The following is a 122,532-nucleotide window of genomic DNA, read 5'->3' as shown; positions in this document are numbered from 1 at the left end:
AGAACACAGTCTGATAACCCAATCTGGGAAATGTACTATAACCAAGTTAATATTGCACCATTTTATTCACTCGAGTCAATGACTACTATATAGTAGGCCTATATCATCTCACAGTGATGGAAGAATCTCCACTGCCACTAATCCTATTTCATAACAATGCCACACCTAGCAGAGGTAAGACAATCAAGCATGTTAAGGACAACTCTACCCAAAAACAATATTTTGGTATTTGTTTAATTAGTCCATTATTGAAATAGTCCCAAAATGTTTTGCATGTCAGCAATCAAGTTTTCAAGATATGTAACTTTCAAAATACAGAAATCTTGCCTGTATTATGCATTTTGCGTCATATGATGCTGTGTCTTGGTAAGCAACTCCAGTGTTTATTTGGCCTTGTGTTTTAGGTTATTGTCCTACTGAAAGGTGAATTTGTCTCAGTGTCTGTTGGAAAGCAGACTGAACCATCTTTTCCTCTAGGATTCTGCCTGTGCTTAGCTTTATTCCGTTTCTTTTTGTCCTTGCAGATGAAAAGCATACCCATAACATGATGCAGCCACCACCATGCTTGAAAATATGAAGAGTGGTACTCAGTGACGCTATGTTGAATTTGCCCCAAACATAACTTTATGTCCTGAATACAAAGCGTTAAGTTATTTGGCCTCTTTTTTTTTTGTAGTTATACTTTAGTGCCTTATTGAAAACAGGATGCATGTTTTGGAATATTTTCATTTTGTACAGGCTTCCTTTTCACTCTGTCATTTAGGTTAGTGTTGTGGAGTAACTACAATTTTGTTGATCCATCCTCAGTTTTCTCCTATCACAGCCATTAAACTCTAACAGTTTTAAAGTCACCATTGGCCTCATGGTGAAATCCCTGAGCGGTTTCCTCCCTCTCTGGCAACTGAGTTAGGAAGGACACCTGTATCTTTGTAGTGACTGGGTGTATTGATACCCCATCCAAAGTGTAATTAATAACTTCACCATGCTAAAAGGGATATTCAATGTCTGCTTTTATTTTTTTACCCATCTACCAATATGTGCCCTTTGCGAAGCATTGGAAAACATCCCTGGTCTTTGTGGTTGAATCTGTTTTTGAAATTCACTGCTTAATATAATATAATATGCCATTTAGCAGACGCTTTTATCCAAAGCGACTTACAGTCATGCGTGCATACATTTTTGTGTATGGGTGGTCCCGGGGCTCGAAGCCACTACCTTGGCGTTTCAAGCGCCGTGCTCTACCAGTTGAGCAGTTGAGCTACAGAGGACCACATCAGGATTCCTGGTTGACTGAGGTACCTTATAGATAATTGTATGTGTGGGGTACAAAAGTCATGTTAAACACTTATTGCACACAGAGTGAGTCCATGCAATTTATTATGTGACTTGTTAAGCCAATTTTTACTCCTGAACTTATTTAGGCTTGCCATAACGAAGGGGTTGAATACTTATTGACTTAAGACATTTCAGCTTTTCATTTGTAAAATGTTCTAAAAATATAATTCCACTTTGACATTATGGGGTATTATGTGTGTAGGCCAGTGACACAAAATCTCAATTTTAAATTCAGGCTGTAAAAAGTAAACGGGTGTGAATACTTTCTGAACATATAGGTAGGGATAGAGTGACTAGGCAACAGGCTAGATGATAAACAGTAGCAGCGGTGTATGTGAAGAGTCAAGAGTTAGTTATCCAAATAGCTACCCAGACTATTTAACTATTTAGCAGTCTTATGGTTTGGGGGTAGAAGCTGTTCAGGGTCCTGTTAGTTCCAGACTTGGTGCACCGGTACCGCTTGCCGTGCAGTAGCAGAGTGAACAGTCTATGACTTGGGTGGCTGAAGTCTTGACAATCCTAAACAACGTCCTCCGAGCATGTGCAGGCCAGCTGGCTGGAGTGTTTAGACATATTCAATCTCTCCCTATCCCAGTCTGTTGTCCCCACTTGCTTAAAGGTGTCCACCCTTGTTCCTGTACCCAAGAAAGGGAGGGTAACTAACCTAAATGACTATCACCCTGTACCACCCACTTCTGTCATCATGAAGTGCTTTGAGAGGCTAGTTAAGGATCCTATCACCTCCACCTTACCTGACACCCTAGACCAACGACAATTTGCATCCTGCCCCAACAGATCCACGGATGAAACAATCGCCATTGCACTGCATACTGCCCTATCCCACCTGGACAAGAGAAATACCTATTTAAGAATGCTGTTCATTGACCACAGCTCAGCCTTCAACACCATAGTGCCATCCAAGCTCATCACTAAGCTCAGGGCTTTAGGTCTGAACCCCTCCCTGTGCAACTGGGTCTTAGAATTGCTGACGGGCAGACCGCAGGTGGTGAAGGTAGGCAATAACACCAAAGCCGTGCTGATCCTCAACATGGGGACCCCATGCACGTCTTCAACTCAATCATGTTTGCTGATAACAGTGGTAGGCTTGATTACCAACAGAGACAGGCAACAGGGAGTTTAGAGCCCTGGCTGAGTGGTCCCAGGAGCTGATCGTGGACTACAGGAGACCGCAGAGCGAGCACACCCCCATCCACGTCGACGGGGCCGTAGTGGAGAGGGTCAAAAGCTTCACGTTCCTGGGCGGGCACATCACTGAGGACCTGAAATGGTCCCTTCACACCGACAGCGTGGTGAAGATGCAACAGTGCCTCTTCAACCTCAGGAGGCTGAAGAAATTCGTCTTGGCCCCTAAGATCCTCACGAACTTCTACAGATGCACCATTGAGAGCATTCTGTCGGACTGTATCACCGCCTGGTACATCACTGCCCGATACTGCAGGTCTCTCCAGAGGGTGGTGCAGTCAGAGGGTGGGGCAGGGGCGGTGTGTTCATTAGGGCGATATGGGCGATGCACTGCCAAACGGGAAAAGGAAGGGATTTTTTTTCTAATCAATTATATCACGGCAACAGTAGTTATCAGTGTTCTAATCTAGACGTCTGATCTGCCACTAAATGTCCAATCAGGCTAAAGTCGTGCTTCAAATGGCCCCGCCCCTTTTGGGGCGATTTCAGTCAGGTTGAAAATCGCCCCAGAAGTCTCTCATAGCCTCTCATGTAAAATCATTTTTTTTCAAATATCAGAGCTTTCAATACAATCTCTATGGGTTTCTGAGGGCTTGCACTTACGCGCTTTCGTCATACGTAACATAACCATGAACGTAACTAAGAAAAGAGCGGGTAGCAGCGTCAATCAATTCACGTACTACTATCAAGATGGCTAGCGTTCAGTGCAACTCGATTGTCTCTTTGAAAGAAGTTCACATCAAAGACCATTCAAAACGAGCTACTGGAGTGTATGCTAGCGGTCATGAGGGAACATATTGTGGAGGAGGTGAAGTCGGCGAACTTCGTAGCTATCCAAGCTGACGAGACCACGGACGTTTCTACACAGACACAGCTGGTGCTTGTGCTGAGGTACATAGATAGCAACCACAAAGTGCAGGAGCGCTTTTTTGAGTTCCTTCCCATCTCGGAATCAACCTCCGTCTCAATCGCCAGTGTGCTTTTGGAGAGACTGAACGGTCTTTTTGCCAACGACGAGAAAGTCAAATTGTGGTGCACTGGCACTGTACCAGGTTCTCATGAGCTACAACCTCCAGGAGACGTTCTCTGAGACTGTGACTCTGTTGAACATCCTCATAACTACTCCCATGACAACAGCTGAAGCTGAGAGATGTTTCTCAACTTTGACACGAGTTAAGACATTCCTGCGAAATTCAATGGGCCAGGAACGTCTGAATGCACTGGCCATGCTTTCCATGGAGAGGGAACTGGTCCTCAGCATGCCTGATTTCAATGAGAAAGTCATTGACCGCTTTGTTGCATTGAAAGAGAGAAGAGAACAGTTTCAGTACAAGTAATGTAGCCTCTCTCTCTCTTTGTCCCTCCCTGTCTGTCTCTTTAACACACACACGCCCAAATCAGTTCACAGTTGATGTTGTTTAAAATAGTTATTTTTCATTTTTTTTTAAAGTAAAAAAAAATAAAAAATCTGTTCATGTTCATTTTTACAAATCTATACAATTGGCCAGAATATGGTTGTTCATATTTACAAATCTATACAATTGGCCAGAATATGGTTGTTCATTTTTACAAAGCCATACAGATAGCTGTGTTTACCTTTTCTAGAAATTATTTTCAAATTCTGTTTTCAGGCAAAATGTCTATCACTGTTCATTTTCACAAATCTATACAAGAGGGCAGAATATGGAAGTCTATACAAATTTCTTATTACCAATAACTTGCATCAATGTTTTCAGTAGCCTCTATCAAAAGCTCCTGCTTGCTTGTTGTGAATTATGCTCAGGTGCACATATTTCCAATTCAACCATGAGGCAAAAAATGTGGTAAAAGCTCTTGTTGATCCTGCAATCTGAACAAATACCAAGATGCTGTATTTTCAGCTGATATTTCATTTGTTTATGGAAATGCATATTGTTTATGCAGTGTTGAGGAATGTGAAAGAACACCCTTGATTATTTTTACTGTGATAACTTATTTTGCTTTTGTAAGCCAACACTTTTGAGATCAGTCAATAAATGCTTCTGGCATTGACTTATATGCTGCCCCTGTCTTCATGTTGTTGCTGGACATATATTTTTTAAAATGTGTGTAGGTCACCTAAATCATCAGAAAAATTCCCCCCCCTGAGAATTTTTTCAGGAGCCGCCACTGGGGTGGGGCGACCGGTTCGTACATAAAACATTCTCAATTCAAGCTGCAAAGGCTTCGATTTCCTCCTTAACTTGATTTTATGGCGGGGAAAATATGCGTACTTTATTAAACACCATTTTCCACCACCATGCTACTGGTCACTTTAATAATGTTTACACTGTATTCTAGTCATGGCTCATCCTATAGCTACTGCTGTAAACACATGTTCTATTAATATACGGTCTATACACACCATTCACATATATATTTATTTATATTCTGACATTGTTCGTTCTGATTACGTTTGTATTGTTACATTGCTGGAGCTAGAAACAAGCATTTCGCTGCACCTGTGGTCCTCTGTAGCTCAGCTGGTAGAGCACGGCGCTTGTAACGCCAAGGTAGTGGGTTCGATCCCCGGGACCACCCATACACACACAAAAAAATGTATGCACGCATGACTTTAAGTCGCTTTGGATAAAAGCGTCTGCTAAATGGCATATTATATATTATATTATTATTATATTATTATCTGCAAAACTGTGTACCCGACCAATAAACTTTGATTTGCCATGGTTGCTTTATACTAACATCTTGACATGTGCATTTATATACAGATAAGTAGCTAGCCAACTGAATATCAAATGTACTACAAAATAGTTGGCTGAAATAGGCCTATCCCAGACCACAGATAGAACAATGGGTTAGTTATAAAACATCTTTGCCCAGACGTTGCAATCCAGCTAAATGGCTATCAGATATGTTCAGATAGATTTCGCGCCATTGCTAATGTGACAAAGTTGCCATGAAAATCGTCAGAACGTCGCATTGTAATCATATTTTGTTGCAATAAATGAAAACGGGTTCAGTTACAAAAGAAAAGGACAATTTCACAAACTCCTCGATTTGCAGTGATGGAGTTCAAACACACCCGCCAGCTTGGCCCCCTAGTGATCAGGGACTGGGCGGGGTTACGGGTAGACGTGCTAATAGGATAACGCCGGATGTTGACGGTGGAACCAGAAATAAACAATCCACCACATCGTTCCATCCTCTGTCACTCTCCAGAGCCTGCCGTACTCAGTATGTTGGTGAGGTGATAGCTAGCTAAAGAAAAAATGCCGGAGTCCCGCTATCACTGGTCAGGGGAAGAGGTGAATGCCATCGTCTCAATATGGTCAGACGAGGCAATACAGCGTGCATTACGTTCGTCTGACTCTGAGTACCGAGGTGCCGCCAAGGTGTACCATGAGATCTTTGTGCGCCTTCGCAAATTAGGTTATAAGGGAACCGTCCAGCAATGTCGTGACAAACTAAAGAAACTCAAGGGTCAGTACAAAGAAATTAAGGCAAACAGTTCCGACCGCTGGAGTTATTTTCCACCGTCATGGTTCGATGCCATGGACGCTGTGCTGGGACAGCGACACAGAAAGCCAGTACTGAGAAGTGGAAAAGCCACCGGATCACAAAAAAACGGTAATTTTTCTTCTTCATTTGCTTTAGGGTCCGATAACAGCGGTCGTGTACAGATGCTAGCTGCTGCGTTCACGTACTAGTCGGAACTAGGAAACTCGGAAATGTCCGACTTGGAAACTAGTTGGCGAAACATGAGCTCTGATATTCCCACTTGAAAGTACCAGAATCAACCCATAGGAAGCGTACGCAAATAACTTACGTTCATTTTAACTTGGTGGTTCCTCAGTAGTCTTGTCAGAGTGATTGGAGGAACGACTTTGTCTACTTCGGAAGAACGACTTGGAGCGTTCACGAGCTCAGAAGGAACGCAAGAACCATTCTCACCATAGAGCCCCACAGTGACGGTGTCATAATACCCATAAAACCTAGCGATCAAACAGGAAAATGGTTCCAATCATTTTCCCACCATTCATTTTTCCCATAGGGGATTTTAGAAACACTTCAAATAAGGGCTTTGTTTCGTTTAGGCATACCCTGGTGTGACGTTTTGATAACCTTGTAAGTCTCTTTCGAGCAAGTATTAGTCTCTATTTACTCTGATTCGAAAATGCAAATTAGCATCAAAGTAGACATCATGCAAAACAAAAAATCCCTGCACGTCATCTCTAGTAGATACATTTAGCAGACGGCAACTCTGGCGTTGCTCTACCAACTGAGCTACACAGGGCCTTTGCTAACAGCTATTGTCAATTTAAAACTTGCACAAGACTGTTCACAGAATTGTCCATTTAAAGAAATGTAGCCAATTTATTCATTATTACATTTAGCCAACATTAGATAGTTAATCCAGAGATTCTTACCTTTGCCCCGATTCGGCAGTCTCGTCCAGATCATCAAGGCATTTGTAGTTCTTATGATAGCCACATTAGCAGCTAATTAGCGTTTCATTTTTTGGGGGTAAATAAAGGCGAATATATTGATAAAAGTCACCTTGTCCTAGAGAGATTTACACAGTTATCAAAACGTCATGCCAGGGTAAGCCTACACGAAACGCATACCTTATTTTAATTGTTTCTAAAATCCCCTATAGGAAAAATGATTGGAACAATTTGACAGCTAGGTTTTATGGGTATTATGACTCATACTGTGGTACTCTATTGACAGCTGAAATTGCGGCAATGTTTGTTGCCAGTGGTGCGTGACGTCAGAGTTCAACATGTGGGAAAGATCGGGGTCATACCCAAGTTTCCTAGTTGTAATTCAGAGTTGGAAGGCCGTTCATGTGCGTTTTTCCCAGTAGGAAGGTCGTATTTCCGAGTTTCCGACATGACTTGAACGTCAAGTTGGAAACTCAGACATTTCCGGAACTAGGAAAATCAGACATTTCAGACTTGGAAACTCGTTGAGCTCCAAGTTTCCCACTTGGGAAGTATCAGAATCTCTGAGGTTCTGAGTTTCCGACATAACGTGAACGTGGCATTAGCCAAAAGCAGCAGATTTTCGACCAACCTTTACTTGCCGATACTTTCTTCATTCTCAAATCGGAAGTTACCGTTGTCTTCTAAAAATAACAAAAAAAATAACATGCCATTTAGCAGACGCTTTTATCCAAAGCGACTTACAGTCATGTGTGCACACATTTTTACGTATGGGTGGTCCCGGGGATCGAACCCACTACCCTGGCGTTTCAAGCGCCATGCTCTACCAATTGAGCTACAGAAGACCACAACTCCCATGGCCAGTTGCAGGGGGAACGTTTGAATTTAGAAAATGCTCCGTTATTAAATTAATTACATTTTTACTCCATGAATTAATCTAACAATGTATTCGCCGCCATCTTGTATATTTGTGATATTCTCTCATTGATCCAGCCCAAAGTGGGTGTCCAACCCAAAGTGCTGCACATCATGAGCGAGACTCAGAAATCAAGCATCACCTTGAATGACACTCACCTGGGGTGTATTCATTAGTCGGATTCTGTTGCAAAAAAAACACATTTTGCAACGGAAACCGTTTACTCTAGGAAGCAAATAGAATATAACAAGGAGGGACCTACCTGAATTTTTTCAATAGAAACTCTCGTTTTCGTTCCAAAAAGTTTTCCATTTGGCGTGAATGATTTCCGTTGCAAAACGTTTGCTCTGTTGCTTCCTAGAGTAAAAGGTTTCCGTTGCAAAATGTTTGTTTTTTGCAACAGAATCTGACAAATGAATACACCCCTGGCTCGATCAATGAGAGAGGATCAGACAGATTAGATGGCAATGTATACATTGTAGGATTGATTCATGGAGCAAAAACTTATTTAATTTAATAACAGAGCATTTTCTAAATTCAAGGATTCCCCCTGCACTAGCCATCGTAGTTAAGACACCGGTGACTTCGAGAATGACGAAAGCATCGGCAAGTAAAGGTTGGTTGAAAATCTGCTTCTTAAGGCTAAATAGCAGCCTGTACACAACCTCGGACACAAGCTTTAGCCCTGCTGCCGAGGTGGCTAGTTATGGCTAGTTACCCCTGGTTATACTTGAGAACACTAGCCTTGAAAAGTGCAGAGACGACAACAAAGTTTGAATATTCAAACAGTTGCTTGTGGAGATGAATAGATGGGCTCAATTGTTATTACATTTCTAGATAAATCCTCACTCCAAAATCACCAGTCTGGCCTCAAACAGCCGCAAGTTTAGGCTATTGTTACTATGTTAATGCTTCCCCAAAGCTCCTTTGGAAAAGTTTCCATGGCTGAGGTGTCCACAGTCAAAATAAATTGGCCAGGCTCCTGTATTGGCCCAGTGGCCCTTTTTTCCATACACGTTTCAGCTGGTATTTACATAACAATGGCGAACTGTGAGTTTTAACACCTCACAAAGCAACTGTCTTGATGATGCAGACCGAGATTGTTGATTCTGCAAGCCCCAAGTCTTTAGTGTCACTCTCCTGATGGAAACACAATTACACTAGAGCTCACATTAACATAAAAAACTGGCAACACACTGGTGTGGGGTAAGTCTTAGGTGGAAGGGCAGCAAGAGTTTATCCAGTCATTATGTTAATGAAAGCTCCAGTGTTATTTTTTGGAATGTGTTCAAATCACATTTTATTTGTCACATGCTTCGTAAACAACCAGTGTAGACTAACAGTGAAATGCTTACATGTCGTGGAAATTCTTACACAGGGACACACAAAGTCAATCTTAAATGAATCCTTGTTTATTGTCAGCGGGCTGGAGAGGTTCCAACAAACTTAATGCACCATAGTGAACTTCTGTCAGAAGCTCTAACGGGGCAGTCCCGTTAGTTCTCTTATATACTGCAGACAAGTCATATTTGTATGATTTAGCTTATTCATAATTAATTAATCATTAACGTTTGCTTCATGCATGTGACAGACCAATACCTCACAAGGCTTCTTCTCTCTAAGTTGAGACCTTGAAACTGAGATATCCCTTTCTCTAAACAAGGTTCTGGGCGTACTGCCAAATTGCAGACACTGATAGTGAGGATTCGTTCAATCAGTCACTTGCATGAACACAGAAATTGGTTTATAGAAAAGCACAAACATAGATCATAGAAATTGGTAAATAGAAAAGCACAAACATAAAAATGTCCATCACATTACTGAAATATGACATTCCCATCGATGCAGAGAATTACATTTTTTGAAAAATAATAACACAAGGAATAAATACACAATGCGTAACGATAACTTGGCTATATACACAGGGTACCAGTACTGAGTCAATGAGCGTCGCTGCACAGCTATTTTCAGGTCTCTCCAGAGATGTTCGATCAGGTTCAAGTCCGGACTCTGGCTGGGCCACTCAAGGACATTCAGAGACTTGTCCCGAAGTCACTCCTGCGTTGTCTTGGCTGTGTGCTTAGGGTTGTTGTCCTGTTGGAAGGTGAACCTTCGCCCCAGTCTGAGGTCCTGAGTGCTCTGGAGCAGGTTTTCATCAAGGATCGCTCTGTTAATCTTTTCCTCAATCCTGACTAGTCTCCCAGTCCCTGCTGCTGAAAAACATCCCCACAGCATGATGCTGCCACCACCATGCTTCACCGTAGGGATGGTGCCAGGTTTCCTCCAGACGTGACGCTTGGCATTCAGGTCAAAGAGTTCAATCTTGGTTTCATCAGACCAGATAATCTTGTTTCTCATGGTCTGAGAGTCCTTTAAGTGCCTTTTGGCGAACTCCAAGCGGGCTGTCGTGCCTTTTACTGAGGAGTGGCTTCCGTCTGGCCACTCTACCATAAAGGCCTGATTGGAGTGCTGCAGAGATGGTTGTCCTTCTGGAAGGTTCTCCCACCTCCACAGAGAAAGTCTGGAGCTCTGTCAGAGTGACCATCGGGTTTTGGGTCACCTCCCTGACCAAGGCCCTTCTCCCCCGATTGCGCAGTTTGGCCGGCTGGCGAGCTCTAGGAAGAGTCTTGGTGGTTCCAAACTTCTTCCATTTAAGAATGATGGAGGCCACTGTGTTCTTTGGGACCTTCAATGCTGCAGAAATTTTTTGGTACCCTTCCCCAGATCTGTGCCTCAACATAATCCTGTCTCAGAGCTCTACGGACAATTCCTTCGACCTCATGGCTTGGTTTTTGCTCTGACGTACTGTCAACTGTTGGACCTTATATAGACAGGTGTGTGCCTTTCCAAATCATGTCCAATCAATTGAATTTACCACAGGTGGACTCCAAGTTGTAGAAACATCTCAAGGATGTTCAATAGAAACAGGATGCACCTGAGCTCAATTTCGAATCTCATAGCAAAGTGTCTAAATATTTATGTAAATAAGGCATTTCTGTTTTTTATTTGTAATAAATGTGCAAAAATGTCTAAACTCTATTCGCTTTGTCATTATGGGGTATTGTGTGTAGATGGGTGAATTCAAGCTGTAACACAACAAAATGTGGGAGAAGGGGTCTGAATACTTTCCGAATGCGCTGTATACAGTGCCTTCAGAAAGTATTCATACCCCATGACTAATTCCACATTTTTTTGTGTTACAGCTTGAATTCACCCATCTACACACAATACCCCATAATGACAAAGTGAAAACATTGTTTTAGAAATGTTTGTAAATGTATTAAATTAAAAACAGATCTCATTTACACTGAACACAAATATAAATGCAACATGCAACAATTTCAAAGATTTTACTGAGTTACAGTTCATATAAGGAAATCAGTCAATTGAAAAGTTAATTAGGCCCTAATCTATGGATTTCACATGACTGGGAATAGAGCTATGCATCTGTTGTAGGGGCGTGGATCAGAACCAGTCAGTATCTGGTGTGACCACCATTTGCCTCATGCCGCGCAACACATCTCCTTTGCATAGAGTTGATCAGGCTGTTGATTGTGGCCTGTGGAACTCCTTCAATTTGCACGTTGCTCCAAAAAAATCCCCACCCAGGCGCATACAGGCACATTAAATGACAAAGGGAACTGTTAACCATGAATACACATAAATAGGCCAAATTGTAAATGTTAAACATGAAGTACAGAAGATTGCCTACATGACATAGAGAACTTTAATACGACAAGGTTGTTGGCAATGCACCTTAACAGCACACTGGTCAGAAATAGCCAGTGGTTGGTTGTTTGTGTGTGCGTTTATCTGATCTGATGCTTTCACAGACAAATCACCATCCAGTTGGACACCTGATGAACCTCCACAAACTTCAGGGTCTGGGGTGAGAACTTCAGCTTCTAGGCTGTTGGAGTTGACTGATTCCTCTGAAGATTATGGTACGTCATCTAGTACAAGTTTGTGGAATGGATTAGAACTGACTTTGTAAGCTCTAACCATCTGAGGGACTGGCCTGTAATGGCCAGAAGTTGAGGAACACTTATCTAGTACACATTTTTCATAAACCGTACTGTAAACTTGCTAGCTAATATTGTTTACAAGTTTCTGACTGCTTTCAACTGATGCTGTTCTTTCACAGAGGAATCTGGATACCACTGGTCGTCTAAGGAGGTTCAGGCATTGTTAACACTCTGGGCAGATAAGAGAGTTCAGAAGCACCTCCTCTCCTATAAAAACGAGCACGTCTATGCCAAATTTAGTTCAGAGCTTGCCGTCCTGGGTTTTAAAAGGACGACAAAGCAGTGCAGACAAAAGATACAAGTACTGAAAAAGGAATACAAAAAAATCAAGGATAACAATAACATGAGTGGTTCCATCTATCGTGAAGAGAGTTGGTTTGCCATCATTGATAGTGTCCTCTGTCACCAACCAAGTACTTTGGAGTCTGGGGTGTTAAATTCAGATGCCAAGCTTTTGGAGTCGCCTGATTCCCAACAAGAAATGGGAGATTTTAGTAAGTTAAGTTGTACAGCATCTAGTTCTCATGTTTAACACTAACTTTGTTACCACAAGCTTGGTAATTAACTATGTTTGTCTTTGTGTGAGTACTGTCAACTGTGCTGTTGTATTCACAGACACATCTCCATCCAGTTGGACACCTGATGAGGACCATGGTCAACAATCAGAAGCCTCAGGGTTTGGGGAGATAATTGCAACTACTCTACTGTTTGAATCGACTCCTGATTCCGCTGTAGACGAGGAACATACTGGTAAGTTATCTAGTAGAGTGTTTTTCAACTTTTTTTGTACCAGGGGCTAGCCAGGGGTGGGAGGGCCAAGAGACCAGAGGTGGCAGTGCTCGGTTGGGGTGTAGGGTTTGAGCATAGCCTGAAGGTAGGGAGGGGCGGTTCCCCTTGCTGCCCAATAGGCAAGCACCAGGGTCTTGAAATCGCTGCAAGCTTGGACTGTGAGCCAGCTAGCGGACTTGCATGGATGTCTACTAACCATCTGAGGGACTGACCAGTAATAGCCAGAAGTTGAGAAACACTTATCTAGTACACATTTTGATGAACCGTACTGTAAGCTTGCTAGCTAATATTGTTTACCAGTTTCTGACTGCTTTCAACTGATGTGGTTCTTTCACAGAGGAATCTGGATACCACTGGTCGCCTAAGGAGGTTCAGGCATTGTTAACACTCTGGGCAAATGATAGTGTTCAGAAGCAGCTTCTCTCCTATAAAAACGAGCACGTCTATGCCAAATTTAGTTCAGAGCTCGCCGCCCTCGGATTTAACAGGACATCTAAACAGTGCAGAGACAAACTAAAAAAGCTGAAACAGGAATATAGAAGAGTCAAGGATGACAATAACAAGAGTGGTTCCAATCATCGTGGAGAAAGATGGTTTGCCATCATCGATAGTGTCCTCTGTCACCAACCAAGTACTTTGGAGTCTGGGGTGATAAATTCAGATGCAAAGCTTTTGGAATCGACTCAACCCGATTCCCCGCAAGAAGTGGAGGATTCTGGTAGATTGTCTCGTGCAGCTTCTCAATCACATTTTTAACACAGTAACAAACTCAGCTCCATCATACATTGAATCAGATGGCTCATTCATCACAAAACCCACTGATATTGACAATTACTTTAATGATTTTTTTAATTTGCAAGATTAGCAAACTTAGGCATGACAGCAACATGCTGACACTACACATCCAAGTATAACTGATCAAATTATGAAAGACAAGCATTGTAATTTTGAATTCCGTATAGTGAGTGTGGAAGAGGTGAAAGAATAGTTGTCTATCAACAATAACAAGCCACCAGGGTCTGACAACTTGGATGGAAAGTTACTGATAATAGTGGACGATATTGCCACTCCTATTTGCCATGTCTTCTTCAATTTAAGCCTACTAGAAAGTGTGTGCCCTCAGGCATGGAGGGAAGCAAAAGTAATTCCGCTACCTAAGAATAGTAAAGCTCCCTTTACTGGCTCAGATAGTCGACCAATCAGCCTGTTACCGACCCTTAGTAAACTTTTGGAAAATGACCAGATACAATGCTATTTTACAGTAAACTAATTGACAACAGACTTTCAGCACACTTATAGAGAAGGACATTCAACAAGCACAACACTTATACAAATGATGATTGGCTGAGAGAAATTGATAATAAAAAGATTGTGGGGGCTGTTTTGTTAGACTTCAGTGCGGCTTCTGACATTATCGATCATAGTCTACTGCTGGAAAAACGCATGTGTTATGGCTTTACACCCCCTGCTATATTGTGGATAAAGAGTTACCTGTCTAACAGAACATAGAGGGTGGTCTTTAATGGAAGCCTCTCCAACAAAATCCAGGTAGAATCAGGAATTCCCCAGGGCAGCTGTCTAGGCCCCTTACTTTTTTCAATCTTTACTAATGACATGCCACTGGCTTTGAGTAAAGCCAGTGTTTCTATGTATGCGGATGACTCAACACTATACATGTCAGCTACTACAGCGACTGAAATGACTGCAACCCTTAACAAAGAGCTGCAGTTAGTTTCAGAATGGGTGGCAAGGAATAAGTTAGTCCTAAATATTTGAAACTAAAAGCATTGTATTTGGGACAAATCATTCACTAAACCCAAAATCTCAACTAAATCATGTAATGAATAATGTGGAAATTGAGCAAGTTGAGGTGACTAAACTGCTTGGAGTAACGCTGGATTGTAAACTGTCATGGTCAAAACATGTTGATACAACAGCAGCTAAGATTGGGAGAAGTCTGTCCATAATAAAGCGCTGCTCTGCCTTCTTAACAACGCAGGTCCTACAGGCCCTAGTTTTGTCGCACCTGGACTACTGTTCAGTCGTGTGGTCAGGTGCCACAAAAAGGGACTTGGGAACATTACAATTGGTTCGGAACAGGGCAGCACGGCTGGCCCTTAAATGTTTTATTTTATTTATTTAACCTTTATGTAACTAGGCAAGTCAGTTAAGAACAAATTCTTATTTACAATGACGGCCTACCAAAAGGCCTCCTGCGGGGACGGGGGCTGGGATTAAAAAAATAAATAAATATAAATATAGGACCAAACACACATCGCAACAAGAGAGACAACACTACATAAAGAGAGACCTAAGACAACAACATAGCATGGCAGCAACACACGACAACACAGCAAGGTAGCAACACAACATGGTAGCAACACAACAACATGGTAGCAACATTAATGATATGCATGTCAATCTCTCATGGCTCAAAGTGGAGGAGAGATTGACTTCATCACTACTTGTCTTTGTAATTAGTGTTGACAAGCTGAATGCACCGAGCTGTCTGTTTTTAAATTACACCCATGCATACCCCACAAGACATGCCACCAGACGTCTCTTCACAATCCCCAAGTCCAGAACAGACTATGGAAGGCGCATAGTACTACGTAGAGCCATGACTACATGGAACTCTATTCCACATCAGGTAACTGATGCAAGCAGTAGAATCAGATTTTTTTTTTTAAACAGATAAAAATACACCTTATGGAATAGGGGGACTGTGAAGAGACACACACCAGTACAGATACACGCATACGCACACAGGCGCTAGCACACCCACTCTACACACGTACATTGTAATATTGTTGTATGGAGGTATCATACATTTTGTGTTGTGGTGGTGTGACAGTGTTATATGATGTACTGTTTCATCTGTTGTTTTATGTGTAATGTAAGTGCCTTAAGGTGTTTGGACCCCAGCAAGAGTAATGGGGATCCCTAATAAAAAATATATAATACAAAAATACAAATACTGCAAACTTGGTAATTAGCTATGTTTGTCTGTTTGTGTTAGTACTGCCAACTGAGCCGTTGCTTCCACAGACAAATCTTCATCCATTTGGACACCTGACGAGGTCCATGGTCTCCTTGGTCACCAACCAGGAACTTTAGGGGCTGAGGTGATACATTCAGCTACTATGCTGCTGGAGTCGACTCAACCTGATTCCCCTGTAGTAGAGGAACATTCTGGTAAGTTATCTAGTTAGTACAGTCTTTCTCAACCCTTTTTGTACCAGATTAGCCACATTTGTTACTCTTCCTTGGGGGACTGCTTGGATTGAAACTATTTTACCACTACTAGCCTACCGACTCAATGTCTGCTAACCGTCTGAGGGACTGGCCAGTAATGACCAGAAGTTGAGAAACAATTATCTAGTACACATTCTTCATAAACCGCACTGTAAGCTTGCAAGGTAATATTGTTTACCAGTTTCTGGCTGATTTCAACTGATGTCGTTCTTTCATAGAGGAATCTGGATACCACTGGTCGTCTAAGGAGGTTCAGGCATTGTTAACACACTGGGCAGACGGTAGTGTTCAGAAGCAGCTTCTCTCCTATAAAAATGAGCACGTCTATGCCAAATTGAGTTCAGCGCTCGCTGCCATCGGATGTAACAGGACATCGAAGCAATGCAGAGACAAACTAAAAAAGCTGAAACAGGAATACAAAAAAATCAAGGATAACAAGAGTGGTTCCAACCACCGTGGAGAAAGATGGTTTGCCATCATTGATAGTGTCCTCTGTCACCAACCAAGTACTTTGGAGTCTGGGGTGATATATTCAGATGCAAAGCTTTTGGAGTCGACTCAACCTGATTCCCCTCAAGAAATTGAGGATTCTGGTAGGTCGTCTCGTACAGTAACTTGGCCTGTTACCACAAGCTCGGTAGTTAATATTGATTATGTGAGAACTGTCAACTGAGCTGTTGCTTCCACAGACCAATCTGCATCCAGTTGGACACCTGATGAGGTCCATGGTCTCCTTGGTCACCAACCAGGAACTTCAGGGGCTGAGGTGATACATTCAGCTACTATGCTGCTGGAGTCGACTCAACCGGATTCCCCTGTAAAAGAGGAACCTTATGGTAAATTATCTAGGACAGTCTTTCTCAACCTTTTTTGTAACAGGGATTAGAAAGATTTGTTTCTCTTCCTTGGGAAACTGCTTGGGTTGAAACTAGCTTACTACTACTAGCTAACTAAGTCAATGTCTGCTAACCATCTGAGGGACCGGCCAGTATTAGCCAGAAGTTGAAAAACACTTATCTAGTACACGTTTTTCATAAACCGTACTGTAAACTTGCTAGCTAATATTGTTTACTCGCTTTCAACTGATGTGATTCTTTCACAGAAAAATCGGGATACAGCTGGACGTCTCAGGAGGTCCATGCATTGTTAACACTCTGGGCTGATGAGAGTGTTCAAGAGCAGCTTCTCGCCTATAAAAACGAGCATGTCTATGCCACATTTAGTTCAGAGCTCGCCGTCCTCGGATTTAAGAAGACTTCAAGGCAGTGCAGAGACAAACTAAAGAAGCTGAGACAGGAATATAGAATAATCAAGTTTGACCATAACAAGAGTGGTTCCAACCATCATAGGGAAAGATGGTTTGCCATCATGGATAGAGTCCTCTGTCACCAACCAAGTACTTTGGTGTCTGGGGTGATAAATTCAGAGGCAAAGCTTTTGGAGTCGCCTGATTCCCAACAAGAAATTGAAGATTCTGGTAAGTTGTCTAGTACAGAATCTAATACACAATTTTAACACAGTTACTTTGCCCGTTACCGCAAGTTTGGTAGTAAATATTGATAGTGGGAGTACTGTCAACTGAGCTGTTGCTTCCACAGAACAATCTTCATCCAGTTGGACACCTGATGAGGTCCATAGTCTCTTTGGTCACCAACCAGGAACTTCAGGGGCTGAGGTGATACATTCAGCTACTATGCTGCTGGAGTCGACTCAATCCGATTCCCCGCAAGAAGTGGAAGATTATGGTAAGTTGTCTAGTACAGCATCATCTGAGGGACCAGTCAGCAACAGCCAGAAGATGAGAAATACTGATCTAGTAGCTATACGTTTTTCATAAACCGTACCGGAAGCTTGCTAGCTAATATTGTTTTCCAGTTTCTGACTGCTTTCAACTGATGCGGTTCTTTCACAGAGGAATCTGGATACCGCTGGACTTTGCAGGAGGTTCACACATTGTTAACACTCTGGGCAGATGAGAGAGTTCAGAAGCAGCTTCTCTCTTATAAAAATGAGCACGTCTACGCCAAATTTAGTTCAGAGTTCGCTGCCCTCGGATTTAACAGGACGTCGAAGCAATGCAGAGAAAAGTTAAAAAAGCTGAAACAGGAATACAGAAAACTCAAGGATGACGACAACATGAGTGGTTCCATCTATCTTGAAGAAAGCTGTTTTGCCATCATCGATAGTGTCCTCACTCACCAAACAAAAACACAGGCTTATTCTTTGCCAGGTGCAGAAGACTCTGGTAAGTTAACTTTTACTGTGTACATTCTTGTAGTTTGTGTGAGGGCTTTCTCAATGGTGACTGGCTGGCTAAATAGCTAGTTGCTGATGCTGGATAGTTTCCGAATCTCTTGCTAGATAAAAAAATATATGTTATAACACACCTACAGTATTTCCAATATGCCATTGGCTTTTACTCTATAATATTTTCTTGTTTGTGTTTCCCAATGTAGGTCCCAGTTTAACTCTGTCCTCGCTGCGTCTCCTTGCTCCACCATTACGCTTGATGTCAGCATTCATGTGGCAAGTGGCTCAGCAGCATATTGTAAAGCATTATGGGAAGCTGGAGGAGTTTGTGACTTTGGTGACAGAGATGGTTCCAGAGCTGCTGAGTTCCAGGCAGAGGACCCAACTCCTCCTGGGTCTGAGAGCAAGGGTGAGAGAGGTGGAAATGCAGAGGATTCTGATAAAGTATGGGCAGCTACTAGCTGCAAATAGTACGTTTTCCCCTGGGGCTGCCTCTCACTTCTACCTCTTTTTCAGCTGGTTCTGGAGTTATGTCGCAATGAGAGCACAGCTGACCTCGTGACCATTCAGCCTCACCTGGACAAAATCCATTATTTGACAGAATACGCTGTACACAAAGAGGTACGTTAACTTATTTTGGCAACATTTTAAAGTGAAGCAAATATGTTTTTAAGATGTTTTCAGCCCATATGTTGAGGTTGAGTTCATGTCCGATGTCATTTGTTTTGTTTGTTTATGCTTACTGACAGAGTAATGATGATGAGTTGGAGGCTACAGAGTCTAACTTTGTGGAGTTGGTCCAAACCCTGCTGGAAGACCCTTCTGAGAGGGAGCACTTCTTTCAGGTAAGAGATCTTTGTCTCACAACTGGTAATACTCACAACCTTCAGGTGCGTATTTAATGCATCTGTAAGTGTCTTTTTTTGGCACAGCAGTCACGTCCAAGCCAAGTGTTGCTATTATTGACATTGTTAATTGCCCGCATTACCAGGAGATGATTGCAGACTATTCCACACAACAAATGACCCCCGAAAGCCATTGCCACCGGACTTATTGTGTGTTAAATTATCAATTTTTCAGGAGGTGTTGCCAGTACACTACGGCCCTCGGTATGACACAGCACTGCAGGTACTGGTATGGGAGTTCCTCTCCAGACTGGAGGAGCTGCTACCTGTACCAGACTTCACACAGGTGCAGATTAAAACATTGCAGTTCTGCCCATTTAAGTTTAAGTATTAACCGCTGATCACTGTTTTAAAAAATGTGGGCCTGAGAACTATGGAATGTGAGCTAAAGGAAAACACCTACCCAATGCACTAGGCTCTGGCATGCAGAGAAGGGAGCAAAGGATGCATACCAATGATACACAGCGTTGAATTCAATGTCATCTAAAGTGCTGAAAAATATTGAAATACAATCGATTACAAATTACATAACCCTCCCCCAGACTGAAATAGAAAATGTGCTATTTTCCCTGCTCCTCAGACAGCAGCATGGCTCGGTGCTGCCGCCTCTGTCTTGGAGGAATGTGGAAACACCATCTTTGATGCTGAAGAGCTGAAGACCCTTCTGCAGCACCATCAGCATCAAGGAAACCTGAAAAAGAGTAAGTCTCCAACCAGAATGATGTATTTGTTACTGAGTATGTTAAATTGTTTGTCTGGTAAGTAGTGGAAGACGATGTATGGCAAGAGTGTAACTTATTTGATCAATATGTTCTCTTTCCTAGGTTATTTCTCTTACTACACTGCAGATACCATCCTGTCCACACTGTCCCTCCCTCCAACAATAAGAGTTGTCATTAGCTCTGAGCAGGTAGTCTCTGACAAAACAAGGTCATGCTCAGATGGAGATGAATGCTTCAAGAATGGGACAGAGCGAGTAGGAGATGGAGAAGAGAGAGAAGGACCATCTAATGGGGGCAGAGAGGAGGAGGAAGAAGATAGGCAGACTGAAGAGAACTGGGAAAATAAAGACTACAATGAAAGAAATGAAGAAAAAATGTATTTAGAGCAACAAGAACAGATTAATGTTTTACCTGCAGAGACCTCTGATCCGTGTATCCCAGTACCCAGCAACGGTAACGACATTCAAGTTATTACTAAAATATTTGACTTTGTTTTACAGCCCTATTATCACTGTTATTTATCTGGTATTTAAAATGAAATTACTTTGTAACAATTGGTACCTCATGGTAATTAGCAACTTGGAAATGATTAACAGAATCTGTAAATTATTGATAACAATTGGTATGTCCTTGTGTTCTTTGCCTAATGACTAACATCATAATGCTTATCTTATTTTATGTACTTTGTAAGTAAATACCTGGTAATCAGCAAGCTGTTCAATGTAGTGTTACTAAAATTGCTTTGTCAAATGGTAATTCATTCATCCGGGCAGAACATCACTTCTTAAGCAATCTGTCCTCCTGATCTTGTCATTGCAGGATTGAATAGTGACATGTCATCCCAGGTCCTCGCCTGCTCCCTCTGCCCATTCTCTCACAGTGATATGGCAAAACTCCACCAGCACATCAGGATTAGGCATCGAGGAGAGGACCGGAAGCTTCTACGCTCTAAAGAATCTGGGACTGATAATTCCCATCCTACACGCAGCACAAAACTACTTCACCAGCACATCAGGACTAAGCACCAAGGAGATGAACGGAAGCGTCAACACTCTGAAGAATCTGGGACTGAAAACCTTCCCTCAAGCACAAACAAGATCCCCTATAGACCCAATAACATGACTCTAAGCTGCCCTCATTGTGGGAATGTTTACCAAAACCTCAACTCCCTGAAAAAACATATAAGAATTCACACATTTCCATTCTGTTGTAACCAGTGTGAGAGAAGATTTTCTACCAGATTAGGTCTGAAAAGACATCAGCGAGCTCACACAGGGGAAAGACCATTCAAATGCTCTCACTGTGACCGGAGATTCATGTGTGCATATTCACTCAAAATGCATGTACGCACACACACTGGGGAGCGTCCCTACTCTTGCACCATTTGTGGGAAGACATCTGTCCAACATCTAGCAAGACACATGCGGATGCATGCAGGGGAGAAAAACTATTTATGTAGCATCTGTGGTAAGGCATTCCTTAGCTCAGGAGAACTGAGGCTGCACACACGATCACACACAGGAGAATGCCCCTACACCTGTGAACATTGCGGAAGGGGTTTCAAAGCAGCATGCCATCTTCAGATTCATATACGAAGATTTCACACAGGGGAGCGTCCATACCCCTGCACCCTGTGCACAAAACGTTTTGTCATTCTCAGGGAACTTAAAAGACACATGTTAATTCACACAGGTGAGAAAGCTCACCAGTGCTCCAAGTGTGGAAAGAGTTTTTCTTTAAAGGAAACTCTGAAAACACATCTTAAAAGTCATGGATTTTAAGAGTTCTAGACAGATCATATTAGTTATGCATAAAGTATTGTAGACCGTATTACTTCTTTCCCCCCAGGTCCGGCGTTATGGGCGGGCCTTAGGGGGCCTGGCCCGCCCTACCGTACCTCCTTTCCCGTCCAAATACAATATTGAAATATTTATCATTTATTTGACCAAGATGCGCGCCGACAGAAAGACTCATCAATCTAAGTTAAAGCACCCGAGCGAGCGAAACAGTGCCCCTCTGTCTCAGTATGTGTAGACCATGTATCTGATGCTGTCTGGACCAAAAGAGTATGGCATGTCATACTATTTCTGGCAAGACAGCATCAGATACATGGGCTATATATAGAGGGGTGCTGTTTTGCTCACTCGTATGCTATCTCTGTGACATAGTTTCAGCAGAGAGGAAAAGGCGAAGCGAGAGGGCTCACTCTCGCCAAAATGTGTCCAGAATAAGAGACAATTTATGCTTCATCCGAAAATGTGGTCGGCGGCGCTGTATGGATGGTGTGACGCGGAGGGCTTCGTATAGCTCCGCAGTGACATGATTGGTTGACAGGTGAGGGCGGGAGGTCCTATATAAACAAACTCACTTCCTTGACAACAGCTCTGCTCTGCTACGGGATATCTGCATTGCTGCATGGCCAATGCAGATGTCGGATTGACCATGCTGCTCCTTTTAGCCCAATGCGTTTCTATGGGCGTAATAAGCAGACCTAAGCTTGTCACCTGCCTTTGCGACAAAGACTCCCATTGTTTGGGGCGGAGACATGACAAACTCGTCATTATATACAGATCTTTGGTTTCAGCCAATTGCGAATTGGAAAGGTAAATTGGCGGGTGCATTGTTAAAGGTCAATCCGACGTCTACATTGGCCTTGCAGCATTTATGGTGATAGGGCCTCTGCAGAAGTCAGGGCATTCATACTTTAGGTGCTTAGCGGAGCAGTGCAGGGCTGTTGTGAAGGAAGTGAGTTTGTGTTTATACAGGATCTCCCGCCCCCACCTACCGCCAACCAATCATGTCAATGTGGAGCTATAAGGAGCCCTCCACATTGTTACTACATTTGGGAGGCGCACAGCTCCAGTTGGGCTATGCATGCCTCCAGAGGCGCTGCAATTGCGTCACACCCTCCATACGGAGCCTCCAACCACATTTTCGGATCAAGCATAAATTGGCTTTTAGGATGCTGGATTCCCCTAAAGTAAATTTGTTTTGCCAAAATTATGTAATTACTCCTGTCAAAATAAAATCATTCAAAATACTTCACCAAGGAGCATGACTTAGCCACAGAGGATCATTCGCTTTATTAAAATTATAGCTGTGGATTGTTTCAAATCACAAGTGTGTAGGCCTATGCCTATTTGGGAAGACCTCCATTTGGGTAGTGTGCTTGACAATAGGTCTAGCTGATTTGGGTTGTGGCTGTCAGTGATAAGACACATTATATTTACACATATTTTAGATGCTTGAGTATAATGTAAAATGTTGCAACAAGAAGGGGGGGGGGGGGGTGTATGGCGAAGACATGGCACCTCTCTCCAGAATGCATGTACTAAGCACTCCAGAATGCGCTCTTGCTGTCTCCCAGCAATTCTTCCGCATTCATTGTATTCAGTGTTTCGTGTGAATTGTTTGCCCTTTGATTGTACTTTTCTTTTTAATCAATTCCCCATTACATATGTCATTAGTAGGCCTAGGAAATGTACAGTTAATCCCCCATAATTTGGTTACATTAATTTATGTTATATGTACTAATTAGTCATTTACAGTTCTTCTCGGACTGGAAACGTTTTTAGCAGAGATCACAACCTGCTACACTTGTGAGAACAAGTTTTGGTTTATGTCATAACCATTACGAGTTTTGTAAATGTTTTCATTTGTTTGGAGTGCTCCATGTGAGCAATGAGAATGTGTCTGGTTTTGAGGGAGCACGCCTGAGCAAGCACAGAAGTAGGCCTACCTGGCCTGCTGCGTGCAAAAGTAGGAAAGTGCCCATTTGGCAATGTCTGATTTCTGATTTGTCATAACTCACCACCTCCATCACTAATATGCTGATCTTCTCAGCCATCTTTTAATTTTTTCACCTTCCATGGTAAGTCAAGTGTTTTTTTAATTTTTTTTTTTTAATTACATCCATTGCGAATGATAGTTCCTCAGTATTTAAAAAAAATATTTCCAACACTCCCGGCCTCAATCACCAAGCCTCAGTGTGAAAAAAGCTAAATATCATGATGATTCCATATATCAAGTGAAACGACATAAAAAATAAAATTAAACATGTCCGTCTCGAGCTCACTGGTGCGGGAAACTTGAATGCCCGGAATAGGCTAGTTGTGTTGCAAATTCGCTAGTGACAGCTCAAGTCAAGACAGATAGAAAGGGAGGAAGACAGGCGGAGTAGAGAGATTAATTTTCATCAGTATCTTTTCTCCTGTTTTTATTTGTCGGCTTTAGGCCTATGTGTTTTTACTTAGTTGATGAAGTTAAGCTTACTGCTGCATTGGCCTATAGGCTATCTCTGAGTGTATTAATGTGTCCATTTGGCAGAGGCTGGTGCTCTTGCCTTAGAATTCAACCAACTTTTACATTTGTATCCTTTTAATTCAGATTTGTATGATTCACCACACGTTTTTGAGAAAATAAAACGTTATTATTGAAATGAAACTGTTCCACAAAAATGCTTGTATAAAAATAATCATAACTGGCATGCAGATCGGTAGAAATGGGAGGATAAATTGTCATTTTCTCCAAACTGCCTATGGTCTTTACTATAACACCCATTTAAAACATGGGCCCCGTGAAAAAACTTGCCCACCTAAGGAAATCAAAGGCCCATCCAACTGATTCGTTCTGGCGCCGGCCCTGTTTCCCCTCTTTCTTTTTGACGGTAGGCTTAATTTGAGAGAGAAAAAGTGTTTTAATTTTTACTACATATTGAAACCAAGTATTAATAAAAGCATTGTGATTAACTGTTCCCTTTGCATTTTGTTTTGTTGTTAACGCTTTAAAACCCTGCGTTGCCTCAACCAATGGTTGCGCTCTACGTCATCAACTGTGTCATCGACTGACAGATTACTATATGATGTGGTTAGCTGATACTTAAAATACCTATCCAGGCGTTGTAAGATCTGGCATGCGTCAGCAACGCCTGGGTAGAGGAAAGCATATATATAAATCATTGTCTGTACTCCATCTAGTAGTCACACAACCATCTCTGAAGTTGTGCCAAGTGAGGCAGACATGCAAGGGAGGGGCAACTGTGAATGCGTTGTAACCAAGTGGGAAGGAAGCAAAGTCTCCTCCCTCGCAAACGGAAACTCTCTGCAAAACCCCTTACTATACTGTTCACTGTTTTAACTGGGTTTAACAGTTGCAGCCAACAGTATTTTTCAGTGAAAACACGTTTATGGTGTCTGTCTTCCGGTTTATACACAGGTGATCAGAGGTAGAAAACTAATTAGCACAGGTAGTCCACTATCTTCCATCTGTTTTCAGTAAACAAGCACTGTAACATCGAAATAGGGTTGTGTGGGAACCCTAACCATATAAAGGTGTATCATTTTAATCTTTGTAAAAAAAGTATTATTACTTCTCGCCGATAAGAAAGATAAGGTCCTTATACTTCCAAAGCCGTATAGCTGTTAATGTTCAGACCAAGCGTCGCGGCTCTTAACAAAACAACCCCCTACAGAAGACGCCTTCTGTCTGCATTGCGCTAACAGACCGACTTCAGTCCATGGACAAGAATAATTCCCAGGAGGAGGAAGGCGGGGAGATTGAGGGTCTGGAACAAATTGTAGCGTGTTCTCAGATTCAGGATGCACAGAAAATTCAAGAGACAATACACTGGTCCAATGTGGAAATAGCAGACCTCCAGATCCGTGCGAAGGAGGAGATTTGTGCACAGATGTCTGGTACCAGACGGCACAGCAAGGTGTATAGTAAGATCGCAGTCATACTCCACAGCAGGGGCATAAAGCGGAGAAAAGACAAGGTCCACAGTGTTGGTGAACCCACAATTAGGAGAGGGAGTACAAAACCAACGACGCTAGACAGAGAGGAATTTGCTTAAGCAAAAGGCAGTTTATTAAAACAGAGATAGCTGGTACTGCTCAAGCTACATGCATGGACCCAACCAATTGCCTCTTAAGGAGACAGTTGAGAAAGGATGAATAAACAGAGTTTACAGCATTACTTATACAATGTAACATAAAGGAAGGGGTCCTTCTTCTAGTCCCTTGATTGGTTCCCGAGGCGTAGGAGGCGGGTCTGCTCTGTCCAGAGCAGATGCCCCATTGGTGCACGGCAGAGTCCTCTGCCCTTGGCACCCGACCAGTAGAAGGAAGTGGAGTTTGAGTGTGCGTCCACAGTGAAATGTCTGTGTGTGTCAAAGAACTCGTGAGGCATGAGAATGAGTGTGCGTGCAAATGAAATATTTGTGTGTGTCCAGGGAACTGGTGAGGACCATCTGGTGATTGTGGCCTTGGGCGTGGGTGTTGTCCTGTTATTACACTCCTGACTAGGCCATATCGGTGACAAGATATGGCTGCTCTTCTACTGTCCTTTGTTCGACAACCAACACAACAGCCCACTGTTAATACCAGACACATGACAAAATCCCCCTCTTCACGTTATAACATTTTATATTTACTACGACAACAGCTAACTGAATCATTTGAAGAGTCAATATAAGAAAATAAAGGACAACAATAGCCAAAGTTATGGCGACTGTGACGACTGGCCATATTTGTCACTGTGTGACGCTATCTGGGGAAGCAGTCTGTCCTCTAATAAAATTGCCACCAGCAGCAGCCAAGCGTCTAGTGAGTCCGAGGAGATGGTCCGTGATGATGGTGACGAGTCCTGCTCTGGAATATTAGACAATCCGCCTTATTCCGAACATTCTAAACCACACAAGGAGGAAGTGTCTACTTTTTTGCACATCAGAGGCTCATGGTGAGTTTTCATAAACAGTAGCCAACTGAACTTGAACTAGTTCGGCATCCCAGGTTAAAGCTACTGTATTGAGATGTAAATGGGACACATTATCCAACCTGTGAACATACCAAGATTTGGACCTGGGTTAGAGACTGCTCTTTTTTTCTGGTTTGTAGTGATCTTGGATAACCAGGGATGGTCTCCCTGCAGTCTTCAGCACGGCATGTTGTTCAAATATCAATATATTATTTTTTCGTATGGGTAGCACTGATATGAGAGAAAGGGACACCAGCAAAAAGCAGCTGGTTAAGGTTATTTATTTTTCTCTATGGACCCTGGTCAAACCTAGTGCACACATCACTGACAAACTGAAATGGTCCACCCACACAGACAGTGTTGTGAAGAAGGCACAACAGCGCCTATTCAACCTCAGGAGGCTGAATAAATTTGGCTTGGCACCTAAAACCCTCACAAACTTGTACAGATGCACAAATAAGAGCATCCTGTCGGGCTGTATCACCTCCTGGTACGGCAACTGCACCGCCCGCTACCGCAGGGCTCTCCAGAGGGTGGTGCGGTCTGCCCAATGCATCACCGGGGGCAAACTACCAGCCCACCAGGACACCTACAGCACCCGATGTCACAGGAAGGCCAAAAAGATAATCAAGGACAACAACCACCCGAGCCACTGCCTGTTCACCCTGCTATCATCCAGTAGGCGAGGTCAGTACAGGTGCATCAAAGCTGGGACCGAGAGACTGAAAAACTCAAGGCCATCAGACTGTTTTATAGCCATCACTAGCCGATCATTCAAGTGATTTCCCACCAGGAACTTCAGGGTCTGAGGTGATAAATTAAGCTACTATGCTGTTGGAGTTGACATAACCTGATCCCCCTGTAGAAGAGGAACATTATGGTAAGTTAGCTAGCTAACATTGTTTTCCCGTTTGTGTCAGTGATCTTAAATGAATCCCAAACCTACTAGCACTGACTTTGCTGATAACTACTTTATTGAGGGGAAATGTACTTGCTACGACTGTGATGATATGTGGTTGTCTCACCTAGCTATCTTATAATGAATGCACTAATTGTAAGTCGCTGTGGATAATAGCGTCGGCTAAATCAGTAAAATCTAAATGTATGCTCTCACAATGGTTGCTGGCTACATAGTTAGTTGCTGAAGCCCAAGCCAGAGATAAAAAATAAAATAATTAACCTATGTTTTGGTTCACTATGGGTCGGTACCCCTCCAAGCATATTCTTGGATTAAAATGCCCTTTCAATAAAGAATCTCAGTTATTTGGTCTGTATTTGACATAAGGGATTGCAGGCCTCTCCTATCATTGCTACGCAGACGACATACAATTCATCTTCTCCTTTCCCCCTTCTGATAACCAGGTGGCGAATCGCATCTCTGCATGTCTGGCAGACATATCAGTGTGGATGACGGATCACCACCTCAAGCTGAACCTCGGCAAGACGGAGCTGCTCTTCCTCCCGGGGAAGGACTGCCCGTTCCATGATCTCGCCATCACGGTTGACAACTCTGTTGTGTCCTCCTCCCAGAGTGCAAAGAGCCTTGGCGTGACCCTGGACAACACCCTGTCGTTCTCCGCTAACATCAAGGCGGTGACCCGATCCTGTAGGTTCATGCTCTACAACATTCGCAGAGTACGACCCTGCCTTACACAGGAAGCGGCACAGGTCCTAATCCAGGCACTTGTCACCTCCCGTCTGGATTACTGCAACTCGCTGTTGGCTGGGCTCCCTGCCTGTGCCATTAAACCCCTACAACTCATCCAGAACGCCGCAGCCCATCTGGTGTTCAACCTTCCCAAGTTCTCTCACGTCACCCCGCTCCTCCGCACACTCCACTGGCTTCCAGTTGAAGCTCGCATCTGCTACAAGACCATGGTGCTTGCCTACGGAGCTGTGAGGGGAACGGCACCTCCGTACCTTCAGGCTCTGATCAGTCCCTACACCCAAACGAGGGCATTGCGTTCATCCACCTCTGGCCTGCTGGCCCCCCTACCTCTGCGGAAGCACAGTTCCCGCTCAGCCCAGTCAAAACTGTTCGCTGATCTGGCACCCCAATGGTGGAACAAGCTTCCTCACGACGCCAGGACAGCGGAGTCACTCACCACCTTCTGGAGACACTTGAAACCCCACCTCTTTAAGGAATACCTGGGATAGGATAAAGTAATCCTTCTACCCCCCCTTACCCCACCCCAAAGAAAAAAATAAAAGAAAAAAATAATATTGTAAAGTGGTTGTCCCACTGGCTATCATAAGGTGAATGCACCAATTTGTAAGTCGCTCTGGATAAGAGCGTCTGCTAAATGACGAAAATGTAAAATGTAAAAATGGGTATAGTGAGGAAATACACAATTATTTCTCAAATGGTCATTCAAGTATCTGTGTAGAACAACACCTCTTATACAACATGCCCTCCTAATTTTGTCATTGCAGGATTGAATGGTGAGCTGCCACCTGGGACTGATGACCCCATCCCCTCACACAGCACAATAATCCGCCAGCACATCAGGACTACGCACCAAGGGGAGGAATGGAAGTGTCTGCGCTCTGAAAAATCTGGGACTGATCACCCCCTTCCCACACGCAGCCCAAAAAGGATCCCCTGGGCATCCAAAATCAAGGCCTACAAGTGCACTCATTGTGGGAAGGTTTTCACATTTCCATTCCATTGTAACCAGTGTGACAAAAGATATGCTTCTAAAAGTACTTAGAAAATACACCAGCAAAAGCACACAGGAGAAAGACCATACAAATACTCTCACTGTGACAGGAGATTCAATAATTCTCAGATACTCACATGTCATATACGCACACACACTGGGGAGCGTCCCTACAGTTGTACTATTTGTGGGAAGAAGTTTGGCCAACCTAGCAAGATCCACGCTAATGCATGCAGGGGAGAAAAACGATTTATGTAGCATCTGTGGTAAGGCATTCCTTAGTTCAGGAGAACTGACGATGCATACACGATTTCACACAGGAGAATGTCCCTACACCTGTGAACATTGTGGGAAGGGTTTCAAAGCTTAATGCGATCTTACGGTTCATATGCGATCTTGCAACAGGAGAGCGTCCATACCCCTGCACCTTGTGCACAAAACGTTTTGGCACTCTCAATGAGCCACATGTTTGTTCACACTGGTGAGAAACCTCACCAGTGCTTTAAGTGTGGGAGGATATAGTCTTAAAGTACAATTCTGAATACACATCTTAAAAGTCATAGATTCTGCAGGTGAAGTCCTAAATTAAAGAAAAGCTCATTCACTTCTTAAACAAAACTTTAACATTTTAGTCATTTAGCAGACGCTCTTATCCAGAGTGACTTACAGTTAGTGAGTGCATACATTTTCATACTGGCCCCCTGTGGGAAACGAACCCACAACCCTGACGTTGCAAGCGCCATGCTCTACCAACTGAGCTACAGGGGACTACAGCAAAGTGATGAAACACTGGCCCGATTTTGACAAAACTATGCTGTGCTATAACAAGAGATTGAAAATACAAACTTAAAAAATTCGGTACTTAGGTCCCCTCTCCTCACAAGGAACAAATTTGCCTCAGGGACCCATAAAGTAAGCCAAGATAGATTTTCCGCCATTTAGAATTTTGTGAAAACACTTCACGCTACTCTTCTTGCACCAAATAACTGATCTGTACGAAACTTGATATGTGGCATCTATGGACAAAGGTCTCTCAATGAAATATTTTCTAGACTAGTACCTAAAACAAAATGGCCGCTATTGACCAATAAACATTAATGTGGGCGTGGTCTGGCACATAAATGCATATAAATCAGTCAAGGGTGCTGCATCATTCGTGGGGAACAACATGTTTACTGTTTCCTTGAAATGGCGCTTTTGAGAGCACGGGCAGTGCCATTGAGGCCATCTCCATTTTGAAGTAGTCAATTTTCTTCTACTACTACTTCTATGAGTTGGCAAACAAACTGAAAGGGTGCATACTGCCACAAGGAATGTGTTGTTTGAACAGATATAAAGCCAAGGTTGGCAATTTACTGCTATCTGCATTTATCTAATGTTTGGTTACGAATATAATTAATTGGCTGATCCCTCCTGGTGACCTGGATGGAATTATGTGATCCTTCTTTAACCCATATGAAGTCCCACCTAGTTGACTACTTAAAAATGGTAAAAGTCCTCAATGGCGCTGACCATGTTAAAATGGGATTTTGGGCGCTAGAATCCTCTATCTCTATGCACATCACACACAACATGCTGCAGAACAGAATTGATGTGTGTCAGACTCGGATCACGTGAATTAATTGGTGACACTATTGTTTTCCTGCAGGGGGTTGGTTAGCAGACACACAACCACCGACTGTAATCACATTAAAGGACCAGTGCAGTCACAAATGTGATTTTCCTGTGTTTTATATACACTACATGACCAAAAGTATGTGGATACCTGCTCGTCAAACATCTCATTCCAAAATCATGGCCATTAATATGGAGTTGTTCCCCCCTTTGCTGCTATAACAGCCGCCACTCTTCTGGGAAGGCTTTCCACTAGATGTTGGAACATTGCTGCGGGGACTTGCTTCCATTCAGCCACAAGAGCATTAGCGAAGTTGGGCACTGATGTTGGGCGATTAGGCCTGGCTCGCAGTCTGCGTTCCAATTCATCCCAAAGGTGTTCGATGGGGTTGAGGACAGGGCTCTGTGCAGGCCAGTCAAGTTCTTCCACACCGATCTCGACAAACCATTTCTGTATGGACCTCACTTTGTGCACAGGGGCATTGTCATGCTGAAACCTGAAAGGGCCTTTCCCAAACTGTTGCCACAAAGTTGTAAGCACAGAATTGTCTAGGATGTCATTCTATGCTGTAGCGTTAAGATTCCCCTACACTGGAACTAAAGGGCCTAGCCCGAACCATGAAAAACAGCCCCAGACCATTATTCCTCCTCCACCAAACTTTATAGTTGGCACTATGCATTCGGGCAGGTAGCGTTCTCCTGGCATCGGTACATTACAGCTTTATTCTAAAATTGATTAAATTAATTTTGTTCCTCATCAATCTACACACAATACCCCATAATGACAAAGTGAAAACAGGGTTTTTAAAATGTTTGCAAATTTATTAAAACTAAAAAACAGAAGTACCTTATTTACATAAGTATTCAGGCCCTTTGCTATGAGACTCGAAATTGAGCTCAGGTGCATCCTGTTTCCATTGATCATCCTTGAGATGTTTCTACAACTTGATTGGAGTCCACCTGTGGTAAATTCAATTGATTGGACATGATTTGGAAAGGCACACACCTGTCTATATAAGGTCCCACAGTTGACAGTGCATGTCAGAGCAAAAACCAAGCCATGAGGTCGAAGGAATTGTCCGTAGAGCTCCGAGACAGGATTGTGTCGAGGCACAGATCTGGGGAAGGGTACCAAAACATTTCTCTAGCTTTGAAGGTCCCCAAGAACACAGTGGCCTCCATCATTCTTAAATGGAAAAAGTTTGGAACCACCAAGACTCCTAGTGCTGGCTGCCAGGCCAAACTGAGCAATCAGGGGGAAAAGGGCCTTGGTCAGGGAGGTGACCAAGAACCCGATGGTCACTCTGACAGAGCTCCAGAGTTCCTCTGTGGAGATGGGAGAACCTTCCAGAAGGACAACCATCTCTGCAGCACTCCACCAATCAGGCCTTTATGGTAGAGTGGCAAGACGGAAGCCACTCCTCAGTAAAAGGCACATGACAACCCGCTTGGAGTTTGCCAAAAGGCACCTAAAGGACTCTCAGACAAAGTTTGGACACACCTACTCATCTCAGGGTTTTTCTTTCTTTTTACTATTTTCTACATTGTATAATAATAGTGAAGACATCAATACTATGAAATAACACATATGGAATCATGTAGTAACCCAAAAAGTGTTAAACAAATCAAAATATATTTGAGATTCTTCAAAGTAGCCACCCTTTGCCTTGATGACAGCTTTGCACACGCTTGGCATTCTCTCAACCAGCTTCATGAGGTAGTTACCTGGAAGGCATTTCAATTAACAGGTGTGCCTTCTTAAAAGTTAATTTGTGGAATTTCTTTCTGTCTTAATGCGTTTGAGCCAATCAGTTGTGTTGTGACAAGGTAGGATATGGGTGGTATACAGTAGATAGCCCTATTTGGTAAAAGACCAAGTCCATATTATGGCAAGAACAGCTCAAATAAGCAAAGAGAAACGACAGTCCATCATTACTTTAAGACATGAAGGTCAGTCAGTCTGGAAAATTTCAAGAACTTTGAACGTTTCTTCAAGTGCAGTCGCAAAAACCATAAAGCGCTATGATGAAACTGGCTCATGAGGACCAACACAGGAAAGGAAGACCGAGAGTTCCCTCTGCTGCAGAGGATAAGTTCGTGCTAGGCAGAATATTGTGAAAAGGGTTTTCTATAAACTTCTAGAAATGGCAAATAAATTACCATGGAAAACACAAAATCTCTGTCCGGTGCATGCCAATGGACACCTGAGGAGGTAGAGGTGTTGTTAACACGCTGGGCAGACGGAAGTGTTCAAGAGCAGCTTCTCTCTGCAGTGAGAAACGAGAGAGTCTTTACCTAATTTAATTCAGCGCTTGCTGCCCAAGGCTTTATCAAAACATCAACACAACAGTGCAGGTGGTCCATGCCTGATTTCCCACCAGAGGCGCAAGATCCCGGTAACTTGGACTAATGTCACTTTTCAGGGTTTTACACAATGATGTATATAAACCCTGGATTACTGATGGGTATTGGCCATTGAGAGGCTTTGAAGCCACCGTTCAGCCATATTGGCACTCCCCAGTAGAGCAGTCCTCCATAGGAATTAAATTACAAAATTACAAGTATTTAAGTATTTTTATTGTTGTAGTGGACAGCAACATTAGTAATTAAAACAATATATACTTTAAGGAAAATGTTTTTATTTGTATGTTTAGCTCACAGTATAATTTTAAAGTATGCATTAAGGTGTCTGTAATAAAATAAATGTAGCAAAAACAAATGTAGACATTAATAAATGCATTTCCATAAATATTTTTTACAACGTGGGGGAGTGCCAAGATGGAGGCAAGCTGGCTTCAACCCAGTGCCCCCTATTAGTGATCTAGTGTATATATAAGTCTTTGGTTGACCCCAGTGCTTGGCCTGTATTTCCACCACTGGAGGCCAGGCAAAAAAGTATTGGACCATGGCCTATTTGCCTTTTTTTCATCATGGCAACACTGCTGTAACTTTCCATGCGGTTTCCACAGTGGAGGCTGGTGGGAGAAGCTATAGGAGGACAGGCTCATTGGAATGGCTGGAATGGAATAAATGGAACAGAGTCAAACGTGATTTCCATATGTTTGATGATATTCGATACCATTCCATTTATTCTATTCCAGCCATTACTCCTCCCACCAGCCTCCACTGGTTTCCCAGTGTTATAAGCTAAGTAACATTAGGAAATGGTGAATGGTGAATGGTGTTTCCATAGCTAAAGCTACTTGCAAGTGTAGGCTAACACTGCGTATGTGAGCGTTATACTGCTTTGCCCAGAGGCCCAGGCTTTTGTGGTACAGTCCGTTAGGCGCTCGCATCTGCACCGTAGAAGCCTCGATGCAGCTCTCTCTTCTTTCCCGCTACATTGGTAGCAGTGGTGGGAATGAAGCAGCTTGTGCCACATAGGCTAAGACCAGGTCTCTGGGCAGAGGAAGTACAGTACAAAGCTCACAAATACCGTGTTACACAAGCTTTGCTAGTTATTGTGACCCTGTTTGTGTTGAGTACACATGTTATCTGGTGCTTCCACAGACAAGTCTCCATCCAGTTGGATGCCTGATGAGGCCCACGGTTTCTTTAGTCAGCGTTCAGGAACTTCAGGGTCTGAGGGGATAAATTCAGCTTCTAGGCTGAAAAAGCAGAAGATTATGGTAAACAGAGAAACACTGATCCATTACATTTTTAGTAAGCCTAAATTACCTACGACCTTACCGGAAAACATTTTATCTGTGCTTACTAGTGTCTTTCAACTGATCTGGTGCATTCACAGATTAATCTCCATCCCGCTGGACGCCTGAGAAGGTCCATGCATTGTTAACACTCTGGGCAGACAGGAGTGTTCAGGAGCATCTCCTCTCTGGATTGAGAAACAAGAGAGTCTTTACAAAACTTAGTTCAGAGCTCGCTGCCCTGGGGTTTAACAGGTCGTCATAGAGGTGCAGAGAGAAAATCATAAAGCTGAAACAAGAGTACCATAAAATCAAGGACGACAATAAGAAGAGAAGCTACAACCGCTGTAGAGAAAGATGGTTTGCCATCATGGATAGTGTCCTCCGTCACCAACCAAGTACTTTGGTAATAGATTCAGATGGAAAGATTTGGGAGTCAACTCAACCTGATTCCCCACAAGAAGTCGAAGATTCTGGTAAGTTAAGTTGTCTAGTACAGCATCTACACTAGTGCACATTTTTAAAACACTAACTTGGCCTGCGACTGCAAGCTCGGAAGTTAATATTGTTTGTCTGTTTGTCAACTTATTGCTTGTATCAGCATTGGCACTGGACCTCGACTAACCTGTACCCCCGCACAGTGACTCAGTACCGGTACCCCCTGTATATAGCATCGTTATTGTTATTTTATTGTGTTACTTTTTATTATTTTTTACCTTAGTTTATTTAGTAAATATTTCCTTAACTCATTCTTGAACTGCCTTGTTTGTTAAGGGCTTGTAAGTAAGCATTTCACTGTAAGGTCTACACCTGTTGTATTCGGCGCATGTGACAAATACAATTTGATTTGATTTGATCTGGTGCTTCCCCAGACAAAATCTCCATCCAGTTGGACACCTGATGAGGTCCATGGTTTCCTTGGTCACCGAATAGGTACTTCCGCTGCTATGATAAATTCCCCTACTATGCTGTAGGAGTCGACTGATTCCCCTCTAGAAGCAGAACATTATGGGAAGTCATTTAGTAATGTCTGCTAACCATCTGAGGGACCAGACAGTAAAATAGTCAGACGTTGAGAAACACTTATCTAGCACACCTTTTTGGAAAACTGCATAAACTTGCTAGCTAACATTGTTTGCCAGTTTGTAAGTGCTTTTAACTGATCTGGAGCACTCACAGATTAATCTCGAGACAGCTGGTCACCTGAGGAGGTCCATGCATTGTTAACACTGGGCAGATGGGAGTGTTCAGGAGCAGCTTCTCTCCGCAGTGAGAAACAAGAGAGTCTTTACCAAACTTAGTTCAGGGCTCGCTGCCCTCGGATCTACGAAGACGTCTAAGCAGTGCAGAGAGAAAATAAAAAAGCTGAAACAGGAATACAAAAAAAATCAAGACCTACACTAGCAAACATAGTTCCAACATTCGTGGAAGAAGATGGTTTGCCATCATGGATGCTGTCCTCAGTCAGCGAAATAAGAACTTCAATGCTTTTGGAGTCGATTCAGCCTAAGTCCTTGCCAGAGGCGGAAGACTCTGGTAAATTAAGTTGTACTATACATTTTCAAAATGGTAACTTGCTTGTTTTTTGTGTGAGTGCTTTTAAAACGGTGGCTGGCTTTATAGATATTCACTGAAGCTGGCTAGTATCCCAAACCCTAGCTAAAGACATTTTAGATCTAACCTGTACAATATTTTAGGTTTAAACTTGGATTTGTTTGTTTCCCACTGTAGGTCCCGGTTTAACTCTGTCCTCACTGCGTCTCCTTGCTCCACTATTATGCCTGATGTTAGCATTCTTGTGGCAAGTGGCTCAGCAGCATATTGTAAAGCATTATGGGAAACTGGAGGAGTTTGTGACTTTGGTGACAGAGATGGTTCCTGAGGTGCTGAGTTCCAGGCAGAGGACCCAACTCCTCCTGGGTCTGAGAGCAAGGGTGAGAGAGGTGGAAATGCAGAGGATTCTGATAAAGTATGGGCAGCTACTAGCTGCAAATAGTATGTTTTCCCCTGGGGCTGCCTCTCACATGTCTACCTCTTTTTCAGCTGGTTCTGGAGTTATGTCGCAATGAGAGCACAGCTGACCTCGTGACCATTCAGCCTCACCTGGACAAAATCCATTATTTGACAGAATACGCTGTACACAAAGAGTTAAGTTAACTTATTTTGGCAACATTTTAAAGTGAAGCAAATATGTTTTTAAGATGTGTTCAGCCCATATGTTGAGGTTAAGTTAATGTCTGATGTCATTTGTTTTGTTTGTTTATGCTTACTGACAGAGTAATCAAATCAAATCACATTTTATTTGCCACATGCGCCGAATACAACAGGTGTGGACCTTACAGTGTAATGCTTACAAGCCCTTAACCAACAATGCAGTTTTAAGAAAAATAAGTCTTAAGTAAAAAGAATAGGTAAGTATTAAATAAAAAATAAATTAAATGAAAGAGCAGCAGTAAAATAAAATAACAGTAGGGAGGCTATATACAAGGTGTACCGGTACAGAGTCAATGTGCGCGGGCACAAGTTAGTCGAGGTAATTGAGGTAATATGTACATGTGGGTAGAGTTAGAGTGACTATGCATAGATAATAAACAGAGAGTAGCAGCAGTATGAAATAGGGGGTGGGGTGGGGTGGGGTGGGGTGGGGGGACAATGCAAATAGTCCGGTTAGCCATGATTAGCTGTTCAGGAGTCTTATGGCTTGGGCGTATAAGCTGTTAAGAAGCATTTTGGACCTAGACTTGGCGCACCGGTACTGCTTGCCGTGCTGTAGCAGAGAGAACCGTCTATGACTAGGGTGGCTGGAGTCTTTGACAATTTTTAGGGCCTTCCTCTGACACCGCCTGGTATAGAGGTCCTGGATGGCAGGAAGCTTGGCCCCAGTGATGTACTGGGCCATACGCACTACCCTCTGTAGTCCCTTGCGGTCGGAGGCCGAGCAGTTGCCATACCAGGCAGTGATGCAACCAGTCAGGATGCTCTCGATGGTGCAGCTGTAGAACATTTTGAGGATCTGAGGACCCATGCCAAATCTTTTCAGTCTCCTGAGGGGGAATAGGCTTTGTTGTGCCCTCTTCACAACTGTCTTGGTGTGTTTGGACCATGATAGTTTGTTGGTGATGTGGACACCAAGGAACCTGAAGCTCTCATCCTGTTCCACTACAGCCCCGTCGATGAGAATGGGGGCTTGCTCACTCCTCTTTTTTCCCGCGTAGTCCACAATCATCTCCTTTGTCTTGATCACGTTGAGGGAGAGGTTGTTATCCTGGCACTACACGGCCAGGTCTCTGACCTCCTCCCTATAGGCTGTTTCATCGTTGTCGGTGATCAGGCCTACCACTGTTGTGTCGTCAGCAAACTTAATGATGGTGTTGGAGTCGTGCCTGGCCATGCAGTCATGGGTGAACAGGGAGTACAGGAGGGGACTGAGCACGCACCCCTGAGGGGCCCCTGTGTTGAGGATCAGCTTGGCAGATGTCTTGGCAGATGTGTTGTTACCTACCCTTACCACCTGGGGGCAGCCCGTCAGGAAGTCCAGGATCCAGTTGCAGAGGGAGGTGTTTAGTCCCAGGGTCCTTAATGATGATGAGTTGGAGGCTACAGAGTCTAACTTTGTGGAGTTGGTCCAAACCCTGCTGGAAGACCCTTCTGAGAGGGAGCACTTCTTTCAGGTAAGAGATCTTTCTGGTTCGTGACTATAAAGTGCTTATTGCTTGTATCAGCATTGGCACTGGACTTTGTGTTAAATTATCTATTTTTCAGGAGGTGTTGCCAGTACACTACGGCCCTCAGTATGACACAGCAGTGCAGGTACTGGTATGGGAGTTCCTCTCCAGACTGGAGGAGCTGCAACCTGTGCCAGACTTCACACAGGTACAGATTAAAGCATCACAGTATACGTTTGATCCTTTTAGTTTACAGTAGGTTGTATGCCAAAAAAATAGTTTGCTGTCTTACAAAGATCGCCAGAGTACAACTGAATAGAAAATACTTCACATGACATTTTAGGTAATTCCATGTGTGTAAAACATCAGGTGTCTGGCATAGTGTATTTTAACTGTATATTCCTCTGCTCCTCAGACGGCAGCATGGCTCAGTGCTGCCCCCTCTGTCTTGGAGGAATGTGGACACACTATATTTGACCCTGAAGCACTAAAGACACTTCTGCAGCGCAATCAACATCATGGAAACCTGAAAAATAGTACGTCTCCATCCAGAGCAAACCAAAGTCCTGTCAATTGAACTTGATAATGCAGGTGTTTGGAGTTGGACTACACAGCCAGTCAGTGGCAATCATTTTAGCTGTAATGGTAAGGGAAAGGCTGCTGAAAAATATAGCAAGAGTAACTTGTGTGTATACCTTGGACTGAGGACTGTTTCTGTCTGTTATAAAGCCCTTTTGTGGGGAAAAACCTATTCTGATTGGCTGGGCCTGGCTCCCCAGTGGGTGGGCCTATGGCCTCCCAGGCCCACCCATGGCTGCGCACCTGCCCAGTCATATGAAATCCATAGATTAGGGCCTAATTCATTTCAATTGACTGATTTCCTTATGAACTGTAACTCAGTAAAATCATTGAAATTGTTGCATATTGTGTTTATATTTTTGTTCAGTATATCTGCGGCAGGTAGCTTAGTGGGTAAGAGCGTTGTGCCAGTAACCGAAAGGTCGCTGGTTCTAATCCCCGAGCCGACTAGGTGAAAAATCTGTCGATGTGCCCTTGAGCAAGGCACTTAACCCTAATTGCTCCTGTAAGTCGCTCTGGATAAGAGCGTCTGCTAAATAAATGTAAATGTATCTACATTGGTCAATCCAAAATTACTTTTTAATTCTGTCGTGGAAATAATTGTATTTCCTATTACCAAATCATTTACGGTTTCTATGCCTTTAGTTTTCCATGTGGACCAATTTATCTGTGAATTCTGAAAAGCTATCCAATGATTGTTCCATAAGGTTGTGTTTTTAGGAAGTGATATTGGTTCTTGTAGAATCCGTTTCATTTTCTTCCATATTTTTATAGTGTTCTAAACTATGAAGTTCTTAGCTTTATCCTTTTAAGTGATAATGCCCGAGAAGCTGGTGTTTGTAGGATTTATTGGCAGGGGTGTTGTGCCAATGTATCCTCCAAACACCCGCTTCGAGGGCATTATCACTTTAATACATAGGGTTACCAACATATTAATGTAATGATTTACATATTTTTACTGCAACTCGCTGTTGGCTGGGCTCCCTGCCTGTGCCATTAAACCCCTACAACTTATCCAGAACGCTGCAGCCCGTCTGGTGTTCAACCTTCCCAAGTTCTCTCATGTCACCCCGCTCCTCCGCACACTCCACTGGCTTCCAGTTGAAGCTCGCATCTACTACAAAACCATGGTGCTTGCCTACGGAGCTGTGAGGGGAACGGCACCTCCTTACCTTCAGGCTCTGATCAGACCCTACACCCAAACGAGGGCACTACGTTCATCCACCTCTGGCCTGCTAGCCCCCCTACCTCTACGGAAGCACAGTTCCTGCTCAGCCCAGTCAAAGCTATTCGCTGCTCTGGCACAAGCTCCCCCACTACGCCAGGACAGCAGAGTCACTGACCACCTTCCGGAGACACTTGAAACCCTACCTCTTTAAGGAATACCTGGAATAGTATAACAGTAATCCTTCTACCCCCCCCCCCCCCCCCCCCCCCCCCATTTAAGAAAAAGGGAAAAGGGTTGTTGTCCCACTGGCTATCCTAAGTTGAATGCACCAATTTGTAAGTCACTCTGGATAAGAGCGTCTGCTAAATGACTTAAATGTAAATGTAAGAGAAATTATAGATAAAACGTATTGGTGCTCATAAACATTACACAACAACTTGTAAATCGCAAATTCAACAATGAGTGGTTTGGAAGGAATCAGTGGCTAAGTGCAAGCATTGCAAAGCAATCACTAGCCTGCTATTCAGTGGAGAGGGTGTGTGGTCCAACTCTGGGTTTAAGGGTCTCTTTTCCAAGCTTAAAATGATAAACATTCAACATTGGCCATGCTGTCAATCCAGCATGATTTCTGCCGAGTTCAAAACAACTCGAAACTCTGAACTGGGAAATCTCAGACTTCAGTGAGTTCAAGACAACTGGAAACTCTACCCACATGTAGATATTACCTCAATTACCTTGACTAACCGCTAACCCCGCACATTGACTCTGTACAGGTACCCCCTGTATATAGCCTGTTATTTTATTTGACTGCTGCTCTTTAATTGTTTGCTTTTTTCTATTTTTTACTTATCTTTTTTTTTACTTATCTTTTTTTTACTTAACACTTTTTTTTTCTTCTTAAAAACTGCATTGTTGGTTAAGGGCTTGTAAGTAAGCATTTCACCTGTTGTATTCGGCGCATGTGGCAAATAACATTTGATTTGATTTTGATTTGAACGAGCTACGACTGGGAAAATACGTTTTGAACGGTCATCCAACTCGGAATTCCAAGTCGGGAAATCGGGCCTCTTTCTAGCGCTCCGACCTGAAGATCACTGATGTCATGATTCAACCTTTTTCAGAGTTCCCAGTTGTCTTGAAATCACCATAAATCCAGAGAATGCCCGTCTTTGATGAAAAAGTTTGATGACAAAATTTGCCCACAAAGGACCGCCGCACCACCTTCCTGTTCAAGTGAGCACAGCACAACAAGGTGAGTCCAAAAATGTATTGTATGCTGCTGCATAAACGACATAATATGCCAGGGAGATATGTATACTGCAGCTAAGAAAGTAATACTAAGTGTATGTTGTGTAGTAAGCTGTTAGTAGCCCATGTGCCACACCCTAATAATTTAGTCCCTTTTCCTCTCATAACGTAGTGTTGATAATCACAAGTTTACTGGAGAACTGAGACCAAGTAGAGACTTTGGACAGGGTGGATATGGTATAATAAAAGGCAGTTTATTCAGAGGTAAAGATATCTGGAATCGCGTGCACGGACTCGTTCGTCAAACTCTTAGGGAGCTATCTGAAGAGAGCCCCGAAAACATTGTGTGCAGACATTTTATACAATAAATTATGTAGGTTGAATCTAGTAGTTCTGATCTTCTGATTGGTCCTGATGAGTTGGGCGAGGGCCCCTCCAGGCTAGTGTCACTGTTGCATTGGCTCTGAGTCGGGTTCTCTGTCTTCAAATGTTCAGCCTAAAGAGAGGGGATTTGTGTGTGTGTGTGTGTGTGTGTGTGTTTAACAGTGATGATGTGTGTGTGTGTGTGTGTGTGTGTATGTGTGTGTGTGTGTGTGTGTGTGTGTTATCAGTGATGATGTGTGTGTGTGTGTGTGTGTGTGTGTGTGTGTCCTCAGAGCAAGAACTCGTGAGTTGGAAGAACTGAGAGACCTATGGCGTGGGTGTTGTCCTTGGCCACCTGCTGACAAGGCTGACAAGATAGGACCCTTTTGTCCATTGTTATTGGATAGGAACAGCATTGATTGAAAACAAACGCCCAACACAAAATGGGTCATGCACAAGATTTTAGTCAGACCAAGCTATAACATTATATATTTACTACGACAAATCCCCCTCTTCACGTCTCCCCAGAGACGTGACCAAGTAACAGTAAAGAAGGAAAACTTAAGACGTGACACAAGCTAACAGTGTAATTGGCAAAATAGGGAAAACTTTATCAGAAGATAAAGTTTTGATTCCCCCTCTTCACGTCTCACAAGAGACGTGACACAAGCTAATAGTGCAATTGGCAAAATAGGGAAAACTTTATCAGAAGATAAAGTTTTACATTCCCCCTCTTCACGTCTCACAAGAGACGTGACAAAAAGCTTAAATGCTGCAATTGGCAAAATAGGGAAAACTTTATCAGAAGATAAAGTTTTACATTCCCCCTCTTCACGTCTCACAAGAGACGTGACAAAAAGCTTAAATGCTATTCATCATCCAGATATCCTTGGTCAGCATCGTCAATAGCAAGCAAAGGAAACATCTGACCGTTATCTGCAGGATTTGGATCAATAGCGGTGGTTATAATCCTGGTTGTCAGCGTCCGTATGCATGGAATGCAACAGCATCCACAAAGCACTAGAATTGCAGCAAAAACAGAGATGGATACAAGTATAGAAGAAACAAGCATTTTATATTTACCAAACGCATCCATCCAAGAGTCCCACATTGAAGTATCCACCCCTGAGTGGCTCTTCATTTTGCCATTAAGAGTTCGTAACCCTTTCAGGGCGACAGTCAAGCTGCCATCTGTGGCTGTATTGTTGGGAATAAAGGTACAACATTGTTCACCAAACATAGCACATACTCTTCCTTTTTCAGCCAGGAGCATGTCGACAGCAATACGATTTTGGAAAGCCATGAGAGAGGTTGCAGCCAACTGGCCATGCACCGCCTCAAAACCTTGTTGTGTCCAATTGCCTAATTTTTGAACATTAATGTATGTAGTTAATTCTATCGACGTTTTTATTAATGGTACAACAGTCAGCACCCAAAATGTACCCATGTTCAAGGACAGTTTCACAGACAACAAAGAGAGAGTGTTCTTATCAGCCTGTTATGTGAAACAATCCATATCAGTACAGTGCTCCTCCTTAATGCATTCCTTCCAAGCTATTCATCACATACAGATCCAATTAAAAATAAAAGCCAACAATTTTATGGTGTCACTCTAAACAGAGTATAATCACCCTTAAGAATAACAGGATATGGAAATTAAATCACAACATTTAATGTTAATAAAAAATAAAAATAATAATTTTAACCCTCTATTCCTCCCCTACACCTAACATGTACTGAGTTGGCTACCAGCCACCCAGGAATCCTTTACCTTCACATCAGGAAGAATAAACAATCACAGTGGTTAGTAAAAACATAAGGTAATAAATGAGCAAGAACTGAAAATAAATGCGTGTATGTATTTTACTAGGCAAAACATGGATCATCCAGCTTGGTCTCAGAGTCAGTAGCAGAGTCACCTGCATCATCCTGGGCCGGTAACAACAGCATCATACCTGACGCCTGCACCACTCCTACCACTGACCTCCTGAGACAGGGAACGATGCAAGCAGCACAACACATTAACAGCAAAAACGCAATTACTAGGGTCAGAAATCCAGTAACCACCATAGAAGAGTACTCACCAAACCAATCACTCAGCCAGGAAATAAGGCAACATCCACAAAGAACAAGTATACCCATAGAGGCCATAACTTCACCCAGAATAGTCACAACAATAGTTTTCCATTTACCAAATATGTTATCAAACCAACCGTTTATGGAGCTATCAATACCAGAGTTCTCAACCAGTTCGTTCGCCAGCGTGGTGATGGTCACTCAAGCGCTTTGGTCACGGGCCCGTCCGGTGCTATATTGTTGGAGATGAAAGTACAGCACATATATCCAAACAGAACACAAACCCCGTCCCGCTCAGCCAAAAGCATATCTAAAGCTATTCTATTCTGCCATGTCATTAAGCTAGTTGCCGCTGTCTGCTCAGCTAATCCCTTTATTGCATCACGAGTGTGGTTTATAAATATTTTGCTGGTTATATTAAATATAATTTATCCAATCTACATTTTTATTAATTGTTGACCACCAGAAAATACTTGATTCAAACCCAGCTGCGATCTGATTGTGGATCCCATCAATATATATCCTTTCATCAAAGGATCCCGGGAGGAGGTCCTACTTTCTATGTGACAACTCACCAGTCTCTGACACGTTTGATTGTTTGCGTATGTAGGTGAGTTCACAATCAGTTATCACCACACAACCATCAGATGTCAGCACGGGCCTGGTTTTGGCTCCTATAATCCTCTGGCTGCAACAAAGAGGAGAGTTTAGTCATGGTCTCTTTAGGTGTGACATTCTCTGTGTGGGAGCAGGAGCTAAAAGGCCCTACCCTGTATCCTGTCCTTACTAGTCCTAGAAAAACAATTAGAATCCCCTTTGACTTCAAACTGAGGCAACCCAGGTCGGGATGACTTTGTTATCGGGGGAAACAGATAGTGCAAGTTACCATAAGACTCTTTCACCACATTCCCAGGGTGGCTTGCATGGAGGATAAACTTGACAGAGAGTCAAAGCCTGTCAAAGGGAACTGAGTAGTTGTTAACCTTGGTTTGGCTGTCCTACAGGCAAAACAGTCCTCTTTAGACATAGTTTTTGCCGTATACTGAATCCATTCCAACCACAGGTTAAGATTTCTATACCCCGTTTCCACCTGTACTACTTCCTCCAGGTCTATAGTTTTGCACTATCTTTACCACAGCCCCGGTCTCACTACCTCCCTCAGAGAGGTTTACTCTAGAATTTCCCCTTTCCCTACGTCTAGCTGTCTCCTATGCCTTTTCAACTTGTGTTAGGTTAACTACCACTTCTGGCTGAAACAGGAGGGTCCGTGTGTGTTAGGAATATGGCCCCCACAATCAGACAGCTACCTACCGTCGGGAGACCTGTGAATCCCCACATTTGCCCTGAGAACATGTCAGATGCCAGAGGCCAACCCATTGCTTTACCTTCTATCGAACTCACACAGGGATGATCAGACAGGGTAAGGGAATCTTCGTTAAGGAGCCAACCCCCGAGCCCTAGTGGTAATCGGATCTTTCTCCTAACTCTGTGTTTGTTCGTCAGGTGTAGCTGGTTTTGCCTTTTTACAGTGTGTGACATGGACCCAGATGGATCTCTCAGCTGTTCTGCTGGCAAAGGCAGTACTTGGTAGGGCCCTTCCCGCCAGGCCTGATTCAGTCTCCTGGTTAGATAGAGTGGGTCACCTTCTCCTTTAGTTCACCTGTGGGGCACAAAACCTCTGACATACAGGTGTGGTTAATAAACTATCATACATGTTTTTTTTTTGTTTTTTTTAAGTATTTTGTCCTCTCCTTCGTATATATTTAATATTTAATCCAACCATCCCCCTTTTTGACACATGATTTGGCCATGTGTCAATATTACCACCTACCTAAACAATCACTTTAGTTAATATTGGTATTTCATTATCCAATTGCCATTCCTCCACTCTCTCTTCTGTTATTTTATGGTTCAAATCAAATATATTATTACCAAATTATAATCTTCTTCACAATTTTCACAGTACTATAAATTACCCTCAACTTAGTAAAATAAACTATCTTAAAGTCCTCCTCTCATGCCTTTAGAATGTACTAGTGTGGATGATTAAAATAACACCAGAATGTTAAAACAGAGTTCAGAGGCCATTGAAATCATTTAACGAACTGTTTAATCCCATAGTATACTAAACATTACCATTATTCTAAATATTTCATAAATGTTAGTTATCCCAAGTGTTCATTAAGTCCTCATGACATTCATTCTCATAAGAAATCATATATACCCCAAACTCAGCCAAAACCTAAAAAACTCCATAAAATTCACTGTGTGCTCCTCTAAGACCTATAACCCTTGACCTGCTGAAAACCCTCCAAAATTGAAACAACAAGGCTTTATAAACATCATACTAGGTGTGTTGTTTTCTATTTGAAAACCCCAATTAAAAAACAACAACCAAACAGCCAGGTCATGAGGACTCCTGATTTCTCTCTTCCCCTTCTGCCTACAGTTTCTTAACTGGTGCCCTTTCCTTGCAGTAACTACACGGTTCCTCACATTCTCTAGCAAAATGTCCCGTTTTGTCACAATTGTAACACTTCCACTCACTCCTGTCTCCACTATTACTATTTCCTTCTTGTCTGTCTTTGCTACCGTAACCTCTCTTCTCTCCTAGGTATTGACTAATAGTCTCACTGTCTCTAATTCAACACAAAACCCCATCATCCAATTAATTTTCATACCCATTACTGTCAATGCCAAATTAGGTTTCTCTGTTCCTGTTGAAGTGCTAAGTCAATAGTAGCCAATTCAAACACCTCACAATTTGGATCAAAGGGTTCCTTAGTCTTCCCCCCACTAGAGTCTACTATTTCTCCCTCAAGGACTAGTCACGCCTTATCTTCCTCTTTCTCACGCTCAAAGCTGGGGAATGGACTTCTCTCTCTCTCTCCTCTCTCCTGTCTGACTTTCTCTCATGATGGATTGCATGTCTCTCTGAGGCTATTACACAATTCAGTTATTTTCCCAACATACTCTCCGTAATCGGCCCATGGCAAAAGTGTCCTATGGGCATCCCCTGAAACCCACTGCCCTCTAACGGCAGCCCAAACCTTACTATTCCTGTCTTGGGGTGGGTCATTCCTTCTACCGCTCTGGCCACGTCCTCTGTGTTCATGGCCTGTCTGCTAAATGGCATATTATTATTATTACTGTATACATCTAAGGTTGCTGGGGCCCCTTTCATTCCCCCCCCCCCATAGATTAGGTAAGGCTATCAGTGGGTACTGGCCCCCTCCTACTCTCTCTCTCTCTCTCACTGCTTATTTCTCCTTTACACACCTTATGTATCTGTTTTAAGCATGGATTCGAGTTTATCTGCGTCCAGACGTCCCTCAAAACCATACCTCTCCCTCCACCTGGTTATATAATGGAGATTTGAAGCTATCCCTGGATTCCATTTTAATTACATCAAGCATTTCTCGTCCCCAGTAAATTCTGGGACCTCTTGTGAGGATTTGCCCCCCCCCCATGGTTGGTACTGTTAAAAATCCCTTAGCCACCTCTTCTCTATTACAAGTCAATTTAACAAGTAATTCAAAATAGCTTCACACAACAACACCTCATAAGGAGTGCCCAGCAGGAGTCCAATTCCTATCAGAAAACATACATACAAACATTAAGACACTCCCAATCTCTCCCAGGGGGAAAAAGTTATCATTCTCCCTGAGTGAGATTGTTGTTCCCATAAGGGTTTCTTCATTGTGTTGTCAGGATTGGTTCTCGCTGCTCAAATCAGCTCTTACTTCAGACAATGGTCTGGAAGGAGTGGGGGCTGGAGTGCAGTGTGTTAGATGGTGCCAGGGTGCGCCTGATTTACCTCTGACCTGGACTGAGTGTGAAGTAACCTCCTTCACTTCGTACGGTCCAGTCCACCTGGGTTCCAGCCACTTTCTTTTGTGGACTTTCACCCTCACCCAGTCTCCCACTTTTACCTTCAGTGGTGGCGTGTTTCCTGACAGCTCCCCCTCTTGGGCCTTCCGCACCTGAGAAGAGAGTGCTGCAGAAAATTCCGTCAATTTCTTCACATAATCAGTCATTTCTATCTGTTTTACATCAAGGGCGGGCATATAACCTCCCTCCCTTGGTGGACTCTGGCATTACTCTCCCTGTCATTCGTTGTTCTAAGTATTCATTAAATTTGGGTATGGTTATTAGGAATTATTTTGCAAAAGGTATTATTGTTTTTCAGTTATTCGAGTTATTATATATTTTCCCAAAAGGTATCAGAATCGCCCTTTTGGAACAATATATTAACAAACCCGAGCGCTCCTAAAATAATTATCAATTTAATTTTGGGAATTATTTTGCAAAAGTTATTATTGTTTTTCAGGTATTCGAGTTATTATATATTTTCCCAAAAGGTATCAGAATCGCCCTTTTGGAACAATATATTAACAAACTCGAGCGCTCCTAAAATAATTATCAATTTAATTTTGGAATTTAAGGAAATACCAACACCACAAGAGGGAAAAAGTACAAGTCAACTTTCAGCGCAGCGGCTGCAGAACAGGCCAAATAAGACTCGGTGGTCCTCTTAAAAGTTATCAACTAGTTAGTCTCATGAAACGGCCAATCTTACACAACATTCAGGTTAACATTTCAACATTTACATTTTGCATTACATACCAGCATCAACACATGAATTCAGTTTGAATTCTTCACAGTACATCTAGTTGAGTGCCACGTCAACCATTGCCCGACTATCTGAACTTGTATTTTTATTTTATTTTATTGATTCTCCTCAACCAAGACTCCCAATCGTTTAAACCATTCAACTGGTGTCTAGTCGGGAGAACCTTTTCTGGACTTGGATTCTCACGGAATTAACTCAACCCGACTATCTGAATCTTTTTATCAAGCCACCAGATCCTTCTCTTGTGGATCAAATAAAAGGGTCCATCTCTTGTGAACCAAAACCTCTGTAATAGGCTCCTCACTAGAGAGCCACAATTCAACAGAAAATAAAAGTCGGTCCTTCTCTTGTGAACCACTGTAACTAGACTTCTTCTCTTAGAGTCACATTTCAACAGTAAAAACCTAAGATTTCAGATATCAACAGTAAAAATAAAAGGGGTCCTTCTCTTGTGAACCACAACCTCTGTAACTAGACTCCTCACCTAGAGAGTCACAATTCAACAGTAAAAATAAAAGGGTCCTTCTCTTGTGAACCACAACCTCTGTAACTAGACTCCTCACCTAGAGAGTCACAATTCAACAGTAAAAATAAAAGGGTCCTTCTCTTGTGAACCACTGTAACTAGACTCCTCTCTAGAGAGTCACATTTCAACAGTAAAAAGCCTAAGATTTCAGATATCTTTACATATGTGCCTTTTGAGTCATAATAGATATGTTATAAATTTAACAGTAATCCATACTCACGCTCAGTACTACTGATCTTAATTTTGGTTTATCCTATAATACAATATGCAGATTTTGTTTTAACAGGTTCTGCTTACCTTTGTATTGACGGCCGTCTAGATCAGTTTCCTGAGGCGAGCTGGATTCCCGGCTGCTCCTGCGAACAGGTCACCCGTCCTTTCTGATCCGTCTCTTACTTGTCTCTTTTCTCTATCAACTTTTATGGACCGAATTCAGAGTTAGAAAACCATCCTCTGCTACCAATTTTGTTGATAATCACAAGTTTACTGGAGAACTGAGACCAAGTAGAGACTTTGGACAGGGTGGATATGGTATAATAAAAGGCAGTTTATTCAGAGGTAAAGATATCTGGAATCGCGTGCACGGACTCGTTCGTCAAACTCTTAGGGAGCTATCTGAAGAGAGCCCCGAAAACATTGTGTGCAGACATTTTATACAATAAATTATGTAGGTTGAATCTAGTAGTTCTGATCTTCTGATTGGTCCTGATGAGTTGGGCGAGGGCCCCTCCAGGCTAGTGTCACTGTTGCATTGGCTCTGAGTCGGGTTCTCTGTCTTCAAATGTTCAGCCTAAAGAGAGGGGATTTTTGTGTGTGTGTGTGTGTGTGTGTGTTTAACAGTGATGATGTGTGTGTGTGTGTGTGTGTGTGTGTGTATGTGTGTGTGTGTGTGTGTGTGTGTGTGTGTTATCAGTGATGATGTGTGTGTGTGTGTGTGTGTGTGTGTGTGTGTCCTCAGAGCAAGAACTCGTGAGTTGGAAGAACTGAGAGACCTATGGCGTGGGTGTTGTCCTTGGCCACCTGCTGACAAGGCTGACAAGATAGGACCCTTTTGTCCATTGTTATTGGATAGGAACAGCATTGATTGAAAACAAACGCCCAACACAAAATGGGTCATGCACAAGATTTTAGTCAGACCAAGCTATAACATTATATATTTACTACGACAGTAGCCTACTGTTCTGACTTGGTGGTACACATTTAGCCTATAGCCTGTTGTAGAGAAATGTCATCATCAAATATTGTAAGAGCTTTCATTGTCTGCTTATATGCCCCCTTTATTTATCCTATGGTTCTGACTTGTTGTACAGGGAGAATACTGTAAGAACGGCCCATGTTCTGAATTCTGTCGCTGTACATTTCAAAAGTTTTGAACAAATAGTTATATTGACTACGTCCATCCTAGCTTGCTCATGAATGTCTTAATCGATATTACGGATTGCCTCTTATCTGCTCGTCGTTCCTTTATGCCATAATTTGTACATCTCAATTGTCAGTAGAAACCACATTTGTTTAAGTAAGTCAGCCATATCAGCTATGTTTTTTTTAAAGGCAGTAAATGAGGCTGAGTGAACTGTTTCGCTGCCAGACAAGGCTCCGCTGATAGCCAGGTGTAGCAGTGGTAAGGTGTTGGGACTGCTGTTGGGACTTTATGTAGGCCCTAACAGTTTGTGGGCACCGTTTGTCACTGTTATAGTGCAATTAATGTATTGTTTAGTGTTGTGTTGTGTAGTGGCTTTGCTGGCATGCATAAAGTGCCCCACCAAGATTTAGATGCTAAAATCGCCACTGGGATACGTGTATGAATGATAATGAATCACTTCTTGTTGGGATGCGTTTAAAAATAAAACATTGTACCCCTTTTTTGTGATATCCAATTGGTAGTTACAGTCTTGTCCCATCGCTGCAACTCCCGTACGGACTTGGGAGAGGCGAAGGTCGAGAGCCGTGCGTCCTCCAAAACACGACCCTGCCAAGCCACACTGCTCGCTTATCCCAGAGGAAACACCGTACAACTGGCGACCGAAGTCAGCGTGCATGCGCCCGGCCCGCCACAAGGAGTCGCTAGAGCGCGATGGGACAAGGACACCCCCACCGGTCAAACCCTCCCCTAACCCGGACGACGCTGGGCCAATTGTGCACCGCCTCATGGGTCTCCCGGTTGTGGCCGGCTGAGACACAGCCCGGGATCAAACCCTTGTCTGAAGTGACGCCTCTAGCACTGCGATGCAGTGCCTTAGACCGCTGCGCCACTCGGGAGCCATTTGTTGAGTAAGGATGCATATGTGGGAAACCCATTTGAGGTGTCGAAAATTGTGAAGTATGCGCTGGGAAAAGTGGAGTCTGTCAGACTGACCAGGAGTGGTCTTATTTTGATGAATTGTTTTTTTGAAGAACAGAGGAAGATTGCAGTGAGCCTCAAAAGAATACGAACAACATACGTTTTGTGTTTTGAACTTCGGAGAAGAGCACCCGTCAAAGGAGTCATCTCAGGGGTGACGACGGATGTTCAGATTGAATACTTGAAGAAAATACTGGTGTGGCTGGTGCCTGGCGTCTGACCCGCTGGGTGAATAGAGAAAAAGAAGAAAGTCTGTCGGTCCTGTTGTTTTTTGATAAAGAGCAAATGGGAAGGTTGGTTATGTAAGATACACTGTAAGAACTTTTGTCCCCAAACCATTGCTGTGTTAGAATTGTAAAGGATTAGGCTATGTTTGCTATGTGATGCTAGTGAAGATATGGTAGTGGACGCACCACAGCCTGTAGTAAATGTTTGCTGCCAGTCAAAAGATACCCTGTGTGGTAAAAAGGTAGATTTTGTGGAGTTCATTGCCACAGGTATAAACTATACGGCACAAGTCTCAAAGAAGTCCAAGAAACTGGACATTACTGTGGCTGTGGCAGAAAAGGTTTTGGGACTTAAGGATTTTACATCTGAAGACTTGCAAGGATTTTACATCTGAAGACTTGCAAGGGGTACCAGGTTCAGAAAAGTTGTTTGATTTGGTTTAGTCTATTTTTTGTAATTTTTTTGTAGCTTTGTAGTTTTTTGGTGGGATATTTTGTTCCATTTTTGGGAATCCTGTTTCTACCCCGCACAGTAGGTGGCGGGATGCACATTAACTTGTGCGAACGCCAATATACCATAGAAGAAGAAGATTCCTCCAGGAAGGAGACGCTCAGAGGTATGACAGCTCATTTAATTCCATTTGTGTGACTAACAAATTCATCTTTGGCTAGAATATGTATAATTTTCGACTGTGAACTGAGTTGTGACATTACAGTCAACACAACAACTGAAGTAACTAGATCCTAACATGTTTCCATGGTTGTTGTAGCCTATAATATTCCCCAGTGTCGCTAGCTAGCTACTAAGCTTAGCTAGACAGAGCTACCTGGCTCACTAGCGACGTCAGCATGCAATAGGTTACTGTAGTTTATAATCAGTTATTCATAGTCATAAACATTGACACATTTAATTGTAGCTAACTATATGTTTTTATAAACTCACTCCAGCCAGCTAGCTAATGGAGCGTTATTACACACTTTACTTGCTAGCTAGTTCTCGAAAACCCAAGGTGGTTTACACAGCCGGTCAATGTAATCCAATGGAGTTCGAGTCATGAATAAGGTTTACTTGTTATTAGCTGGTTGTTAGTGTGCATGCCGGTTAGCTAGCTAACTTTAGCGTGTGGGAGATGTTGCCACTAGCTGTCATTCAGTGACAAGCAATAACTAGCTAATGCGCTTCCTACCGTTGACAGAGGCCCAAACCCTAAAAAACGTGTTTGCTGGTCTTGTCTTCAGGTTGTCTGGTCGATTTAACAGTGAATGAGATGGCAAAGAATGGGGCAAGCTGTGAACAACCACAGCAACGAGGAACCAAAGACAAACAGAATGGACATTTTGCAGGTCGGTTTTGAAACTTATCCAAGTGAACCAGCATTAGGCTGTGTTTATGGATAATAGATAAACAATTTTACCAAGGAAGGATAATGGTGTGTGTCGCTATTGGTATGCAGCAACTGCAAAAAGTATTCTATTGGCAGTTCTTCTTGCAACATTCCAGTATTGCCAGAATGGTCCCAACCTGTTGGATACTTCTTTATTCCATAGTTTAGAAACTACTAAAAGATTCTACTTGATTCAAAGGTCTAGACTAGAGAACACCACCAATTGCTAGCTTTACGTTCCTACTTAGGCCTAGACAGTGACATGATTTTGTCAAAGTCACGATAGCCTATGTCCCGCAAAATAAGGGGATATTGCAGTAGCTTTTTTGAAAGTAGCCCACTTTATAGGTTAATCTGACCTCACGAGTGTGCTCCTGTATCTACAGACCCTGTGGTGAGTGAGAGGAGGCAGAAAGATCGGGAGGAGCGTCTCGCTCTGGTGCTGTGGAGGAGGCCTATCCTCACACTACACTACTTCCTCCTGGAAACCTTCATCACACTAAAGGAGTGGACATTAAAGTAAACCACCACTACTTGACAGTAAAACTAGAAAGCAACTGATCAGTTTAAAGCTTTTTTCAGTTTGCCAGTCTAGTCATTAGGTAGTTGTACCTAATAAACTGTTCCACTTCTCCCCTCTACAGGTTATGGCGAAGAAGGGGTACAGTGTTCTTGTTCCTGGTATTTTGTTCACTCTTCTCCCTTGCCTACTCCACCGAGGGAGCACACCAGAAGGTAAGGAAGGAGAGAAACAGAAACCCCTATCACCTCCTCTGTCATTGATTTATTTTAGATGTTTAATGGTTAAAGATAAGTAACTGTTCATTCAGATACACTGCATTCCTAGAGGAAAGGTCATCTGAGGAGGAAATATGTTGAGCAATAAACTTTTTTTTGCTTGAGGCTCAGGCCAATACATTGGATAAATCTTAGCTCATATGTTGATATTATGGTGTACAATTTTTACATTTACTATTTTTTCCACCACTATCCTTGGCATAACATAGGTCTCCAATGTTCTCTCCAAAGGATAAATGTCTTGTGAAGTATGTTATGGCTATCTATGTCCATGCAAAAGCCTAAAGCGCTCTCTACTTCTCTCGCCCCTTCTGTTCTCCTCTGCAGTATGTGCAGTACCTGGAGAAGAGGTTCTTGTGGTGTGCCTACTGGGTAGGTTTGGGCATCCTGTCCTCAGTAGGCCTTGGGACTGGCCTACATACTTTCCTACTATACCTGGTAAGTAAGAGAACCACCCTTCCCTTGCCTGTCAGCTGTGCCAACAAAAACGTAATCTAACTTATCACGCTCAGACAGTGGAAAAGCCTGCTGTATATCTGTAGTAATTACTTTTCTGAGAATGCTGGTACAGTATGTGTCATTGGATATTTTTGTGAGCCTATTAGCTCTGCTTGTTGTTCCATAACTGGCACGATAGATTAAAAAAATATATATAGTTACGGTGAATTAGTTGACAGGCTTGTCCTTGTCCTCTTTGAGCAAGAGGGACACATTTTGTGCACAGGGTATTTCCATCTGAGTGATGTTTGACTGACCACTACCAGAAACGTAAAATACATATCCACAGTTTGTCCAGTGGGTGGCCTCATACTTCCTATCTCATTCTTTGTGTATTCAGATCTGGTCTAAATAGATCTGCCTTTCACCTCTGGGCCCAGTTTATCAAAAGTTATCTATCTGGATTTAGGGCTGTCACAGTGACCATATTACCGCTACACCGGCAGTCACGAGTCATGACCGCAGTCAAATTCCATGTGACTGTTGAGTCACGGTAACTAGGCTTCTCCAAAACTGCGCTCTAATGCCGCTGATGGTCATTAGTAGCCTACCAAACTTGCTAACGGCCAGTCGCTAATCACCTGGTATTCGGCGTTCTGTCCCTCTAATCACTCTGACATCAATGTAAATACAATCGAAAATCAAATCAAACACTTCATGAGAGCCCTGACATTCAGTTTGAGCAGAATAGGATCACCTGTTGCGCAGAGAGCGCCAGCTCCTCATAGCTGGTTGATGCATAGAATGAAATGTGTTCTTATAAGCCCATGTTGCGCAACATTTCTATAGGCTAGGCCAGGGGTACTCAACTACTATTTGAGAAGATCCAGCGACACAAATTTCCTAGGTGGCAAAGTTCCGGATGGATAATGTCCTTTATCGGCGCTGTGGTACAGCGTAGTAACAAACATAGTCGTCTACGACTTAGGAAACATTAAATACATTAAATGAGACTAGGAATTTGAATTAATTACAACTTATGTAATTAACATGTGCAACATTGCATAAACATTGCTGAAGAACAAAAGTGGTTGCATAATTGTCTGTGCACTGTGAACCATTGTACATGGCCCTTGAATTTAAAAAAAATCAATAAAGTGCATGTTTTCTGGAGAACAAAGGAGAGTTTAACAAAAATAATCTGAATGCACAGAACGTCACTGTGGGCCATGCAATATTAATGTATAAGTCAGTCTGGGCCTTGCCCTGCATTAATGAGAAAAATTACACTCTCCTGCCAATTCTTTGAACTTTGTCACATGGTTTGAGAGCAACTCTGAGACACTGGTGCAGGTGTTCATTGGTGAGCCTGGTGTGGTATTGGTTTCACAGCTGTATGTGGAGCCAAACATGGTCAGGATGTCTAGTGCCAGTCTCTTGAGAACAGGGACATCAGCTGCAGGCACCATCTTTCCCCAGAAAGGGACAGGGTCACAAACACCAGTGTGCTCCTTCAAAGCCCCATTTTCTTGCAGTTCAATCAACTCCATTGTCAGTGATGCAACATCTACCCATCTGAAGATCTGTTTTGCTTCTTCTGACAACTTTGTCACATTTGTGGCCAAGACGGGGTTCTGGATGAGCAGCAGCAGTTCTCTTCCAACAGTGAAGTCATCAAAGCAAGCCTTGAAGTTATCCATCAGCTTCTGGATGAAATCAACATGGTTGGGAAAATCTGTCTCCCTGCGTTTGCACCAGAAGATTGGGGAGGTGGACAAGCTCTCCCTGGAGATCATTCTTGAAAGGCTCCAATTTGTTCTGGAAAGCCTGAACTGCTGTTATCATATCACACACTGTGTTGTCCCGTCCCTGCAGCTTAACATTCAGTTGATTAAGATGTGATGTAATGGGTGTCAAAAATGCAACTGTTTCCATCTTCTCATCTTTCAAAAACTCAGAAAACTGAGTTGCCTTGTCACTCTTTTGCTCTCATAAGAAAGCTTTGATTACCTCCTGAATGGCCCAAAAGCGTTCCAAAACGCTGCCTTTGCTGAGCCATCTGACATTGTTGTGCAGTAGTAAGTCATGAAAACTGGCATTGGCCTTTGTCAGAATGCCTCGTAGCAGGGGGTGTTGTAGGGATGATGTTGCTCTCAAAACATTTATCAGTTTCATCATCATTGTCATGACCTCAGAATACTATTTTCCCAGACTGGCACACAGGACAGATTGATGGAGGATGCAGTGATATGTCAGGTCAGGGTGGGGGGCCAGTATATATATAAAAAAATAGGTATTCACTAACTGTAAGTCGCTCTGGATAAGAGCGTCTGCTAAATGACTAAAATGTATGTATGTAATGTATGTCCTCTTTCAAACGTGCAACCAGTCCCCTCCCTCTTCCTATCATGGCTGGAGCTCCATCTGTGGTGATGGAGACCACTGACTTTAGATCTGTCCCCCTTTTTGTCAGCATCCCTTTGATGGCCTCATAGATATCCTCTCCCCGTGTGTGTGCGTCTAGATTTGTTAAGCCCAACAGCTCCTCATAGAATTCCTAATTTGTTTTGTTATAAAATCTGACAAACACCAGAAGCTGTGCATTATCAGTGTTATCTGTTGATTCATCCACAGCTAATGAAATGCATGGTGCATTCTGAATGGCCTCATCAAGTTGTGAAGTTAAATCTTCAGCTAATATTTCAGTTCTTCTCATTGCTGTTGAATCTGACAGTTGGATCTGTTTGATATTTTCCTTCAGCTCATCTTTTTGTTTACCATCAAGCAAGGTCTCAGCAACTTCACTCATGCATTTTTTTTAACCATCACTGCGTCAGTAAATGGCTTTTTGCGTTTTCCCAAAACCCAAGTAATTCTCAGTGAGCACTCCATTGCACGTTCTTGGGCTGTCAGGGAATGTACAATAACTTTGGTGGACCTCGAATATTGGGCTTTGAGCTTATTTATTTTTCTCGTTCTCACCTGTGTTTTGGGAATGAGTTTGCTCGAAATGACTGTGTTTTGTGTCATATTGGCACTTTTCACAAGCGCTATGGACTCTTGAGCATATCAGGCACATTGGTTTTGAACTTGTTGCGGGGAGAATTAATGCGTATTTGTCTGTCCACCCAGTCTTTGAAAATGTGATTTTCGCTATCAACTTTTATTTTAACAAGCCATCCTCACATTCACAATGTCTATCGATGGACGTATTTCCGTATGTGTCTGCCTGCTGCTTGCTCCCAGTCCCAACAGTGTATTTCACTGTCAAAGATATTTGCATATATTTATGCGATTGGATGAGACGCGGCTCTCTTCATGAGACTGATTTACATAAATGCACGCGATTGGATAGGACGTGGCTCCAGGCTGGTGTTTCTTCACTGCTATAGACATAGAGAGGCTGCACTGCGCTGGGGAAACGGCGCCCGGTCGATCATGTTTGAAGGCTGTCTGAAATTAATTTACTGACTTCGATATCGTTTGTTGCTGTTTGGTCCGTATTGACCCTTTGCTGTGTCGACCGCAGTCCGCCATTTGAGTATGACTGGACTGGGCTAGGCTATGCAATTGCGTGAGAAAATAGTTTTGATGGCTTCTATTAAAGAGGATCCAATCGGCTTTCTATAGGCTAGGCCTACTAAATTTATATTTATTTCTCAACTTTGTTAATATTAACATTGCTTCACTTTACAACCGGAGTAACCTACCTGGCTGGCATGAAAATGAACCGCGGGAAAAGTGTCCTCCATTCGCTATTCATGTGCATATGGTAGATGTCTTTTTCCCCCCAGCCCCTGTTCCTACAGGTGCTTGATAATGGCCTATTCTAAATCAAAACTAATTTCACACATATATTATTTGGTATATGTAAAGACAATATTAAATTGAGAATAGTCTAATGGGTGATTATTATTATTATTATTATTATTATTATTATTATTATTATTACTTGTGAATGATGCCCAGCATGTGTAGTTTAAGGGAAGACATTTTTTTGCGACTTTTTCAAATCATAGTCACATGAATCATGTAGCCTAGCCCATAGGCCTATATGTTTTGATAAGGTTGGTATCACAACTAAAGTGGCCAAATAACTCTAAGCATAGCCTATAGGCCTAGGACCCCTGGAACAGGGTTGGAGAGCCTACAGCCTACAGAGTCTAGTGAAACGTGTTCTTATAAACCCAGCCATTGCGCAATCGTGTGTGAAAACAGAGTTTTGACTGGCCACTATTTAAAAGAGGATCCCAGCTTTCTTGTACTGCTATATTTATGGCTCAATTCTTAAAAGGTATCACATTAATCTGCTTTACAACTGGTGTAGCCTACCTGGCATATTAAAAACTGAACTGAGGGAAGAGCTTCCACCATTCGCTATTCGAGTACATGCTACGTTTAATTTTTTTGTGGGCCATTTTAAATAAAGAAATAAGGAGACAGGTTAAAGAAGGATTTAACATTTTTATTAGGAAGGTGTTCCTAATATTTATACACTCACTGTACAAATTCGTAGGTTATATGTAAAGGCCAGATTCAATTGAGAATAGTCTGATGAAGTGTGTGCAGCCTGCGCAAGAAACAGAGCAGAGTTCATGCCTTTCATGCAACTTTTTTTCAAATCATTAGTCGCAGCGTTAAGCCTCGTTCACATTACCCATAAGTACACTGTTACGCCGGATGTCATGCATTTCAATGGGGACATTCACAACTGAGTGGAATCGCAATGTCCCCTTGCGGTTGAAGGCTCCGTTGCAAGACGGACGAAGCATACTTTGACATTTTTATAACTTTCAGTCCAGCTAGAGTCCATCGATGACTTGAATAATACACATTGGCTGTTAAGCCAATTATATTATGACAGTTGCCTCCCGTTTACATTTGTGATGGTAATGACGTAATTATTAGGTGGAGGTCGCTAGCTACACTGGTATCTTCAACCTAGCCTAGCATTTAGTTGGCTAGTTAACTAGCTGCTCTGCAGTGGCCTCCCCAGACGTCAACCCTATAGAGCATCTTTGTGATGAGATGGAACAGCCTGTTCGCAGCATGAATGTACGGCTGTCCAATATGCAGCAACTGCATGATGCCATTGCGTCAGCATGGACCAACATCCCTGTAGAACGTTTCCGACACCTTGTAGAATGCCCCCGAAGAGGTCAAGCTGTTTTGGAGGCAAAGGGGTGTCCAACCCGGTAATAGATGGGTGGACCAAATAAACATGCTCTCCTCCATCTAGCGTTACAAACAGTATACTTGTCCCTTCAGTAGCGGGGCAAGACTCCGTGAAGATAGCGTAATAAAATGTGCCACGATGTAAACTGGGCATTAGAATGTATTAGAAATGAAAACATGTAGCCTAAGGTTTGTATCACAACTAAAGTTGCATAAATAACTCTAAATTAAGCATATAGGAGGACCTGTTTCAAATTATCACTTTGTTAACCACTTAACATAGCATGTGCGCACTCCCTCGGAAATCGTTTGGGGAAAATACCATTTTTATTTTATTCCGCTATGTTCAATTGTATTATTCTTACTATAAAATCATGCCACTGGAGCTATAAGCAAATCTTATCTGCTAAATGATCTAGTTAGGCCCACAACCATATGGCATAGCCAGGTCAGGGCCTAACATAAGGCTGACTCAGAATATGCTATTCTGTTCTTCTGAAATGGGCTGCGTGTCAATGTTTCTTTAGACCTGCCTAAAATACATAATAGTTTATTGTGATGGTGTAGGCTATATTAAATGAATTTATTAGACTTTTTAAAATGTAGATGTTCCAAAGGTCCGCATCAGTGGCTTGTCTATGCGTAGAAGCCCAGAGATGTTAAACGGGTTTATGGTAATTAACAGTCAATTACCGTGAGACCGGCAGTTATTTGCATGACAATTACAGCCCGATAATTTCATGACCGCCACAGCCCTAGTTCCTCATGAGTGATCAAAGTGTGACTGCGGTTGAGTCACACTCCTTCCTCCACTGAGTGGTATGTTTGTGACGTCCATCTTGGCTGTGGTGAAATGAAACATTCAACTGTGACGAACACAAGGAAGTGATTCTGTCGAGGTCCCCATTTTTTTCAGGGATGTGGCCATTGTTCACCAGATCTTATGATGTATATACCCTTGAGTCAACAGCTCCACATTTACAAATGGGAAATTGCAAGGTTTCTACTAAACTTTTGAAATAGCTGATTTGGAAATACAATTTACTTTTGTAGCCTTTCCAATTCTATGCCTAACTACCCATTATTTTCCTCACTACACACACTACCCAAACCCACTAGTAGACACAGGCCTGTAAACCACAGCCTCTGGTAGTGTTGGTGGTGTTGACCTCATGACGTGTCATCTTCCCTAGACGTGTGTATGACCTTATTCCCTTTCCCACATCTCCCCACTCAGTGTGAGGGTGGTAATTTCCATCAGCTTTCAGTCATCTTCTCCAAAATGAGAAACTGTAGCTGTCTAATGCAACTTACAAACATTATTCTATATGATTTCATAAAGACAGTGTCAGTATTATGATTTGTATGGTGGTAGGCCCACTTTGTCTAATGCAACTTACAAACACTTAAATTATTCTATATTCATTCAAAGATGCAGTGTCGTGATTTGTATAGCGGTAGGCATATTTTGTATTGTACAAATGTTCATGTGGATATTACCAGTATGTTTGCTTTATATTTGAATCAAGGCATCACTAAAATATCAGCCACTTGTGAAAATATGTGCTGATATGATGGAGTGCTTGCTTAACTGTTTTTTGGACTCGCCACTTAAAAACAATATATCCTCCTACTATCTGGATAATGGTGAGGTTGTGCTCCCTGATTTAAAATAGTTAGGCTATGTGCACACTTTACCATCCTCGGAGGTGAGGTCAACATGTTGGAAAGTCCCTAGTTGAAGGGTGCCAGAAACATCTGCCCTCTAAAGAGCTGCTATGGATTTACCTCGGACCTAAAGAATTAGATACCCCATAGTAAGGAGCAGAGACCATGCTCCCATTTTGCTGGGGGTTACAAGAATAATTGTATGATTCATGAGTCTGGTCATGCTGGATTCAGATGGAAATGTAGGGGCTGTTTGTCTTATTTTGCTAAAGGCAATGGCCACCGTGCATTTCATTTGCTATGTTTAGAGGATTATTTATTTCCAAATAATGAAAAGGTGTTGTCTTGTTATCATTGAGTCACCATCATGGTGAAACTAGTATAGATTTGTAACGGAAGGAAAGTCAGGGATTGAGACCTTGTGAACCCGTATTGTGAAAAGACTCCCCAGCATGTCAGCTCTCTCTCTCTAGGAGAGCTATGGAGATCAGCACTGACTAATTGTCTTCTGTCTATCTCCTGTCACTGTGGTAATGAAGCCAGGTGACTAAGCCTGGGCTCTGATTAATGGAGCTGCATACCAGGCTGTCGGGGGGCTGTGCTGACTCAGCTGTGTGTGTGTGTTAAAGCTGGGCGATATGGACAAAAATCCATATCGTGATAAATTGACCCATTTTTTTTAGATAACGATAAATCGGCGATAAATTACAATACATAATTTTTTGGGGCGGTGCTAGAGCTGTTTGCTCGATAACAACAAATACAACAAACTTTTTTTTTATGGACAGTTAGTTTACATTAGCGGCACGGCTCTAGACAAAAACAAATCCAGTGCCAAGTAAGACACCTGAGGTGGTAGCCTATGATCTTAAAAAGCTATTTCATCTAACATATCCAGCAAATGCATGATTGATATTTTGATGTGCAACCTGTCAAAATAGGATCCGGAATTATCAGATTTATTTTTGGCTCAGTAGAGAATTTGCTGACATCTTTGTGTATATTGGCCTATAAGCTATAGCCTATTGTTCACCAGCTGAGGAAGTGGGAACTCAAAACACTTAGCTAGATTGCGTACTCTAAACATGATATTGTAGCTAGATAGATTAATCGATTAGTCTACATGGCTATCAGTAAATGTAGGCTAATGTCCTACAAACACTTTCCAGCGCTAGGCCTAGGCTACTTGATGTAGGCAAATGGCGTGCTCGGCTTGGCTCTGCGGGCGCATCAGAACCATACTAACTACAGCCTACACCGGTTGGTGCCATGAACTCAATATTAAGAGGTGAGAAACACATTGACATACTCACAGAAAGCTGTGACTCTCCTCTCTGTAACTAGAACAACAGTAGTTGCTTTGAAAACTGTCTTTGTCCCGCAATAGCATTTTGCGCAATGGTCATATGCTTGTGCTTCTCAGAATGCATCTCTCCCTCCTCCGAGTCAGCAGCCGACAGGAACAGGCAGATTCTTTCATAGCAGGAACCAACATAATGCATAGGCTATTAATGTTGACCAAATAATGGTTTTAGAACAATCTACAGGAACATTGTATAGCAAAATCAACGAAAATTACCAACGTAAGCTAAATGCTTCGGTAAGAAGAAGACGGTGTCGGTAATTTTCGGTTTATCATCCCAGCTCTAGTGTGTCAACTGCACATGTTCAGTTGAATTAAGGAATACCCATCCATCCTCTGGCTCTCAGGGTCCACACATAGCATCAGTCACCCTGGCTGCGTACGAGTGTGGTTCTACAGACTTCCCCGAGCCCCCCTACCCAGACCAGATCATCTGTCCAGAGGGAGGAGGAGTGGAGGGCAGCATCTCACTCTGGTCCATCGTGTCAAAGGTCCGCCTGGAGGCCTGTATGTGGGTAAGTAAACATCTGTCTTCAATGGCAAAAATAAGTATCATTAACCTAAAATCTAGCTTCAACATTGTAGTGAACTCTATGGGGCGGTTTCCCAGACACAGAATAAGCCTAGTCCTGGACAAAAAAAAAGCATGCTCAATGAAGAATGTCCATTAAAACGTTTTTGTTTTTTTGTCCAGGACTTAATCTGTGCCTGGGGAAACTGCTTCTTTGGGTTTAGAACAATCGGGGAATCTTGATGGCTCAACATTGGTAGTCTTCGGTTGACCTCACGTAACCTCATCTAGTAGTGAGAGACCATAGAGCTATGCCTGACTCTGGTATGAGCCAGAGTATGAACCAGTGCTAAACTAACCCAGTGTGTGACTTTCTCTCCAGGGTGCAGGCACAGCCATTGGGGAGTTGCCCCCCTACTTCATGGCCCGAGCAGCCAGGCTATCTGGAGCAGACCCAGATGACGAAGACTATGAGGAGTTTGAGGAGATGCTGGAGCAGGCAGAGACTGCTCAGGTGAGTGGGGACTCTGTCTTCCCCTCTCACAGAGTGTAGTAGCCTGCCTCTTGAGTGCCCCATTCCACCCAAATCTCTGGAGTCTTATATACTCTCCTTCAGTCTTTTATTTTGGGATGGAACTCTACTTAACTGTCCATCACTGACTTCTCTATCTGGCCTGTGATTGGCCTCCAGTTATCACATTACTTTTCTGAAAGCCCCTCCCACCATTTCCAGTAACAGTGTTGCTAGTGGAGTGAGTCACAGTGAAACAAGCTCTTCTTTAATCATCCCCGAGGCCTTTCTTTTCATGATCCTTTCATTTGAAGGACAGGCAATGTGAACAGCCTACCCCTTAGATCAGATTGCTAACTAAGCAAAGAGCTCAGGTTTTCCTCCAGTCTAGTCTCATGCCATGGAATCTGAAATAAAGGTCATCTTATCATGTCTACCAGTAAATGTGTGTACAGCTGCATACTCATTTATTATTAAGATATTGTGACCTTGGGACTATAAGGTTCTATCTGCGCAAAGCATAGTGAATTCTTCTTTCATAACCCATTAAGGTCCTCACCTTAAAGGTACCTCAATTACAGAGTATCCAAATCCAATCCAACATCTGTGTAAAAAAGAAATTGCAGATAGAACCTTAAGGTTCTGAAATGTCAATATGGGTTCAGCCATAAGGTTCTATCTGGCACAGAATGTTACAATTATTTCAATAAGTACAGACATTTAATGATAAAATAAAAAGAATACCCTTCCTTCTTTCTAATCACATCATCAAATATATTAATGTTCATTACATGGTCGGTAGTGCACTAAAATGACAAATACACTATATCCTATGCAGAACTAGCAACATTGCTAAAGCTTAGCTCCGGATGAGTAAACTGATATATTTTTCTGGTCTCTGACACCCAAAGTCCGTAAACTACTTGCTAGTTATCAATAAAATGTGGTATGTTTGTAATTTTTGTGAAATACTCCTTCCATTAAGGTTTTCTTATTGATATAGAACAAGACTAAAACAGCAATGGTTCTTAAACATGCCTTAAGGCACCTGTATTTATGTTTACCATAAAGAGCTTAAGTGATGGCAATTTTTCTGAAAAAGTAATTGCAAAAGAGGACCAGAACCTGTGATATGAACAAAGGACTTGGTACTGAAAGGTTCTATCTGCAAAATGTATGGTTTTGTGATGATGAGTATTTTTCAAGTCCCAGACTGTTTTGTGATGTCTTCCTCTTTCATGACTCAAAGTACATCACCTTACATACAATGTTTTTTTTTTTTACAACCCAGCATTGTGTGATTAGATTGCAGATATAACCTTATAGCACCAAGTTCAAAGGTGTTTGCACAGATAGAACATTCAGATTTCTTTCATCGTAAATTGACTTTTTCACATCTGACATATGTCACATGTGAAGGACCTCCTACAGAGCGACTCTATGTGAATAACTCATTTTTGACAAATGTCAGAGAACCTTATAGTCAGTCCCAAGGTCTCGATATACAGTATCATGTCATGCTTTTGACCTGACATTTACAACTGAATCGTTTTAGGGAAAGGGTTGAAGTAGTATGTGTCACATTATCACTAAAGACACCATTGATTAGATGATACATTTTATTTTGTGTCAACATAATTGCCCCCCATGAAACCACAATATTTCACCCTCCCACTGTAGTGTATATCAATCAGATCAAAAGAGTTCAACAGTTATTTGCCAACAACTCTTGGCTTGGATTTTTACCAGAGCTGCTAAAAGAGATCAAAGGAAAATATAATAGCCCATCTGATAGCATTTGTTATACCACATGAATTCTTTATCAAGTAACACCCTTTTCAGAATTACATTAGACTTTTGTTTTCAGTTTGGTTATATATCATGATATTGATATATTATTGAAGAAATTGTTTGATAATGTGTTAAGCATAAATTAATATAGGATAATAAACTGTTTATTTATGTTTCCAGGATTTTGTCACTAGAGCAAAACTGGGCATTCAGAACATGGTGCAGAAAGTGGGATTCTTTGGGATTCTAGCCTGTGCCTCGGTATGTCCAAAACTACATTTGATGACTTGACATGCACTCTGTTATCTTATACTGTTTTAAAGTTGAGGTCTTTATTATTAAAGCGCATCGCTGAATATTGTATGTTGATGTTTGTTACAATTAAGTTATGGCAATGAAGGTAGAATTCGAATGCACTCCTCTATTACAGGATATATTTTCACCTTACGACCTGTCTTTCAGATACCTAATCCACTGTTTGACCTGGCTGGTATAACATGTGGCCACTTCCTGGTACCATTTTGGACCTTCTTTGGAGCGACGCTTATTGGAAAAGCCATCGTCAAGATGCACATACAAGTAAATATTTTAGTTGTACTAACCAATTAGACATATTCAGACATTAATGTCAGAATATGTTCAGTTGGCTGTAATTCCATGGTTTCTGTGTTTTGAAGTACTTCTAGTGCTGCTGTTGAAGACCATTCCAGATGAAAGGAGTATGGAGAGCACTTTAATGAGAGCCATTGCTTTTTGTAAATCAGATCAAACTCTTAATTGTCGGCTGTATTGTTGAGTCTGCCACAGTGACTAATCTACTCCCAGACGGTGAGAGACTGACTGTGTCTCTCTGTGAGTCGTGGTGGTGAGAGCTGAGCCGTCTAACCAGACCAATTCATCTCCGTGGTACCAGCCAGTGATCTCACCAGTTCTGACAAAGCCCTCCAGGGTTGAGGAGGACCAGGGTCCGGGGGAGGCTTTGTGCCTCTCCCGCAGACCTCAAGGGTCTTTTACTGTCTAGAGTTGGCTGGGATGGCATGTGTCACTGTGTTCAAAGCAGACATAGGATATGTCCCCCACCCCGGTGCAGATGGCGACTCAGGTTCTCACTGTCTGTGTCTCTGTCCGAGACTGATCACTAATCACCCAGTTCATTAATTTGTCTTCCCACAGAAACTGTTTGTTATCATAACGTTCAGCAAGCACATAGTGGAACAGATGGTGTCTCTGATCGGGTGAGTATGTGTCTGTGTTTAATGTATGCGTATAGATGAAGAGAGAGGTGCTTTGCCCAGTCATTCTTCCTCTGTGCTTTACTGGAGGCAGGGGCTCAACATGGATGCTTGTCCTCTTGTTAAGTAAAAAAAATCACACACAAATCACAATATCAAACAATTACTCTGATCAGAATTGGATCAGAGAGGCCAACATTGGAATAATATTCTAATCTATTTTTATGTACATAAATAAAAGCCTACATGTCAAAGTGTAGGTGATATGCATATTGTCCAAACCGATGCTGACATGAGGGAGGCACAAGAAAATGTAGCTAAACTTTAATGAGACTTAATTACATAAATATAGGCTAAACGGCAGTGGTGTTTGACAAATATAATGAAGGATAATTAACATTAACGTCTAATGGCTTGAGTCTGTCAACATACTCAAGACACAGTTCGTTCAGATCAAATGGTCACAAGAGCAGAGAGTGAAGGACGGTGCCTGTTGTGCACCGCACATCACCCACCTTTCAATCTGAGCGGAGCGAGTCAGCATTTTGAAAATGTTTAACCATAAACTTAATAGTTTTAAACTTGTTTCAAAGTAGCCTAGCCTAGCCAAAATAAGACCATAGAAATGATGAGGGAATTATTTTATAAACACTTAAGTCTAATAGCCTATGCTATTGAAACCAGAATTTTTCTCATGTTCTATTGGTTTTCAAATCAACATTATTTTATTGTCCAGCAGCGGATGTTCATTTCTGTCACATGAAACCGCTTGCGCATGTAGTGAGCGGTGTTTTCCTGCTAATTGCATTTTGGAACATTCGCACATAGCCTAAAGCCATGTGCGCATTGTTGAGCTTATAATATTAAGAAATAAAACTACTGTATCAACATTTTAAGCTAAACTGTCTGATCTGTTGCATCAGCATCATTGCTTTTGTTTAGTTTTTTTATTATGTGCAGTGGTTGTATGAATTTTGGATCCATCTTCCCAGAACTGTCCAAGAGTCTGTTTTGAACCGTAGACATACAGTATTTGTCAACGGGATGCCCTTAATTTCGAGCCATGGAGGGAATTATTTTATAAAGACCAAGTATTTTGTTGTAATTGTAATGTTGCTGTATTTTATAGGCTACCAAGAGTGGCCAACCATCCTCCAGGAGAGCTTTAAAGGGGCAGTGTTGTATTTTGAGACAGGCTTGAATATGCAAAGTGTAGCCTACATTTGTCTGGTTCTCTATGGTGAAAAATATAGTAATGCATTTTATTTTGTAAAGTGGTTCCTTGCATCATACAATGATGTAAAAATGCTCTTACAGACAATGTTTATTGTTGGACAAGTGACTTGAGCTTTTGGACATGTAAAATAAAGTTAATATCAAGCCCTGGGGGGGCTTAACATCAAAGTCAATGTGTGTGTTTACCTCGTCCATTAAGGTTATTTCCCTTACACGCAAACCAATTCCCCACATAGGTGGTCAGACAGCCGTGTGGGGTCCTATCAGATGGAATGTGTTCTGTTCTGACTCACAGCAGTTTAGCTTTGACTTCACCAGAATCTACCCCACAGCAGCAGGGAAACAAAATAACTGCAGGATGTATAAAATAAAAATAAATCATCACTTCCATATTACACATCCAACATAACTAGCTAAGATCTTCAGCTCTTCCTTGACTATTTCTTACCACATAAAAAAAATTAAATCTACAAATAAAATATAAATCGTACTCACAACTAATGATCAGTTTATAGTGCCATCTTATTCACAGTTAAAATGAGTCGCATGAGAAAGAACACTTGCTTGCTACCATTGCAATTGGTTGACTGGTCTGACTCGCTATGATGTGTTACACTGGTGCTTGAATGCTGAATCGGGCTGAGTGTGTGTGGCTGAGTGAGTCAGTCAAAGTTAGCCTGGGAATGGGCTTGCCATATCCCTTTAAGATCAGCAATTACAATTACCCAATTCACTTTTTTACCCCCTGATAGTAAATTGTCTTGAATCTGTTTAGTCAAGTTTTAGATGTTGAAGTTTTATATTAACACCTGAATTAAAAGAAACTCTGTAACTATGTCTAAGAAATGTTTGTATATTCTATTTAATGATGGTTGTGATACATTGATTAAACTATACCAATTATTTTGGTATAGTACTGTCAACTACAAATGATTGTGGAGTTATTCAGGTACATCAAGTTATAGTACCTCATGGTGTCTGAGGGTTCTCTTCCAATCAAATTGTCTGCATTCTCTGTAACTATAATCTAAAGACCCCGATGAACTAACTGTGGCCCACACAGTGATCTAATCCTTTGCTCTCCCTCCCATATATGGACAGTCATATTGATGAACACGCCTAGTTTGATCTGTTTCCACCCATAAGGCTGTGATGACAGCATATCGAGTCACTTCCTGGTTATTGGGCTCAGACTGGTTTCTTATAGGAACCTCAGGGATAAATAAGAGAGATGAGAACTGCCTCACTTCACTCTGCTGTGTGCTCTCCCAGCTAGAGGCCTGACTTGATGCCTAACTAGAAACACATAGAAAATGGAACTCTCGACATCATGAGCAATGGACTGCTCTCTTTAAACCCTGGTCCTATGGGACTAAGGGTTCCCTCTACAGAGCCTCATTCTTTTACCATGTGAAGGGATACTACTGGTATGGTAAGTACTCTGGGATATAATGTTGTCTCCGTCTTTTCCCCTCCTCACCTCTCCCCTGCCTGTGGATGTCCTTGCCCTGCCGCTGTGTCAGGTCTCTGCCGAGGGTAGGTCCCTCCATACAGAAGCCCTTCAGTGAGTACCTAGAGGCCCAGAGGAGTAAACTCCACCACCACACCGGAGAAGGCACCCCGGCGGTAAGAGCACTACTACCATCATCCATCCTTCCTAAGTCGAGACAAAGCATGTGATTTTGATTGCCAAGATAATACAAATTGTAATGCATTTGTGTTAGTCAAGTAATATTCCTCTGTATGCATGTCTCTCTGTGCAGACTGAGAACTGGCTGTCGTGGGGCTTTGAGAAGGTGGTTCTGGTCATGGTCTGTTACTTTATCTTCTCCATCATCAACTCTATGGCTCAGAGCTACGTCAAGCGACGACAACAGAGTCGGCAGCAGAGGTACACTGAGGAGAAAACCAAGTGATAAGAGATTCACCAACTGACTGCTGAGAGTCCCTCGGCTCTGTCTCACAAACCAACCTCGCCCTCTTCCATTCTTAAGAGGCTGAACTGGCACTATTCTGTGTGTGCTTACGGATGTATACTTTTGTTTGTCTCTCCTAAGGTTTTGTAGTTTCCCCTCATCTGTGTTTAGTGTGTGTGATGATTGATAATGTTATAATATGATGAGCAGTTAAGCAGAAGCTGGATGTCAACTGTTTTGCTGGCAGCTATACCAGCTGCAATGCCTTATGCAAGGTGGAGGGTCCTACTTCCATTGAACACAGTTCTTAATCACTAGACTTGATTTGTACCTAATTTTTCACTGTATGGATGGACTCTTTCTGTATGCTGATATGATGCTAAGGATGTTTTCAGGGTTACATTTTCTTGCGTTTTGTCCTGTTGATCAGAAATAGACCATCTGTCATTTGTGTTTCTTGGATTTGTTGGAAATAGCAATATGAAGTCGGATCAATGTGTTATTGATGGTTTGCACATCCTGGAAATATTTTTTGGACGGTATGTATGTACATGTATTTTGAATGATCTGGATGAACTAACTTGAACCAAAACGGAACAAAAAGGAAAGTGATATCATTTGTAACTTAACATTACACTCAGCTAACTTAATGTAATTTTTATTCTGTACATTTAGACAGTACATTTAGACAGAATATATAAAATGCCTAAATCATTTATTGTTTCCATGTCTGAGTTTATTTTACTCATTGTAGGTCTAACTATGTAAAAAATTGCTTCCATTCTTGTAAGCTTGCCCCATGTTATTGTATAGAGCATTTTCTACTGTTGAGGTAATGATGCTTAGGCAATCAGAACACCAAGATTGAAAGAATGGTAGAATTTCAACATCCAAAAGGTAAGTGCCAAGATTCTCAAGAAGCATACGGATCGCTATATTGTAAATTGGAGATACATTTCTATTTGAAAATAATGTATTTAAAACAATCTATATGTTAAGGAAAATATGGAATTGATATATTGTCATTTGAAACTAAATATATGAACAAGTTGTATATCATCATGGCTTATTGTTTCACACAGAATGCAATGCTTATTGTCCTGTGCGGGAATTAGTTTTCTGAAGCTGGTTTGTATAGACTTGGTCCTGGTTGTTGCAGGTATTTTACTCCCTCTCCCATCCTGTCAGATAGCTTATCAGACTGGTGTTGACTGTTTGAATCACATGGCGACAACGGTCTGTAAGCTGTCTGAAGTTCTGGGTATTAACCATCTGAAGAGTGCTATCTTTTGTACCATAGTCAAACTTTCAAGCATGTGCTAATTTCAGTACCTTTTGTGGCTAACGGATCAAATCAACATTTGTAGGGCATCATGGCTGTTTTGTGTGCATCAATTGTCTTTTCTGAACAATCTTCAATAAAAAAGCCCTGTCATAAAACATGTTACTTGTTTTTATACCCCTCTAAATGTACTTGAACATTTTATTTTTATTTTTATTAATTCATTTTCATTACACTTTGACTCCTTTGAACATTACACACATGTACTGTTCTCTGGTACCAATGTCCTGTCCAATAAAATGCCAATATAGCATCAGCTCCCTGCATATAATGTCTCAATCGAAAATTACCCTGAAAGTGCATTGTCCAAATTTGCGGTCGGTTTGAATCCCGGTTTTAGTCATATCCAAACAGTATATTACTGGTCCAAAGGAGACAGTAGCATCAAAGTTGACTGTAGCTAGAGATGACCTGTTCAAGAGATGTGAAGCTATCCAGGAAATCCTCCTCTGAGATCCCAAACTTAGTGTACTGATGAATGTAGGCCCTATGGAAGAAAAGACACCACATCAATATGTGGAAACCCAATAACCTGGGAATGAGGCAGTTTAGATCAGTAGAAGTCTACCATTACCATGCAACATTTCATCTTCTGAAAATGGCATCCCAAACTTTTGCAATAATTGAAAGTAATTACTCATCCTGTTGGAAACCTTCAATATAAGTGAGCCTTTTTTTACATTATGTGTCTAACCGTACCTGGAGGCAAACATGTTCCAGGCTTTCCCCACCATGTTGTCCAGAGGCCTCAGCAGAGTCTGGCTGTTGCTGACCAGTATAGCAGACTTCTCATACTTGTTAAAGGGGACTGGGGTTTTCCACATGCTGAAAGCCTCATCTGCTGGAAGCCAGGGGGTATATAGGGTCGGATCCTGAAATCCACCTATAGATTTAAAAACATTCAAAAGGAGTGTTGGATTCTAGAATGAATAAAATAGACTCAACTAGTATCTGTATTAAAGTCCAATGTCCCATAGTAGTTAGACACCTATGTACTGGTCTCTTACCTATCTCTGCACTGTTCACATCCTTCCCCCGCAGTATGAGCAGGTTGGCCAGGGAGGTGTTGAAGCCTGGTCTTCTGTGACTCCTGGCCCTCTCTATCCCTTCAGGCTGGTGAGAGGGGGCTCGCACCTGCCAGTCGATGCCTGAAAAATAACAGTCCTCAGAGCATTAACATAAACATCTGGACATGGAACAGTAAACACATGATGGAGAAGCTAGCTTATACAAACTATCATGGCTAAACAAAAAAACGGAGAATACAATTTATGTATGACTAAACAGCATCAATATAAATAGACCCATATTGAGTTGCATGGGGACATCGATTGTTTTGGAATTTCACTGTTATTAATGTCACAGTTAGTCAATACTGGCTCCTAGTGTTCAATATTAGTATAGCACTCATTTCTGACCAATGCACTATGACAACACAACACTTGCCTTCCTCCATTTTGGCGTTGGCAATAAGCATCTGACGTAGGTGTTTGAGCAGGGCCGGCCAGGTGAACATGCTGTAAGCCATGGAGGAGCTGGACACCTGGGGAATGTTGCAGACGCTGAGCAGCTTGTACTCTGGGTGACACACCAGGCCGCTCATCAGTTCACCTGGAAACACAGTACACAGTGTGTGATATGCTACTTCCAAGACTTTCTGACACACTGGTTTGTTTCGTCCCCCTACTACATTTGAAGGGGGCATAGGTTTATGTGTGTATATGTACAGAATGTGTGTTGTTACAGTACAGTGTTGATGCTGCTCAGTACTCACCTATGGGGTTTCTATTGTAGAGACCATGGGAGTTACCAGTGAGTGCAGGCTGCAGAACACTCCCTAGCTGGTGGGCGATGACTTTGTTGACGTCACTGAATGATATGTGTTTGATATTCATGAGCTGGGCACAGATCTTGTGAACCGTGTCATTTTCATGAACCAGGATGGCATCCGAGAGCTGGTAGAGGTGTGACAGTGTGAGCACAGAGTTGTAGTTCTGGACAATCACCTTCAAAGGAAAGCACAATACAACAGTTATTGAAAACTGGTCATCCAAAGAGTACTGATGATGATGATGTTTCTAACTTCAGAAATTATATTATTGTAACCGTGTAATTTATTTTTAATTTCTACTTTGGAAATGTGGTTGTCTCACCTAGCTATCTTAAGATGAATGCACTAATTGTAAGTCGCTCAGGATAAGAGCGTCTGCTACATGACAAATGTAAATGTAAAAATTAAATGCTTTGAAATACACTGCTCAAAAAAATAAAGGGAACACTAAAATAACACATCCTAGATCTGAATGAATGAAATAATCTTATTAAATACTTTTTTCTTTACATAGTTGAATGTGCTGACAACAAAATCACACAAAAATTATCAATGGAAATCCACGTGCCGGTATGACCTCCCTACAACACCTGGGCATGCTCCTGATGAGGTGGCGGATGGTCTCCTGAGGGATCTCCTCTCAGACCTGGACTAAAGCATCCGCCAACTCCTGGACAGTCTGTGGTGCAACGTGGCGTTGGTGGATGGAGCGAGACATGATGTCCCAGATGTGCTCAATTGGATTCAGGTCTGGGGAACGGGCGGGCCAGTCCATAGCATCAATGCCTTCCTCTTGCAGGAACTGCTGACACACTCCAGCCACATGAGGTCTAGCATTGTCTTGCATTAGGAGGAACCCAGGGCCAACCGCACCAGCATATGGTCTCACAAGGGGTCTGAGGATCTCATCTCGGTACCTAATGGCAGTCAGGCTACCTCTGGCGAGCACATGGAGGGCTGTGCGGCCCCCCAAAGAAATGCCACCCCACACCATGACTGACCCACCGCCAAACCGGTCATGCTGGAAGATGTTGCAGGCAGCAGAACGTTCTCCACGGCGTCTCCAGACTCTGTCACGTCTGTCACATGTGCTCAGTGTGAACCTGCTTTCATCTGTGAAGAGCACAGGGCGCCAGTGGCGATTTTGCCAATCTTGGTGTTCTCTGGCAAATGCCAAACGTCCTGCACGGTGTTGGGCTGTAAGCACAACCCCCACCTGTGGACGTCGGGCCCTCATACCACCCTCATGGAGTCTGTTTCTGACCGTTTGAGCAGACACATGCACATTTGTGGCCTGCTGGAGGTCATTTTGCAGGGCTCTGGCAGTGCTCCTCCTGCTCCTCCTTGCACAAAGGCGGAGGTAGCGGTCCTGCTGCTGGGTTGTTGCCCTCCTACGGCCTCCTCCACGTCTCCTGATGTACTGGCCTGTCTCCTGGTAGCGCCTCCATGCTCTGGACACTACGCTGACAGACACAGCAAACCTTCTTGCCACAGCTCGCATTGATGTGCCATCCTGGATGAGCTGCACTACCTGAGCCACTTGTGTGGGTTGTAGACTCCTTCTCATGCTACCACTAGAGTGAAAGTACCGCCAGCATTCAAAAGTGACCAAAACATCAGCCAGGAAGCATAGGAACTGAGAAGTGGTCTGTGGTCACCACCTGCAGAACCACTCCTTTATTGGGGGTGTCTTGCTAATTGCCTATAATTTCCACCTGTTGTCTATTCCATTTGCACAACAGCATGTGACATTTATTGTCAATCAGTGTTGCTTCCTAAGTGGACAGTTTGATTTCACAGAAGTGTGATTGACTTGGAGTTACATTGTGTTGTTTAAGTGTTCCCTTTATTTTTTTGAGCAGTGTATTACTTTCTTATTCCATAGGAAATATGTCTGTATTGTAATGCATAAATTGTAGGCCTTTATATACAGTGCATTTGGAAAGTATTCAGACCACTTAACTTTTTACACATTTTGTTACGTTACAGCCTTATTCTAAAATGGATTTTTAAAATAATAATCCTCATCAATCTACACACAATACCCCATAAAGACAAAGTGAAAACAGGTTTTTAGAAATGTTTGCTAATTTATTACTAATAAAAAACAGAAATACCTTATTTACATAAGTATTCAGACCCTTTACTATGAGACTCAAAAATGAGCTCAGGTGTATCCTGTTTCCATTGATCATCCTTGAGATGTTTCTACTACTTGATTAGAGTCCACCTGTGGTAAATTCAATTGATTGGACATGATTTGGAAAGGCACACACCTGTCTATATAAGGTCCCACAGTTGACAGTGCATGTCAGAGCAAAAACCAAGCCATGAGGTCCAAGGAGTCCGTAGAGCTCCGAGACAGGATTGTGTCGAGGAACAGATCTGGGGAAGGGTACCAAAAAATGCTGCAGCATTGAAAGTCCCCAAGAACACAGTGGCCTCCATCCTTCTTAAATGGAAAAAGTTTGGAACCACCAAGACTCTTCATAGAGCTGGTCGCCCAGCCAAACTGAGCAATCGGGGGAGAAGGGCCTTGGTCAGGGAGGTGACCAAGAACCCGATGGTCACTCTGACAGAGCTCCAGAGTTCCTCTGTGGAGATGGGAGAACCTTCCAGAAGGACAATTATCTCTGCAGCACTCTACCAATCAGGCCTTTATGGTAGAGTGACCAGACAGAAGCCACTCCTCAGTAAAAGGCACATGACAGCCCGCTTGGAGTTTTCCAAAAGGCACCTAAAGGACTCTCAGATCATGAGAAACAAGATTCTCTGGTCTGGTCTGATGAAATCAAGATTTAACTCTTTGGCCTGAATGCCAAGCGTCACATCTGGAGGAAACCTGGCACCATCCCTACGGTGAAGCATGGTGGTGGCAGCACCATGCTGTGGGGATGTTTTTCAGCGGCAGGGACTGGGAGACTAGTCAGGATCGAGGGAAAGATGAATGGCGTAAAGTACAGAGAGAGCCATGATGAAAACCTGCTCCAGAGCGCTCAGGACATTGGGGCGAAGGTTCACCTTCCAACAGGACAACAACCCTAAGCACACAGCCAAGACAACGCAGGAGTGGCTTCTGGACAAGTCTCTGAATGTCCTTGAGTGGCCCAGCCAGAGCCCAGGCTTGAACCTTATCAAACATCTCGGGAGAGACCTGAAAATAGCTGTGCAGCGACGCTCCCCATCCAACCTGACAGAACTTGAGAGGATCTGCAGAGAAGAATGAGAGAAACTACCCAAACACAGGTGTACCAAGCTTGTAGCATTATACCCAAGAAGACTCAAGGCTGTAATCGCTGCCAAAGGTGCTTCAACAAAGTACTGAGTAAAGGGTCTGAATACTTATGTAAATGTGATATTTCATTTGCAAACACTTTTACATTTGCAAACATTTCTAAAAACCTGTTTTTGCTTTGTCATTATGGGGTATTGTGTGTAGATTGATGAGGAAAAACAATTTTATCAATTTTAGAATAAGGCTGTAATGTAACAAAATGTTGAAAAAGTCAAGGGGTCTGAATACTTTCTGAATGCAATGTATATGTCTGTTGCCAGATCTGTGATGTTTTCCAGGTGCTGAAGCAAGCCTCTTACCTCTCCAGTGCCATAGGGCCATGTCAGGTGGTTGAGGATGAAGGAGTTTGGGTAGGCATCCCGGAGACACTGAGTGACATATGTGCCCACTCCTGACCCTGTGCCACCTGCCACACTCATCATGGCCATGATTCCTGCCAGACGGTCACAGCTCTCCACCTCTCTCCTCACAATGTCCACCACTACCTCCTCATGACGCGGTCCATGGACACAGTATCTACACAGAAAGAAAAGAAAACACAGCGTTGTCATATTACAGTGCAATGGACACTGCTGTCAGGTGCGGGGCGTGTGGTGCATACAGTTTTTCCTAACTACATGATGTCACCTGACCAGTTTTTCCTGTCATTTCGTGTGGTCATGAAAAACTCAGAGCCTTTATAATTACAAGGTGGCCAGCCCCTCCAAACAAATGTTGCACCTTGAAAACATCCTTACCCATTCGCCCAGTTGTTTCCAGAACCCTGTTTCTGACTGAAGTGTGAAAGGTCCCCATATCTCCACTTCCCAGATTTGGCAGCCTTTGCAATACTCTGTGAGATGACTTTGGGTTCCATGTCAATCAGTACTGACCTTGCCACCAGGTCTGTGCAAAGACAACATTACATGTTAAATACACATCTGTTACGTTTACATGTTAGAAGAGGAGCAACAGTTTATTATCATTAGGAATAGTTAACCTACTTCTATTTGCAGTCTCATTGAAGAACCGCTCACTGCTGCATTCACTGTAAACCTTTCTTTGAGTATCGTTTGCATCATTGCTGATCACCTCGAAGAACTCTTGGCCTACCTGGTTGCCACATTGTCCAAGTTGTACTGTCACGATGGACATTACTATTCCTGCTTGCAAAAGCTGTTGTTTACAAGTATGTTCGCCTAAATATTCACTGACTATGTGTGGAAAATAAGCTTGCTAGCTATGTTTCCTCCAACTGTCAATGACAGTTTCATGTTTGGATTCCAGTCTGGTTTGAAGCTCGCCGCGTTTCCTGCAACAAATCGATCATGTCCGAGCTTCACTTGGTTTGTTGTGTGGTGCGCATGCTCCGTGTAGTAGCCGGTTATGGCGGCGGCGATGTGTGTTTGTCCATGAGGCGGGTAGCGCGAGCTATTCTCACGGACTGAACTTGAACGAAAGCAGCGATGGCGGGTGTATTCGACATCGATTTGGATCAGCCGGAGGAAAATGTCTCCGACGATGAGCTCGAGGAGGTAATTCTGTCGGGTGCTCGATTCTGTCGGGTGTGGTTGCACGAGTATTCGATGTAACTGCTAATAGCCATGCTAGCTAGCTTACTAGGTAGCCATAGGCCTGTCGTCTTGGTTTGTTGCCAATGCTTTAGGCCAAATTTTGACAACGCTACCAGCTACCATTATAGCTAGCCACACAGATCAGCCAGCTAAGTTAACACATGAGCTGTCACTTGTTCTCAGCTGTTGCGAGATAGTTGTTATACATTGAATTACTACATTTGCATACGTACTGCTTTATACTAATATTGAATATTAAATTTTCAAACTTACTAGACAGAGTCTGTGTGCAGCAAAGGCAAGCGTGCTTTGGTTGCTGGCGTGCAACAGTTTATTTTGGCATTTTGCAATTTGGAACAATATGGACTGGAGGTCCTTATGTGTACACACAGGCAGATCCCAAATTGGACAATATTTTAATCATGGGTTATAGTGGACATGCACAGTTCTGATAGGTCTATCTATTAACAATTTGTGATAACTAGCTAGTGAGTTGACTGTATAGGGCCGTGTTTACATATGAACGAACTGTATTCATGTTCTGACAGTTAGCTACCAAGAATGACAACTCAATTGAACATTTCATGTTCAGTGCCCTTCGGCAATGATTTTGTGCAACACTGAATATCACGTCACATATTTTTGGGGTGTAAAATATCTACCTCCATAAAGATTTGTAAACATTTTATGACATAATAAACGTAAATTAGGGGTCAATTACAAGGCTGTCAAGATAAAGAAAAGCAGGTTACAGCTCAAGATCCGCTATCCAGGGTTCTGAAATAAATGTAATGATGGTATGCTCTCGCATGTTGGCCTATGTTGAGTTAATGTTTTAGCTAATATTGCATTGATTTCAGTTGATGTCCTTCCATCTTGCGTCTAAGATTGAACACTTTTATAATATAATCAACATTCCTGTTGAATCTAATGAGATGCTACTGCGGTTCTATGGCTCTGCAGTGATTTCAGTAACAACGCAGATTTGTTTTTACAATGTGCTAATTTACATTTTCTGTCATAGGCTCAGATCAACGATTTCATGGACCAGTGCAGCGGCTTTGAATTGTAAGTGTTGACACTTAGCATTATGAAGGCCTGGTCGATTAAATCATTCTGTTGAACAGTTACAGTGTTGAACAGTTCCTGAGTGGCGCAGTGGTCTAAGGCACTGCATCGCAGTGCTAACTGTGCCACTAGAGATCCTGGTTCGAATCCAGGCTCTGTCGCAGCCGGCCGCGACCGGGAGACTCATGGGCGGCGCACAATTGGCCCAGCGTCGTCCAGGGTAGGGGAGGGAATGGCCGGCAGGGATGTAGCTCAGTTGATAGAGCATGGCGTTTGCAACGCCAGGGTTGTGGGTTCGATTCCCACGGGGGGCCAGTATAAAAAAATGATGTATTCACTAACTGTAAGTCGCTCTGGATAAGAGCGTCTGCTAAATGACTAAAATGTAAATGTAAATGTACAGTAATTTTACCGTGTTTCGGTCAGTGTATTTAAAGTGAGCATATAGTTACTTACATACATTACTTCTTTCCCCAGCAATATGGACGACTGTGAGAAGATTGAGATATCTGAGGACAACGTCAACCAAGGAACAGAGAACATCAGGCCAGAGTGTTTTGAGCTGCTGCGGGTGCTGGGAAAGGGCGGTTATGGAAAGGTATCCTCTTATTCAAATGTTTTTTCATAGGCTTACTTTAATGAAGTATTATTGAAATTCCATATCACACTTGTCATTATTTGGCCTGGCCCATTGTGTTGAACTGGTTATTACCTTCTTCTTTTTTAGGTTTTTCAAGTTCGAAAAGTTGCTGGAGCAGCATCGGGGAAGATATTTGCAATGAAGGTTTTAAAGAAGGTACCTAAAAACAACATTCAAACACATTTACATTTAGTACATCATTGGCAGCATGCATAGCCCTCAAGTGTCTCTCAATTTTGTCTCAAACTTAGTAAATATGCAAATTAACTAATTGTTTTATGTTGCTTCAGTGTGCAAATATTTCCTTGAAGTCTTTTGGTGGGTAAGGTCTTGTTGGTAGTTGCCATCTTCGCTGCTGCAGACTTGGCTGTTAATAAGCTGTCTCAGACCATTTGACTTAGCACAATAGATAGTGCTTTTGCTTGATCGGTGAAAGGGACTTTAATGACCGATGCAGTCACATACCACTTCATCAAGATTTGTCCACCAAGCTATGCTACAAAAATGCACCCAAAAGCCAATTGCTTAATTTCAAACAGAAATGTTCTAAGCAACACTGAGTTACATGTTAGTGCATTCTTGACAGTGGCGGCTTGTCTTGAACTAATAATTAAATGTATTTTATCATGCAGCTTTTGAAATGGCAGACTAGCGGTAATAGCATGACTAATGGTCATGAATGTTTTGGGGCCTCGCAGGCTATGATTGTACGCAACGCTAAGGACACGGCCCACACCAAGGCAGAGAGGAACATCCTGGAGGAAGTGAAGCATCCTTTCATCGTGGATCTCATCTACGCCTTCCAGACGGGGGGCAAGCTGTACCTCATCCTGGAGTACCTCAGTGGTCAGTAAATCAGGGGTCACACAGGCAGTTTCACCAGAAGATAAACAACCATCCATTCTTTCCACACTCTTCCTGTTGCCCAAGAGTTGCTGGGAAGTCGGTCTGAATCTCCTTCCACATTAGCAGTCCCAGTCATGCAGATGGTTTCTCTTCTTAAACCAAAGGATGGTTTCACCAAAATTATGATTGAAATAATCTGAATTGGTTGTCACACACAGGACGTTGGCCTTTACATACTTTACATCAACACTTAATGGGCCTCTGCTCATTGCATCTAACCATAATGTATGTAATAGTGTCTACATCCTGTCTACCATCCCATCCTGTCTGTGCACCTCTAGAGTTACAGAGAATAATGCACACTATTGTATGTGAAATTCAGTCAATGTCAGGATTCAAAATGTAAATGGATGAAAGAGTTAATTTGGTGTAGTCTCCCCACAATTATTTTGTGCAACACTACAATTGTTTCAGTTTTATTTCATTTTGTTGTAATTTTCAGGTGGAGAGCTGTTTATGCAACTGGAAAGAGAGGGGATTTTTATGGAAGACACAGCCTGGTGAGTAGAGATTATGAAAGGCAATGTAGTCATACCAGTGGCAGTTTTCTTACATCCACTGTAGTAAGACAAGTCTTTGGAATAACCTACACCAGTATGTTAGTTGGTGAAAGGGAAAATGCAATTTACAAAAGCAGTAAACTGAAGATTAGGTTACCAGGTGTTGGCTGTGCCTGGCACAGAAAATAATTTAATAAAAATCATTATAGTGTGTATATACAATGTAAATGTGGTTTCTTTCTTATCTGCAGCTTTTACCTGGCAGAAATCTCCATGGCTCTGGGCCATCTGCACCAGAAAGGCATCATCTATAGAGACCTGAAGCCTGAAAATATCATGCTTAACAACCAAGGTAATGCTGGAGCTGGGCAAGGATGTCAGAACAAATGTTCTGAGTTGCAATCATGTTCACTGCAAGTCAGACAATATTTGATGCTACATTACATTTACATTTTAGTCATTTAGCAGACGCTCTTATCCAGAGCGACTTACAAGAGCAATTAGGGTTAAGTGCCTTGCTCAAGGGCACATCGCCAGATTTTTCACCTAGTCGGCTAGGGATTAGAACCAGCGACCTTTTGGTTACTGGCACAACGCTCTTAACCACTAAGCTACCTGCCGCCCCATTAGAAGTAATGTATGTAAGTAACTATATGCTCACTTTAAATACACTGACCGAAACACGGTAAAATTACTGTAACTGTTCAACAGAATGATTTAATCGACCAGGCCTTCATAATGCTAAGTGTCAACATTAGAAGTTAATACATCCACATTTGTGCTTGTATTTGCACTTCATGTCAGACATTAGGGCTGGGAATTGCCATGGACCTCATGAGATGATATTATCATGATACTTAGGTGCTGATACGATATGGATTGCGATTTTCACGATTCTATATGTATTGTGATTTGATACGGCGATTTTATTGCAATTTGGTGTTCCAAAAATATCGCTCGCTATAAGTCTGCTGCAGAGCATGAGAAAACAAGCTATAGGATGAAAAACACCAGAGTTTTTGCGCAGGTACAGCTGACTAGCGCTAGCTAATGCTACCTACAGTAGCATTAAAAAATATATATATATATATATAAATTGATACTTGGAGTCAAATATCGATATAGTATCGTCCAAAAGAATATTGCGATATGTAACTATTGATTCCCCCTCCCCATCAATATAAGACATAACATTATTCCGCAGTAAATGTAATTTACTAAATGTTCTGCATATCCACCTCAAAGTGAAATTGACTGAATTGTTTCTGTGTTGTGTTTTTCCAGGGCATGTGAAATTGACTGACTTTGGTCTGTGTAAAGAGTCCATCCACGGCGGCACAGTCACCCATACTTTCTGTGGCACCATAGAGTACATGTAAGTCACACTTTGTCACACTGTTCTTCATGTAAATCAGTTGAAAGCTGTGCTATTTTTATCTATTGATTGCCTCAGTATATCATGAAAAGATGTATACAAAATGTTTTGTGTCAGGGCTCCAGAGATCCTGATGAGAAGTGGACACAACAGAGCAGTGGACTGGTGGAGTCTCGGAGCGCTTATGTACGATATGCTGACTGGAGCGGTGAGTGCAAAACTTCTCTCATAGCCTCCTGCTTATAATGATGTGGTAATACAACAACTTCTGTTACAATCAAGTGGTGTTGACCCAAGGTTATTGTTTTGTTTTTTCTTCAAATGTAGCCACCCTTCACTGGTGAAAACAGGAAGAAGACCATTGACAAAATCTTAAAATGCAAGCTGAACCTCCCACCCTACCTCACACAAGAAGCCAGAGATCTCCTGAAAAGGGTGACTTTTTGTTTAACAAATTGTATCTTTTTATTTTCGTTTTTGTAATCTCATATGTATTTATACATGTTCTTGTTTTTCAGCTGCTGAAGAGAAATGCCTCGTCAAGACTTGGAGCAGGGGCCGGAGATGCTACAGAGGTGCAGGTGAGAACAAGAGAAGGAGTGGAACATTTTTGCATGGAGTGACTTGATGCTGTCAAGAAGAAACTGTAACCTCAACCTTGAGGGCAGGAGAGTTCGAGATTCAACCCCATTCTGGCAAGCGCCACTTTCTGTCTCAATCCTTTGATCACAATACAACAGAAGATGACCCTAAATAGAAGTGTTCACAAGTGAGAGGCGACAGGGAAGTATTGAAATTAAAAAGCTATTGTTATAATTATTTTCTGATGATCTTTCCTTAGGCTCATCCCTTCTTCCGACACATTAACTGGGAAGAGCTCCTGGCCAGGAAAGTGGAGCCTCCATTCAAGCCTTTTCTGGTAAGCAGCAGAAGAGCTTCTGTTTTAGACATCCTTTCAAGCTCTCACAGGCTTTAGACTGTAACACACCTGATCTCTTGTATCCAAAGCAATCCGCTGAAGACGTGAGCCAGTTTGACTCCAAGTTCACCAGCCAGACACCAGTAGACAGCCCAGACGACTCCACGCTCAGTGAAAGCGCCAACCAAGCCTTTCTGGTAAAACGGCTACATACTTTGTTTTTACAGCTTTTTCTTTTGTTGTTACATGTACATTCTAAAGACATTTTATACTGAACAAAAATATAAACGCAACAGGCAACAATTTAAGTGATTCTACTGAGTTACAATTCATATAAGGAAATCAGTCAATTGAAATAAATTAATTAGGCCCTAATCTATGGATTTCACATGACTGGGCAGTTGTGCAGCCATGGGTGGGCATGGGAGGGCATAGGCCAACCCACTTGGGAGCCAGGCCCACTCACTGGGGAGCCTGGCCCAGCCAATCGGAATAAGTTTTTCCCCACAAAAGGGCTTTATTACAGACAGAAATAGTCCTCAGTTTCATCAGCTGTCCGGGTGGCTGGTCTCAGACGATCCCGCATGTGGAGGTCCTGGGCTGGCGTGGTTACACATTGTGTGTGGTTGTGAGGCCAGTTGGATGTACTGCCAAATTCTCTAAAATGACGTTGGAGGCGGCTTATGGTAGAGAAATGAACATTAAATTCTCTGGCAACAGCTCTGGTGGACATCCCTGCAGTCAGCATGCCAATCGCACACTCCCTCAAAACTTGAAACATCTGTGGCATTGTGTTGTCCCCAGCACAAGGTGAACCTGTGTATTGATCATGCTGTTTAATCAGCTTCTTGATATGCCACACCTGTCAGGTGGATGGATTATCTTGGCAAAGGAGAAATGCTCACTAACAGGGATGTAAACAAATTTGTGCACCGAATGAGAAAAATAAGCTTTTTGTGTGTATGGAAAATTTCTGGTATCTTTTATTTCGGCTCATGGAACATGGGACCAACACTTTACATGTTTATATTTTAGTTCATACATGGCATACAGTGGGGGAAAAAAGTATTTAGTCAGCCACCAATTGTGCAAGTTCTCCCACTTAAAAAGATGAGAGAGGCCTGTAATTTTCATCATAGGTACACGTCAACTATGACAGACAAATTGAGAAAAAAAATTCCAGAAAATCACATTGTAGGATTTTTTATGAATTTATTTGCAAATTATGGTGGAAAATAAGTATTTGGTCACCTACAAACAAGCAAGATTTCTGGCTCTCACAGACCTGTAACTTCTTCTTTAAGAGGCTCCTCTGTCCTCCACTCGTTACCTGTATTAATGGCACCTGTTTGAACTTGTTATCAACCTCAAACAGTTACACTCCAAACTCCACTATGGCCAAGACCAAAGAGCTGTCAAAGGACACCAGAAACAAAATTGTAGACCTGCACCAGGCTGGGAAGACTGAATCTGCAATAGGTAAGCAGCTTGGTTTGAAGAAATCAACTGTGGGAGCAATTATTAGGAAATGGAAGACATACAAGACCACTGATAATCTCCCTCGATCTGGGGCTCCACGCAAGATCTCACCCCGTGGGGTCAAAATGATCAGAAGAACGGTGAGCAAAAATCCCAGAACCACACGGGGGGACCTAGTGAATGACCTGCAGAGAGCTGGGACCAAAGTAACAAAGCCTACCATCAGTAACACACTACGCCGCCAGGGACTCAAATCCTGCAGTGCCAGACGTGTCCCCCTGCTTAAGCCAGTACATGTCCAGGCCCGTCTGAAGTTTGCTAGAGTGCATGTAGATGATCCAGAAGAGAATTGGGAGAATGTCATATGGTCAGATGAAACCAAAATATAACTTTTTGGTAAAAACTCAACTCGTCGTGTTTGGAGGACAAAGAATACTGAGTTGCATCCAAAGAACACCATACCTACTGTGAAGCATGGGGTTGGAAACATCATGCTTTGGGGCTGTTTTTCTGCAAAGGGACCAGGACGACTGATCCGTGTAAAGGAAATAATGAATGGGGCCATGTATCGTGAGATTTTGAGTGAAAACCTCCTTCCATCAGCAAGGGCATTGAAGATGAAACGTGGCTGGGTCTTTCAGCATGACAATGATCCCAAACACACCGCCCGGACAACGAAGGAGTGGCTCGTAAGAAGCATTTCAAGGTCCTGGAGTGGCCTAGCCAGTCTCCAGATCTCAACCCCATAGAAAATCTTTGGAGGGAGTTGAAAGTCTGTGTTGCCCAGTAGTTACATAGCAAGAATAAAGTAATATATATTTGGATGTACTCATACATTATACAACGTGATTTCAGTCATAACTATTATAGAACATGAGCTTTTAAACCCACCCCTCAGCTACTCTCAGTCCATCTCACCTATCTCCGTAAACCGCCCTCTTATGATTTCCATGTGCCATATATTTTTCAACTGTGCTGTGATGTTTCACATAAATTCTGAACCTGTCTAATCGCATAGTACATGTGTTGGTGTTAAGTGTTCATTTTGCTCATAATACAAAATCATGATATGACAGCGTTCACCTTAATTTCTCCTTAATACATTTGTAGGCAGTACTGGTGACCATAACCCCTCTGTCATTGCTTCTGCAGGGCTTTACGTATGTTGCTCCATCAGTACTGGAAAACGTCAAGGAAAAGTTCTCATTCGAGCCAAAAATCCGCTCACCCCGACGGTTTTTGGGGAGCCCAAGAACACCAGTCAGGTATTCCATAGTTTCAGCCACTTCGGCTGTTCCTACATAGCTTGTACAGTAACATTGAATATGCCACATCACCACAGTATGTCCCCTATTCCTTTTCAGCCCTCTCAAGTACTCTGCTGGTGACGAGTGGCCCCGGGGCCCCTTGATGCCCGGCGGATCCTCTCTATGTCTCCAATCGCCCCAGGAGCAGGTCATGGAGGTATCAACCCCAGAACAAATGGAGGTGCAGGCTAGCTCTGAGGCCTCGGCCCCCCTGCCCATCCGCCAGCCTACGGGGGCCAACCTGTCCCAGTTCAAACAACAGGCCTACCCTGTCATGGCCAAGCGGCCCGAGCATCTACGCATTAACCTATGACCAGCAGTTCATCTTAGAGTATTATATTTACTTTGTTGATTTTTATTTTTTTATTTTTTTTAAAGATAAGGACACTACAGACAATGAAACATTCAATTTCACTTCTACACACACACCATCACTACCTGAAGTCTCCCTCAGGCTGTAACCAGTGAGCTGCAGCTGAGCTCTGCAGACTAGGCCACTCCCTCAGGTCCCCTTGACCTCTTCACCCTGACCCCTAGCAGGACTGGACCAGTGGGAAGGGGCATCACTTTGGATCTTTAACTTTTTTTTATTACTCCATCCTACCGTGAAAAAAAGGAATGAGATAAAATGTATCAAATGTGACCCATCACATTTCACACTAACGTGCAGTATATAAAACATCATCCAAAGTGCTTCATGTTAGATGATCGAATGCTGATGAGGAATGAATTGCTTCCACTGTACACTTGGGAGATTTTACAGTATTTCTTGTAGATTGCTTCCTGGCTCAGAATGAAATCATGAATTATTGTTAATTGAAAAATATATATGATTGGGAGGGGTATCAATAAGCTGAGGTTCTGAACATAGCTTTATGTCTTAAGTATTTTACAAAAGGAATGCAGCTACTGTGCTATATCAATGATGGATCAATTCATGAGGGCCTCAATAAAAACAATGTTTACTTTTTACTTTCTTTCACTTTTAGTGTCTGAATTACATTTTTTTTTTTATGTTTATTATTTTCCAATAAATAAGACCGAAATACAAACATTGACAATAATTGTACTGTTTAATTGGATGGCAGATTTAGAGGACAAAACAAAACTTAATTTACACATACTAAAATAAAAATGTCCTATTAGGTGTCTGAATTACTAACTGAATGGGGAGTTTAGGTTATTACATTTGTTCTTGTGCTGAGAGAGAAGAGGATGTTGTGTCAGGTAAGAGCTAAATGAGTACATGCATATCCTCTATAATAGTAAACATGAATAATAACTCTCATAGTGTATTTTTAATTGTTTGGAAGGTACCATTGCTTAGTTGGACTAGAATTACTGTGACAAAGTCCCAGGACTATGACTTTAAAACGTCTTAAACCTCACCTGGTTCGTATCCTGCCTAGATTAAATTCTGCTGCCTGGCCAACCTTGGCATAAAGTAAATATGGCCAGTTCAAGTCAGTAACTCAGCTTTCCAGCCTGTCGTACCAGCTCTCCTTGAATAATATTTGCCAGCATCAACAACCTCATGTATAAATTATTTTCACCTCTTCGCTGTGGAAATCTCTGCTACTGTCCTTTCTAAACCAGCAGTCGCCAATCTGAGAGCCAGACGGGGTGGCGGCTGCGAATTTCCGTAAAAATACATATACTAGTGCTGCCGCCACATGGTGGTAAATGGTACTGCATGACTGTGCACTTTGGATTTTGCCAGATAAAAACAATGATACTGACACTAAAGTTTAGACTCATAATGAACCATATGATATTTTGTGAAATGAATCAATTTTATCTGCTTTTTCAAACGTATTGAAGATTTTATTAGATACACACTGGATGTATTGATGTTCTGGTTAGTATTTGAATTCTCGAGCCGACTACATTTACATTTTAGTCATTTAGCAGACGCTCTTATCCAGAGCGACTTACAGTTATTGTCTGTGCCCTTGAGCAAGGCACTTAACCCTAATTGCTCCTGTAAGTCGCTCTGGATAAGAGCATCTGATAAATTACTTAAATGTAAAGGCATAGTTCATCCAAACTACAAAATGGCACTTACCCTGTAACCAGTCTATGGGCAAGGTATGAGAGCAATTCAAGTCATGGGACCGATTTTAGCATTTTTCGCGCATCATGACTCCGGAGTGGCGCAGTGGTCTAAGGCACTGTATCGCAGTGCTAGCTGTGCCACTAGAGATCCTGGTTCGAGTCCAGGCTCTGTCGCAGCCGGCCGCGACTGGGAGACCCATGGGCGGCGCACAATTGGTCCAGCGTCGTCCAAGGTAGGGGAGGGTTTGGCCGGCAGGGATGTGGGTTCGTTTCCCACGGGGGGCCAGTATGAGAAAAAAAACTTTAAAAAAAAACAAAAAACATGTATGCATTCACTAACTGTAAATCGCTCTGGATAAGAGCGTCTGCTAAAATGACTAAAATGTAAATGTCCAAATCCCAAAGTATCTCAAATTGATTGTAAAGCTCAACAAAGTAACTTTTTGAACATGATGTATTGAAAAAGGCTAATATCGGTCCCCTGACTTGAATGGGATTTGTGCCACAAATGCTAAAACGTTAGCATGTGGAAACAGTCTCAGGGAAACTAAACCAAACTATGGTTTGCTGTCATACCTTGTCCATAGACTGCTTACAGGGTAAGGAAACTAATGTCATTTTATAATTTGGATGAAGTATCCCTTTATAATACTCACCAGAAATCTGGATCAAAAGAACAGGGAACAGCTTGGTCAAGCTGCACTGTGTGCAGGACTGGTCTTCGCACCAATGTTCATGTTTACATACATTGGATGCAAGAGTTTCAAACGTGACAAGCATAAAATAATCAACAAGGGTGCTTTCTGTCACTCTATACCTGAAATCGTATGGGGAGTATTTGAGAAATGTATTCTGATAGCTGTAACAGAAATCTCCAAAATAATGATGATGGATGTGAATTAATAAATCTATTTGTAGACACTAGAGTGCCCTGGAAATTAAACAGTATACCCTCAAATCATCAGCTGGAGTTGAAAGTATGCCAAACTTATGTCAGAGCTCCCCAAGCAGTTATGTGTATATTTGAGATATGATTCCCCCTCCTTAACCTCTATTTACCCTTTGCTCTACCTTATGTCATATTCCCCTCTGAAAAATAACAGGGGAAAACTAATGTCATTTTTTAATTTGGGTGAAGTATCCCTTTATAATACTCACCAGAAATCTGGATCAAAAGAACAGGGAACAGCTTGGTCAAGCTGCACTGTGTGCAGGACTGGTCTTCGCACCAATGTTCATGTTTACATACATTGGATGCAAGAGTTTCAAACGTGACAAGCATAAAATAATCAACAAGGGTGCTTTCTGTCACTCTATACCTGAAATCGTATGGGGAGTATTTGAGAAATGTATTCTGATAGCTGTAACAGAAATCTCCAAAATAATGATGATGGATGTGAATTAATAAATCTATTTGTAGACACTAGAGTGCCCTGGAAATTAAACAGTATACCCTCAAATCATCAGCTGGAGTTGAAAGTATGCCAAACTTATGTCAGAGCTCCCCAAGCAGTTATGTGTATATTTGAGATATGATTCCCCCTCCTTAACCTCTATTTACCCTTTGCTCTACCTTATGTCATATTCCCCTCTGAAAAATAACAGGGGAAAACTAATGTCATTTTTTAATTTGGGTGAAGTATCCCTTTATAATACTCACCAGAAATCTGGATCAAAAGAACAGGGAACAGCTTGGTCAAGCTGCACTGTGTGCAGGACTGGTCTTCGCACCAATGTTCATGTTTACATACATTGGATGCAAGAGTTTCAAACGTGACAAGCATAAAATAATCAACAAGGGTGCTTTCTGTCACTCTATACCTGAAATCGTATGGGGAGTATTAGAGAAATGTATTCTGATAGCTGTAACAGAAATCTCCAAAATAATGATGATGGATGTGAATTAATAAATCTATTTGTAGACACTAGAGTGCCCTGGAAATTAAACAGTATACCCTCAAATCATCAGCTGGAGTTGAAAGTATGCCAAACTTATGTCAGAGCTCCCCAAGCAGTTATGTGTATATTTGAGATATGATTCACCCTCCTTAACCTCTATTTACCCTTTGCTCTACCTTATGTCATATTCCCCTCTGAAAAATAACAGGGGAAAACTTGCACAAATGCAAACATTTAGTACATATAGTAAAACTGTCCCATTGTGCCCTGTGACGTGCATTTTTGAGGAGGATTACCTGCGATGTTCAGGTACAGCCTCAGGACTGACTGGGACCAGGATGAGAGGTTCCGTTCTTACTATTTCCATTAGATTATGGCTGACTAGAGCCTTAAAGCATGATGATCATTATAGGATGAGATTGGCTTGATACAAATATCTCCTTGGTTTGATCAGTAAACTCAGCTACGAGCCATCAGTTATAGTGTGACGCCACCCACCCATTACCACAAATTGGCCAATGGGAGTTGGGAGGCAGAGTTGTTCTCCTGGCCGCCATTAAAGAATTCAATCCATGAATTCAAATGGAAACCTGCAGGACCCGAGAATCAGTAAACGCAAATGCAGTTTACCCTTACATCATGATGTCAGTATTTTAGTGAAAGTTGTAATAGTTTTATCGGATTCCGGTGACTTTGGGGAATAGATGGGTGGTGTTAGCTAACTGTTTTATTTAGTCTGACTTGGCTATGTTAGCTAGCTACGTTAGTTAAACTCGGGGAGGGGAGAGTGTCTTTGCTCTGAACTTGTTTAAGATTAGATCACTTTATGGTGAGGTTGTTTTATGGTTCGTGTATATATTTTATTTAACGTATTGTGAAGTAAAGTAAGAACGGACTTCAAGTGGGGGTTGATGAATTTGTTAGCGTAGAAATCTAACTAGCTAGTTGTGTTAGCTGGCTAGCTAACCGTAGCTGGCTATCAAGACAGCGAGACTGTTTAGCTAGCTAGAAGCTAGCGAAGTGGCTAGCCATCAACCGGTTGTATAAATAACTAGCCAGTTAGCATCTTAGTTTTCTGGGGTGGTTGACTAAATACTCAATATCCAGATCAAATAGCTTAAAACTTTGCTGAATATTGCTCTTCTCGGTGAATGAGACGATGGATTGTTCAACCACGCTGTGAGGATGAGTTCATGTTTTGTACCAAACGGGGCCAGTTTGGAGGACTGCCACTCCAACCTATTTTGCCTGGTAAGTGATTAAACTCTATTAGCATGCTAACGGTAGCTAGCTCAAACTGAGGCCAGAAAGCCATTTTGGCTAGGCTGTCAGCAAGCTAAACCTCTTGACTACAGCTGACTAGAGGCGTCAAGGCCTGATCTAGATTGCTGGCTAATGCAATTTTGCAAGTGAGTTAACGTTAGCTAGCTTATTTAGCTAGCTAACATTAATACTTGGTTGATACGATGTTAGTTTATAGCAAGTGAAGTACACCAGATTCAACCACAAACTTACTTAGCTAGCTATCATTTCACTTGCTTGCTAACTAATATGGCTAATGTTGGCTAACTGGCTTGCTAGGTTCAGGTTGTTTTATGAGGTTGTCTGTTATTGTGAGATGTTTATGATTCTTCTTTACCTCAGCACCATTGGCTATATATTTGATTTCAATTTCATCTATCCAACTACTTAGCAACTAGTCGTAGTGTACATTAGCGTTTTATTTACAACTTGATGTTTGGTTAGCCATAACTTTTTAGGCCAACAATATCATGAGTCAGCCTATGACTAGGTCTACAGTAGTTTTCTTCAGTGAGCATTCCTATTGCCAATGCTGTCAACTACAACTCACGCAAGCTAGTGAATTGCACACTTCCTCATTGTAGTATTATGTGGTACTCCCTTATGGATAGAACTTTCAGCAGTGTACACAGATAAGTGTACCCTATCTCAACTATAGGCTACTATAGATATTGGACTGAGGGTCTACTGGCCAATAGTTTTAGTGATTCTGAAACTGTATATTTTATTGAAACTAGGATATAAGAAATGTCTTGTCATATTTTGAATTGGTACTATATTCTTGTTCTGGAAAATGTGTTGTATAGCATTTGAAAGTATTCTATATTGAATATTCTAGGTAATATCCATTGGCACTAAATACTTTGATAGAAAGGGGTTTCCCACCCTTCGAACCCTAAAGTCTAATGAGTTGGAAGGTTAGGTTGCGTTGCTTAGAACAGCTGCATCCGTTACATTTTGTATTTGGAGGTGCTTCACACTGATTGGACAGAGCAGTTGTTAAAGTTGTCCCGGGAGTTAGGCTACTACTGCTTTGCATTCAGCCGGCTTGCATCCTGTCTCTGGGACGCACTTTTGGAGATCTGAAAGAATTTGGTTGGTATAAGCAATATGGTGAAACTTCCACCTAGCCTATCAGAGGGCAAGGTGGAGCTATTACCATATTAGTTGCACCTGTCAAATCCTCTCAGATCTCTACAAGTGCATAAGGTGTAGTGTCCATTTGGGATTGGGCCTTTGTCTCAGCTCTCTCTTTTCTCACCCCGTCCCCCAGGCTGACCTGACTGGGATAAAATGGCGACGTTTTGTGTGGCAGGGGCCCACCTCCTCACCCATCCTGTTCCCTGTGACAGAGGAGGACCCCATCCTGTGCAGCTTCAGCCGGTGCCTGGCGGCCGACGTGCTAAGCGTGTGGCGGAGGCACCACACCCCGGGCCGCCGCGAGCTCTGGCTCTTCTGGTGGGGGGATGACCCCAGCTTCGCCGAACTCATCCACCACGAGCTGTCAAGTAAGGGCTAGCCTCTGCCACGTGAAGGGATGCTTGTGGCTCACATGGCATTGGAGTTAGGATAAACTCTCAGTTGACTGTTGGGAGAGAGGCTGCCAGTGTCATGCGAGACACTGCTCAGTTGAGGACCCACAGTAGTCCACAGCCTGACGCACTTCAATGACTACCTGCATCTTTCATTACCAAAAGCTGCAAGTAGTCGGGCCTACAGTTTTGAGTTCTGCTTGTTGTTGGGAGGGGGTTTGCGCACCACGATACCAGTCAGCTGAACGCATAAATCATAAAATCTCCCATCTGCTTTTTCATTGGGGTCGCAGCTCTTGTTACAGTAGTTAGCTGCCTACAGGGTAAACATAAGGGGCTGCCTGGTGGCTAGATCTTATAGGCCTTGCCACTGATAAAACAAAACAAAGCTAACATGTTTTTGTTTAGTATCTATCCAACACTAGTCAGGTGAAATTCCCTGTTGTATCCCCACCACCCGTCAAACTGTTGCAACAACAGTTCATCATGAAAGCTTAAAGGGAAACTCCATTCAAAAATGATATTTTGGATATGATGCATGTGGGTGGTGACCCTTTGCTTCTTGAATGTCCAATATCATGAAAGCTAGACAGCTTGAATGCTGTTTTTGAGTGGAGTTTCCCTTTAACATATTATTTACATGGTTGCATAATGTGTTGTTTCATTGTAAACATTGGCAGATGGTAAAAAATTCCTGTCCGATCTTTTCTGAAATGTTCAAACCCATGACAAAAGGCAACACTACCAATCCTTGAGTTTATGTTTACAGTTTAAAGTTGTGATGTAAATGGCATATTATTATTATTGATGTTGGTGGAGCATTCAGCAGGTATCTGACTGTCTTTTCTCTCTCCCTGGCTCAGGTGAGGAGGATGGCGAGTGGGAGAGCGGCTTGTCCTACGAGTGCCGCACACTCCTGTTCAAAGCTGTCCACAACTTGCTGGAGCGTTGCCTCATGAACCGCAGCTTTGTCCGTATTGGCAAGTGGTTCGTCAAGCCCTACGAGAAGGATGAGAAGCCCATCAAGAAGAGGTAAGAGTCCCCATAATAACCCTATTCTGTAACCAGTGCATGGATATCTTCATCAGTATTGCGGAGTGCTCTGGTGACTGTTTCTAGTAAATTTCTACAGCAGGTCAACCAGGCATCCTGATCCAGTGTACTTCCTTATTGGTTTTAGAAATGTATTGCACTGGATTAAAACGTCTGCCAAGAATAGTAAATTGGTTGGCCACAAATGTAGGCCTACAGTAAATTGAGTGAATGCCAATGAAAGTTGTTAATGATGTGCATTAGTGTCTAGTGTGAAATTCAGCCATTTCTGACATGCTAACCACACCGTTCGCGTTACGTGCGCGAGCGTTGCAAAATAAATGTACACATACAGTGAGGGAAAAAAGTATTTGATCACCTGCTGATTTTGTACGTTTGCCCACTGACAAAGAAATGATCAGTCTATAATTTTAATGGTAGGTTTATTTGAACAGTGAGAGACAGAATAACAACAACAAAATCCAGAAAGACTCATGTCAAAAATGTTCAACATTGATTTGCATTTTAATGAGGAAAATATGTATTTGACCCACTCTCAATCAGAAAGATTTCTGGCTCCCAGGTGTCTTTTATACAGGTAACGAGCTGAGATTAGGAGCACACTCTTAAAGGGAGTGCTCCTAATCTCAGCTTGTTACCTGTATAAAAGACACCTGTCCACAGAAGCAATCAATCAATCAGATTCCAAACTCTCCACCATGGCCAAGATCAAAGAGCTCTCCAAGGATGTCAGGGACAAGATTGTAGACCTACACAAGGCAGGAATGGGCTACAAGACCATCGCCAAGCAGCTTGGTGAGAAGGTGACAACAGTTGGTGCGATTATTCGCTAATGGAAGAAACACAAAATAACTGTCAATCTCCCTCGGCCTGGGGCTCCATGCAAGATCTCACCTCGTGGAGTTGCAATGATCATAAGAACGGTGAGGAATCAGCCCAGAACTACACAGGAGGATCTTGTCAATGATCTCAAGGCAGCTGGGACCATAGTCACCAAGAAAACAATTGTTAACACACTACGCCGTGAAGGACTGAAATCCTGCAGCGCCCGCAAGGTCCCCCTGCTCAAGAAAGCACATATACATGCCCGTCTGAAGTTTGCCAATGAACATCTGAATGATTCAGAGGAGAACCGGGTGAAAGTGTTGTGGTCAGATGAGACCAAAATCGAGCTCTTTGGCATCAACTTAACTCGCCGTGTTTGGAGGAGGAGGAATGCTGCCTATGACCCCAAGAACACCATCCCCACCGTCAAACATGGAGGTGGAAACATTATGCTTTGGGGGTGTTTTTCTGCTAAGGGGACAGGACAACTTCACTGCGTCAAAGGGACGATGGACGGGGCCATGTACCGTCAAATCTTGGGTGAGAACCTCCTTCCCTCAGCCAGGGCATTGAAAATGGGTTGTGGATGGGTATTCCAGCATGACAATGACCCAAAACACACGGCCAAGGCAACAAAGGAGTGGCTCAAGAAGAAGCACATTAAGGTCCTGGAGTGGCCTAGCCAGTCTCCAGACCTTAATCCCATAGAAAATCTGTGGAGGTAGCTGAAGGTTCGAGTTGCCAAACGTCAGCCTTAACCTTAATGACTTGGAGAAGATCTGCAAAGAGGAGTGGGACAAAATCCCTGTATCGCTGTGCCACTAGAGATCCTGGTTCGAGTCCAGGCTCTGTCGCAGCCGGCCGCGACCAAGAGACCCATGGGCGGCGCACAATTGGTCCAGCGTCGTCCAAAGTAGGGTAGGGTTTGGCCGGCAGGGATGTGGGTTCGTTTCCCAAGGGGGGCCAGTATGAAAAAAAAAATATATGTATGCATTCACTAACTGTAAGTCGCTCTGGATAAGAGCGTCTACTAAATGACTAAAATGTCAATGTTTTGCAGAGGGGTCAAATACTTATTTCCCTCATTAAAATGCAAATCAATTCATAACATTTTTGACATGTGTTTTTCTGGATTTTGTTGTTGTAATTCTGTCTTTCACTGTTCAAATAAACCTACCATTAAAATTATAGACTGATCATGTCTTTGTCAGGGGATCAAATACTTTTTTCCCTCACTGTACAAAAAATTATAATTTCATCCAAACTGCTCGCGCACGTCAATGAGCGTCTGCATAGCCAGGCGCTAAAATAGAACTTGGTTCTATTTTTGAAGCTTGACGCGCTGCAAGTCCCGCCTCTCCCATCTCCTCATTCGTTTTTAGGATCATATACCCACCTGGGTGATTGAAAGATGAACTGAGGTCCACACTCCAGTCCAGTTGGTGGTGGTAATGCACCTTAAAGTTGGTTGCCAACCGCCATATAAAGTCCAAAGAAGAAGACTGAAGGAGGAGAGATTACCAGAAACTAACTAGGTTTACCCTTTTATCTGTGGATTAATTGTCAGAGTAGAGGACCTTGTTCATTTCAGGTAAAATTACAACCCAATGTTTATATCCCAGGACAAATTAGCTAGCAACAGCAAGCTAGCTAACTAAATTGCAATGAATGTTTCGTGCGTTTCGACCTGTCCCCAAATTAATATAATTAGTTCAGAGTTCGTTTTGATATTGCAACCTGCGCATCCTGATCGCGTCTGGTGTGGATGGTCAAAATCAACATGCGTGCGATGGCGCACGCGGACCCGTGCCCGGTCTAGTCAGCATGTGAATGTGATAGTTTTCGTCTTACTTGATGTTCGGGCATATGCTTTGTAACACATAGGCCATAGAAATGTGCACACTTTGTCATTGACTCCCTATCTGACGCTATTGTCCCTTATGATTTATTCTTGAAATAAACCCTGAGGTTCATTGGATAGATGGATTCATTGAAATCCCCCTAGGACACTTGGCTCTTCAAAGGCAGCATATGTTTAGTATTTATTCACATGTTCACTTCAGTATCCTTTTCTGTTAATAGCCCTGCTGGATTACTTCTTGGATGTCTGGAGAGTTTCCTGTTGTCCATAGAGAGTATTTTAGTAATGGCAGGTGAATGTATGCTTGTTCACATAAGTCAGCCTGCACAGATTCTGATCTATAAATGACCTCCGATTCCAAACAACTACTACACTGCCATGAGTTATTTTGGAAATATTAGGGAATCTATGCAGCGCCTATCTCAGGCTGAACAAGCAGCAGCAGTACATGCATACTGTATTAATTCTTGCCCTGTTATGCGTCAGCATGCTTCAGTTTGCCTGGCACCTAGCTGTACTCGGCTAGGCTAACCAAACGAGTGTGCTCGCATACGCCATTAAAAGACCTTCGCTTGAAAAACGAGAAAAAATCGGCAATAGTACGGTTTGTAAATTTGAGATGCCGTAGAAGATCTTAGTTGCGCAATTTTACATCTAAGATGTTTGGTGCACTATTTCTCAATGAAAGAATGTGCATGAAAACAAGTCTCCTTGAATGACAACAAATACTTTATTGAAGAATCCCTGCTGTCGACCAATCACAGATGAAGGGGCATAGACTTCGGCTACCGACTTCGGCTTGCGGCGAGAGAAAATGTGTGCCCGAACAGCGGAAGTTCAAAACCCTTACCGAAGTCCAAAACGAACAAAACCGTCACAAAATGTCGTCATAATATATGCAAGAACTCTTCGCAGCTGTTTCGGCTGGGAAGCATGCGGGCGCCTTTAAGGGGAATGACATCACAGTTTTGGCTTCCCCCTGCACTTGAATGGGGCCTGGGGGAATCCTGAAGAGCCCTGATGGGCTAATTTGATCCCTGCCTGTTTCGCCTGCCCTGGTAATTCAAGCAGTGCTGCTGTTTTAAGCGTTTCCTTTTTGCTCAGAGCTCCCCCCCCCCCCCCCCCCCCCACCACCACCACAGGAGAGTACGTTTTCAGTCAGCAGGGCGAGAGCGTAGAATTGAGGTGATTGCAGTGCATGATCACTTGAGGGTTAAGCTGTCACGGTGTGTTTACGGGTGTGAAGTGTGTGAGAATTGGCATCTTGGTGTTCAGGATGAAGACATCTACAAGTGGATGTTGAAGAAGAGCAGTGCCTGCTTGGACTGGATGAAAATGAGAGTTGGTGAGAGATTCAGCGGTCTCACTGTCACCTGTACTCTCTGTCTGGTAAACAGGGCTGTCTTTGGAAAATGCTGAGTCTGCACTGTGGTTTTACACCAACCATGTCAACAGGAACTATTTTGGTGTGTTTAGCCTCTTTGCTGTGCAGCACTATTGAGGAAATAAAGCCTTGTTGTTTCAACATTTCAATTCTATAATAGTCTCTGTTATTTTTAAGTAGGCGATCACATTTTGGCCTATTTAAGGAAAGTAGGTGTTTTGGAGGATCACTTTGAACTGAAACTAAAATAATCTTCTGTCTGTTGTCCGTGCTGGTTGATGGCCAGGGCTCAGGCCTCCATGACCATTTTCCTCATAGTAAGCAGCCATTGTGACCTGGAAGTAGATTTTAATGACATAGAAGTCAGTATGTGAGCGGAGTAGAGCTGGAGCAGAGCGAGGAGCGGAGCGTGCCCAGTAGCGCTCACTTCACCAGCTCATGGCATGCCCGCCCCAGAATGCATTTGTAGTCTACTTGTGTGCTGCTATAGCCCCTTGCTTTAGCTACTGGCATGGAGTTTGCTACATATTTTCATAAAGAAACTGATAAAGCACACAAGTGCTAAATCAAGGTGACTTACAAAGATGAGGACCAAGAGCAAGAGAGGGAGTGCGGTGATGTAGTGTTCACAACTAAATAATAATTGTGGAATCTGAAAAGACACGTATCCCAAAAGCATGATGGTGTACTTACTATGTGCACATGCTAAAAGAAAGGAAAGAGGTGGGTAGAAAACCAAGTGTGTCATTGTAGCAAAGTATTTATAAACAAAAAATCTGATCTCTTAAACGTTAAGTTAATTTCCGTTCTATTATCTATACAAAGGCCATAATTGACTTTGGCCCAATAGGCCTGGCATATTCCCACGTTCAAGGAGCTTTCCATTTTGATTGGGTTATTTTGCCTAAAAACCATTTAGGCCTACCTATAAAGAATTAATTAAAAAATGCATCTCTGCCCAGCCTGACAAGGGTTAAGTGAGCAGTATGTCAAGAAGCAGTGCGGCTTGGCGGGGTCGTGTTTCGGAGGACGCGTGGCTTTCGACCTTCGCCTCTCCTGAGTCTGTATGGGAGTTGCAGCAATGGGCAAGACTGTAACTACCAATTGGATATCACGAAAAGGGGGTAAAAAGTACACATAAAATAATAGTTCAAAGGCACTAAAGTAATTTTTCGTTTAATTTGTATTTAATTCTAAGTAAGTCGCAGCCTATATGTGTAATTTATAGACTAATGATTTAATACAACAAAATATTTAAATGCTAAGGGCCCTATGTCCCTACCAGCCTAGTGTGTCGCACTCACAAATGCTTCACAATGTATTTCTTTGTAGCCTTCCTGTCTGGCTCCTGACCTATTTAGTGTTTATATGCTGTTTTAATATGACATGTAGCCTATTTGAAATTATGTTCGCTTCTTATATTCACAGTTTCATGTTTATTAGAGTACTTTTCATTCAAATCCATATGGTTTGGTTTCAATACTTAAAAACCAATTGGTAGGTCCAGGTAGTCACAAAAATAGATGGGTGTTGGTTAAATGTGGATTTTAAAGAACTGAGCACATTTGGAGCGGCAGTTTTTTTTTTTTTTCATCCTGTGGGCGCGTTTTAGCGGAGCGCCCTCATCTGGATTTCCAACTGCTCAGCTCTGCTCACACGCTCTGATAGAAGTGCACAACAAATATGTGAGGAATGTTGTTTCCGCTGTCTGGTCCCCTCACTCCCTTCCCTGCTCTCCTTTCCTCACACCGCTCCTCTGACATTCATGGACAATTAGCTTTCTCTGTGGTGAAGACATGAGCTTGTCGCTCTAGGAACAGACCAATAGCCTGTCATAAACTGAAGCCTGTATGTGACTAGTGTATTTCTGGGATGTTGAGACTTATCCTTTCAGCAAAGTACTGGAGCTGCTATCTATGTAACACAGACTGTAAAAGTTTTGATTGTAAAGATTAGTTTGAAATTGGTAACCCTGTCATGTGCCTTCTCGTGCCAACATTCCCATCTTTGATTCAACCTTATAGAAAGTCAAGGTTTTTGTAATGACTTGACTGGAAAACAGGGATTTTTCTGCCATTGTAATCCTTGGGTGGGCCGCATAAGCGTCCAAACAGCGTAATATATATATATAAAAATCAATTTCGGGATGGAAAAACTCTTTCAGTGTTAATTTACACGACTAAAACCAGATATAAAGTATGTAGAAAATACAATTTTTTATAATAAAATCTGTGAGAACTACAATCACCAAAATAAAATCTAGACTGTGAGAATTGAACATTCCAAAAACAATGAATTTAGCCGTCTTGATTTTATTATGTTTGCGCATAAGAACACAGCATTAGCCATGGCAAAATGCATGCAATTGCAGGAAATTAGCTTTAAAACTGTAACATTGTCTCTCTGCTCCATGGCAGAATATGTAGAAAAGTATGAAATTAGCTATAAAACTGCAAAAAAATTATCTCCACTGGCTTAAAATTTCTAAAATATCTCTAAACAACCAAGGTGGTGGTGTAAAGAAATTCAGCAGCGCCGACCGCACCCATTGCCATGGCACGCCCACCACCTACGCTCCTTTTTGATCCAGAAAAAAACCCTAAAATAGTTTGGGTTTTTAATCGGTACATTTACTGTTGTGTTAACTGTTCAGTGCACGTATAACATGAGTGAGACGATTGTAGTAATCCAGTGTATCCTGACTTGCTCCATCCGTCAAGAAATCATGCATGCAGATCTTTACTCTGCATACAGCAGCAAAGCTTTGTTTACCTTTCAGTTTCATTTCCAGCCTCAACCCTGCTAACAGCCTCATAGGACTGTAGATTGTTTTGGTATAGTATTTTTCTTTCATGTCTGATGTACCATGTCAGGTCAAGGACAACAGACCTCACTGTTCAACCCTTTTAATTCCTCACCTGTGTCATTTTGTCAGTTAATCCAAATGAGAATAAATAATTATTTTGCTTTCTGTTATTTTTCTGTATCTAATAAGACATTGAATCTTTTATGTTTCACTCTGATTGCTTCTCTGAGGAATGTCGTACGTATATTTCCAGATGGATCTGAGATTGACCAAGTTTTTCCATCCCTTCTGCAGTGAGCACCTGTCGTGTGCGTTCACCTTCTTCCTGCACGGGGACAGTAATGTGTGCACCAGCGTGGAGATTGCCCAGCACCAGCCTGTCCAGCGGCTGAGTGAAGAGCACCTGAGCCTGGCACAGCAGAATGCCAGCCCCCTGCAAGGTGGGTCTAACCAGCCATGGCCTAGTCCTATTGAGTCTACCTGGCATTGGTTAAATACTGTAATGTCCATAGATATGAATGTTATTTTTTTGTCAAAGGCAATGCCTCTGCAGTAATATTTATAATTCAAGCATAGTCCTGCCTGCTCTCTGCTGTCATAATTCATTTATCTCTAGTCACGACTCTATCCCCTCTCTCCCTTCCACAGTCATCTTGAGTCCATACGGTCTGAACGGGACGGTCACGGGCCAGTCCTTCAAGATGTCTGACCACCCCACACAGAAACTCATTGAGGAGTGGAGGCAGTTCTATCCCATCAGCCCCAGCGCCAAGGACCGCCCCGAGGACAAGATGGAGGATACAGACTGGGAGGATGACTCACTAGCAGCCGTGGAGGTCCTTGTTGGTAAGATGGGGGTAGTGGGGTTGTTGCTACAGTTGAGTGTGTATTCTGTGTGGATGTGTTATTTTAGTGGTTAGTATGTGGTATTGCAATTGTGTGTGTTTCTGAAGGAGACTGTCTTCTGACTAAATGTGTTGTGCTGATCTGTTCCAGCGGGAGTGAGGATGGTGTACCCTGCCTGTCTAGTACTGGTGCCCCAGTCAGACCTCCCTGCCCTGGCCCCCCAGGGCTCAGCCAACCCCTCAGCCATCCTGTGTGGGGGCCAGGGGGCCCACAGAGACCCTCCTATGTCCTCTGTCACCCTTACCCCTCCCACATCACCAGAGGAGGCCCAAACAGGTAGCCTTACCATTTACTAATGAGTCTATTAGGACCACAAACACTGCAAGTGTAATAGGGTATGAGTAGCTGTCTGGCTTCACTGTCCATCTTTGAATTATTAAACATTGATGCGTTCAGGTTCAATTATTTTATAAAGTCCATTTTACATCAACAGTTGTCACAAAGTGCTTATACAGATACTCAGCCTAAAACCCCAAAGAGCAAGCAATGCAGATGTAGAAGCACAGTTCTAGGAAAAACTCCCTAGATAGGCACATATACATGAAACTCATAACTTATTATACACTAAGGCTGAGTATTATATTCATTTATACAACGGGTGGGTCTAATCCTGGATGCTGATTGGTTAAATACCGCCTTCCAGCCGGTGTCTATTACCACTGGCTAAATCTATGACGTTGAAATGCCTATTTACTCTGTTCCATCTGACTGCACAATCCACTGTCTCATCAGCCCAGCCAGGCAATTTATATACTAGATCTACACTAAAAAGCGTCTAGACATTATCTGCTCTTTCTTTTAGACTAACAGTGGAGATTTGTATTAACCTTGCTGTCTGTCTCTCTGACATTTGCAACATTGTTTAAAAAATTGAAATTTGATTTCCATCTGTCCCATAGTAATGAACGTGTCTGAAGTTGGGATGAGCCAGTCGAAAATCATGAATCAGCATAATTTGTATGGATATATACAAAGAAATGTCAATAGCAAAAAAACACAATGCAGCTAGTTTGCTGTCATTCCAGCATCAGTTTGAAGTGATTGTTTTAGCTGTGCAGTTGGCTATCTCTTCTGAACAGTGGCCTGGCGAGAGAGCAAATGTTCTATGCCAGGCGAAATCGCGCATCATTAGCTCATTGTTATGGATGTATCCCAAAAGAATTCACTAGAAACACAGCTTTAACAATATTCAGCTACTTTGCTGTTATTCTGGCTGCACTGTTTGACGTGACTGTGTTAGCTAGTTGGCTGGCTAGCAAGCAAGAGATAAGAACGTTGCCAGCCACCATAGATTTAGAACAAAAAGACTTAACGACTGGGTCATGTCTCTGGCAACCGAACCGATAGAATGAACGACCAGCCGGCTTGGGTAGCAACCCTAGATTTGTGTCGGGACTATATCTTGTGGAAGGATGAAATAGTATGAATAAATTAATCAGAATAATTGTTTTTAATGAGAATATGTCAATCATTATTTGAGTATGTTGGTAACTCGTTGTATAAAAGCGATAATGCCCTCGAAGCCAGTGTTTCGTCTCGGGGCCAATACTGTATATCCTCCAAACACCGGCTTCTCTGGCATTATCACTTGTGTTTCTCTATCTTTTTCGCTGTAGATTCTCAGGCAGCCCAGAGGTGGTTGAAGCTCTGCTCGAAAGTGGATGGTTTCAACTCCAACAGTAGCGGTATCCACGGCAGCAAGATCCCCCGCAGGCTGGCTGCCCAGGTGGTGGAGAGCGTGTGGCAGGAGTGCACTACCAACCGGGCCCAGAGCAAGTATGTACTCTACCCGTCACCTCACCCTACTGAGTCATATCATACTACTGGTCTATTGAAGGAGAGTGTCTGCTGAGCTCTGTTTCTGCTTCTTTGTCAGGAGGAAGTTTGCTACATTGACCAACGGCACCTGTGAGGAGGAGGGGGACAAAACAGGAGTGTGGGATTTTGTGGAGTCATCGCGTAGGGCACACTGCAACTGTTCAAGGTACTGTGGATCACGTTTGATTATAACAGTGGGGGTTGTTTTAGGCCAGGGGTGTCAAACTCAATCACCGCCCGGGCCATATTGAAAAAACACATAGCATTTTAACATAAATAAAAGGAGATAAATAATATTTGTCCAGCCTTTGCTTGCAGATGTGCATTGGCTAATATGCTTAGACCCTAATTACAAATATTTTAAGTGTTTTGTTGCAGGTTTTGTTTTTTGGTTATTCATTGTCAAGCTTTAAAAACCGAAGCCAGACTTCAACATTTTAGTAGCGTAGGAGGCACTGCCTGTGCACTTACCTTCCGCTGCGCGCGATAAATGGGACCGCACAATTGATGTACATCAGGCTGTAATTTCATAAAGTAGATGACTCAACTGTTAACTCATTTATACTTGCGTGTGTCCTTTAGTAGTAACTTATACTTGCGTGTGAATCCTTTATCTAAGAACATTTTGACAACCATGATGCCATTTTCTGTAGGCTACAGCAATGACCCATTGGAACTGAAACTTGGCATCAACATTTAGCCTACAACTTAAACTTTCGGTCTGGTAGAAGATTCGGTCAGTGCCGTTAAGGAAAACAGTTGTTTAGTGAGGTGATCCAGCACACTGGCTGGCTCCGGGTTGGGTGGGTGTGGGTGTGGGAGGAGGGTTGTGTGTGTGTTGCAATGCAATGCACTGCCTTTGGAGCGCATCAAGTTGGCAGTGCTTGCTGGGACTTGTAGTGCAGCGCGTCGTGGGCTGTATGGAAGCGGGCCAAAATGAATTCACAACCCAAATCATTGTGCAAGCCAGATAGAAATGTGTCATGGGCCAGATCCGGCCTGCGGGCCTTGTTTGACACGTGTTTTAGGCTGATGTGAATTTTTCCCCAGAGTCCTTTAGGGGATCTGATTTTTATCACAGACACCTTGGAAATCAACATTCAGCTATTCCAATATTTTGTCTATTTACCCCAGGCATAAAAACCAGAAGCAACGATCAGGCAGCACCTCAGGAAACCCTCCATCGGTGGGCCAGCCCCCACAGCCGCCCCCCAAACACAAGCTGGGCGAGAAGTTGGAGAAGGGGGAGAAGCAGCAGAAGAGGCCCCAGACACCCTTCCACCACCGCAGCTATGTTTTTGAGGAGCCGGCCATGGAGCCCCAGAGGCTGTGTATGAGAACCCAGGATGAGGTCCCCTACCCCAGCCTGCACCACATAGACACAGCCCCTTCCAAAGCCCCCATGTTGCACACCCACGGGACCCCCCAAGACCTGGCCGGCTCCCCACAGCCCCCTCCTCTCAGCCCCCACCCCTGCGAACGCGGGGAGGAAGACCCTGGGGCCATGAAGAGCTCCTCCACGCCCGTCCACCAACACTTCTACCCCCCCTCCTCCGAGCCCTGCCTGCTGCCCCAGAAGACCTCGTCTGACGAACCCCAGCCCCTGCCTTTCCCCGCTGCCTACCCTGAGTCCCTGGAACCCACTGTCTACGTGGGTTCAGCCATCAACCCCAACGAAGACTCTGCCCACAACCCCTGGAAGTACTTCAACTTGCCACGTAAGAAGGCCTCAGACTTCTTGACACCACTGCTGCCTGTGGACAAACTACAGGATGACTCCGGGGGAGGAGGAGGGCAGGAGAACATTGTCTCTGTCACAGAGTGAGTACACTACCCCTCCTCTCTTTCAAGATGTAATGATGAACCTTACTACAAGCACCAAGGTGATGAGTGGCTATGATAGATATTTGGTTTCTCCCTCTCTGTACATCCACTTTGAGCATTATATATGCAGTTTCCCCTCCTTTCACATGATTACTGATCATCTATGTAACATTGTCTCCTCCCAGGTTGATGTCTGGCTCTGGCAGGCCTCTGAAGGTGTCTGACGACCTGGTGAGGACCTACACCCAGAGGAGGAACAGCCACCTGGCGGCTGCCATGGCTGACGAGGACCAGGAGGAGGAGCCAGACCCCTACGCCTTTGTGGAGGGAGACGAGGAGTTCACCTTCACTGACAAGAAGGACAAACTAAGCTCTGAGAGAGAGACCAGCAAGAGACACAAGGTGAGTATCAAACATGAGTTTCTAAGAATTCATTCCATAGTTATCCCTACACCCTTTTCCTAATCCTACCTACCTAATGTGGTAGAATTTGTTAGTTCAGTTGACATTAAATGCCACTCTTTTGCTTATGGGATGATGTAGCACAGTGGTTCCCAACATTCTTTGCTTACTGTACCACCAACTGAATTTTGCTCTGCCTGGAGTACCCCTGAAGTACCCCCTCATGTGCATTTTACCAGTCAGCTTATGGTCTTCTCAAGTACCCACTGTGGATAGACCATGTACCCCCAGGGGTCCTAGTACCCCTGGTTGGCAGCCACTGATGTAGCAGATGCCAAGAGAATAACACATTTGTTATGCTGGTGTTTGTTTAGGGTGACGATGGCAGTGGGACCTCAGCAGATGGTGAGCATTTCCTTCTTTGTTGAAGACTTTGTTTTAATAACTCCTCTAAAACTACAAGAGTGGAATGTCAAAATGGTCATCCAGAGTGGTTACTGAGGGCACTTCCTTTGTGTCTGTCTCTCTGTGTGTGCAGATGGTCAGGGTTCAGCTGGTGGAAAGCCTGTACCCTCCACCAGCCTCATCCATGAGACAGACCTGGCTGTGTCCATCAACGACCTGGACAACCTCTTCAACTCAGACGAAGATGAGTTAGCGGTCAGTAGAGTATACAGTGCCTCCAGAAAGTATTCATACCCCTTGACTTAATCCACATTTTGTTGTGTTACAGCCTGAATTCAAAATTGATTAAATAAAAATTCTCACCCATCTACACACAATACCCCATACTGACAAAGTGAAAACATGTTTTTAGAGATTTTAGCAAATGTATTGAAAATGAAATGCACTCCTTTGCTATGACACTGCAAACCACTTTCTTTTGATCATCCTTGATGTTACTACAACTTGACTGGAGTCCACCTGTGGCCCATTCAATTGATTTAGAAAGAAACACACCTGTATATAAAAGGTCCCACAGTTGACAGTACATGAAAGAACAGGGAGGTGACCAAGAACCCAATGACCACTCTGACAGAGCTACAGAGTTCCTTGGCTGAGATGGGAGAACCTGCCAGAAGGACAACAGTCTACGGCATTTCACCAATCTGGGCTTTATGTGAGAGTGGCCAGACGGAAGTCACTCCTAAGAAAAAGGCACATGACAGCTCACCTGGAGTTTGCAAAAAGGCACATGAAAGACTCAGAGCATAAGGCAAAAGATTGTGGTCTGATGAGAAAAAAATGTAAGTCTTTGGCCTGAATGCAAAGTGCTGTGTCTGAAGAAAACCAAGCCCAGCTCATCACCCTTCTAACACCATCTCTACCGTGAAGCATGGTGGTGGCAGCAGCATCATGCTATGGGGATGCTTTTCAGCGGCATGGACTGGGAGACTGTTAAGGATAGAGGGAACAATGAATGGAGCCAAATACAGAGTGCAAATGACCTTAGACAGGGGGCGAAGATTTACGTTCCAACAGGACAATGACCTCAAGCATACAGCCAAAGCAATGCTAGAATGGCTTCAGAACAAGTCCTTGAGTGGCCCAGCCAAAGCCCAGACTTGAATCCCATTGAAAATCTGTGGAAAGATTGCTGTTCACTGCTGCTCCCCATCTAACTTAACAGTGCTTGAAAATCTTGAGAATGGGAGACAATCCCCAAATCCAGAAGTGCAAAACTGATAGACATACCCAAGGTGACTCAAAGCGTTTGTTCACTTTGTCATGAGGTATTGTGTGTCGATGGGTGGGCAATTTGTAAAATATTTGATCCATTTTGAATTCAGGCTGTAACAACAAAATGTGGAATAAGTTAAGAGGTATGAATACTTTCTGCAGGCACTGTAGTTGTCATCTACATTGGGGGGCAACATTGTTTGGGTTACATATCCTTTTGTCCGTTTCAATATCTCTAGTTGATACATTGCTCACAGAACATTATGTAAAGTCTTAAAGCTCTCTGTTCAAAGCCTTTTTAAAACGTTCTGTCCCCCACAGCCTGGATCCAGGAGAGCAGGAGTACATGGAGACAAGTTTGGCAGTAAGGAACACAAAACATCAAATCTGGACCCTCTGTCCTGCATAAGTATGTTCCCTTTCTCCAATTCCTTCCCTAAAGTTCCTCTTTAGGTCATCACTGTATCCTACATTAATTTACCAAACAATAGGGTGATTCCTCTGTTCACCTTCCTGTCCCCAGGCTCTGCTGACCTGCACAAGATGTTCCCCACCCCTCCCTCTCTGGAGCAGCACATCATGGGCTACTCCCCCATGAACACTGGGGGGAAGGACTACGGTGGCCTGGAGGCCGGGGTGGGCCTCACTCTGCTGGAAGGGAGCCAGTTTAGCAGCCACTACAAGATGGAGGTGGAGGAAGGCTTCTGCAGCCCCAAGCCCTCTGAGATCAAGGTAACTTAAAGGCCCAATGCAGCTGTTTTTATCTTGATATAAATAACTTCTGGGTAATAATTAAGTACTTACTCTTATTGTTTTCAATTAAAATGGTCAAAAACAAACAAAGCTTCTTAGTAAATTGCCAGAGCAATTTCTCAAGCAATAATTTTGCTAGGACTGTCTGGGAGTGGTCGGAGTTTGGGGCCTCATTGGATGAGCCTAAAGGGAGGGATATGTAACCTGAAAAATAGCTGTTATTGGCAGAGGTTTGAAACTCTTTGTTATTGGTCTATTAACTTATACTGCCGGTGATGTCGCCAGGCATGCCAAAACTCCATCACACCAAAACAGGAAGAAATTTCAGGTGATCTTTTCAAACAGCTCTTACACTAAAAGGGTATTATCATTTTCACAATTTCACACTATTATTCCAACCTCATAGTGTGGAAATATTTATAAAACAGGAAAATAAAATGTTTGATTGCACTGGGCCTTCAGATTCAGTTTAGTGTGGAGGGTCTTGATTTTACATTTTAGTCATTTAGCAGTTTCTCTTATCCAAATGACTTGCAGTTAGTGCATTCATCTAAGGATAGCTAGGTGAGACAACCACATCACAGTCGTAGTAAGTACAGGTTATCAGCAAAGTCAGTGCTCGTAATGCACTTTTTTTTGGGGGGGGGGGGGGGGAATAAGACTGACGTTTTATTTAACATACTCTTTGTCTAGTCATGCTGTTGTCAGCTTCAATACTTGTTCTTAGCTTAGACTTGCTGAAGTGTTATAGTGGCTTATTTTCCTTCTCCCCCATCTACCTCCAGGACTTCTCGTTTGTGTACAAGTCGGAGGCGTGCAAGGCATTCACAGGCTGCTCCATGTTTGCTCCACTGAAGATGCTGCCCAGTCAGTGTATGATGCCCATCAAGCTGCCAGACTGTGTTTACACACCCAGCTGGACCATGGGCAAACTGGAGCTCATACCCCCTGTGCCAACCATGGGCCTCCTCACCAAAGACGGGTAACCAATCAGACTGGTCCCCTAGAATTATACAAGTCTCATATACCCAATTGTGTGTCAGGGGTTTTAATGTGTGTGCTGTTATCTCCCTATTTCAGTAACATCCCCAGTGTTGAGCCAGACTACCAGAGCTACACACCTCAGACCCACACGCCCTTCATGTCCAACAGCGCCCCACCCAGCAACAGCGGCACGGGCATCCTGCCCTCCCCGGCCACACCCCGCTTCTCTGCCCCCACCCCACGCACTCCCCGTACCCCACGCACCCCAAGAGGGCCCGCCAGCGTCCAGGGATCGCTCAAATACGACGAGTCTGACCTCTACTCGCCTGCCTCCACCCCTTCCACCTGCCGACCTCTCAGCTCAGTGGAGCCAGCCACTGTGCCCTCCATCCCCGAGGCCCACAGTCTCTACGTCACCCTCATCCTCTCTGAGTCCGTCATGAACCTCTTCAAGGACTGTAACTTTGACAGCTGCTGCGTATGCGTGTGCAACATGAACATCCGTGGCGCAGACGTGGGCGTGTATCTTAACGACAACGGCGAGGCCCAGTACCCCTGCACCTGCGGTTTCAGCGCCGTGGTCAACCGTCGATACGGCAGCTCGGCTGGGCTCTTCCTGGAGGACGAGCTGGACGTGGTGGGGCGTGGCTCGGACGCTGGCCGCGACTCTGAGAGGCGTTTCCAGGAGCTGCACTCCGCCTCCCTTCACAGGACCGGCAACCCCAAAGAGAGGCCCCCAGACGAGCTCATCCTGCTGCTGCAGGACCAGTGCACCAACCCATTCTCCCCCATGGCTGGGGTGGAGTACCCCAGGGCTCTGTCCTCAGGCCCCTTTCGCTCTTCTCTACGGGTGGAGGAGAGGGACTGCTATAATGACTGCTATATGGCTCTGGAGCATGGCCGGCAGTTCATGGACAACATGTCAGGAGGCAAGGTGGATGAGGCACTGGTTAAGAGCACGTGTCTACACAACTGGCCTAAACGCAAAGGTGAGTCCGCTCCTTCACTCATTGACAATGCACAATCTTCTTTCCCCTCCTACTCTTTCCTCCTTTTCCCGTCTCTTCCTACTCCTCTTATGTGAAACCCAGTCTCCTTGGTTGGATGTGTGTTTGTCTGATGCTGATCCCTCGCTCCCTCTGTTTCCCCCTCCAGCTGCAGAAGTGAGCAGGCTGTTCTCTCAGGACGTGTTGCGGGTGCTGCTCTCCCTCCAGCCTGTACTCCAGGATGCCATCCAGAAGAAGAGGAGCGTGCGTTCCTGGGGCGTTCAGGGACCCCTCACCTGGCAGCAGTTTCACAAGATGGCCGGCAGGGGATCCTACGGTAAACACGAGGACTTTAAAAATCAAGCAATAATAATAATAATAATAATAATACATGAATGTATCTAGGTTTTTTTTCTGGATTAAAAAGTGGCTTAGGTGGTGGCCTTTCGGCGCAGCTGAATTGAAGAGAATTCTTGCAATTCTATAAATGTCTCCATGGAGCTGAGAATTTATTTGCCGTTTTAAATCTAATTTCCTGCAATTCCATGCATTTTGCCTTGGCTAATGCTGTGCTTTTGCTCAAACATAATGACAAAATCCATACTACTAAATTAATTATTTTTTAAATGTAATTCACCCTGATTGTCTAGCTTTTATTTTGGTGATTGTAGTTCTCAAATATGATATTATTAAAGAATATATATAGGTCCATTTTCTTCATACTTTATATCTGGTTTAAGTTTACACAAAGCAATTGTTTCAGTTACTGGCCCAACGCTCTTACCCCCTAGGCTACCTGCCGCCCTCAACTAAACTTTGCAATGAGTCTGACTGTCCCTCCTCTATGAACCGTTAGGCACTGATGAGTCTCCAGAGCCCCTGCCCATCCCTACCTTCCTGGTGGGCTATGAGTATGACTTTGTGGTGCTGTCGCCCTTCGGCCTGCCTTACTGGGAGAAGCTGCTGCTGGACCCCTTCGGCTCCCACAGGGACGTGGGATATGTAGTCGTCTGTCCTGAGAACGAGGCTCTGCTCCGCGGGGCTAAGAGCTTCTTCAAGGACCTTACGGCCGTGTACGAGGTAAGTGGGGACACACGCACACAGACACCCCCCATAGTCTAATAAAATATAAATGTAAAAGAATATAAATAAGAGAAAATTGGTACATTTACCCATGTTTTTCTCTTTGCAGGCCTGTCGACTGGGTCAGCACAGACCAATCTGTAAGACTCATCCAGATGGCATATTGCGGGTTGGTACGGCAGAGGGCAGGAACCTGGCAGAGCAGCCCCTCAGTGACTGGTTCCTCAAAATGGCCAGCAGCAACGGGAATAGCGAGGCCTTCAGCAAACTCAAACTCTACGCCCAAGTGTGCCGGCATGACCTGGGTATGTCTTCATTAGAATGCAATCTTCTATTTCAGGAGATTTGTACTGAATAAGAGATGGGGTTTATAATTTGGCTTGTACAAAAGGCAAGAAGCAAATATTCAGATGTCATTTATTGGCTCTTTTTTGAGTTGGGTGTCTCTTAATATCAGACATTGGTCATCTTTTTCTCAACATTTTTGTTACTCTCCTTAGCTCCATACCTGGCTGGGCAGTCTCTGGACAGCTCTCTGTTGAACCAGCACAGCCCCACTGTGGCCTCCCCCCAGTCCTCCTCCTCCCAGTCCCCTGGCTCCACCACCCCCTCATCAGGTCCCCAGAGCTCCAGCAGCACTGCCCAGCCTGCCAGCACCCCACCCTCCTCCACCACTTCCACCATAGGCCCCCAGGCAATGGGAGGGATAGGGGGCTTAGGAATGCCCTCGGCCAAGCCCAGCTCCTACACACCATACGGGACATCAGGCCTGCAGGGCAGCGTCTCCCAGAATGGGCCCCAGTCGGGAGCTCAGACCACAGGGGAGAATGGCCCCACTGCCAACCAACCCCAGGCCACCACCGAGCCCGTGGAGACGTATGTAACACCACCATCTGACATCCTCTGGTTTAGTCACTGATTTTCTGTAGCACCACTTGTTGCCCTGAGTTTGTAATTGACTCGCACTTGGAATAGGCTGAATTACGACCTTACCCATCTCTCCCATTTTTGTGCACTAGACTTGTCTGGAAAATAACATTTGGCCTGCTAAATGTCTTTAATCTGATACATAAAGCTAGTTGATTATTGTCTGTTTGACCTTTGACCCGAGTGCTTCTCTCTCTACAGCACGTTGGAGAGAGACAAGGTGGGCGTCCCTACAGACGGAGAGTCCCATGCAGTGACGTTCCCCCCAGCCATTGTGGTCTACATCGTGGATCCCTTCAGCTACGAGGACGGGGAGAGGGACTCCCACTCCAGTGTGTGGACGCTGGGCCTGCTGCGCTGCTATGTGGAGATGCTCCAGTTCCTGCCACCTCACATCAGAAACTCTGTGTCTGTGCAGGTAATGGAGGACTTGACACATGTAGCCAGACTGCAGACCATTCACATTTATGTTCAGCACATTGTTATCTCAAACACCTGTGGGGTTGGTGTGGTTAAAAAGGTGGTTTCTAACAATGTATTGTGTTGGTCAGATCATTCCCTGCCAGTACTTGTTGCAGCCTGTGCGCATTGAGGAGCGCCATCTCTACGGTCAGCACCTCAAGTCCCTAGCCTTCTCGGTGTTCACCCAGTGCAGACGGCCCCTCCCCGGCAACACCAACATCAAGGCTCTGACAGGCTTCGGCCCTGGCCTGGCCATCGACATGGCACTGAGGAGCTCGGAGGTAAACAACAACACACCACACATAGGAAACTGCACTAAAACCTCTCAAATATTATTACTGGATTGATTTAGACTGCTTATCAGTTTTAGAAACTGTTGTCACAATGTGAATGGTCTGTTTAACATAACATCCTGGTCTTTGACAACTCCTTGCATATACCTTGATGATCCAAGAGACCACTGCTCTGTTGAATAAATCACAACGGCTTACTAAATGCAGCTTGCTAAGTGACACATATGAACCATTGGTCTGACCCATGAACTTTGACTTTCACACCTGTGCAGAGGCCAGAGTGTCTGCGTCTGTACACCCCACCGTTCATCCTGGCGCCCATCAAGGACAAGCAGACAGAGCTGGGGGAGACGTTCGGCGAGGCCTCTCAGAAGTACAACGTGCTGTTTGTGGGCTACTGCCTGTCGCATGACCAGCGCTGGCTCCTGGCCTCCTGTACTGACCAATCAGGAGAGCTGCTGGAGACATGCATCATCAGCATCGACGTGCCTAACAGGTCAGTGACACGCACAACCTGTCAAATGGTAGATACTCAAAATGCAAACAAATTCAATTCAGAATGTCTCTTTTGTGACGATGTTTGTTGTGTCCTATATACAGGGCTCGGAGGAAAAAGGGTTCAGCCAGACGACTGGGCCTGCAGAAGCTGTGGGAGTGGTGTCTAGGCTTGGTGCAGGTGACATCACTTCCCTGGAGGGTGGTGATTGGCCGCCTGGGCAGAATGGGCCACGGAGAGTTACGAGGTATGCCACACTAGTCCAAACTCCAGCAGATGAGAGAGAGAGAGATATATATATATATATACACATACATACATACATACATACATACATACATACATACATACATACATACATACATACATACATACATACATACATACATACATACATACAGTGCATTGGGAAAGTATTCTGACCCCTTGACGTTTTCCACATTTTGTTAAGTTACCGCCTTATTCTAAAATGGATGAAATTATTTTTGTCCTCATCAATCTACACACACTACCCCATAATGACAAAGCGAAAACAGTTTTTTTAGAATTGTTTGCAAATGTATTTTTTTTAAAAGAACCAGAAATACCTTAAGTATTCAGACCCTTTGCAATGAGACTCGAAATTGAGCTCAGGTGCATCCTGTTTCCCATTGATCATCCTTGATGTTTCTACAACTTGATTGGAGTCCACCTGTTGTAAATTCAATTGATTGGACATGATTTGGAAAGGCACATACCTGTCTATATAAGGTCCCACAGTTGACAGTTCATGTCAGAGCAAAAACCAAGCCATGAGGTCGAAGGAATTGTCCGTAGAGCTCCGAGACAGGATCGTGTCGAGGCACAGATCTGGGGAAAGGTACCAAATCATTTCTACAACATTGAAGGTCCCCAAGAACACAGTGGCCTCCATCATTCTTAAATAGAAGAAGTTTGGAACTACCAAGACTCTTATTAGAGCTGGCCGCCCGGCCAAACTGAGCAATCGGGGGAGAAGGACCTTGGTCAGGGAGGTGACCAAGAACCCGATGATCACTCTGACAGAGCTCCAGAGTTCCTCTGTGGAGATGGGAGAACGTTCCAGAAGGACAACCATCTCTGCAGCACTCCACCAATCAGGCTTTTATGGTAGTGGCCAGACGGAAGCCACTCCTCAGTAAAAGGCACATGACAGCCCGCTTGGAGTTTGCTAAAAGGCACCTAAAGACTCTCAGACAATGAGAAACAAGATTCTCCGGTCTGATGAAACCAAGATTGAACTCTTTGGCCTGAATGCCAAGCGTCACGTTTGGAGGAAACCTGGAAACCTGGCACCATCCCTACGGTGAAGCATGGTGGTGGCAGCATCAGGCTGTGGGGATGTTTTTCAGAGACTAGTCAGGATCGTGGGAAAGAGGAAAGGAGCAAAGTACAGAGAGATCCTTGAAAACCTGCTCCATAGCACTCAGGACCTCCGACTGGGGCGACGGTTCACCTTCCAACAGGACAACAACCTTTAGCACACAGCAAAGAGTGGCTTCGGGACAAGTCTCTGAATGTCCTTGAGTGGCCCAGCCAGAGCCCGGACTTGAACTCGATCGAACATTACTGGAGAGACCTGAAAAGTGAAGGAAAAGCAGCCAACAAGTGCTCTGCATATGTGGGAACTCCTTCAAGACTGTTGGAAAAGCATTCCTCATGAAGCTGGTTGAGAGAGTGCCAAGAGTGTGCAAAGCTGCCAAGGCAAAGGGTGGCTACTTTTGAAGAATCTAAAATATATAAAAAACGTGGTTACTACATGATTCCGTATGTTATTTCATAGTTTTGATGTCTTCACTATTCTACAATGTAGAAAATTAGTAAAAATTAAGAAAGACCCTTGAATGAGTAGGTGTCCAAACTTTTGCTGGTACTGTGTGTGTGAGATATATATTACACACACACACACGTATATGGTCACCCCTTAAAATGAGTGGATTCAGCTATTTCAGCCACACCTGTTGCTGATATGTATAAAATCGAGCACACTGCCATGCAATCTCCGTAGACAAACATTGGCAGTAGACTGGCCTTACTGAAGATCTGTGACTTTCAATGTGGCACCGTCATAGGATGCCACCATTCCAACAAGTCAGTTCGTCAAATTTCTGCCCTGCTAGAGCTGACCTGGTCAACTGTAAGTGCTGTTATTGTGAAGTGGAAACGTCTAGGAGCAACAACGGCTCAGCCGCGAAGTGGTAGGCCACACAAGCTCACAGAACGTGACCACCGGGTGCTGAAGTGTGTAGCGCGTAAAAATCGTCTGTCCTCTGTTGCATCACTCACTACCAAGTTCCAAACTGCGTCTGGAAGCAACCTTAGCACAATAACCATTTGTCGGGAGCTTCATGAAATGGGTTTCCATGGTCGAGCAGCCGCACACAAGCCTAAGATCACCATGCAATGCCAAGTTTCGGCTGGAGTGGTGTAAAGCTCGCCGCAATTGTACTCTGGAGCAGTGGAAATGCATTCTCTGGAGTGATGAATCACGCTTCACCATCTGGCAGTCCGGCTGACAAATCTGGGTTTGGCGGATGCCAGGAGAACGCTACCTGCCCCGATGCATAGTGCCAACTGTAAAGTTTGGTGAGGGAAGAATAATGGTCTTGGTCTGTTTTTCATGGTTCTTAGTTCCAGTGAAGGGAGATCTCAACGCCACAGCACAATGACATTCTAGACGATTCTGTGCTTCAACTTTGTGGCAACAGTTTGGGGAAGGCCCTTTCCTGTATCAGCATGACAATGCCCCCGTGCACAAAGCGAGGTCCATACAGAAATAGTTTGTCTAAATTGGTGTGGAAGAACTTGACTTGCAGAGCCCTGACATCAACTCCATCGAACAACTTTTGGGATGAATTGGAACGCTGATTGCGAGCCAGGCCTAATCGCCCAAAATCAGTGCCCAACCTCACTAATGCTCTTGTGGCTAAATGGAAGCATGTCCCAGCAGCAATGTTCCAACATCTAGTGGAAAGCCTTCCCAGAATAGTGGAGGCTGTTATAGCAGCAAAGGGGGGACCAACTCCATATTAATGCCCATGTTTTTGGAATGAGATGTTCAATGAGCAGGTGTCCACATACTTTTGGTCTTGTGTATATACAGTGAGTTGTACATGATCTGTTGTGCCCTGACTGATGACAGCCTCCCTGTCTCCCTCTGTGTTCCAGACTGGAGTATTCTGCTCAGCAGGAGGAACCTGCAGTCTCTCAGCAAGCGCCTCAAGGAGACCTGCAGGATGTGTGGCATCTCTGCCGCAGACACTCCCAGCATCCTCAGCGCCTGCCTGGTTGCCATGGAGCCCCAGGGCTCCTTTGTCATCATGCCGGGTAAAAACGAACAGAAGTTTTAACCTTGAGCGATGGCTGCACAGTGCAGCCTTGGTTCCCCTGTTTGAATTTCCTGAAATGTTTTGGTGTTATCTGTATCGTGTTAACCCCTCTCTCTCTGCTGTGTAGACTCTGTGTCAACAGGCTCAGTGTTTGGCCGCAGCACCACTCTGAACATGCAGACTTCCCAGCTGAGCACTCCTCAGGACACGTCCTGCACCCACATCCTGGTGTTCCCCACCTCGGCCATGGTGCAGGTCAACAACGCCACCACCGAACAGAACATAGACATCGCCTTCAACCCCATCAACCCTGGTCAGTCTCTCTCTCTCTCTCACACACACACACACACACACACACACACACACACACACACACACACACACACACACACACACTGTAGCTGTTGATGCATTTCTAGGCTCTGGCTGTAGTCTGGCTCCACACGGCGATGTTACTGAAACAGGGAGACAGAGCAGCTCTGTCTGAGCTAATGGGATATAGTCTTGAATGAGCCTTTGTGTTTATCCCTCTCCATAGATGGTTCAGATGGGATGGGCATCTTTGACCTGTTTGATAACGACATGGTGGACCCTGACCTCATCAATATCCTGCCCAACTCTCCCACCACCTCCCCCGTTCACTCCCCCGGTGGACACTATCACCAGGGGGGAGACGGCAGCAAGGTAAGCCCCCTCTGCCCCTCCACAACACTACCAGCAGGAGGATGCTTACCTGACTATGAATAAATGAAGATTGAATAAGGATTGATGGTGTCTCCCTATGTCCCTGTGTGTTCCAGGGCCAGAGCACAGACCGTATGGAGTCCCACGAAGAGGCCCTGAACATCCTGCAGCAGCCTATGGCTCTGGGCTACTTCATCTCCACAGCAAAGGCTGGCCCCCTGCCTGACTGGTTCTGGTCAGCCTGCCCCCAGGCACAGAACCAGTGCCCACTGTTCCTCAAGGTACCTACCTACCTAATGCTCCTCTGACAGTTAACCTCACACTCACTCTGCTCCCAAAGGCTTTTGTTCTTCTCTGGTCCTAGAACCCAGCAGCACATTTCTGCTTTACTTAAATGTGTACTTGATCAGGAGTCATGTCATTTCAATGTTTCCCTTTTCTAATGTAACTGGTGTGATGTTTGGGTGTTCTTCTAGCTGACCTCTTGTTGTCTGTCGTCCCTTCCCAGGCCTCCCTACACCTCCACGTGTCCTCAGTCCAATCAGATGAGCTTCTCCACAGCAAACACTCACACCCTTTGGACTCAAACCACACCTCAGATGTGCTCAGGTAAACTGCTCAATATTGAATGGAAGCCATATGAAATAACATAAATGGGCAATACATTAATTTGATAGGCAGAGCATAGGTTTATTAGAAAAGAGGGGTAAGTTGAATGTATAGTTAGTTATATATAGTGATGTGTTCTCTGCCCTGACAGGTTTGTGCTGGAGCAGTACAACGCCCTCTCCTGGCTGACGTGTGACCCTGCCACACAGGACCGGCGCTCCTGTCTGCCTGTTCACTTTGTGGTGCTCAACCAGATGTACAACTTTATCATGAACATGCTCTGAACAAGGATATCAAGTGGGATCTATGGACATCATCATGAAACTAATGGGAGGGGGTTCCCTGGAGTGGATGGACCCTCAACACTTCAGGGTGGGGGCATGGCCATAAGGAATCTCCCCCAGCCAACGTCTCCATGGCAGCACTGAAGGTGTCCTATCCTATCAATCAAATGCCAAGTGTCCATTTTAACATTTTGGAATAGGGACTTTTCATAAAGGAGAATAAGTTGTGTTTTTAATGATCTTAGATTTCAATCTGATAAAATGTTATCCTAATGAAATGCCTGCATATATCTTATTTATTGTAAGTTTAAATGTGTAATTTTTATTTCTTAATATCTTTTATATATAAAGAATCTGAGGGTGTATTGCCATCTCACTTTAAAAGGAATTGGTTTAAAATGTAATCCATTTTTTTGAATTACAAAACCGAAACCGCTCAAGTGAATTTGCTGTAGGCCGCTTTTAGAGTATAATATTTTTTAAAGGGTATTGACATTTGTATTGCCCTGATGTACAGATTAAGTAGGCTGGGCATTTATATCCCTTCCTTTTGAGTGGACAGGATTTACAGCTCAGCCATAGTGCCAGAGTCTGTTGCACAGTAATTCAATGCATTCAGATAAATGGGATATGAGGTACAGATTGTCAGATTATATATTTTATATGACAGATTTAGAGAATTGTGTGTGTGTGTGTGTGTGTGTGTGTGTGTATATGTGTACATATAAATGTGTGCCACTACAGATGGTGCAGCTTCTGTTTTAGGAATAAAGTACGTCTACCTATACATTTTGTCTCTCTTATGAAAACATTGTTTGCGGTGTTGGGGAATGGAGCGATTTCTACTGGTACATAATTCTAACCCTTGCTTTTTAAATACATCATAGTTAACTCAGAATGCACATTTTACCTCTGTCCTTGTTAGCCACTCCCTCACTGCTGGGTGAGTGTTTGATTGGCACGTTAATGAGCTGTTTTAGGGGTTGACTGGGCCATGGGTGGGGTCCAGATGGATCCTTAATGGACCATGGGTTTAGGGTTACCCCTATTTAACCCCTACCCCAGCTAAAGGGATTTGGCAGGTCGGTAAGAGTGGAATTGGCTAACTGAGAACATCTTATCCCAAAGCCTCATCCAATCACCGCCTTATTCAGTCTAATGGGATCCCATTGGAAGGGTAGCTAGTTGCCTCATTCATTAGTGGGCATTAGGGGCAGTGTGCCAGAGCTGTGTCATTTGAGGGCAAATATAGTGCAACAATACTATTCCAGTCACACTGAAATCATTTGGGGACCAAGCAATGTACAGTATGAACGTGTGTATTTATTGGAGTGTGGGCCAGTATGGGTTCACGCAAGGCTGAGGGGATGTGAGATCAGAGGGCTCATTTGTGAGCAGGTTCTTCAGGAATCTCACTTTAAATAATTCTGCATTCATAACATCTAGTAAATTTGTAAATAATGTATTACTTTTCTACAGTGGGGGAAAAAAGTATTTAGTCAGCCACCAATTGTGCAAGTTCTCCCACTTAAAAAGATGAGAGAGGCCTGTAATTTTCATAATAGGTACACGTCAACTATGACAGACAAATTGAGGAAAAAAAATCCAGAAAATCACATTGTAGGATTTTTAATGAATTTATTTGCAAATTATGGTGGAAAATAAGTATTTGGTCACCTACAAACAAGCAAGATTTCTGGCTCTCACAGACCTGTAACAACTTCTTTAAGAGGCTCCTCTGTCCTCCACTCATTACCTGTATTAATGGCACCTGTTTGAACTTGTTATCAGTATAAAAGACACCTGTCCACAACCTCAAACAGTCACACTCCAAACTCCACTATGGCCAAGACCAAAGAGCTGTCAAAGACACCAGAAACAAAATTGTAGACCTGCACCAGGCTGGGAAGACTGAATCTGCAATAGGTAAGCACCTTGGTTTGAAGAAATCAGCTGTGGGAGCAATTATTAGGAAATGGAAGACATTCAAGACCATTGATAATCTCCCTCGATCTGGGGCTCCACGCAAGATCTCACCCCGTGGGGTCAAAATGATCACAAGAACGGTGAGCAAAAATCCCAGAACCACACGGGGGGACCTAGTGAATGACCTGCAGAGAGCTGGGACCAAAGTAACAAAGCCTACCATCAGTAACACACTACGCCGCCAGGGACTCAAATCCTGCAGTGCCAGACGTGTCCCCCTGCTTAAGCCAGTACATGTCCAGGCCCGTCTGAAGTTTGCTAGAGTGCATTTGGATGATCCAGAAGAGGATTGGGAGAATGTCATATGGTCAGATGAAACCAAAATAGAACTTTTTGGTAAAAACTCAACTCGTTGTGTTTGGAGGACAAAGAATGCTGAGTTGCATCCAAAGAACACCATACCTACTGTGAAGCATGGGGTTGGAAACATCATGCTTTGGGGCTGTTTTTCTGCAAAGGGACCAGGACGACTGATCCGTGTAAAGGAAAGAATGAATGGGGCCATGTATCGTGAGATTTTGAGTGAAAACCTCCTTCCATCAGCAAGGGCATTGAAGATGAAACGTGGCTGGGTCTTTCAGCATGACAATGATCCCAAACACACACCCCGGGCAACGAAGGAGTGGCTTCGTAAGAAGCATTTCAAGGTCCTGGAGTGGCCTAGCCAGTCTCCAGATCTAAACCCCATAGAAAATCTTTGGAAGGAGTTGAAAGTCTGTGTTGCCCAGCGACAGCCCCAAAACATCACTGCTCTAGAGGAGATCTGCATGGAGGAATGGGCCAAAATACCAGCAACAGTGTGTGAAAACCTTGTGAAGACTTACAGAAAACGTTTGACCTGTGTCATTGCCAACAAAGGGTATATAACAAAGTATTGAGAAACTTTTGTTATTGACCAAATACTTATTTTCCACCATAATTTGCAAATACATTCATTAAAAATCCTACAATGTGATTTTCTGGATGTTTTTTCCCTCATTTTGTCTGTCATAGTTGACGTGTACCTATGATGAAAATGACAGGCCTCTCTCATCTTTTTAAGTGGGAGAACTTGCACAATTGGTGGCTGACTAAATACTTTTTTTCCCCACTCTATAGTGCTTTTCATAGAATCTCAAAGCGCTTCGAGCTACAAAAATAACCCCAGCAATATTTCATGACGGGTCAACCAATAGATGCCAAGTCTTTGAAAGCTGCATCCTCTGAAGAGAGCGGGGGGATGGGGTCAGTTCATGGCTTGAGTTGAGAGAGCTGGTCAGAGGACGGTAGGTAATGGTTATGGAGTCTGCTGATGATCTTGTAGAGGGCAAGTCTGGGAACCAGCCTGACTTATAGCCACTGGACTTCTCTTCCACTGTGTAGCACCCAGTTGGGTGATGCCTCAGCAGCTCTGGGCGCCAGAAAGCTCACCACACAAAGTTCAGAATAGTAGCCAGTCGTCCTCACTATGAGCCCTCTGCCTCAGCACTGCAGTATTCCTCTATCTCCCATTCTTCAGGCGACTCCTCAAATTATGTTCTCAAATACCAGCATACGACTGGGAAAAATCCACTTGAATGCCCCTCCAACTGGTAATTACTAGTGGGAAACTCATCATTTCTGAGCTCCGACTTCTCCCACATGCTGAACTCTGACATCACATACTAAGAAAATTACCTTGATAACAGCATTTTCTGCAGTTAAATGCAACAAAACATTTATAAAAAGCAATCTATTAACATGTTTTTTTAACACATTTGTGTACGAGCATGATAGCTGTGCTTTCAGTTTATGGTTAACTCAGCTTGTTTGCCATAAGCCAATCGGCGTTCTCAAAGAGTTCAAAGCACACAACTCACTTGTATAAGTTGCATAAGTCCTCCAGGAGGATTACTTGACCAAAAGTATGTGGACACCTGCTTGTCGAACATCTCATTCCAAAATCATTGGCATTAATATGGAGTTGGTCCCCCCTTTGTTGCTATAACAGCCTCCACTCTTCTGGGAAGGCTTTCCACTAGATGTTGGAACATTGCTGCGGGGACTTGCTTCCATTATGCTACGAGCATTAGTGAGGTAGGGCACTGATGTTAGGCGATTAGGCCTGGCTCGCAGTCAATGTTCCAATTCATCCCAAAGGTGTTCAATGGGGTTGAGGTCAGGGCTCTGTGCAGGCCAGTCAACTTCTTCCACGCTGATCTCGTCAAACCATTTCTGAAACAGGAAAGGGCCTTCCCCAAACTGGTGGAAGCACAGAATCGTCTAGAATGTAATTGTACGCTGTAGCGTTAAGATATCCCTTCACTGGAACTAAGGGATCTAGCCCGAACCATGAAAAAAAGACCCAGACCATTATTCCTCCCCCTCCAAACTTTACAGTTGGCACTATGCATCGGGGCAGGTAGCGTTCTCCTGGCATTTGCCAAACCCAAATTCGTCCTCCGGACTGCCAGATGGTGAAGCATGATTCCTTATTCCAGAGAACATGTTTACGCTATTCCAGAGTCCTCTGCGGCGAGCTTTACACCACTCTAGCCGACGCTTGGCATTGCGCATGGTGATCTTAGGCTTGTGTGCGGCTGCTCAGCCATGGAAACTCATTTCTTGAAGTTCCCGATGAACAGTTCTTGTGCTGACGTTGCTTCCAGAGGCAGTTTGGAATTCGGTAGTGAGTGTTACAACCAAGGAGAGACGGTTTTTACGCACTTCAGCACTCGGCGGTCCCGATCTGTGAGCTTGTGTGGCCTAC

The 122,532-nt window shown here is 43.3% G+C and overlaps 5 protein-coding genes across 6 annotated transcripts; 4 read left to right on the top strand and 1 right to left on the bottom strand.

The window, feature by feature from the left end:
* Window positions 1-5,680: 5,680 nt before the first annotated feature.
* On the top strand, window positions 5,681-38,740 carry LOC311101960 (uncharacterized protein; the record flags this gene model as incomplete). Its single annotated transcript, XM_084143194.1, has 12 exons — window positions 5,681-6,144; window positions 11,712-11,822; window positions 12,023-12,397; window positions 12,519-12,653; window positions 15,741-15,887; window positions 16,166-16,453; window positions 17,860-18,192; window positions 18,404-18,606; window positions 18,714-18,818; window positions 18,947-19,042; window positions 19,278-19,388; window positions 38,579-38,740. Exons 1-12 carry the CDS (start codon window positions 5,787-5,789, stop codon window positions 38,738-38,740), a joined length of 2,424 nt encoding a protein of 807 aa, XP_083999320.1. The 5' UTR covers window positions 5,681-5,786.
* A 13,167-nt stretch (window positions 38,741-51,907) lies between these two features.
* LOC311102212 (vacuole membrane protein 1-like) lies at window positions 51,908-70,064 on the top strand. The gene is made up of 12 exons (XM_084143471.1): window positions 51,908-51,941; window positions 52,564-52,668; window positions 53,096-53,228; window positions 53,354-53,444; window positions 53,835-53,945; window positions 62,499-62,666; window positions 63,045-63,176; window positions 65,145-65,225; window positions 65,427-65,543; window positions 66,138-66,199; window positions 68,956-69,058; window positions 69,196-70,064. Exons 2-12 carry the CDS (start codon window positions 52,593-52,595, stop codon window positions 69,346-69,348), a joined length of 1,227 nt encoding a protein of 408 aa, XP_083999597.1. The 5' UTR covers window positions 51,908-51,941; window positions 52,564-52,592; the 3' UTR covers window positions 69,349-70,064.
* Window positions 70,065-70,142: 78 nt separating this feature from the next.
* Window positions 70,143-77,678, bottom strand: LOC311102211 (tubulin delta chain-like). 2 transcript variants are annotated; one of them, XM_084143469.1, is made up of 8 exons: window positions 76,800-77,125; window positions 76,554-76,701; window positions 76,116-76,332; window positions 72,465-72,696; window positions 72,137-72,301; window positions 71,698-71,838; window positions 71,390-71,573; window positions 70,143-71,177 (listed from the first exon to the last, which is right to left on the bottom strand). In XM_084143469.1, exons 1-8 carry the CDS (start codon window positions 76,948-76,950, stop codon window positions 71,075-71,077), a joined length of 1,341 nt encoding a protein of 446 aa, XP_083999595.1. In that variant the 5' UTR covers window positions 76,951-77,125; the 3' UTR covers window positions 70,143-71,074. The 2 variants fall into 2 exon arrangements, with proteins under 2 accessions (XP_083999595.1, XP_083999596.1); XM_084143470.1 differs by lacking the exon at window positions 76,800-77,125 and adding an exon at window positions 77,643-77,678 and having other exon boundaries at window positions 70,864-71,177.
* Window positions 77,169-86,532, top strand: LOC311102209 (ribosomal protein S6 kinase beta-1-like). The gene is made up of 15 exons (XM_084143467.1): window positions 77,169-77,330; window positions 78,394-78,437; window positions 78,915-79,035; window positions 79,165-79,233; window positions 79,776-79,923; window positions 80,426-80,483; window positions 80,735-80,835; window positions 81,768-81,858; window positions 81,976-82,066; window positions 82,186-82,293; window positions 82,377-82,439; window positions 82,700-82,777; window positions 82,867-82,974; window positions 85,409-85,521; window positions 85,621-86,532. The coding sequence occupies exons 1-15, from the start codon at window positions 77,262-77,264 to the stop codon at window positions 85,874-85,876; spliced, it is 1,518 nt and encodes a 505-aa protein (XP_083999593.1). The 5' UTR covers window positions 77,169-77,261; the 3' UTR covers window positions 85,877-86,532.
* Window positions 86,533-90,081: 3,549 nt separating this feature from the next.
* LOC311101923 (mediator of RNA polymerase II transcription subunit 13-like) lies at window positions 90,082-118,605 on the top strand. The gene is made up of 30 exons (XM_084143168.1): window positions 90,082-90,768; window positions 92,093-92,327; window positions 93,215-93,383; window positions 100,575-100,720; window positions 100,929-101,126; window positions 101,277-101,462; window positions 102,803-102,962; window positions 103,063-103,170; window positions 104,139-104,825; window positions 105,014-105,230; window positions 105,605-105,635; window positions 105,769-105,890; window positions 107,232-107,319; window positions 107,434-107,642; window positions 108,449-108,645; window positions 108,744-109,636; window positions 109,803-109,970; window positions 110,490-110,713; window positions 110,826-111,021; window positions 111,217-111,592; window positions 111,845-112,061; window positions 112,195-112,386; window positions 112,671-112,894; window positions 112,999-113,141; window positions 116,081-116,239; window positions 116,369-116,554; window positions 116,780-116,925; window positions 117,042-117,206; window positions 117,434-117,534; window positions 117,686-118,605. Exons 1-30 carry the CDS (start codon window positions 90,703-90,705, stop codon window positions 117,816-117,818), a joined length of 6,342 nt encoding a protein of 2,113 aa, XP_083999294.1. The 5' UTR covers window positions 90,082-90,702; the 3' UTR covers window positions 117,819-118,605.
* Window positions 118,606-122,532: the final 3,927 nt, after the last annotated feature.

Source organism: Coregonus lavaretus (genome assembly GCF_964263955.1).
Source record: "Coregonus lavaretus genome assembly, chromosome: 26".
Classification (NCBI taxonomy): Eukaryota; Metazoa; Chordata; class Actinopteri; order Salmoniformes; family Salmonidae; genus Coregonus; species Coregonus lavaretus.
The sequence above is the reverse complement of the archived record's forward strand: the minus strand, read 5'-3'. Positions and strand labels throughout refer to the sequence as shown.

Bases quoted from the DNA above. Each gene is read 5' to 3' on its own strand.
- LOC311102212 (XM_084143471.1), top strand. From the start codon at position 52,593: ATGGCAAAGAATGGGGCAAGCTGTGAACAACCACAGCAACGAGGAACC. The intron at 53,445-53,834 runs GTAAGGAAGGAG...TCTCCTCTGCAG, and splicing joins CCGAGGGAGCACACCAGAAG to TATGTGCAGTACCTGGAGAA. The intron at 62,667-63,044 runs GTAAGTAAACAT...CTTTCTCTCCAG, and splicing joins GCCTGGAGGCCTGTATGTGG to GGTGCAGGCACAGCCATTGG.
- LOC311102211 (XM_084143469.1), bottom strand. From the start codon at position 76,950: ATGTCCATCGTGACAGTACAACTTGGACAATGTGGCAACCAGGTAGGC. The intron at 72,302-72,464 runs GTGAGTACTGAG...CTGTGTTTCCAG, and splicing joins CTACAATAGAAACCCCATAG to GTGAACTGATGAGCGGCCTG. The intron at 71,839-72,136 runs GCAAGTGTTGTG...GTTATTTTTCAG, and splicing joins CAACGCCAAAATGGAGGAAG to GCATCGACTGGCAGGTGCGA.
- LOC311102209 (XM_084143467.1), top strand. From the start codon at position 77,262: ATGGCGGGTGTATTCGACATCGATTTGGATCAGCCGGAGGAAAATGTC. The intron at 82,440-82,699 runs GTGAGAACAAGA...ATCTTTCCTTAG, and splicing joins GAGATGCTACAGAGGTGCAG to GCTCATCCCTTCTTCCGACA. The intron at 82,778-82,866 runs GTAAGCAGCAGA...TTGTATCCAAAG, and splicing joins CTCCATTCAAGCCTTTTCTG to CAATCCGCTGAAGACGTGAG.
- LOC311101923 (XM_084143168.1), top strand. From the start codon at position 90,703: ATGAGTTCATGTTTTGTACCAAACGGGGCCAGTTTGGAGGACTGCCAC. The intron at 116,240-116,368 runs GTAAAAACGAAC...TCTGCTGTGTAG, and splicing joins CTCCTTTGTCATCATGCCGG to ACTCTGTGTCAACAGGCTCA. The intron at 117,207-117,433 runs GTACCTACCTAC...GTCCCTTCCCAG, and splicing joins AGTGCCCACTGTTCCTCAAG to GCCTCCCTACACCTCCACGT.